Source organism: Lethenteron reissneri, chromosome 48, assembly GCF_015708825.2.
Source record: "Lethenteron reissneri isolate LAM-NWPU_2019-01 chromosome 48, ASM1570882v1, whole genome shotgun sequence".
Classification (NCBI taxonomy): Eukaryota; Metazoa; Chordata; class Hyperoartia; order Petromyzontiformes; family Petromyzontidae; genus Lethenteron; species Lethenteron reissneri.
Window position 1 is genome coordinate 4,047,184 of NC_083826.1, and position 141,829 is coordinate 4,189,012.

The 141,829-nt window shown below is 55.0% G+C and overlaps 8 protein-coding genes and 1 pseudogene across 16 annotated transcripts in view; 6 read left to right on the plus strand and 3 right to left on the minus strand.

Moving 5' to 3' along the window:
* Positions 1–12,913, plus strand: part of LOC133354617 (von Willebrand factor A domain-containing protein 7-like) — a 24,621-nt gene extending 11,708 nt beyond the window's left edge. For all 6 annotated transcript variants that reach the window (XM_061571607.1, XM_061571608.1, XM_061571609.1 and 3 more), the window contains 14 exons: positions 1,135–1,232; positions 1,575–1,739; positions 2,205–2,414; positions 2,970–3,108; positions 3,390–3,547; positions 3,857–4,114; positions 4,586–4,804; positions 5,566–5,720; positions 6,199–6,313; positions 7,057–7,264; positions 8,090–8,180; positions 10,910–11,142; positions 11,716–11,830; positions 12,581–12,913. In XM_061571607.1, the coding sequence (XP_061427591.1) occupies positions 1,135–1,232; positions 1,575–1,739; positions 2,205–2,414; positions 2,970–3,108; positions 3,390–3,547; positions 3,857–4,114; positions 4,586–4,804; positions 5,566–5,720; positions 6,199–6,313; positions 7,057–7,264; positions 8,090–8,180; positions 10,910–11,142; positions 11,716–11,815 (2,149 nt within the window). In that variant the 3' untranslated portion in view covers positions 11,816–11,830; positions 12,581–12,913. The remainder of the gene's footprint in view (positions 1–1,134; positions 1,233–1,574; positions 1,740–2,204; positions 2,415–2,969; positions 3,109–3,389; positions 3,548–3,856; positions 4,115–4,585; positions 4,805–5,565; positions 5,721–6,198; positions 6,314–7,056; positions 7,265–8,089; positions 8,181–10,909; positions 11,143–11,715; positions 11,831–12,580) is intronic.
* A 2,423-nt stretch (positions 12,914–15,336) lies between these two features.
* LOC133354669 (calcium channel flower homolog) lies at positions 15,337–22,678 on the plus strand. The gene is made up of 6 exons (XM_061571701.1): positions 15,337–15,547; positions 15,778–15,933; positions 18,384–18,456; positions 19,108–19,233; positions 20,136–20,243; positions 21,233–22,678. The coding sequence occupies exons 2-6, from the start codon at positions 15,816–15,818 to the stop codon at positions 21,324–21,326; spliced, it is 519 nt and encodes a 172-aa protein (XP_061427685.1). The 5' UTR covers positions 15,337–15,547; positions 15,778–15,815; the 3' UTR covers positions 21,327–22,678.
* Positions 22,679–25,400: 2,722 nt separating this feature from the next.
* On the plus strand, positions 25,401–31,969 carry LOC133354646 (uridine 5'-monophosphate synthase-like). Its single transcript, XM_061571670.1, is given in 10 exon segments — positions 25,401–25,537; positions 26,752–26,901; positions 28,682–28,832; positions 29,195–29,319; positions 29,600–29,707; positions 30,301–30,318; positions 30,320–30,743; positions 30,841–31,016; positions 31,123–31,237; positions 31,547–31,969. Coding segments are annotated over 9 exon segments (1,434 nt in total). The 5' UTR covers positions 25,401–25,537; positions 26,752–26,766; the 3' UTR covers positions 31,729–31,969.
* A 2,211-nt stretch (positions 31,970–34,180) lies between these two features.
* LOC133354613 (golgin subfamily A member 2-like) lies at positions 34,181–51,862 on the minus strand. 2 transcript variants are annotated; one of them, XM_061571600.1, is made up of 27 exons: positions 51,721–51,862; positions 50,682–50,810; positions 49,749–49,844; positions 48,704–48,753; positions 47,746–47,809; positions 47,230–47,286; positions 46,463–46,543; positions 46,129–46,167; positions 45,577–45,636; positions 44,975–45,068; positions 44,746–44,852; positions 44,522–44,580; positions 44,111–44,252; positions 43,319–43,408; positions 42,700–42,807; positions 42,029–42,116; positions 41,390–41,541; positions 40,423–40,641; positions 39,569–39,682; positions 38,718–38,885; positions 37,804–38,097; positions 37,136–37,333; positions 36,767–36,869; positions 35,904–36,010; positions 35,238–35,415; positions 34,981–35,079; positions 34,181–34,660 (listed from the first exon to the last, which is right to left on the minus strand). In XM_061571600.1, the coding sequence occupies exons 1-27, from the start codon at positions 51,769–51,771 to the stop codon at positions 34,476–34,478; spliced, it is 3,132 nt and encodes a 1,043-aa protein (XP_061427584.1). In that variant the 5' UTR covers positions 51,772–51,862; the 3' UTR covers positions 34,181–34,475. The 2 variants fall into 2 exon arrangements, with proteins under 2 accessions (XP_061427584.1, XP_061427586.1); XM_061571602.1 differs by lacking the exon at positions 49,749–49,844.
* Positions 51,863–52,930: 1,068 nt separating this feature from the next.
* LOC133354661 (peptidyl-tRNA hydrolase-like) lies at positions 52,931–56,934 on the plus strand. 2 transcript variants are annotated; one of them, XM_061571694.1, is made up of 6 exons: positions 52,931–53,170; positions 53,860–53,948; positions 54,045–54,115; positions 54,637–54,736; positions 55,199–55,244; positions 56,351–56,934. In XM_061571694.1, exons 1-6 carry the CDS (start codon positions 53,000–53,002, stop codon positions 56,558–56,560), a joined length of 687 nt encoding a protein of 228 aa, XP_061427678.1. In that variant the 5' UTR covers positions 52,931–52,999; the 3' UTR covers positions 56,561–56,934. The 2 variants fall into 2 exon arrangements, with proteins under 2 accessions (XP_061427678.1, XP_061427676.1); XM_061571692.1 differs by having other exon boundaries at positions 52,932–53,170; positions 53,860–54,115.
* Positions 56,935–56,982: 48 nt separating this feature from the next.
* LOC133354656 (transcriptional adapter 1-like) lies at positions 56,983–62,200 on the minus strand. The gene is made up of 8 exons (XM_061571688.1): positions 62,039–62,200; positions 61,273–61,364; positions 60,693–60,758; positions 60,462–60,538; positions 59,464–59,721; positions 58,965–59,125; positions 58,445–58,571; positions 56,983–57,947 (listed from the first exon to the last, which is right to left on the minus strand). Exons 1-8 carry the CDS (start codon positions 62,113–62,115, stop codon positions 57,768–57,770), a joined length of 1,038 nt encoding a protein of 345 aa, XP_061427672.1. The 5' UTR covers positions 62,116–62,200; the 3' UTR covers positions 56,983–57,767.
* Positions 62,201–69,237: 7,037 nt separating this feature from the next.
* On the minus strand, positions 69,238–95,055 carry LOC133354625 (ral guanine nucleotide dissociation stimulator-like 1). 2 transcript variants are annotated; one of them, XM_061571625.1, is made up of 18 exons: positions 94,554–95,055; positions 85,141–85,257; positions 84,387–84,652; positions 83,894–83,971; positions 83,014–83,210; positions 82,471–82,568; positions 80,733–80,948; positions 79,969–80,072; positions 77,736–77,820; positions 77,078–77,167; positions 76,571–76,657; positions 75,600–75,632; positions 74,541–74,662; positions 74,126–74,215; positions 71,871–72,135; positions 71,232–71,645; positions 70,173–70,287; positions 69,238–69,437 (listed from the first exon to the last, which is right to left on the minus strand). In XM_061571625.1, the coding sequence occupies exons 1-18, from the start codon at positions 94,632–94,634 to the stop codon at positions 69,247–69,249; spliced, it is 2,649 nt and encodes an 882-aa protein (XP_061427609.1). In that variant the 5' UTR covers positions 94,635–95,055; the 3' UTR covers positions 69,238–69,246. The 2 variants fall into 2 exon arrangements, with proteins under 2 accessions (XP_061427609.1, XP_061427610.1); XM_061571626.1 differs by having other exon boundaries at positions 71,232–71,612; positions 94,554–95,054.
* A 5,746-nt stretch (positions 95,056–100,801) lies between these two features.
* LOC133354637 (negative elongation factor B-like) lies at positions 100,802–113,370 on the plus strand. Its single transcript, XM_061571659.1, has 14 exons — positions 100,802–100,923; positions 101,826–101,942; positions 103,018–103,181; positions 103,721–103,820; positions 104,351–104,581; positions 105,550–105,735; positions 105,877–105,989; positions 106,204–106,306; positions 107,880–107,975; positions 108,857–108,999; positions 109,574–109,680; positions 110,369–110,510; positions 111,046–111,151; positions 112,023–113,370. Exons 2-14 carry the CDS (start codon positions 101,838–101,840, stop codon positions 112,410–112,412), a joined length of 1,986 nt encoding a protein of 661 aa, XP_061427643.1. The 5' UTR covers positions 100,802–100,923; positions 101,826–101,837; the 3' UTR covers positions 112,413–113,370.
* A 10,348-nt stretch (positions 113,371–123,718) lies between these two features.
* The window catches only part of LOC133354704 (early estrogen-induced gene 1 protein-like), a 51,234-nt pseudogene continuing 33,123 nt past the window's right edge, over positions 123,719–141,829 (plus strand).

Below are 141,829 nucleotides of genomic sequence, written 5' to 3' on the forward strand. Positions count from 1 at the left end.
GTTTGGCTAACCTATTTATACCTAAAATTCGCAATATGCGGTTTGGATTCACTCAGATTCGGCTGTGCGGTTGACCGACGGACAACATTGTGTGTGTGTTACTGTATGTGTTACTCGGCAGACAGCTGTCTTGGGTGTTTTCACTTTGCACGCCCCTTTTTTGGAATGCATCTGTAATAACACGCTGGAGACGGCTTGTGGAATCGGTCCTTTTATTTCACTTCTTTGCAGTTCACAAACACTCCCCGTTGCTGGCAGGCAACAGGAAGTGGGGAGACAGCCACCAGAGACACACCACCACGTGGCACCCGGAGCCCCACTCGCGCGTGGCCTCTCACTTCTTTCCGTGTCTGACCACGTGTCTCTCCTCTCTCCCCTTATTTAACGCCTGGGTCAGGTGGTACACTCCAGCCAATCCTCAATAGCCTGCGCCGAATGTTCCAGATTCCCCATCAACTCCCAGGACCACGCCCCTGACTTGTCTTCCCATTGGCTGAGGCCAAGACCAGCAAAACCAATCACCTAGCTGACATGCCGTGATCACGCCGAGGCCACGCTCCCAGGCTCTCCCCCCATTGGCTGTAAAGCGGGACCGGCAAAGCCGATCACCACGTGAATCCGACATAGGCTCTTATTACACATCTACTGCGTAAAGCGAAGGAAATCTGTACAAAGAAAAACGTGGCGATACACTCAGGGTGGCTACGGCAATGAATACTCAGTCGCATTACAACACTCGTGCCCGAGGACCTGTGCTATGGGCACGGCACAGTTTAGGAACAATCCTTACAACCAAATTTTGCAATAAGATGCAACAGGTTATGGGGATTGTACGTAGGTTTTCACCGAGTGAGTTGAGCTGAAACAATAAATTGACGCGTTAAACGCGTGACAAATTGTTTTGGGCTATGCCGGTGGTGGGTGGCCTTGGCGACACAGATTTGGTCAGATCGTTAAGTGGCCTAACAAAAAAAAATCTATTATGAATCACTGGCTGAGAACACCTACGTACAGTATACATTGTTGGAGAGATTGCTTGGATGGGTCGACCACCATGCACTGCAGGTTGTCATAGGCTGCTGTTGTACCGTACGTCTATGTATCACGCATTTGTAACCTCTTTGTGCTACACAGTGACCCCAACGTGTACGAATGTCTGAACAACATCATCGCGGCTTCACTGCTCACCAGTGGATACAGGCTTGGCAGACGATGCAGCAATAAACCTGCAAGTGAGCTCACACGTGTTATGCACCTGCGTTATGCACACCTTACCGCACACTCACCACTTGCTCGCCGCTCGCTCGCATATATCCGCACACCCCAGACTTGGCTAATGAAACTGCCGAATGTTTTCCTTAGTAGCAGTCATGTTTTATATGAAGCTAACAGATTGCGTTTTTATGGTCGATAAACCCACAGTAATAACCTGTGCTGCCTGCTGGATTTGAACCGGTAACCCCTGCGACAAGGGGCGCTAGCGCTTGGCCATCTGGCTTTACGAGCCTCGCTGTGTCTTTGTGGACATCACCATGTTTCTGTCCTCGCCCCTCCACCCCCCGCACCCCACGCAGTCAAGTGCAGTCATGGCGGGATAAACGATGTGTGGCAGAATGAGACTGCGACGGGCGGCATCAACAAGGAGACTCTGGAGCCGGAGCTCTCTCCGCACCACTACCATCACGACGAAGCGGGGCAGGTGGCCATGATCGCCACGCGAGACGTCCTCGTCAACTCTGGTGGGACGCAGAGCCAGCTCCACCTAATTACCAACCTCACCACACAGCTCACCACGATCACAGCTGATCACACACACCTCGTCACACTACCTGTACGAGAGTGTGGGGTAGTTGGCGTTGGTGGCATTCCAAAACCTCCTCAACTCTGATGAGACACAGAGAGGGCATTGAGATTAAGGATCAGAGTTTGAGTTAGGGTCAGGGTGAGAGAGTAAGGTTGAGAGTCAGAGTTAAGGTATCCGAGGTGAGGTTCAAGTCAGGGTAACCAGGGGGAGGATAGAGTAAGGGTTAGAGTCATGGCCAGGATTAGAGCCAGGGTGAGAGAGTCAGGGTGTGAAGTAAAGTAAGGATGGGAGTCAGAGTTAAGGTATCCGGGGTGAGGTTCAAGTCAGACTTGGGGTTGTCAGGGGTGGACTTGGGTTCAGGTCACGTTTTCCCTCATGTGGCGACCCCCTCTCATCACAGCGGGCAGCGTGCTGGAGGAGCTGGGTGAAGAGATCTTCATGCAGCTGTTCAACCTTGAGCGGCACTCGCTCGTCTACGTGGTGGACGTCACGAGCAGCATGGGCGACGACATTGCATTTGTGCGCGACAAGACCAAGGAGATGGTGCTGAAAGTGGCCAACAAAACGGAGGCCCCCGAGACATATGTGCTCGTCACCTTCAGTGACCCCGGTACGTGGCCCCCGGGGTTTCCTGGGGCCCCCTCTGCAACTTTTCCACTGACACATCCGAGCCGAGCCAACCCAGCTGTCCTAATGGTACGGGTGATATTTCCGCTGGCCGTTTGCGGAGCCGAGCCGGCACCAAACCGTGATACGCTGCTGGGCTCAAAGATGGCGTCTGAATCTGACTCGGGGTCAAGCAGGGGCGGGGGCTAATGACGCATCATCGCATCTGACGTCAGTCAGTACGCCGTGAGAACTTAACACCAGTGTCTGTGTTCTTTATATGTTTGTATTTAAAGTCTGCCACTTTGAAAAACACCCAAAACCACGTTGAACCTTTCCTCATTCAGACGGTGGAGAGAGCCAGAGCAGACTGCACGATGGGCAGGAGCTGATCACATCGCTACTCATTCCATTTAGCGTTTGGCATTTGTTTAGAGTTTGTTTAGTATTGACTGTTTCATGCCCCCCCACCCAGATCACTCTGTGCAAACAAGGTCATGCTTCGGGTTTGCTGGGGCTCCGTGTTGAGACCCTGCGTTTCCCTCGTGTGTGTGAGTAGATGTTTACGAACCATTGATCACCAAGGACTGGACAGAGATGTACCAGGCACTGGACTCGCTGCAAGTTGGTGGTGGCGGAGACTGCCCTGAGATGGCGCTCACAGCCCTGGAGCTTGCGTTGCAGATCTCGCAGCCCGGGTAACCATGACCTATCGCTCTCCTTCGCTTTATCCCAGGCTCGGCGGCCCTGCTTGTCTTTGTCCACTTTGCCCTGCTTGCGGTACCCTCCTGCCTTTAGGCGAATGTTCGCCATATCCTCCTTGGTCTTGTCTCTCTGTCTCATCTTTGGTCCACCTCTCGGTTCCTTGCCTCGCATGTCTTTGACAAATTTGATAGTGCCATTTTGTTGCTGGCTGCATGACTTTATTGTCACCTTTGGAGTCACTGCGACCTTGTGACCTCGACCATCACGCCTACAGGTCGGATATTTACCTGTTCACGGATGCGGGAGCAAAGGACGAGGCGGAGAAGAAGGATGCAGTGCAGGCGCTGTTTGAGAGCACGGATTCCCGGCTGCATGTGTTCAACACGGGGTCCTACTGTGTGGCCCGAACACAGCGAGACCTCTACTCACGCGGTACCACGCACAGCTCCCTCACCCCTGACTTACCCAGCCCTCGCCAAACTCAGTACACTCGCCTTGTCTCTCAACAAGGTGACCTACACTCGGATACACTCACCGATACTTACCCACACTCACCGAACTTCTTACACTCGCCTTGCCTCAACAGGATTGCATACTGATCCTGCCCTCACTCGCCCTCTCTTTCCATTGCCCACTCTCCCCTTATATCACCTATGCATGTTCACCCTTATCTCTGCACCCTCTCCCAACTGCACCATCACCAACCCCTCCACCTCCCTCCTCCCCCCCCCCCCCGAACAGCCAGCGAGCCACATCAGAACATATACGAGACCCTCACAGCGCTGTCGGGTGGCCAGTATATCCTGACGACCAAGGACGAGCTGGCCGACGTGCTGGGCATCTTGGAGCTGAGCCTCAACGCGGCGCCCGTCTCTGTGCATTACGTGGAGGTCACGACCCCGGACTACGTGACCTTCCCCGTGGACTCGTCGCTGTCCGAAATCGCCGTGTCCGTGAGCGGCCCGGCCTCCTTCACTGTGGAGCTGTTCCTTCCCTCAGGTACCGCCTCCATTGCACGGCAGCAATGACTGCGTTGTTAGTCACGCACCTGGCTCTGCTTGTCCCCAAACCAGATTCAGATGTCTTGTGAGGCCAGCGTGGTTCTGGCTCAGCAAACAGCCAGTGGAAAAACCACCTATACCATGAACACCCTTTGCGCTGGCTCGGCCCAGATGTGTCAGTGGAAAAGGGGTATAACACGCACACTTCTTCTGTTATAGTACACACCCACAGACAAAAGTCCCCCATGTAACCTACACAGGCTGTTAGGGCAAGTGCTGTTAGCGAGCATCTTTAAAGACTGGCGCACGAAGGGGCAGTGTGGCCAGTGCCATGCCCACGCCCGTGCTGACGTTTACTCACTGCACACCAGGTACTCGTTTACATTTCAGTTGACCTCGGGGGAAGCCCAGAACCAGTTCAGACGATCGCTAACAACTGATGTCGGCCGTGCTCCCATCCCGTCGTCAGGTGAATTGGCCACCGACGTGGAGGAGCTCGTGTCCTCCAGCCAGAACGTCGTGCGCAAGGTGACCTCGGTGACCCCGGGCACCTGGATGGTCAAAGTCACGGGGTCGCCGGGGCCTCACCTGGTGAAGGTGACCGGGCGGAGCCTGGTCGACTTCACTGCTCAGCTGCTGCAGCGGACAAACGGGTTCATGCTGCCGATTCCGGGGCGCCCCGTCACGGGTACGGCGCGCGGGGTGACGGTGGTCGGTCACGTGGGGTGTGCGTGGGTGTATGTGGTGGTAGTGCATGTGGCATGTGTGATGATCCATGTCAATGTCCAGTTCTGCTGGCCACAACCAGAGAGCTTGAGCAGAGAGAGTTTGTGTAGTGTTGCTGTTCTTCCTCCGTTGAAGGAGCACAGACTACATTGGATTTACTAAATGGTCCATAGTTTGGGTTGCATGGCCACAGTCATACTACTTTGCCTTGTCGTTAATGTGTTCTACATATCTCTATGGGTCTCTGTGTATCTCTATGGGTCTCTGGGGTTCCTATATGGTCGGTCCATAGTTTGGCTTGCATGGCCACCATCGCACCATTGTGGCTTGTGTCTTTAATTTTCCATTTATGAAGATGTGCGGACCGGGCTGGTGATGTTCTGATGCAGTTAATGTTAACACCAGTGTCCTTGCAAGGTTTTAAGAGTGATTGATAACATGGTGAGTGTATGATGTGCGGTGTGACATGGTGTGGTGTGATGTGGCGCAATGCAGTGTAACACGGTGCGACGTGTAACGTGTCAACATAATGTCACGTGGTGTAACGTGAGTGCGATGCAGTGTAGTGTGTTGTGACGTGGTGTGACGCAGTGTTATTGTGATGTGGCGTGAAGTGTTCCATGTGGTGACATGGTGTGACGCGGTGTAACGTAAGTGTGATGCAAAGTGTTGTGATGTGATGCCACGTGTTGTGACGTGGTGTGACGCTGTGTGGCGAGACAGGTGAGCCGTATCAGCTGTGGGTGAAGCCGATGGGCAGCGTGGCTGGTTACTCCATGTCCAGTGTCCGTCTGCTCTCCGACATGGGCAACCTCGAGTACCTGGTCTCACCCACCGAATCCGAGTTCGGGGTCCCCTTGCAATTCAATGACCCCATGGTGAGCATTGGGGTCAGGGAAGGGACACGGGGATCAGGGGTGATCGGAAGGGATCGGGTGGGTGGGGGGTGGATCAGAGTAGAGCTGTGATATGTCTACTTTATGATTCATAAGTAATTGCTTTTCCAGTTAGGAATATGTGCGATAAGATCTTACGCTACCCGACACGCAAACTATTAATCTTTCAGTTCGCTCACCAGTGAGTTGGTGAACAACTCTGCATTCCCATCCAATTCAGGAAGTAATTCCGATTTTCAAGGAGTTTAGTTTGATTTTCTGGATCTGGTCCCGAAGATGATCGAAGCAGTTGGAGGGGAAGAGAAGCGTCGCGTCTCTAATTGAGCTAAATCTGGCTGTGAGAATTGCGGTTCAACTAACTCGTTACACAATGTCATGGCTTAGAGGGGGTGGGGAGGGGGGGTGGTCTTCATCCAACAGCGGCTAGATTGTGGCTGATGCTGCGGATGCTGGTTTGCAGGCGTTCATGGTGGAGGTGTGCGGCTCAGATCCGGAAGGCCTCCAGTTCTGCCGCATACACATGCAGCTCACGACCGTGCAGAGCTTCCGTCTCGCCCAGCTCAACTTCGAGGAAGGTGGGGCACAGGATCAGAATCACCCTCATTATCCACCTCTCATCGTAGTCACTTGTAATCCATCCTCCATCACTCATAGTCCATCAACGTAATCAGTTATATATAGTCACTTACTCACACGTATAGTCCACCCTCGTAGTCACTCACCTATATAGACCAGAGGTCGCAAACGGGTTTTGATTCCTTACCCGTACCCGGCCGCGCCAGGGTTGCAAACGGGTACCCGTACCCGATACCCGGCCGGGTATGGGTAGCCGGGTATCGGGTAGGGTACGGGTATCGGGTACCCGATTGCGACCTGTGATATAGACGTTTACTCGTATAGTAACTCATTCATATAGTAACCATCGCAGTTACTCACGTATAGTCACTCACCTAGTCCACACTCCACCAACAAAGTCATTCACTCAGTCCACCTTCAGAGTCCACCGTCGTACTAATTCTCATAGTCACTCAGAGTGCATCACACAGTCACACCACGTACGTGATGATGGTGAACGCCATAGGGGGACAACCTTCATCCAGCAGTGGATAGATTCTGACCCACGCACATCCGCTGACACTGGATGCCATGTCTCCTGTGTCTCCCGTGTCGCCCACGTCTCCCACGATGCCCGGGTTTCCCTTGACGCCCGTGGTACCCGTGCCACCCACATCTCCCGAATCTCCCACGTCTTCCGTGTCGCCCACGTCTCCCGTGACGCTCGTGTCTCGCCACTCTCCCGTGGCGCCTGCGTCTCTAGCCACGCGGCAGCCTGGTGTGGAGGTGTCCCTCTCTGTGGTCCTGGAGAACCACGGCGTTGCGGCGTCATCCTTCTCAGTGTCAGCGCGTGACGAGCTGGGCTGGGCGAGTGCCGTGAGCCCCAGCAGCGCCGTGCTGGCACCGGGGACGACCGCCAAACTCATCGTGACCGTGGCAGCACCGCGGCACATCACCGAGTTCACCAGCAAGTGAGCGGGCGAGCAGCGCGGGTGCAATGGCATCAGAGACCATCGCCACGTACACAACATCATCACTGACGTCACGAAGCACAATGACATCCCTGAGATCATTAGACACACGATTACATCACCACATCATCATCGACATCACTGCACACACACTCCGTGTTCATGTGCGTGCCTGTGCACGTGTGCCTGCCTGTGTGTGCGGTAGTGTAGCGGTTATTGCGCGGCGCTACGAATCCGGCGTCCCGAGTTTGATTGTCGCTCATGGCCAACACCACTGATAGTGATTATCTGGACCAGTCACGGGATTCTCCTAGGTAGACTCAGCCTCAAATGAGTATCTAGTGCGGTGTGCACTACACATTGCCATTGGAGAGACAAAGGCGGCCGGGCGTGGTGCTGGCCACCCACCCCCTCATGTATCGTTTCGGCCTTCATAGGTGTTCGCTAACAGCACTTACCCCAACAGTCTGTTAAGGCTATATGGGTGATCTTTGTTTTGTGTGTGAACCTACCTGTGTGTGTGCGCCTGCCTGTGTACCTAAAATTGCACCGAGCAAGACACAAGCGCCGAGGAGATGTCTCCACCACTGAGTGGTGAACGGCGGTTGTTATTGTAATTTCCTTTGCGTTTGTGTACCTACCTGAGCATGTGTGTGCCTGCCTGTGTGTATGTTCCTACATGTGCATGTGCTTGCCTGTGTGCACGTACCTACTTGTACGTGTGTTAATAGATATGCCTGTACCTACCTGTGCGTGTGTACCTACCTGTATGTGTGTGCGCACCTGTTTGTGCGTATGTGTGTGCCTACCTGTGCGTGCTTGCAGCATGCTGCGCGTCACTGCCGAGAGCGTGGATTCTCCGGACTCCTCCTACACCCTCAGCATCCCCCTGAGCGTCTTCAACGCGCCAGTGGAGGTGAGAAACGAAGACATCGCTCACCGGAGCACGACAACACTCACTACATTGCTCACGACTTACATCCCTCACTCCAACACTCAGTCATTCCTCTATCCCTTACTCACATCACTCACTGCCAGTACTACAATACTGAATAACCATTTGCGCCTTTGAGGAAAGCATAATACAATTAATAAGCAGAAAATGTGCATGCTTTACAAATCCGTCTGTCCACATAGAAAATATAAAAGTAATTTTACACATCCTATCAGCCGCACTGACTTCTGGTAGCACATAAATTGAGCAGCATTGGTTCAGCACATTCGGTGTCAATGTAGAGAGACGCATGTATGAAGAAGAATTATTGTAGATTTGAAGTTTTCGTGACTGCAAGGATGCATACTATTTGCTTCTTTCGGTAAAATCACGTAGGTGAAAATAAAAAATAGTAATAAAAAATTATATAATAAAATAAAAAATGTATTAAAATAAAATTACATGAAAATAACTAAATTAAATCGTGACGTTTCGGAAGCAACACAAGCCTCCATCATCAGGTAGGACACCCACAGCAAGAAATAATTTGCTGGAGCGGACAAGAGCTGCTCGTAACAAGATATTATATAAGGCAAGAGGGGTGGGGGGGAGGAGCCAGGGGGGCGGGGGTGTGGAGGGGGGAGGGGTTGAGTGCCACCAACCAATCACCAACGGCCGATGAGAACAATGCCGGAGCTGGGAGAGGTGCTGGGGACGGGAGGGGGGTGTGGAGTAGGGAGGGGGGAGTGGGGGGAAACGACATCGCCGGTGTGACACACAATGCCGGAGTGGTGCACTGAGTGGGTCTGGGGGGTGTAGTAGAGTGTTGAAGAGACTGGAGATACGGGTATGAAAGAAACTAAAAGAAGACTAAGATTTTACCTGGTTGATAACATCCTACCAATGATTGCTCAATTTGAATCCATCTTCTCGGTTAAAGTTATGTCTATGTTTGTATATCTGGATGGCTTCATGGACAAATCTCTGGTGGTATCCAGACGGCTTGCAGAGCACTTTGGTGTCGGAGAAAACAATATCATGAGAGCCCACCGCATTGTAGCAGTGATCAGCCACAGTGGAAGAATTCGTCCTGCCGTGTTTCAAATCTGCCTTGTGCTCGCGAATACGGTCTGATATGTGTCGTTTCGTTTCCCCAATGTAACAATCACCACAAATGCAATTCAGTTTGTAGACTCCAGGGTACTGCAAGTCAGGAATGACATCCTTTACGAATGGGATCAGATCACGGATTTTGTGCACTGTACTGAATCGGACCTGGATCTTGTGTTTAAGATTTTGGAAATCTTTTTGGTACCGCCTGCTATGTATGGCAGCGTGATGGTTTTGATCGGAGTCTCAGGAGGTTGTCTCTCTATGGTTGGAGAAACAGCTTTGCGGATAATCTGGTCCGAATATCCATTCATCTTTAGGGTCCGGTGTACATGTTCTAATTCACTGGTCAGATGGTGTTGGTCAGAAATGCAGTGGGCCCTATGGTGTAGTGTTTTGATGCGGGAATTCTTCTGTGCCGGATGGTGGTGGGAATCAGGTTTCAGATAGGAATCTGTGTGGGTGGCCTTCCTGTAGACAGAATGTCCCAAAGAGCCATTGGGCCTCCTCTCAAACAGAACATCCAAGAATAGTAGTTTGCCATCTTTCTCCACTGCCATGGTGAATTTGATGGATGGGTGTATGGAGTTAATGTGGCCGAGAAATTGGTTCAATGCTGGTAGGCCATGTGGCCAAATGACGAAAGTGTCATCCACATATCTCTTCCACAGGGAAGGATGCAGGGTGGATGTTTGGATGGAGTCTGTTTCAAATTTCTCCATGAAAACATTGGCTATCACTGGTGACAAGGGGGAACCCACGGGAGTACCCTCATTTTGTTTGTAGAAAGTACCATTCCAGGTGAAGTACGTGTTGGTAAGGCAGTGCCTAACCAGCGTAGGGACATCAGGGTTCAGTCCATGTTGGACTAAGTCTTCAATTATTGCTATGGTGTCAAGCACCGGAACCTTGGTGAATAGAGAAACCACATCATAGCTGACGAGGACATCATCAGGGGACAGTGAAATGTCCTTGATTAGAGAGACCAAGTGAGTTGAGTTGAGTACCGCTGAAGTGGTCTTGGCAGTAAAGGGAAGCAAAGTATCCGACAGAAAACGGGCTAGTTTGTAGGTAGGCGAGTTGATCGTGGACATGATGGGCCGCAGTGGGGTACCTTCTTTATGGATCTTCAGAAGACCATAGAGTCTGCGTGGTCTAGCAGCCGAAGGTTTTAGGGAGAGCCATTTGACTGGTTCGATTAGAGAAGTCGAACTGGTAATGATCTTGTTGGTTTTTGTAGTTAGGCTATTAGTAGGATCTTTATTGATTTTGGAGTAGCTGCCATCATTGAGCAGGTCCTGGATTTTGTTGTTGTATGTGGTTTTATCCATGATGACAGTGGCATTGCCCTTGTCGGCCGAGAGGATGACTATGTCATCCCTCTTTTTCAAATTTGCGAGTTCAGAGCGCTCGTTTTTGCTGATGTTACTAATGGGTTTCTTAGCATTTTTGAGGATAGTGGCAATTTCTGGTGGTATACGTGTAAAAACATTTGTCATTCGCGTCTAACTTGCACACGGTTAACTGGCAACTCCAATATAAATTATACCACCTCCCATAATTTGTGATTGGAACATCTTTTCCTCCTTGTCGTCACCCAGATCCCGGACACGTCCCCCCTTGCGGTGCGAGAGCTGGCGCGGGATGTATCGGCGTGTACGGCGGAGGTGCAGCACGGGGGTGAGGCACTGTGCTCGGGGAGCAGCTGGAGCGTGGACGTCGAAGCCATCGACGCCGAGACGGAGGAACCCCTCACAGTGAACATCGCTCTTGGGGACAGAAAGGCGCTGCTAACTGTGGGCAGCATCGACGGAGTCTACAAGATTAATTATAGGTGTGGGGATGGACACACACGGGGAGAAGGTGGGGGGCGGCGGGGGTTGATGGAGAGGGGTGAGGTGGGAGATAGCAGGGCAGGGTAAACGGGGAAGGTGGGAGACAGAGGACACTGGAAGATGGGGGGACAATAAGATGTGCGAGGAAATAGGAAGATAAGGGAATACAGAGACAGTTGGAGACTGGGCACGCGAGGGGACGGGAACAGTGGGAGACGTGGGACGCATGGAGATGGGACAGTGTGGATGAGACGAAACAGTCATGTCTCGTAAACCAATTCCTCAGTATTGGTGAAGGAATCAATGAGTGAGCGTGTGAGTGAGTGGATGGTGTTTGAGCAATTAGGTGAGTGTGGGTGAGTAGATGAGTCAGTGAGTTGTTCTGGTGGTTGAACACTGATATTGAGACGAAACAGTCAAGTGTCTGCTAGAGACCGATACCTCGACCGGGGCGGAAGGAATCGACGAGTAAAGTCCACGGTAACCAAGGTGGTAACGACATAATTGTGACCTCTCACTCCCTACCCCTCACCCTGTGCCCGCTCACCTCGTCTCTCCCCTGGGCCCCGCAGGTCCCCGTGCTGCAGCCCATGGGTGAAGCTGGACGTGAGTGATTTCACGGGGAACCTGGGGCGCTACTCTCTCGACTTCGCCGAGCCGATGCCGACATAGGACGGCAGCAGGACGGTAAGGATGCACCCACACCACTATGTGCGGTCCGCTCTCCGATAGCTCGAGTCATCGCTTGCTGCACCGAGTAATCACACGAGCATGTAGGTGCATGAAGAGACATTCGGCCTCTTTACGCTTTAAATATAGGATCTGCCTGGTCAACATCAAATCTGGGTGTCTTTTAGTTGGTTCACATTGGCTTTGTGAGAGATATATAGTACTGCTGACAGCCTGGGTGTGAATCGCGGTTTCAGCCACCAGTGACTAAACTGGGTTCTCAAGTGTAGTGGGTTGGTTTTACATAGACTCATAGATTGCATAGAGATTCAAAGACCCACATAGGCTAATAAGTGTTTAAAGCAGGTTATCAAGTGTAGCAGGTGGATGGGCTCTTCTTCGTCACCAATGACTTAAATAGAGACTCAGCAGACTTACGTAGAGACCAATAGACTCACAGGAGACTCATAGATTCCCACAGAGATGTATAGATGCACACAGAGACTCATAGTCTCACACAGACAAAAGTGGTGATTAACCCAGGTTCTCAAGTAAAGCAGATTGATTGTCTCAGCCCGGTTATAAATTGCTAATACAGTATAGAGACTCGTAAACTTACACAGAGACCCATAGACTCGCACGAGATCCATAGCTTCACACAGACACATAGATTCACACAGACTAAATAGTGATTAACCCGGGTTCTCAAGCGGAGCGAGTTGATGGTCTCAGTCCGGTCACCACTGGCTAACCACGTGTACCCGGCAGGTGATGGTGATCGCCTTGTCGGTGGTGAGCGTGGTGCTGCTCGTCATACTCATCGCGCTGGGAGTGGTCATCGGACGATACTGCTTCCGCTCCAAGAAGGGGGTGCAGCAGGATGCTACGCCCAGCATCATCACCAACCCCTGGGCCAAGCCCATGCAGCGCCCTGATATGAAATAGCAACATCCAGCACAATCTACACACACCGCAATCTACACCCAGCACACTCAGCCTACATCGAGCAAACCCCCCCCCCCCTTTCCTGGCGAGTTATTTTGCTCCTGTCTCCCATGCTCTGAAATCGCCGTGATTTTGAATAAAGGATATTAGAAGTTGTGCTGCGGTGGTGTGGTGCTATGCACCTCATACAAACATACCAATCTCACACACTCCTATCTTGTACTCACACGGATACAGACTCCTATCACCTACGATTAGCATGGTTGGCTAAATATAGTGCGAAAGAAGTTCAACATGATGTACATACATATCACACTTCCATCACACACACAACTCCTGTGTTCGGATGCCACTGGAGCTATGAAAACGAAATTATTTAGAACTGCTTTTTGTGTTGTTTGTTCTTTCCCCGCACATCCGATTAGCACGGTTTGCTACGTACGGTGCGAAAGAAGTTAATCTCTCAGAGTTTTGCATACACTCCCATCACACACACTCCTATAAAAGATATCCCGTTTAGCCTTAACAGACTTTAGGAACAAGTTATGTTCGCGAGCACATATGAAAACCGGCATGGCACACGAGGGGGAGTGTGGCCAGCACCATGCCCAGCTGCCTTTGTATCCCAAGTAGCAATGTTTACACACCACCCCAGTTACTATTTTGTCGTCATGGTGTTGACCATGAGCGGGAATCATACCTGGGTCACCTGGTTCATAGAGCAGCAAGATAACCGCTACACTACCACTCCCTACCAATACCAATACCCGCCATTCGCCACTAAGTGATGGTAACGTCACTACGGCCCCTATCCTAGGCCTGCACTTTGAGGCCACGTGAAGTAGAGTGTTTGGTGGCACAAAATACTTAGCACACTCCAGGTTTAGCAACAGTGCCCCAACTCCTCTGAGTGAGCAGCAATCACCAGATCATTAGCATACGTAACATGGTTGACTAATAGGGAGCCATCCCCGACCGCACCCGGGCATCGATCAGCCTCCCATTGTATCTGTACCAGATGGGAATTCCTTCGGGACAGCCCTGGAAAGCTGGAACTACGTGGTCAAAGATGGTGTTAAATAATGTGGGAGCCAGAGGACATCCATGTCCCACCCCAAAGTGAACAGGGAATGGCTCCGACTCCTGGCCACGTAGCTTTACCTGGGCCTGGACACCATCATGAAGGGCCCTTAATGATTGTCAGCAGAGAGTTCGGGACTCCGAAAGCACGAAGAACCACCCATAGTCCTGGCCTGTTGATGGTATCATAGGCCTTTACCAGGTCAATAAAGCATAGATGTAGGTATTGTTGGAATTCCCTACACCTCTGGCTAAAGCAGATGGACAGAAAATATGGACCGCTCCCAACACCAATAATAACAATACCCCGCCATTCGCCACTAAGTGACGGTGACGTCCCCACAGGGTCTGTGCCAGGCCAGGTGCACTTTGAGGTCACATGAAGTGTCGAAGGCTCGCCGACAGGAGGTATCAGGACAGACCCAGCAGGTGCAATTGGGTTGGCTGACTGAGATGACCGGTGGATGCCCACCACCAGCTGTACCACCTACAACAACCGCCATTTTCCACTAAGTGCCGGTGACGTCACCACAACGCTTGTGCCAGGCCATGTGCACCTTGAGGCCACGTGAAGTGTCGAACGCCCGCTGGCAGGAGGTCACGGGGCAGACCCAGGTGCCACGGGTCGACTGACTGAGATGACCGAGATGAGTGGCTGATGCACCACCTGTGCCCCCGACTGTGCCAACTTGCTGTGCTTTAGCCACCCGGCGCTCCGCTCGTTGTTGTGAGCGTCGCTCCTCTGCCCTCCGTTGTTGTTGTTGGAGGTCAACTGCTTCCGACTGCCCAGTAGTGTCCTTCACGAGCCTCCTCCACCTACACACAGACACGCACGCACGTGTCTCACACACACTCCCATCCCACACGGCCCACACGCACGTCACGTGACGTCAACACGTCCTTGTCACATTCCCCAGTTCACACGCGCTGCCCCCTCCGCGATTGGCCGCTGAGCGCCACGTGACCGCGCTCTCAACACCGCCTCCATGCGGAAGTGAACTGGGAAAATCAAACGTGGTGACGCGCACCCCGAGGCGGGTCCCCTTTCACCGGGGTCTCCCTCACCCCCTCGCCGCCTCGCTCCCTCACCCCCTCGCTCCCTCACTCCCTCACCCCCTCGCCGCCTCACCCCCTCGCTCCCTCACCCCCTCGCCGCCTCACCCCCTCGCCCCTCACCCCCTCGCTCGACCCCTCGCTCCCTCACCCCCTCGCCGCCTCACCCCCTCGCCCCTCACCCCCTCGCCCCTCACCCCCTCGCTCGCTCGACCCCTCGCTCCCTCACCCCCTCGCCGCCTCACCCCCTCGCCCCCTCGCTCCCTCACCCCCTCGCTCGACCCCTCGCTCCCTCACCCCCTCGCCCCTCACCCCCTCGCTCGACCCCTCGCTCCCTTACCCCCTCGCCGCCTCACCCCCTCGCCCCCTCACCCCCTCGCCGCCTCACCCCCTCGCCCCCTCGCTCCCTCACCCCCTGACCCCCTTGCCCGACCCCTCGCTCCCTCACCCCCTCGCCGCCTCACCCCCTCGCCGCCTCACCCCCTCGCCGCCTCACCCCCTCGCCGCCTCACCCCTTCGCTCCCTCACCCCCTGACCCCCTTGCCCGACCCCCTTGCCGTCTCGGAGATCGCTGGGGTCTTCGTGGTCGCCGCCGTTGGCCAGGGAGCGGCAGGCGAGAGACCAACGGACTCTTGGTCGGGGGTCTGCTTGGAACCGGTAACCATCAAATCTGAACTTTGCACCCCTAAACCATAAATATCGATACCCTATATCGCTACCCGATACTACTAAGAACCCCTATAGTGGGGACCCCGTTACAGGGATCCCTAAACTTTGGACCCCAAACTCGGGAACCCCAAAATCAACCCCGGCATCCCCTTGCCTGTAGTCCCCGACCCCTTGAAGTCTCGAACCCCGAGTGAACTCGCACCTCGACCCCACCACAGGATCGAGTCGCGGGGGTCGTGGAGACCCCTGGGAGAGGATGGCGACCCCATCCCCGGCACAGACCCCCGAGTCTTCGAGGCGAGGAGGGGACCCGGACGGGATGACGTGGTGGTACCGGGTCCTGCTGCGGGTGGCCGGGGTGTGTGGGGCCCTGTGTGAGTGAGACACCGGGAGACACTCGGGGTGGTGGGGAAACATTGGAGGGTGGTGTGGGTACACGGGGCATGGTGAGACACAATGAGATACACAGACACAGGGAGACAGGGACACAGACACAGGGAGACAGGGACACAGACACAGGGAGACGGGGACACAGACACAGGGGGATAGACACAGGGGGACAGGAACACAGACACAGGGAGATAGGGACACAGACACAGGGGGACAGGGACACAGACACAGGGAGACAGGGACACAGACACAGGGAGACGGGGACACAGACACAGGGGGATAGACACAGGGGGACAGGAACACAGACACAGGGAGATAGGGACACAGACACAGGGGGACAGGGACACAGACACAGGGGGACAGGGACACAGACACAGGGAGACGGGGACACAGACACAGGGGGATAGACACAGGGGGACAGGAACACAGACACAGGGAGACAGGGACACAGACACAGGGAGACAGGGACACAGACACAGGGGGACAGGGACACAGACACAGGGGGACAGGGACACAGACACAGGGAGACGGGGACACAGACACAGGGGGATAGACACAGGGGGACAGGAACACAGACACAGGGAGATAGGGACACAGACACTGGGAGACAGACACAGGGGGACAGGAACACAGACACAGGGAGACAGGGACACAGACACTGGGAGACAGACACAGGGGGACAGGACACAGACACAGGGAGATAGGGACACAGACACAGGGAGACAGGGACACAGACACAGGGAGACAGACACAGGGGGACAGGAACACAGACACAGGGAGACAGGAACACAGACACAGGGGGACAGACACATGGAGACAGACACAGGGACACAGACACAGGGACACAGACACAGGGACACAGACACAGGGACACAGACACAGGGACACAGACACAGGGACACAGACACAGGGAGACAGGGACACAGACACAGGGAGACAGGGACACAGACACAGGGAGACAGGGACACAGACACAGGGAGACAGACACAGGGGGACAGACACAGGGGACAGGGACACAGACACAGGGACACAGACACAGGGGGACAGACACAGGGAGACAGACACAGGGGGACAGACACAGGGGACAGGGACACAGACACAGGGACACAGACACAGGGGGACAGACACAGGGGACAGGGACACAGACACAGGGAGACAGACACAGGGAGACAGGGACACAGACACAGGGACACAGACACAGGGACACAGACACAGGGACACAGACACAGGGAGACAGACACAGGGACACAGACACAGGGACACAGACACAGGGACACAGACACAGGGAGACAGGGACACAGACACAGGGAGACAGGGACACAGACACAGGGAGACAGACACAGGGGGACAGACACAGGGGACAGGGACACAGATACAGGGGGACAGGGACACAGACACAGGGAGACAGGGACACAGACACAGGGAGACAGACACAGGGGGACAGACACAGGGGGACAGGGACACAGGGACACAGACACAGGGAGACGGAGTGTTCAGGGACTTGGGTGAATGAATCCGAGTCACGGGAATCCAGAGACAAAGGGACAAAGAAACAGACCCAGGGTCAAAAATAGTCAAGTGCTGCGTGGACACACATTCGGAGAAGTCTGCATCATGCACCCCTCCACGCGTTTCCTTTCACGGCGAAACGCGGACCATTGCTAATTATTGATGACTGTGTGCATAATTTATCCTTTCGCCAAGCCGCATTGACCGGCGTGGTGAAGTATGGTCAAACAACCACCATCACTGACGTGCCAGCCGTGGGCGCAGGGGAGACGCCTTCTTCCGGAAGTGGATTGACAGAGGAATTTCAATAATTTAGTCTCGACCCCATTATTCGTGTACTTTGTAATGTCCGTATATTCTGCCTAGGTATTTGTGGGGAGCGGTGGCGTAGTGGTTAGCGCACTGCTCTACGAACCCGGCGACCAGAGTTCGATTCCCGCTCACGGCCAACACAAGTGACGATTATCTGAACCGGTCCTGTACCTTCCCTAGGTCGACTCGGCCTCAAATGAGTACCTGTTGCGGTGCGTAAACATCGCCACTAGGGAGACAAGCGGTTTGGTGTGGTGCTGGCCACTCCACCCCCGTGTACCTTTCCGGCCTTTATAGGTGCTCGCTAACAGCACTTGCCCCAACAGTCTGTTAAGGCTATACGGGGGATCTTTGTCTTGTTGTACTGAACATAACTGTATTCGCGCACAACACTTGCCCCAATAGTATTCTGTCTTCGTGTTGGGCGCAGTGGGGAGCACAGGTAGTGCATCTGCCAGTCATCTCGGTCAACTCATTACACCATCCATACTTAAAGTGACGGCCTCAAAGTGCACCTAGCCTGGCACAGGCAGACAGTACTGGGGTGATGGCACCATCACATTGTGGAGAATGACGGCTGTCATTGTTGCTGCTGCTGTTGTTGTTGTGTCAGCGTGTGCCATCGCCGGTCTCTGGAGCTGCATCACCGTGAGCCCACTCACTCTCCTGGCTGGCATCTTCATGATGTGAGTGGCGGGCGGAGGGGGAAGAGCTTCACCACGTAGCCTTAACGTGAGCAAGTGCTGTTAGTGAGCACCTATGAAGGTCGACACGGCACACGTAGGGGTTGATGGCCAACACCACGCCCGGCTGCCTTTGTCCTCCCAATTGTAATGTTTACAAACCACGGCAAGTATTAATTTAAGACTGAGTCAACCTTAGCGAGGCCCAGAACCGGTTGAGATATTCATCACCGATGTTGGCCGTGAGTGAAAATCAAACTCGGTTCACTGGGTTCGTAGTGCAGTGCACTAACCACAACGTGACCGCTCCCCTAGCCACTGCACTACCACTACCCTAACCACTGCACTACGGCCGCACACATCCACAAACTTGCACACACCAGCATGCACATGCCCACATACACCCTACCAAAAACCTCACTTTATTTTGTACACTAACTCTCAATTTTGATACTACACCCAGGCCCCAACCCCCAACCCCCAATCCCCACGCTGGGTCCAGTCCCTGTCCCAAAACTCTAACCCTGACCCTTTACCCGTAATCCAACCCCGACACTGAACCTGGTTGTACCCCCACAGTAATTGGAACATTGTGTGCGAGTCTCACCGATACGCTTTGTGTTGTTCTCCCGATGCCTCCCGGGTCACCCCCAGGCTGACTGCAGCCGTGCTGCTGCTATGCGAGGCTCCGTTCTGCTGTCAGTTCGTGGAGTTTGCAAACGTGGTGGCGGCGCGTGCCGACCGCCTAAAGCCCTGGCACAAGGGCCTGGTGTACTGCATGTGAGTGCCACAGCACGCACAGTGCACAATCACAGCACACACAGTGCACAATCACAGCACACACAGGACGCGCGGTATACGCGATATACAGTACACGTCACAGCACACACACCCCTGACATAAAGGCCTGGTGTACTGCACTTCAGCCCCGCACAGCATACACAGCACACACAGTGCGCAAGCACAGCACACACAGTAAACACGGGACATGTGGAATACACGATATACAGCACACACAGCACACACACCCCTGAGACAAAGGCCTGGTGTTCTGGACATGGGCCCCACACAGCACACATAGCATACACAGTACACAATCACAGCACACACGGTGCATGTGGAATACACGATATACAGTACACGTCACAGTGCACACAGCATACATACTCCTAACACAAGGGCCTGGTGTACTGCGCGTGAGCCCCACACTCAGTACAGGACACACAGTACACGCAGCAAACAGTACAAGGCACACAGGTATAAACAGTACATGCAGTAGGCTACACAGTGAATCTCTTGTGCGTATACGTGTGTCGTACGTGTATATAAATATTGTGGGGAGCGGTGGCCCAGTGATGAGCGCTTGTCCTACGAACCGGCGACCCAAATTAAGATGCCGCTCACGACCAATAACAGTGATGAATATTTAAACCGGTCCTGGGCCCTCCCCTAGGTCGACTCAGCCTCAAATGAGTCCGTGGTGCGTTGTGTAGTACACATCAGCAATGGGGAGACAAGGGCGGCTGGGCATGGTGCTGTCCACCCACCCCCTTCGTATTCCGTGCTAGCCTTAATAGCTACGACTCCATAACAGCATTTGCACCAACAGTCTATTAAGGCTATACGGGGGATCTTTGTATTATTGTTAATGTGTTGGTGTGTGTGCATGTGTGCGTGTGCAGACTGGCGCTGGTGCCCGTGTTTCTGAGTGCCGGCCTCACCACCATCCTGGGCAATGCCATTGTGTTTGGTACCGGCGTTCTCTACGGCCTCGCGTCACTCGGCAGGAAGTGCGTGCCTGGTTACGGGTCACGGGTCACGGGTCATGGGTCATGGGTCAGAGGTCACGATATACAGCTCACGGGTGACAGGTCACGGCGAATGGGACAGAGGTCACGGTTCACAGCTCATGGGTGACAGGTCTCTCGTGAAAAAGAGTCAAGAGACTCGGTGAGGCTTTCCTGGATAGACAAGAATTGTAAATAACAATTGTCTATGTGTGCACATGTATGTGTTGTGTGTGGGGAGTGGTGGTTTCACTGGGACCCACCACTCCCCACACACAGTGAGTAAATCCATGGCACCTGGGTCTGTCCCGTGACCTGCCAGCGAGCCTTCGACGCTTCACTTGGCCTCAAAGTGCACCTGGCCTGGCACAAGCATCGTGGTGATGTCACCGCCACTTCGTGGTGAATGGCGGAAGTTGTTGGGAAGTGGTGGTGTAATGATTAGTGCAATGCGCTATGAACCCGGCAACACGAGTTGACTCAACCTTCAATGAGTACCTTACCCGTGTATCGATAGTTGCATTTTAATGTGCAATTTTTATTGAGGGACTGTGTGTTGTGGTCTGGGACTTTTGTTGTTGTTTTGCTGCCTTGTCCAAGCTTGCATTTATTGTTGAACAATCGTCAGGAGTTGATATACTTTTGAAATGTATAATTAGATCCCTTCTCTATTTGCCTATTTATTTTTGTCTTTTGCTTTCCTACATTTTTTGCACTCCAATCGTTTTCTTGTATTGCCGTAACTTTCTGACCCACACCAACTGGAGCTTCATGGCTCGTTGGATTTTTCCAGGATAAATAAAGATTCCGATTACGAGTGCTTGGTGCGATGTGTAAAACATCAGCACTTAGCACTGGGGAGACAAAGGCGGTCGGGCATGGTGCTGGCCACCCAGCCCCTTGTGTACCGTTCCAGCCGTCATAGGTGCTCGCTAACAGCACTTGCCCCAACAGGATCTTTGCATGTACGTTGTGTGCGTGTGTGTCGCCAGGGGTGACTCGGTGTCGTACGCGAGACTACAGCACGGCCAGAAGTCGGACGACATCCCCCTCGCGGAGAGAGGTGGCGTGGAGGGGGAGCCCTGAGGGCACTCCTGACAACATACACCGCTCGCACACACAGAATACGTAGCACGCATAGCATGGATAGTACACACACACACACGGCACATACATAAACATTGCATTGACAGTACACACATAGCACGTGCATGGATACATAGTCGACACAAATAAAACACACACACACAGCTTAAGGACAAAGATCACTGATTACGGCTGATGATGGTGTGGTCATCACTATTCCCGACCGCCTTTGTCTCCCTGGAGCTGACGACGTGTGTTGAACACACCGCACCAGGCACTCATCTCTTAGGACTGAGTCGACCTAGGGGGGGGGGAGGAGGCCTGGGACAGATACAACTCGCCACTGAAGCGGGGATGAAACCGAGGAGACCGATTGGGGGTTGGTGGTGCAGTGCGTTAACCACGACGCTGCTCTCTTCCCCATGTAGTGACACGCACATCAGACCCTGACACAGGAACGACACTCACCGTTCGTACCGAACACGGTGTGTGTATAAACACACTACAATGCTAGGGGCTCGTCAACTATTGTTTACACAACCACGCGGTGGGCAAATCCGGAGGCGCTTAGCGTGGGCTTTGACATTGGAGCCGGGCACGTGGGGTTAAGGATAAGTCCACAGTTGCACCACGACGAGCGTTTACACAGAGCACAGAGAACGCACGTGCTGTACGCTACAAAGACAAAGATCCCCCGGATGGCCTTCACAAATTGCTGGGGCAGGTGCTGTTAGCGAGCACCTATGAATGCCGGAGCGGCGCACTTAGGAGGGGATGGTGTGGCCAGCTCCACGCCCCCCAATGCTGATGTTTACACACTGCACCAGGTACTCGGGCTGAATCGACCTAAGGGGAGGCCTGGTGACGGTTCGGATAAAAGTCACCGGTAGTTGGCCGTGAGTGGGAATCGAACTCGGGTCGTCTGGTTCCTAGCGCGGAGCGCCAACCGCTGTACCGCTGTGCAAAACCCCCTCCGCACACGCAAATCTTACAATCGGGTACACGGGAAACATCGCCCTGGACACGCACCCATTACACACCTCTCGTACAACGCACACCTGATACGCTACATCTCGCACGCATACGACACGCACACCGCACACACACACACCTTTAATTATATAAGATGTTAACCACGCGTGCGTCTTGGCTGAGCGCGAGTGCAATTGTTGGCACGGGGAAGGAGACGATGGCTCTTCTTCCTCCAGGTGCCGTGCGGGCTGTGGGGTCGTGCCCGCGGGTTGTGGTTGTTTTATTGTGGCTGTAGTTTCGGCGGTAATTATGGTGGTTGTTGTTGTAGGCAGGGGCGGCTCTGCCCTGATGGGATGGATAATAAACGGCGTGCGAAGACATTCGGGGAGAGCGTGGCGGTGTTGATGTTAACCAGCTTGCGTGTCACCATCATATCGTCACACCGCCATCAGCGCGTTCACCATTATCACCAACGTCTCGCATCAACCGATCCATATTCAGCATCACGACCACCAAAATTGCATTGTCACCAACCTCATCATCATATCATCAACACAATCATCTCCACCACCACCATCATCCACCCGACACCATTCCACCATAACCACTCCTGGATATGTTAATCATCATCATCAACCACCTCCATGATCATCACTTCCACCACCACCCCTGGCACCCATCTCCCACACGTGCTCTGCTCACCCGGCTCGGGTGTTATACCACGTGGCCATGTAGTAAGTCAGTAAGTCAGCTTTATTGATCACATCCATGCACACACGAGGTACATGGAAGTGAGATTTTTGTTCCCGTGTCGCTCTCTCAGCTGGTGCAAATTAACAACAATGTAAACAGCAGGCAACAATATTTTAAAAATACTTTTTTTTTTATTAGTCGCTGTGCGGATGATAAAAGTGACATGTGCATGAGACGACATTAACATCGGGCGTACGTCAAGCAAAACAAGCCGGTTGGAAACTGCAGAGACTGCACTTACTTGGGCAGGGCACGCCACGGCTAGAAGTGAACAACTTTAGAGACTAATGACGGAGTGGTAGCCAAGGGAAGGAACGCGTCTGATGGATCCGTGGGGAGACGGAGCGATGAAATCGACTCGAAGCGCGGGTGCCAAGTGGATCTTGTACAGCACGTGATCCGGCGACTTGGGCCCATCAAAGACTTTTATTAAATTCGATTTGCTTCTGTCATTTCGGCAAGCCGGGTCAAGCCACTTGTTGCAAAATGAGACTAATCCGACTCTCTTGAGTGTTAGAATCAGAATATGCAATATTACGGATGGAGCAATCCAAAAGATCCCTTTTTTATGCCACAGATATCCATACTCTTTGGTTCTTTCGGTAAAGTCACGTAGGTAGAAATAAAATAAAACAAATCACGACGTTTCGATCGCAATCTTCATCAGAAGCAAATTGTCTTATGGTTGTTATTGTTTGACTTGCATCCCACTGGGATTTTTGCACACAGCATTGATGTACGGTGCTTTTTCTGGAAGACTTTGCTGTTTTTTCCTGGATTTTTCTGTTTGTGCGTAGTCACTTTAAGATGTTTTCTTGTTCATGTTTGTTGCGGTTGCACCCGAGTCAAGAGCCGAATGGCTCACAGGGCTATTCTCAATATATATAAAAGGCAACGTTGTGGTTATGTGTCTGTTCAAAATGTTTAGTGTACTTCCCGACATGCAACAAACTTGAAATTTGCCATGTGGGTACTATCCAGACTGTACACCATGCAAACATTATAAAAATACACTTTTTTTTGGGGGGGGGGGGAGCTCAATAATGCATATATTTTTTTGCCCGGCAAGTGAGCTGTGACGTCACATCTGTCACGTGACCCGCGCACGTGGAAGCGTAACGCATAGTGTAGCGGGTAGCGCGCCGCTGCACTACGAACCCGGCGACCCGAGTTCGATTCCCGCTCACGGCCACCACCGGTGACGATTATTTGGACCGGTCCTGGGTCTCCCCTAGGTCGACTCAGCCTCAAACGAGTAATTGGTGTGGTGTGTGAACATCGCCACTGGGGAGACAAAGGCGGCCGGGCGTGGTGAATCCAAGTCCCGGGCGAAGCCGGGTAGTAAAGCTCGTATCTAATAAATGAAACTGAATCAGGTGGAACAACCACAGCAAGAAACACATTGTCCTGCGGAGGGAGCTGGTAGGAACGTTGGGTTGCTCGGTCAATGGCCAGGGTCAACGGCGGCGTGGTGTATTCCGCAAATATGCCCGACTGTGAGGGCGGGCACAAGCCGGCGTGAGTAGGTTAAACGTTGAGTTTTATAAGGGCACCACGGGGTGACCAGCCCCTCCCCACCCAGCCCCACCCCACCCAGCCCCACCCCTCCCACCCCCCACCCAGCCCCACCCTCCCCACTCAGCCCCTCCCTGCATGACGGACGGACGCAATAATCCCCTGTGGGCTGGTGTAACCAGGAGGTTCCTTCCAGTAAAATGCTGAAGTGGGCGAGAGATATCCAGTTCGGGTCCCACGGGGGCTTCAGGACGCCTGCTAAGACGAAACCAACTCGAGACGTTGTTTGATGTCTGCCGGCCGAGTGGCCCTTGAATAAAGAGACCTCCACAGTTCTAGATTTGAAGCTTTCGTGACTGCAAGGATTCATATTCTTAGGTTTTTTTCGGTAAAGTCACGTAGGTAAAACATTTTAATAATTAAAAGTAAAATAAAATAAATCACGACGTTTCGGAGGCAACACAAGCTTCCGTCTTCAGGTGGAACCGTCACAGCACGACAGCTGTATCAAGTGAGAGACATTCCAAGAAAACAGTCCTTGTATATATACTGGAATTTCTCTCACTTGATACAGCTATCGTGCTGTGACGGTTCCACCTGAAGCTTGTGTTGCCTCCGAAACGTCGTGATTTTTATTTTATTTTTTATTAATTAAATTTTTTTACCTACGTGACTTTACCGAAAACACCTAAGACTAAGACCTCCACACAGCTCAATTCGCATCTGATTCTGACTTCAGGCAGCAGTGGATCGAACAAGTCGTGCTACGTCAGAGACGTGGCCCCGCCCACCGCCCACGTGACCACGTCGCGTACAGTGCTCACTGTACTCGCCGCCTGGGGCACGTGTCTCTGAAACTCTGCCCACGTGATTTTTGGGTGCAACGTTTCGGGCGTTGATCCTCTTTCATGGCGCATTTAAGCAGTGGCCTACACTCGGCTGTGGATACATGAAGGAGAGCTTGATGCAATGTATTGGAGATGTTTTTGCTACGTCTGGTTTTCGACATGCCATTCATTCAATATCCTGTATCCTACATTAGACATTTTTAAATGTCTTTAATACTCTTTGGTTCTTTCGGTAAAGTCGTGATTTGATTTATTTTATTTCTACCTACGTGATTTACCGAAAGAACCAAAGAGTATGGATTCCTGCAGTCACGAAAACTTCAATTATTGACATTTTGAACGTTCAAATATGAAGTTTGTTACACATTTTTAAATACCGTGAATTTTAAATTATTAGCGATCTAAATTAATGTTTGATAATTGGAAATTGTTTTTATCACATGCTTCTAAATTTGAAGCTTTCGTGACTGCAAGGATTCATACTCTTTTAAGTTCTTTCGGTAAAGTCACGTAGGTAAAATAATAAAATAAACTAAAAACAAATCACAATTTATTATTTGAATTTTATTATCATTTTACCTACCTAAAAAACCTAAGAGTTTATCACATGCTTTGATAACCTCATCAATTCACGAGTCAATTCACATCTATGAAACGTACAGTACACATTTTTATAGTTGTGATTGTCTAACCGTGCCTCCTGAATCTACGCCGCTCAACACATAAAGGACACCGCGATTGTTACGCTAACAGAGGTCATCTTTTGAACATTTGTTAAAATAAACAAAGCCGTGGTTTTGTTGATTCGTTAAAAGATAAATAAAATTAACCACGTGTGCCCTGTACAGTCACCCCCTCCCCACCACCACCACGTGGCCGCGCACTCCGCCCCTAGGCGTGAGTGGTAGCGGGTGGTGGTAGTGCTGTTACTGGCTGTGCTCCTAGGTAGACTCAGCCTTAAATGCAGTAAACGTTGCCACGAGGGAGACAAAGGCGGGTTCGGGCGTGGTGCTGGCCACCCACTCACCCTCTTATTACCCCCCTCGGGCCTTCTTAGGTGTCTTCACTAGTGTTGTTCGTGGCTGAGACACGGGGGATCTTTGTTTCCTGCTGCTGCTGCTGGTAGTAGTGGTGGCACTGCATTAGCTGTGCTCCTAGGTAGACTCGGCCTCAAATGAGTACCCGACGCGGTGTGCAGTGAACATCGCCACGAGGGAGACGAAAGCGGTCGGGTGTGTTGTTCTGGCCAGCGGTGTTAGAGGCACGGGGGATCTTTGGTGCTGCTGCTGTTGCTGGTAGTAGTAGTGGTGGTCGTGGTGGTGGTCGTGGTTGTTCAGGCTGATCGGTGCGCCATGGAGGACCTCGTAGAGGCGCTGTTCGAGTCGGAGGCGGTGAAGTTTGGAAGCTTCACGCTCAAGAGCGGCCTCGCCTCCCCCGTCTACTTCGATCTCCGCGTCATCGTCTCGCACCCGCGCCTCATGCTGCAGGTCGGGAGCACACTTAGCTCGACTTTGTGGGCACACGTTTACATCACCACCACCATCATCATCATCACCACCACCATCATCACCACCACCATCATCACCACCATCATCATCACCACCACCACCATCATCACCACCACCACCACCACCATCATCACCACCATCACCACCACCATCATAACCACCACCATCATCACCACCATCATCATCACCACCATCATCATCATCACCACCACCACCACCATCATCATCGCCACCACCATCATCACCACCACCATCATCACCATCACCGCCATCATCATAATCATCACCGCCATCATCATCATAATCATCATCATAACCCTTATCCTCGCCCTCATCCTCACCATCATCATAACCCTCAACTATAGATCCGCACACTCACACACATATAACTAGAGACCGGCACACACAGATCTACAGACCCACACACAACTAGAGACCCCCACACACACACAACTAGAGACCCACACACACAGATCTACAGACTCACACAGAATTACAGCCCCACACACTCACACACAGAACTACAGACCCAGACACTCACACACATAACTACAGACCCGCACACTCGCACACAGACCCACACACTCGCACACAGACCCACACACTCACACACAGATCTACACACTCACACAGACCTGTAGTTATGGTGACAGGAGAACAGGCAGGGGAGGGGTTAAGGAAGGGGTAGTTTTGTAGTGATGGGGCACGTGGTAGTGATGATAGGGGTAGTGGTAGTGAACGAGTTTGGGGGAGTGATAGGGCAGGGGTAGTGGTAGAATAGGGATCGTGGTAGTGATAGGGGTAGTGATAAGGGTAGGTAGTGGTAGTGATAGGGGTAGTGATAAGGGTAGGTAGGGATAGTGATAGGGTAGGGGTAGTGATAGGGTAGTGGTAGGAAAGGGATAGGGGTAGTGATAAGGGTAGGTAGTGGTAGTGATAGGAAAGGGGTAGTGGTAGGGTAGGGGTAGGAAAGGGATAGGGGTAGTGATAAGGGTAGGTAGTGGTAGGGGTAGGAAAGGGGTAGTGGTAGGGTAGGGGTAGGGAAGTGTGGTAGGGGTTGCATGAGGCCTGGTCGTAGCTGGGGGCAGGGAGTAGCAGTATCAGGATGATGATGCTGGGCTAGGGAGAAACGGAATCAGGAGCGTGAAGATGTTTCATGTGCAGTGGGAGTTTGTTACAGTGTCTGTCTGTCTCGGTGTGAATTTATATATCTCTGCGAGTCTATTGGTCTCGGTATTAATCAGTAGATCTCTGCGGGAGCACTAAGTGAGTGGGTCTCGGTGTGAATCGATAGATCTGTGCGAGTCTGTGGGTCTCTGTGAGTGGGTCTTCGTGTCAATCTATAGATCTCTTGAGTGTAGGTCTCTAAGCGAGTGGGTCTGTATGAATCTATATAGGTCTGTGCGAGTCTGTGGGTCTCTGTGAGCGGGTCTTCGTGTGAATCTATAGATCTCTTGAGTGTAGGTCTCTATGCGAGTGGGTCTGTATGAATCTATATAGATCTGTGTGAGTCTGTGGGTCTCTGTGAGTGGGTCTTCATGTGAATCTATAGATCTCTGAGTAGAGGTCTCTATGCGAGTGGGTCTGTATGAATCTATATAGGTCTGTGGGTCTCATTGTGAATCGATGAATGTCTTGATATGGCTGATGTTGATGCCGAGGAACAGCTGTGATGTTACGCTGTTATTGATGAGCTCGATGATTCCATCACGTGTATTGCAACTCACCCATCCCCTTGTCTCCCTCCCCTCCACCGCAGGTGGCGGAGCGCCTATGGGATGTGGGCCGCTCCGTGTGCCCCTCAGCGCTGCTGTGCGGCGTACCCTACACGGCGCTGCCCATCGCCACGCTCATGGCCACGGCGCACGAGAGGCCCATGCTCATGAGGCGCAAGGAAGCCAAGCAGTACGGTGTGGCCCAACGCTGCGTGGTGTGACATGACACGAGGGGTGACGCTTCGTGGTGTGACGCGACACGAGGGGTGACGCTGCGTGGTGTGGAACGACACGGGGTGACGCTGCGTGGTGTGGCGCGACACGGGGTGACGTGACGCGGGTGGTAACGCGACACGAGGGGTGACGCTGCGTGGTGTGACGCGACACGAGGGGTGACGCTGCGTGGTGTGACGCGACACGAGGTGTGACGTAACACGAGAGGTGACGCTGCGTGGTGTGACGCGACACGGGGTTGGCATGACGCGGGATGGCCTGATGCGGTGTCGCTCAACACGGGTGGTGGCTCAACACGGGTGGTGGCGTGACGCGGTGTGTAGGCACGGCGCGCATGCTGGAGGGCGCGTTCGCGGCTGGAGATGTGTGCGTGGTGGTGGAGGACGTCGTCACCAGCGGATCCAGCGTGCTCGAGACGGCGGACGTGCTGCGTCAGCACGGCCTGCAGGTGCGAGATGCCCCGTGATGATGACAGTGTGCGTGATGGTGATCATTTGACGGTGGTGCAGTGGCACGATGCTATCATACTCTTGATTGTGGACAGAGCCGGACGGGATGCTGTGTGATGTTGACGCTGTTGTGATGTTGACGCTGTTGTGATGTTGACGCGGTGCGATGTTGACGCGGTGCGATGTTGACGCGGTGCGATGTTGACGCGGTGCGATGTTGACGCGGTGCGATGTTGACGCTGTTGTGATGTTGACGCTGTTGTGATGTTGATGCTGCAGGTGCGTGATGCGCTGGTGCTGCTGGACCGTGAGCAGGGTGGCCGCGAGACCCTGGCCGGCGCTGGCATCACCCTTCACTCGGTGTGCACCGTGTCTCGGCTCATGCAGGTGAAGGCGACTCGAGTACAGAGTTGGGAACAACAACGACGATCATTCATTTCCTTTATTAACCTGGGAACACCTCACAGAGGGGTTCCGCTGCATACATATTGAGGGGGTTTGGCTGTCACGGCGTGGGGCGATGCTCGCCCAGCGTGCTCTTTACGAGGGGAGTTGCGCTCAAAGGTTCGCACGAATGGGTTCACCAGCCCACAAACCATTATATCTGGTTTGGCACTTAACTGGGCCGAATTACAGCTCGTGAGAATTTCAGCTATATCGGTGCAACTGCCACGCAAGGGATGTCAACTCTCCATAGCGGGGCGTGTGAAGATTGCGGCCCAAACTCGTGTATGCGGATAAAACAGCAAAGCGTCACTTGGAAAGGATCTTGGAAGCAGTTCCGTGATATCCCGTTCTGCAGTGTCAGTGTCGCTAAAACAACCGGAACAGCCGTTGTGAAAACCATGCAAGACCACGAATCCCTGCACTGTTGCACACCAGTGTTGGTCATCACCGTGGCGGGGGTGGTTGCAGTGTCCACCCAACGACCCGGTGGACAATCTTGGCGGCCGTTCCGCTCACTCCCACCCCCACCGCAGGTGCTGCTGGACCGCGGCCCGCGTCGACCAGGCCACGGTCGACTCCGTGTCCGCCTTCATTTCCCAAAACCGCGCTACGTCACCACCTCCTGCCTCGTCGCCCTCGCTCGAACCTGGGCCGGGCGCGGTGGCACAGAGCTACGGGCAGCGCGCGCGTCTCCCGTCGACGTCGGCCGTCGCCTCGCGGCTCCTGCTCCTCATGGAGGAGAAGCGCAGCAATCTGTGCGTGTCGGCCGACGTGCGCACGGCCGCCGAGCTGCTGGCGGTGGCGCGCGCCGTGGGCCCCCACGTGTGCCTCCTCAAGACGCACGTGGACGCGCTTGACGACTTCACGGCCGACCTGCCGGAGCGCCTGGCCGAGCTGGCGCGGAGCCATCGCTTCCTGCTGTTCGAGGACCGCAAATTCGCCGACATCGGCCACACCGCCCGGCGGCAGTACCAGGGTACGTGTGGGGGGGGGGGGGTGTACTGCAGTGTGCGATGTGCGGCGTTTATTGTGTGGCGAGTTTAGCGAGTGTGGTGTGTGGGCGTGCACTGCAGGAGGGGTCTTTGGCATCGCGAGCTGGGCGGATCTGGTGACGGCTCATGCCGTGTCAGGCCCCGGGGGGCTGGAGGCCCTGGCTGGGGTGGGAGTGCCCCTAGGGAGGGGCTGCCTCCTCATCGCCAAGATGAGCTCACAGGGGGCGCTCACCACACAGGGGTACACGCAGGCAACGGTACGGCTTGGCTCGCTCTACGCACACCACTTACCGCACCGCACTCACCACACTGCTCCATTCACCCTTGCTCAGTGTTGATGGTGGGGCGTGCGATGCCACACAGGTGGCAATGGCCGAGGCGCGTCGCGACTTTGTGCTGGGATTCATCAGCACGGAGCGCGTCACCCAGGACCCCTCCCTGCTGCACGTCACCCCCGGGGTCAAGCTACAGCCGGGAGGTGCTCACCACTCACTCACCACACTCACCTCTCACCACTCACCTCTCACCACTCACATCTCTCACAGCATCACCACTCACTCGCCAATCGCTCACCACGGCATCACCACTCGCACCGCTTGCTCGCGTAGCTCAGAGAATCACCATTCACTTATCATAATTATCACCACTCTATACACTCTCTCACCTCTCATAGTAGCACCCACACTCTCCACTTTACACACCCGCCCACTGCACCCACCACTCGCACCCGCACTTGTGCCTGTGTGCACTTCTGTACCCTTCTGAATGCATGTCTCGTGCGTGCCAGGCGACGACCTGGGTCAGCAGTACTTGACCCCGGAGGAGGTGGTGGGCCGCCGTGGCTGCGACGTGATGGTGGTGGGCCGCGGCGTGCTGGAGGCCACCGACGTGACCGCCGCCGCCCGGCTCTACCAGCAGGCCGGCTGGGACGCCTACTGCGGACGCCTCCAGCCCGCCACCGCCTCGTAGCGCGGGGCTACGTGGCACGGGTGGGGCGACGTGGTTGAGTGGCACAGGGCAGGGGCAGCGTGCGCAGGGAAGTGGTAGCATACAAAGGGGCGGCATACACAGGGCAAGGGCAGCATGTAGCAGGGGGCTGAAGAAATCTGCACTCTCGGTTCCTTTCGGACTGCACTGGCGACGACGTCTGTAAGGGCGCGTGGCGACGTCCGCGGTTTGTCTCGGCGCGAATAAAGCTACGTTGAATAACCCCCCGTGTCTTTCGCGTGCAGTGGGGCAGCACGGTGAGGGATAGTGAACTGCGGGTGGGGAGGGGAATGTGCAATCGGTTGATTTATTGGAGGACACGCGCGAGGAATCTATGAAACAGGAATCTAGCCGCCGACACCGGGCTTAATAGTAGTAGATACAGGTTCTTATCAAAAAGCGCCAAGATTCCCAAAGCAATCTCAAATAAATATCCCCCACCAGATACAATTATGTGCAAAACTCAATCCCCCCCAGCACCCCTTTGTGGGGTGGGGGGGGGGGCGGCTAGGGGTCGGGGGGCATGTGACAGCCTTAACCGATTATACACCAGCCCTGGGGGTGGGGGGGGTACAACTCCTACTCCCCCCTCCCCCCACAATTAATACAAGCCCCCACCACTGTCCATGTGGTCACCACCCACTTAATCAGATTGGAACACCCACACCCATTTTGTAAGCTATACACATGGTACACAGTCCGCCGTTGGTACGCATGGCACACTTGCGGTATGCGTGCGTGTATGGTACGCAACGAGGAGACACTTGTAGTATATTCTCGCGGTGCCCGTGCGTACGCGACGAACGCCGAGACGCACGCTGAGCAAGCGAGGCCTCGCCGAGGCCTTTGCTGTCGTGGAAAATCGACGTGGAAATGGGAGACTCGATACAGCTCTGTTTACAGCAGGATTACATGAGGCACACAGACACACCAACAAAGTAATGATCCCCCGTATAGCCTCAACAGACTGTTGGGGCAGGTGTTGGTGGCAAGCACCACGCCCGGCCCCCTTCGTCTCCCCAGTGCCGATGTTTACTATACAATTGGGTTTGTAGCGCAGCGCGCTAACCACTGCACCACCGCTTCCCACAACAGCCACGCAGGCAGACACAAACACACATGGGACCATACACAGATGGCGGTACGCAGAGATACTTGGAAAAGCCGGTTTCCAAAAAGAGACGGACGGAAACCTGCACAGACATGAAGACACACACGTACACAGACAGACATGAAGACACACGTACACAGACAGACATGAAGACACACATGTACACAGACAGACAACACAGACACGTAGCTACGAAGACACCCAGCAGAAGGACACCGACATAGTAAGACACACAGACAGATGAAGGCAACACGCGCAGATAGGACGCAGAGACATACAGACGGTCACAAAGAGGAATGGACACACACCGACGCACGCGCACACAGGCACCCCAGCACGGCCCGTGACATTGTGGACCTCTGCTGTGCACGCCGCTCGCCTTTAACATCTCTTCCCCATGACCCCGTGACCCCGCGCCCCAAACATATAAAGTGAGAGCATCTTGCCAAGTGCAGCCATGGGGGAGACTGGACTCACAGTCCCCGAGTACATCCAGTGCTCCCCATGTTTTTGTATTCCTAGCCACCCCCTCCCCAATACTCCCAGTGCTCCAGCCCCCCCCAGTCTCCCCGCCCCCCGCAGTCTCCCAGCCCCCCAACTTCTCAACCCTCTCCGCTACTCAGTCTCCCCAACCACCTACTCTCGGAGTTTAAAGAGAACTCGTTTGTAGTTCACAGAACTAACCAATCTCCACTTGCAAGAACCCACTGCTAAACCAATCTCCATTCACCACTCCACTCACCGGGAGTGGGCCCTGGTGCAAACGCCTCCACACCCGCGCAGCCTCTACCCGTACAAAAGCCAAAGACCTCCCCCCCCCTGTATAGCCTTAACAGACTGTCGGGGCAAGTGCTGTTAGAAGGGAGTAGCACTTATGAAGGCCAGCATGGCACACGTGTGGGTGGGTGGCCAGCACCACGCCCGGCAGCCTTTGTCTCCCCAGTGCCGATGTTAACTAGACACCGCACCAGGTACTGAGTAGACCTAGGGGAAGCCCAGGACCGGTTAAAATAATCGTCGCCCATGATGGCTGCGAGCGAGCGACAATCAAACTCGGGTTGCCGGGTTCATAGCGCAGCGCGCTAACCGTTGCACTACACCGCCTCACCTGATACACACCCTCTACGCAGACCCTCCCACACACATCCTGCCATACGCACACGTTTTCACCATGCGCCTGTAGATGTGCACATTCCGAGGATGCATCCACACGGCCCCCTAAAACAACCACCACCCTGCTGTCTGCGCACCCCCATCAATCGCTCTTGTCTGTAGCCCCTCCAACCTCCCACACCCACCCACCCGCCGCCCCCCCCCCCCCAACCGTTCCGCCCTCCGGACGTCACGCGATCATCGCGCACGCGTGACCTTGACCTCTTGACGCGATCTCGCCCACGAGCCGTGACCTCAAGAGCCGGGTTCACATCTAAACGATCCGCGTAGGTGTGAACGTCCGTGAAGCCGCATGCCGGGCGACCTGGCGACCCCCTCCGGCTCGCCGTGCCCTCCATGCCGCTGCCGGGGCTGCTTTCCCGCCCGTCCAGCTGCCCGCCCGTGCCGTGGACTAGGCAGCCGCGGGCACGTTGGTGGGCAAGGTCGCGACCTCGCACGCGCGACCTCATATGAGCATGACCTTGACCTCGTTGTCGGTGTCCACGCGGTAGAAGAAGGGGATGCACGTGGACTCGTCGAGGTAGGAGGAGGAGGAGGGCCCGCGCGACTCCTGCAGCTCCTGCAGCAGTTGCATGATCTGCCCGGCCGTGCCGGGGGGCTCGGCGGTCGTGGGGGGCCGAGGGTCGTCGTCTGCGGGAGGATGAGAAGCGGGGGGCGGGGTACAGGGAGGGAGGTTCGAGTCAACGCACCTCACTGGAGCTAGTTTCAGTCGCATGTGCAGTGAGTATGTGTGGTGTATAATATGGTGTGTTGTGTGTCGTGTGTAGGGTAATGTGTTGTGCATGGTGTGTATCATGTGACGTATTTTATGCAAAGTGGCATATAGCGCGTATCATGTTATAGGTTTCGTACCCCAGTGTACTACACAGTATGCATGGTGTGTTGTGTATGGTACAACAGTGCAGTGCAACATTATGTTGTGTGTGTCCAGTGTGTGCCGTGTGCATCACCTGTGTGTGCTCTCTCCGTGCCAGTCTCTGCCGCTCTCTCCCTCGCACTCGCCCCCTCGCTTTCACCTCCTTCACCTCCTTCACCTCCTTCATCTCCGTCTGCGGGTAGAGAGGGGGGGGGGTGTCACCATGAGTGACGGAAGTGACCGGAGGCTGCGGCGGCTTCTCCGTATCTGGGCGGCCGTGCCTGCGGTGACCGGCTGTAAGGATGCGTGGCTGTAGCTGCGCGGGTCAACCGTGGCGTGTGGCCGTGTCACCCTGGGTGCCGTTGGGCAGGTGAGGGCCCATTCCCTCCTCCTGCTTCTCCTCGTTGGGTCCTCCCGCTGCTGCTGCCGTCACCGCCGCTACCCCCCGTGGCGCTGGCCCCTCCAGCCCCCACGCGTTCCTCTCGGCCAGGAGTCTCATCACCAGCTCCTGCAGCTCCCCCAGCTTCACCTGCCGGGGTCACAGGGCAAGGGTCAGGGCGTGTGGGCAAGGGTTGGGTGACAGGGGTGGTGATGATGATGAAGAAGATGATTTTGAATATGATAACGAGGATGTGGTACGGAGCAAACACGCGAATATATTACGGTTGGATGTTAGGTTTTGAGATCCAATCAGGACCTCTGGCAAATGTGGAGTGAATTTCATAGATTTATATACATTAGGTTCACATGATAAACACGCATGGACGAATCTCATTAATATTTTAATGGCATGACTCGCAGTTTGCAAGCATGAGCTTTGTGAGGTGCAGAGTGAATCTCCCCTTAATCAGATTGTTTCAGGAGGGGGGATAAGCAACGACTGAGAGCCGTTGACCCGCACGTCCCATCGCCTCTACGAAATTGTCACTGCAATGGCGCGGCCCCTGGGTCAGAGGGGCGATGGGACGGTGGGTTGGGCGGAGCGTGGGGGTCGTAGGGGTCGTAGGTCGGCGTCACCTTCATGTTGTCACGGTCGAGCGCCAGGCGGTTGATGAACTCGTCCTTGTCGCGGTGGCGCTGGCGCATGACGTCGCGCTGGCTCTGGTACAGCGCGATGTACTCGCCTGCACACGTGCATGCACACACACGGGGTGTGACGCACGCACGGGGTGTGACGCACGCACGGGGTGTGACGCACGTACGGGGTGTGACGCACGGTGTGTGACGCACGGTGTGTGACGCACACACGGTGTGTGACGCACGCACGGGGTGTGACGCACGCACGGTGTGTGACGCACGCACGGTGTGTGACGCACGGTGTGTGACGCACGCACGGGGTGTGACGCACGCACGGGGTGTGACGCACGCACGGGGTATGACGCACGGTGTGTGACGCACGCACGGGGTGTGACGCACGCACGGTGTGTGACGCACGCACGGTGTGTGACGCACGCACGGGGTGTGACGCACGCACGGGGTGTGACGCACGCACGGTGTGTGACGCACGCACGGGGTGTGACGCACGCACGGGGTGTGACGCACGCACGGGGTGTGACGCACGCACGGTGTGTGACGCACGCACGGGGTATGACGCACGGTGTGTGACGCACGCACGGTGTGTGACGCACGCACGGGGTGTGACGCACGCACACGTGGGTACCGCATGGGTACAGGTACGCGCGCACACGCACGTACAGACGCGCAAACACACACACGCACACACAGAGATCCCACATACAGCCTGTCCAGGCTGTTGCGGCAAGTGCTGTTAGCGAGCACCACACCCCGCTGCCTTTGTCTCCACAGCGCCGAGCGCTGATGTTCATACATCGCACCGGGTACTCATTTAAGGCTGAGTCGACCTACACACGCGTGCGCACCGATGGTGTCGGTCTCTCCCGACAGCTGCTCGCAGCGGTGCTCCAGCTGCTCCAGCTGATCGCGGAGGTCGGCCTTCTCCCGCATCACGGCCTGGAAGCGAACCTGCGCCGCCACAGCACAGAGGGGGTGCGGGTCACGCTCACCGCGTCACGCTCGCCGCGTCTAGCTCACCGCGTCTCGCTCACCGCGTCACGCTCACCGCGTCACGCTCACCGCAGATCGGGAGCCGATGGAGCGATCGCGGCGTTGGGGTGACGAGGTCTCGTTTACTGGTGCTGGTGGGAGTCACCAGCACGGCCCACGGGAAACAACCCTGTCACCACGCACCACTCACCACCGCTCCCTCCATCACCGCAGCCGCCACTCACCTGTAGCTGCTCCATGGCTGCACGCAGAGACTCGTGCTCCTGGGGGGACACGGCCCCCTCCCCGTGGTGGGGGGCGGCCGAGGGGGGGGCGGCGAGGTTGCCGAGACGACGCAGGGCGGCGTAGACGTCCCCGAGTCGCGAGATGAGTTGCGCTCGCTCGCTCTCGCGCTGCTCAACCAGAGCCCGCAGGTGCGAGACCTGGGCGGGCACGCGCAGCGCCGCACACGGCATGCATAGGTTACACGTGGTGAACAAATAGACAAAGATCCCCCAGATAGCCTTAACAGACTGTTGGGGTAAGTCCTGTTAGCGTGCACCTATGAAGGCCGGTACGGCACACGAGGGGGTGGGTGGCCAACACCTCGCCCGGCCGCCTTTGTCTTCCTAGTGGCGATGTTTAGACATTGCACCAGGTACTCATTCGAGTCTGAATCGACCTAGGGGAGGCCCAGGACCGGTTCAGATAATCGTCACTGGTGTTGGCTGTGAGCGGGAATAGAACCCGGGTGGCCAAGTTCGTAGCGCGGCGCGCTAACCGCTACACCCACACCCTGATCACACTGCTCCCTACCCACACACACACATCCTGATCACACTGCTACCCACACACACACACACACACCCTGATCACACTGCTCCCTACCCCCACACACCCCACAGCCCCTCACCGTCTCCTCTGGCTCCTCGGCCCCAGCCTCGTCTGCGGGCGAGTCTGTGGGAGACGGAGCGGGCGCGTCCGTCGGCGCCTCCAGCAGCGACGCCATGTCCTCCAGCACCCCCTGCAGGCCCCCCCCCACGGCCCAGCCCTCCTCGGGGCCCCCCACTCCCACCCTCCTCTCCCCGCCCTGCAGCACCCCCTCCGCGGCGGTGACCTGCGACCCGTCGACGGTGACCTGCGACCCCTGGGCCAGAGCGCGCAGCTTGTCGTGCGCGATGTGCAGAGCGGAACGAGCCTCGGCCTCCTGCTCGACACGGGGTCACGGGGTCACGGGCACACATAAATGATAACCAGAATTAATGGTAATATTTGTTATAGGTTGTAGTGGGAGGGTACCACGCGTATTAGGAGCTCGCACACAGCAATTGGTGGAGCTGCGTCTTGTGTGTACGCGTGTGCATGTGTGTGTGTGGTTGCTGAGCATGGAGAGCGGTGGTGCAGTTGTTAGCGCGCTGCGCTACGAACCTGGCGAGCCAAGTTCGACTCAGCCTTACATGATAAAGGCAGTCGGGCGGCGTGGTGCTGGTCACCCACCTCGTGTGCCGTGTGCCGGCTTCATAGGTACTTGCTAACAGCACCTTCCTCAACAGACTACTAAATCTTTTTAACGTGTCGAGTTCGTGTGAGCAGCGTCGGCTTTCATAGGTGCTGCTTGCAAAGAGCACTTGACTCAACAGTCTGTTAGAGGCTATGCGGGGGGGGGGGGGGCGGGAAATCTTTGTATTTTGTATGGGAGCAGTCGTCACGGCCACCAACACCAGTGACGAATATATGAACAACTGGTCCTGGGCCTCCCCCAGATCGACTCAGCCTTAAACGAGTATCTGAAGTTACTGTCTGCACGTGCGTGTGCGGGCCCCGCACCTGGTGCTGCACGCGGTCGAGCAGCGTGCTCTGGGCCAGGCACTGCCGGTGCAGCTCGTCGCGCTCCGCCTGCAGCTGCACCACGGCCGCCCCGTACTGCTGCAGCTGCTGCAGCACCGCGCTCCGTTCCGCCACCAGAGCCTCCGCCTCCGCGCACTTGGCTTGCAGCTGCGACGAAGGCAACGGTCACGCGATCACGCCGACGCCGACGCCGACATCGATGGCGAGCCGCCGTTCGGCCACGGCGCGTGTACCCGGCTAGGTGCGCTTTGATAGCCGTGTGAAGTGTGGAAGGCACTCCGCTGATGTAACCGTCACTTAGTGGTGAGTGGCGGGGTGTATTGGTGTGTGTGTGTGTTTACCGTTTGTCACCGTTTACAGGCCACGAACGTCACACTATTTTTGGACGGCGTGTGGAGATGTGCAAGTTGCGACGTGTGGCTCCCCGTTGTGTTTTCGGGTTGGAGTTGGCCACATGCCCCAATTATAGGATCAGAGAGCTTGGGCAATCGTTGTTGGCGGTGCTGGTTCTGGGTGCCCTTCCTTCTCCGGCTTACCTGCGGTTTTCCGAGCGAAAATCTGGGCACGGCGTCACAAATCCTACAGCGGGCGCTTCGATCTGCGATTCTTTGCACCAATGACGACGCTTCGTACAAATAGAAACTATTGTTTACACCTTTGGAACGTCCTTTGCCAGTATCAAATTATGATAATTGTTTTTTTACCCTTTTATCTGGCAACAAAGGTGTCAGTTTTGTTGCCAGATAAAAATGGTAAAAAACCAATTATCAGAAACGATTTGTTGCGTGGCATGAGCGGTGGCACGGTGGCAGCGGTGGCGGGAGCTCCACCTGCTCCTTGACTTCGTGCGAGTTCTCCTGCAGGGAGCCCATGTGGCGAGCGAGCTCCTTCTTCACGTGCTGCTCCGACTGCAGCGCGCTGCCCAGCTCCATGTTCTCGTTGCTCTGTGGGACATGCAGCGGCGGGGGCGGCACGGTGGGACACGGGGGACAGCACAGCCATCAGGGGACAGCAGCATGGGGACACGGGAGGACACAGACGGATATGGGGACACGCAGGGACAAGGGGACACAGTTGGGCCATGGGCGACATCGGAGACACGGAATCAGAGGTCGCAAACGGATTTTGATTCCTTACCCATACCTGGCCGCACCAGGGTCGCAAACGGGTACCCGTACCCTACCCGATACCCGGCTACCCGTACCCGGCCGGGTATCGGGTACCCGATTGCGACCTCTGGGATGAAGCCATGTTGCAGACGCGGGTGGGTTGATTCTAGGAACTTGAATTGTGAGAAGAGACAAGACGTTGGGAAATGAGTGACAAACAGTGACTCATCAGTGACTCACGGCCTACCCGTACCCGGCCACACCAGGGTCGCAAACGGGTACCCGTACCCGTACCCGGCCGGGTACGGGTATCGGGAACCCGATTGCGACCTCTGCACGGAATACACGGGAAAGATTGAGACACAGACACGTGGGGAAATGGGACGTAAGGGTACATGTGGGATACGAGGGGAAGGTAGGTGATAAAGGGATGACACAAGGCACGGGTAGACACGGAGACATTGGGCACGCAGGGGGAGACAAAGGGGGAAGTGAAAACACGGGTAGTGGGACGACGAGCACGGGGGGACACGGGTACGCGCGAACAGCGAGACGCGGAGAGACACGGCGCTCACCAGCTTGACGAAGCCGTTCTGCATCTCAGCGAGCTGCTCCTTGAGCTGGCGGTTCTGCGCGAGCGCGCGGGAGATGGTGGCCTTGTCGGCCTGCGCCGTCTCCAGCAGCCGCTGCCGGTCACTCGCCTCGCAGCCCAGGTCCCCCAGCCGCGACTCGAGCGCCAGCAGCCGTGACTCCGCCTCGCGGTTGAGCTCGCTCAGATGCTCGTTGTCGCGCACCTGGGCGGACGGCGGGGTAAAGGGAGCGAGGGGAGCGGAGGCGCAGCGGTTAGCGCGACGCGGTACGAACCCGCCGGCCCAAGTTTCACTCTTCCCGCTTACGGCCAGAAGCGGTGAAGGGGAGGATATCGGAACCGGTCCCAGGACTCCCCGAGGTCGATTTAGCCTTAAACGACTTCCTGGAGCGGTGTGTAAACAGCAGCACTGGGGATACGAAGGCGACCGGGCGTGGTGCTGTCAACCCACTCCCTCGTGTGTCGTGCCGGCCTACATCGGTGCTACTCCGTAACAGCACTTGCCCTAACAGTTTAATGCTATGTGGGGGATCTTTGTTTCTGTACCAGCGTGTGTGTGTGTGCTCAGGAGAAATGACCACCTCCTGTTTCAACTCACTCAGCTTTTCACACGTGCGCAGCTGAGTAGACAGTGGGTAAGGAGTTAAGTGTGTGCGCACGTGCCTGTGCGTATGCGTGCTTTGTTGTGCACGTGTCTGTGTGTGCGCGTATACGTGCATGCCTGTGTGCGCGTGTTTACGTCTGTGCCTGCGTGTGCACGTGCACATGCGTGCCTGTGTGTATGTGTTTATGCACGTGCCTGTGCGTGCCTGTGCGTGCGTGCCTGTGCGTGCCTGTGCGTGCGTGCCTGTGCGTGCGTGCTTGTGGATGCGTGCATGCGCGTGCCTGTGTATGCATGCCTGTGCGTGCCTGTGCGTGCCTGTGCGTGCGGATGCGTGCGTGCGTGCGCGTGCCTGTGCGTGGTACTGGGCTACAAGCTCGTCCTTCTCCCTGCGCGCCCTCTCCAGCTCCACCGCCAGGCCGTGCTCGCGCTCCGAGGGCCCCTCCTGCTCCGACGTGGCGACGGCGGCGCTCGACTTTTGCGCCGCCTGCTCGCACAGAACCACTGGTGGGGGGGGTGGGGCGGGAACCGGCGGTCACTCAGCGGCTGCTGTGTGACACGTGTGTGTGTGTCTGTGTGTCTGTGTGTGCTGTGTTAACTTGAGGAGCGGTAGTGTCGCGGTTAGTGAGCTGTGCTACGAACCTGGCCACCCGGGCTCGGTATCTGAACCGGTCCTGGGCCTCCCCGAGGTCGACTCAGCCTAAAATGGGAACCTGGTGCGGTGTGTAAACATCGCCACTGGGGAGACAAAGGCGGTCGGGCGTGGTGCTGGCCACCCATCCCCTCGTGTGCCGTGCCGGCCTTCATAGGTGCTCGCTAACAGCACTTGCCGCAACAGGGGACCTTTGTCTTCGCTGCGTTAACGTGCTGTGTATGTGCGTGCGCTGTTACCTGCTGTATGTAGGTAACACAGCGCGTGTCATACCGTACGTGCCGTGCGCACTGCGTTATAATGTGTGTACTGGGTGTGTGCCGCAAGCGCTCAGCTCACCCTTCTGCTGCTCCAGCTCGTGCAGCGACCGCTCCATCTCTGTGATGCGCACCACCTGCTCATCCTTCTCACGAGACAGCAGCTCCACCTAGCAGCAGCACACACACAGCAAACCATGGCACACACAGCACACCGTGTCAGACACAGCACACCATGACACACACAGCACACACACACAGCACACCGTGTCAGACACAGCACACCATGGCACACACAGCACACACACAGCACACACACACAGCAAACCATGGCACACACAGCACACACACAGCACACACACAGCAAATCATGGCACACACAGCACACACAGCACCCACACAGCAAACCATGGCACACACAGCACACACACAGCACACACACAGCACACCATGGCACACACAGCACACACACAGCACACACACAGAACACCATGGCACACACAGCACACCATGTTAGAGAGCACAGCACACACACAGCATACCATGCGCGACACAGCACATACAGCACACCACCCTCGATACAGCACACGCAGCACACGCAGCACACAGTGATAGAAAACACACACACAGAACACACCATATCAGACACAGCTCACACACAGCACACCATGGCACACCATATCAGACACAGCACGCACGGAACACACACACACACACAGCACACTGCGTCCGACACAGCACACGCGCGTGCACCTGCTGTGCCGAGTGGCGAGCCGTCTCCTGCCAGAGGCGCCCCTGCTCCTCCATCTGCTGCAGGTGCTGCTGCCGCTCCAGCATCAGCTGCTGCACCGACTCCGACATCTGCACCGGGAAAACGCACAGCGCCCGCAACACAGTCACACAAACACAACCCCCCACGTAGCCCTGAACAGACTTTGCGCAAGTGCCGTTAGCGAGCGCCGATGAAGGCCGGCGCGGCGTACAACGGGGTGGGAGGCCAGCACCACGCAAGGCTGCCTTTGTCTCCCCACTGTTGATGGTTACACACCGCACCAGGTACTCATTTGAGGCCGAGTCGTCCTTGGGTAGGTCCAGGACCCGTTCAAATAATCGTCACCGGTGTTGGCGAGCGGGAATCGAACTCGGGTCGCCGGGTTTGTAACGCAGTGCGTTAACCGCTACAATACTGCTACCCACCCGTAATGATACACACACACACACGGAAACACACAGACGCACACGGACACACACACACAGACGCACACGCACGCACACGCACGCACATCCACAAACAAACACATAGGCACTCAAACACGCACGGGACACACACGGACGCACGCGGACACAGCCACCGCAGCAGCAGCGTCCGTACCGCGTGCAGCTGCTGCTGGAGCTGTTCTCTTTCCTCCGAGAGCTGCTGCAGCTGCTGGTTGAGATGTGGCATCCCCGCCTGACTCGACAGCTGCAAGCGCACACGTATGGGGGAATGCGCACGCAGGCACGCAGGCACGCTCGTATTTGTAAACGAAGACGAAAAATCGGGCGGCACGCGTGGATTCCGTATCGCTCTTCCACCACGGGTTTTGCCCTCCCAGGCGTTCCACGGTGACGTCACGGCAAGGCCTGCGGTCCGTAATCTGGACAAAGTGACGTCGGCTCGCCGGAAGACGGCAGAGCAGAAGAGGTGAGGACTCGGCCTGTTTCCCTCGGCATGGAATCGAGTGTTTCCCCCTCGCCCGCGTGGGGTTTCTCCGGGTGCCATGGTTTCCTCCCGCACGTCAACACTCATCATCAATTGGCCGATAACGCCTCGATATACAGAGGACCTGCAGAAATCGGGCAATTGTTGGTAGTGCCGTTGCTGCTGCCTTCCCGCTCCCCGTCTGTAGTTCCTCCTCCCGGCAGCTCTGAGTCGTCCCCTCTCTCTCTCTCTGAGTCGTCCCCTCTCTCCCTCTACGACAGCGATGAGCAGATAATGCGCGGCGGCGACGGCTCACCGTTTCAAGGTAAGATTGATTATTTTTACTATAATGCGCGCCTGCCGCATGTGTGTGGCGAGTGTGCGGCGAGTGTCGGGTTAGTGTGCGGTGAGCACGCCGCGTGCACGCGCATAGAGACCGCACATGCATGCGGTGTGGTGGTGGTGGCGGCGCCGTTCGCTCACCTGCTGCACCATGATGTCGGCCATGTGCAGCTTGCCCTTGAGCTCCTCCGTGAACTCGCGCAGCCCCAGCACCTCGGCGGCGCGCGACGCCAGCTGCTCCGCCTGCTCCGACGTCTGCTGAGTCAGCTCGTCCCGCACGCGCCTACTCGCAGACGCACGCACGCGCAGATCCCCCGTGGAGCCTCCAACAGAGTGCAGGGGCAGAGTGCCATTAGCGGGTGGCACCTACGAAGGCCGGCACGGCGCACGGGGGGCATGGTGTGACCGGCACAGTGAACAGAGGAGAATGAGATTCTCAGCTGTTGACTTTAACACCCGAACAAATCGAGAGGGGGGTGAGATCCCAGCCAACCGGGGGTTCACTTTCCCACAGGCATCGTGATGGCACCCCCAGCGCACGCGCACACTCACGTCAGCTGCTCTCGCTCCTCCGCCACGGCCGCTCTCTCCGTCTGCAGCTCCTTGGCGAGCTGCGGGCACAGACACGGCATCAACATGACTCGGGGACACGGGGAGACGGGAACATGGCTTGTCACGTGGCGTGCTCTGCGCATCACGGGGACACGGCGTGTCGCGTGGCGTGCTCTGCGCGACACGGGGACACGGTGTGTCACGTGGCGTGCTCTGCGCGTCACCTTCTCGGCCTGCTTGTGCTGGGAGGAGACGGTGGAGAGGGCGCGCTCCAGCTCCGACACGCGCTGGCGCCCGGCATTGAGGCGCGCGCTCAGATCCTCCACCTCGCCTGCACACGGAGACACGGAGACATGGGGCATGGGTACGCAGAGACACGAGGTACACGAGGACATAGACGGGATATAGGATAGAGAGACACGAGATTGCGGTTGCTGTGGTTGTGGTGCTGACCGGCTCTCTGCTGCAGGGATTTATCCGCGAGGCTCAGTGTGTTCTGCAGCTCCGACTTCTCCGACACCAGGATCCCGATCGTCTGAACGTGCACCTGGGGTGGCCCAGACCACGGCCCGCCACGTCACACGCGCGGCACCCGCGCAGCACACGCGCAAATTAAAAACGTGTAAATTACTTCATTAGCCAGGAGAGCCACACCGAGTCGTGTGACCCTTGTTCAGGAGGGTGCTGCTGCTGCTGCTACGTTGGGCGTCTGTCTGCGAGAAGTTTCCGGCCAATTAACGATGAGCTGTGTTAATTATACCACGTGGCAGGAAACCGCGGCACCCGGAGAACAGCCACGCCTTGCGCGAGGTGGCAGCGCTTTAGCCCCGTACGGGTGGAATAAACGGATGGCGATTAGTCCACTTGCTTTGCTGCCCTCTCCTGGCGAGCCCAGGGTATGGCACCTCCTCACCCCATCTGTGCGTGATCCACTAACCCTCTCTGCTGCCTCCACAGCGCTGGATCACAGGTCACAGGTCACCCGGCTAACAGCACGGAGAGCACGCGGCACCCTGACCCAAACCCACCCACGACCCTGACCCCTGACCTCTGACCTGCAGTTGTTCCAAAGCTGACCCTTCACTGTGAAGCCGCTTCTCCTGATCAGCGCGGACCTGAGAGATACGACGACACGCGACATGTAATTTGTGAGACGTGTTTCACACGTTAAGGACGACATTCGACACGCATTGCGAGGTAAACGCAATGCACTCCACGTGACGCGTCAAGGTCAACATGTTAGGTGACACCAGACGTTACGCACGGCTTGCAACGTGCGACATCTGACGTTACACCCCGTATACACACGTCCAAAACATTGCACACGTGTAACACACACCACACATGTGTAACACACACACACCACACACACACATGCGCAACACACACACACCACACACACATGCACAACACACACACACCACACACACACGCGCAACACACACCCCACACGCACCACACACACCGGACACACGCACCACACAGACACATGCACACACGCACCACACATACACGCACCACACACACACCACACACGCACCACACACACGCACCACACACACACGCGCCACACACACTACAGGAACAGAGTGAGGATGTGCCACCACCTTCAGGAGCTCTGTCTCCAGGGCATCGTTCTGCTGCTTCTGTGGGGCACACAGAGAGGGCAGAGGGGGTCAGTCCCGGAGGGGTGAGTGGTGAGGGTGGTGAGGGTGGTGGGAGTGGTGAGTGTGGTGTGTCAATGTGCCGAGTGTGGCATGTGAGTGTGGCGAGTGAATATGGTGAGTCTGACAAGTGTGATATACGAGTGGGTGTGGTGAGCGAGTGTGGTCAGCGAGTGTGTTGAGTGTGCCAAGTGAGTATGAGTGTGGTGTGGTTCGTCAATGTGGCGAGTGGCTGTGGCGAGTGGCTGTGGCGAGTGTGGCGAGTGCGGTGCAGTACGGCGTCGTGCAGGTCTGCGAGGAGTCTCTTGTGATCGAGCGACGCAGCGTCCAGAGCCTGAGTCAGCTCCTGGTTCCTCGTCTGTGCGTCCACACACACACAAAGACAAAGATCAGCCGTGTAGCCTTAACAGACTGTTGGGGCAAGTGCTGTCCGCGAGTTGCACCTCTATGAAGGCCGGCATGGCACACGAGGGGGTGGGTGGCCAGCACCACGCCCACAACACATGTACACACATGCGTATCAAGACAAAGATCCTCCGTATAGCCTTAACAGACTGTTGGGGCAAGTGCTGTCCGCGAGTTGCACCTCTATGAAGGCCGGCACGGCACACGAGGGGGGTGGGTGGCCAGCACCACGCACGACCGTCTTTGTCTGTCCAGTGGCGTTGTTTGCACATCGCACCAGGTACTCATTTGAGGCTGAGCCGACACGCACCTTTACACACAAGCACGCCATGGATCCCTTGTGCGGTCACACATCCTGTTGTGGCAAGTTAGCGCACTGCTCTGTCAACCCGGTGACCCAGTTTCTATTCCAGTTCACGGCTAACATCAGTGGCCTCTCCGAGGTCGGCTCAAGTCATTAATGAGCAGCTGACGCTGTGTGTGAACGTCAGCACCGGGGAAACAAAGACAGCCGAGGCCTGGTGCTGGCTACCCACCCCCTCGTGTGCCGTGTCGGCCTTCATAGCTGCTTGCTAACACTTGCCCCTTCGGTCTGTTAAGGCTACACGGGTATCTTTTGTTTTTGTTTGTGCATCTCACCTCCAGTTCTCTGGTGTCTGCCGAGTGGCTGCCGCTCTCCCCGTTGCGGTAGTTTGACTGGCACACAGTTCACACAGACTTCGTTAGAACACAAACACATGCAATACACAACTACTACAAAGACTAAGTTCCCCCCTGTAGCCTTAACAAACTCTTGGGGCAAGTGCCATTAGTGAGTACACACACGTGCTCACACACACAAAGATCCTCCGTATAGCCTTAGCAGACAAGTGCTGTTAGCGAGTACCTACGATGGCTGGAATGGTACATGAGGGGGTGAGTGGCCAGCACCACGCCCGACCGCCTTTGTCTCCCTAGTAGCGATATTTACACACCGCACCAGGTATTCATTTGAGGCTGAGTCGACCTAGGGGAAGCCTAGGACCGGTTCAAATAATCGTCACTGGTGTTGGCCGTGAGCAGGAATCGCCGGGTTCATAGCGCAGCGCGCTAACCACTACACTTCCACTCCACACGCACACGCTTGCACACACACGCACGCACTCACTCACTCACCTGGGACATGAGGCCGTTGATCTGCACAGAGATCTGGCGCAAACGTTCCGTGGACGAGACGTCCCTGTGACGACACGGGCAGCAGAGTGAGAACCGCAGCCACCGCGTCACCACACCCCCACCACACCAACACCACACCATCAGTATCACATCACCACTACCACACCGCCACCACCGCCACCACACCCCATTACCAAGCAGTATCACGCAGTACTACAACATCAACACCCTTCCACATCGTCATGACACCACCACCACCACCACACAATCACCACCACCACCATGTAGCATCATGCGGTACTACATCACCACCATCACCATGACTCCACACCATCACCAGTTCAAGGCTTTAGCTGGATTCTTTGTCTTGCGTGCATCTGTGTGTATTGCTGCATGTGCCTCCATCTGTATGTCTGCTGGAGTATTGAGTTGTACTAAACATTTTTCTTTGTCACTTAGTGTGTCTGCTTAAGTGTGTGCGTGGCCTCATGTGCCGTACCAGTCTTCACAGGTGCTCGCTAACAGCACTTGCTCCAAAAGTCTGTTCAGGGTAAACAGGGGATCTCTGTCTTGTCTTTGGGTAGTGGTAGCGCAGTGGTAAGCGCACTGCGCGACAAATCTGGTGACAAAAATTCGATTCCCGCTCACGGGCAACACCGGTGACATCTGTGATTATCTGAATCGGTCCTGTGCCTTCCCTATGTCGACTCAGCCTTAAATGAGCACCTGATGCAGAGTGTAAACATCACCAGTGGGAAGACAGAGGCGGCCAGGCGTGGTGCTGTCCAACCACCCCCTCCGTGTGCCATGCCGGCCTTCATAGAGGTGCAACTCGCTAACGGCACCTGTCCCAAAAGCCTGTTGAAGGCTATGGGGGGGTCATTGTCTGTGTGTCTGCACGTCTGTCCGTGTCGACATGAGAGAGTGTGAATGAGTGCGCTTGTGCCTCTGCTATTACCGCATTCCCTCCTGCTGCTCCTCCTCCCCCCCATCCATCACCTCCGCCACCTGCAGCACAAACCCCGTTACTCAGAATCCCTGCCACCAGCCAAGGCGCTGGGCCACATCCAGGACAGACGGAACACAAGGGTACTCTGTGTGTGTGGATTGCTGTGTGCGTGTGTGGTTCGCTGTGTGCTGATCATGGTGTATTTGTGTGTGGTTCGCTGTGTATGCGGATCACTGTGTGGTTAGCTGTGTGTGTTGTTTGCTGTGTTTGTTTTCACTTTGTGTGTGTGGATCTGTGTGCGTGTGTGGTTCGCTGTGTGTGTGGATTGCTGTGTGCGTGTGTGGTTTGCTGTGTGTGTGTAGTTCGCTGTGTGTGTGTGTTTCGCTGTGTATGGGGATCGCTGTATGTGTCTGATTCACTGTGTGTGTGTGGTGAGCTGTGTGCAGATTTCTGTGTATGTGTGTGGTTCGCTGTCTGTGCAAATCGCTGTGTGTGTGGGGAGCGGTGGTAGTGCAGTGGCTAGTGCACCACGCTATGAATCAGGTGACCCGAGATCCGTTCACGGCCGACATGAGTGACAGTTATCTGAACCAGTCTTGGGCCTCCCCCTAGGTCGACTCACACTTAAGTTATTGCTGGGTGTGGTGGACAAACATGAGTACCGGGAAGACAAAGGTGGCCAAGCTTGGTGCTAGATACCCACCCCCTCGTGTGCCATGCTCGCCTAAATAGGTGCTCGCTGACAGAACTGGCCCTAGCAGTCTGTTAAGGCTAAACAGGCGATCCTTTGTCTTTTATCTCTGTGGGTCGCTCTGTGTGAGTCGGTCGCGTTACACAGACAAGTCATGTGCTGCAGCCACACATCACATGATGCAAGCACTGGTCACGTGTTAGGAGCACAAGCCATCTGAGCACGCTTAGGTCATGCTGCACAGGCGCGGGGCCGCGTGATGCATGCACGGGTCACGCGTGCGACAGACCACGTGATCGAAACACAAGGGTTTATATGACGCATGCACGGGTCACATGACGCATGCAAGGGCGGTTCATGCACCTCCGTGAGCGTGGGGGGGGGCGACCCCCCCACCGCCCCCGCCGCCGTCTCCTCGTCGGCCTCTCCGGCGCTCGCAGAGAGTCGCTCGTCCTCCGACTGCGCCCAGCACCCGGCACGGGGAAGGGGGGGGGTGAACACATGGGGGTCACGGGGTCACGTGCGACGGCGAGGGTGAGGGGCGACGTGTCTGGCGACGGCGAGCTGGGGTGAGCGATGTTAGCAGCTGGCAGAGCGGGGGTCAGGCGATGATGGCGGGCAGCAATGTTAGGCGGGGGTATTAAGAGGATAATGCCACGGTATTAACGATTTGGTAATGACCGGGTAATGAGAGGGTAACATTCAGGAATTACGCCAGGGTAACGCTCGCGTAATGTCAGGGTAACGTGTGGGTAACGTCAGGATGACTGGGTAATGTCTGGGTTAACGGCTGACAGGGGACGGCAACGTCAGGGTAACGTGACAGTAATATTATGGTAACACAAGGGTATCTTCAGGATAATTCCAGGGTAACGGATAATAATTTAATAAGTGCATGGAACCACAGACAAGAAAGCAGCCAGCTGGTGAGGTGGCTCCAACAATTGCCCAAGCTCTGGGGTCCTCTATATACGAAGGCGTTATCGGCCAATTAACGAGTGTTTACATGTGGGAGGAAACCCGAGCACCCGGAGAAAACCAATGGGTGCGAGGGGGAAACACCCTATCCCCACACGGATGGCGATTAGTCCACACTTGCTGTAGGAAGGGATATTCACAACTTCTCTGTGATCCACCAACCAACGCTGCTGCGGCTGCCTCCACAGCGCTGGGGCGACAGGCGTGCACCACCACGAGTGGGTTGACAGGAGCAACGCTAAGGTAACGCTCGGGTAACGCGAGGTGAGCGCTCGGGTAACTTGAGGGTGAACGCGAGGGCGACGCCTGGCGGGTGACCTGCTCTCGGCTGTCCCGCTCATCCCGGGGGTCATTGCCGCCCTCCTCGCCGTCTCGTCCTCGCCGCTTCTTCTTGGCGCTGCCGCCATCTCCGCCGCCGGGGACTGCCTTCTGTTGGTACTCCTTCAGCTGGGAGGGGGGCACATGGGGATACAGAGACGGGTGAGGACAAGTGGAGGACGTGGGGACAGAGGGACATGTTGAGACTGGACACATACGGAGACAAGTTGATGACGGGCGGAGGTGGGGGATAGCGAGACGTGCTGACAGGTTCAGATGAAGAGATCTCAACACAGGTGGGGAGATAAAGGTGAGGCCATGAATGTAAGTGGAGAGAGGAGCGGTGGGACAGCTCAAGACAGGTGAAGACAGAGAGACATGTAAATGGAGACATGTGAAGACGGCGAGACGCGAAGATGGGATCTCGGGGTAGGGGGCGTTGAGGGGTAGAGTGGGACCGGCGTACGGTGCACACAAAGTCGAAAACTAAAAGACGAGGCGGGGAAATAGACTTGGAGGTGGTGGTGGTGGTAGGGGGGGGGGAGAATCAGTGGCCCTGTGATGAGACGGGCGAACAAGGGAAGACGCGCCCAGAGGCGTGAAGACAGAGCGAGACGTGTGAAGACGGGTGGAGGAAGGGAGGCCGTGGGGGTGGGGGGCATGGGGACCTTTGCAGATAAGTGAAGGCAGACAAGGGAAGATACATGGGGGACAAGCGAAGAGAGGGAGGCTTTTAAGACAGGCGGGGGTCTCAGTCGAGAGTGACATGTGAAGACAGACAAGTGGAGACGCGCCAGGAGACGCGGAGACAAGCGATGAGACGCTTCAGACGACCAAATCGACCGCTGAGCCGCGTACGTCCGGGTTGAACCCCGCAAGCCGGCGCCTTACGACGGCGGCGGCGGGGGGGTACCCATTCCCCTCCTCCCCAGCAGCGCCGCCTCGTGCCCCCCACCCCCCCACCACTCGCCTCGCACGCCCCGTGAACCCCCCAGCCCACGACTGCCCCGTGCGCCGCTGGCCTCGTCGTCGTCGTCACCTTCTTCTTGGCCGCGGCGAGACGCGCCTGTCTGCTGCCCCCCTCCGCCATGACGCGCGACCACGTCCTCGGGTTCCGGCGTGCACCGCGGCGCCGCGTCAGCGAGGCCGTAATCGTCAATCTAGCAATGCGAGAGCGCTCGAGTGTGATCGTCAATCAAGCAATGCGAGAGCGCTCGAGTGTGATCGTCAATCAAGCAATGCGAGAGCGCTCGAGTGTGATCGTCAATCTAGCAATGTGAGAGCGCTCGAGTGTGATCGTCAATCTAGCAATGTGAGAGCGCTCGAGAGTGATCGTCAATCTAGCAATGTGAGAGCGCTCCCATCGTGATCGTCAATCAAGCAACGCGAGAGCGCTCGAGTGTGATCGTCAATCTAGCAATGCGAGAGCTCTCGAGTGTGATCGTCAATCTAGCAATGTGAGAGCGCTCGAGTGTGATCGTCAATCTAGCAATGTGAGAGCGCTCGAGAGTGATCGTCAATCTAGCAATGTGAGAGCGCTCCCATCGTGATCGTCAATCAAGCAACGCGAGAGCGCTCGAGTGTGATCGTCAATCTAGCAACGCGAGAGCTCTCGAGTGTGATCGTCAATCTAGCAATGCGAGAGCGCTCGAGTGTGATCGTCAATCTAGCAATGCGAGAGCGCTGAAGTGTGATCGTCAATCAAGCAATGCGAGAGCGCTCGAGTGTGATCGTCAATCAAGCAACGTGAGAGCGCTCGAGTGTGATCGTCAATCAAGCAATGTGAGAGCGCTCGAGTGTGATCGTCAATCTAGCAATGCGAGAGCGCTCGAGTGTGATCGTCAATCTAGCAATGCGAGAGCGCTCGAGTGTGATCGTCAATCAAGCAATGCGAGAGCGCTCGAGTGTGATCGTCAATCTAGCAATGTGAGAGCGCTCGAGTGTGATCGTCAATCAAGCAATGTGAGAGCGCTCGAGTGTGATCGTCAATCTAGCAATGCGAGAGCTCTCGAGTGTGATCGTCAATCTAGCAATGCGAGAGCGCTGAAGTGTGATCGTCAATCTAGCAATGCGAGAGCGCTCGAGTGTGATCGTCAATCTAGCAATGCGAGAGCTCTCGAGTGTGATCGTCAATCTAGCAATGCGAGAGCGCTCGAGTGTGATCGTCAATCTAGCAATGCGAGAGCGCTCGAGTGTGATCGTCAATCTAGCAATGCGAGAGCGCCACTCAGAGGTGGGAACCCAAGAAGCCGACACCCCCCACCACCCCACCACGTGTGAGGGGTCACGCTCGGTTCGCCGTGCCCTGCGCCCACGGGATGAGGAGGCTCGTGCTGAGGCTGAGTGGGAGGGGGCCACCCCCCCTCTCCTTCGTCTCACCCGCCCGACTCGGCCCCCCACTCGCCTCCTACTCGCTCGGCCTCCTCCCCGCTTCGCTCGCGAGGCGCGAGTTCAGTTCGAGTGCGCAGCGTGGCGCGGCGTGCTGGCTGGTGCGTGCCGACTGGGCCTGGGGGACAACTGCGCTACCCCCCCCCCCATTAAGTCCATATCCCACCCCTGTGCCCCCCCCCAATGTCCCCCTTCCTCTTGACCCCCTCGTCTTGACCCCCCTGCCCCCCTCTCCCCTCGTGCCCAGCTCCATGGGTACTGCATGTCTCTCTGTCCGCCTTCTGTAGAGACTGGCTGTGGGCAACCCCGGCCCCCCCCCTTCATCTCGTGCCCCCCCCCCCTTATCCCCCCTTTACCCCCCCTTTAACTCCCCCCCCCTTACCTTCCCCTTTACCCCCCCTTACCCCCCCCCCCCTTTATCCCCCCCTCATATCCCCCCTCCTTATCCCCCCCCGTTTATCCCCCCCGTTTATCCCCCCCGTTTATCCCCCCCGTTTATCCCCCCCGTTTATCCCCCCCTTTACCCCCCCCCTTTACCCCCCCCCTTTACCCTCCCCCTTAATCCCCCCCCTTAATCCCCCCCCCCTTAATCCCCCCCCCCCCTTAATCCCCCCCCCCTAACCCCCCCCCCCTTTATCCCCCCCCTTTATCCCCCCCCCCCCCTTTATCCCCCCCCCCCTTTATCCCCCCCCGTTATCCCCCCCCCCTTTATCCCCCCATACACCCCCCCCTACACCCCCCCTTTATCCCCCCCCCCTCTCTCCGCCCCCCCCACCGCCCCCTCGTGCAGGTGCTGGGCCTGGGCAACCCCGGCATGGCGGGTACCCGGCACAGCGTGGGGGCCGTGGCCGTGCGGCGCCTGGCGGAGCGGCTGGGCGCGGGGTCCGCGTGGCGAGGGGACCGCGCGGTGGCGGGGACCCTGGCCGAGGTGGGGCCCCCCGGGGGGCCCCCCGGGGGGCCCCCCGCGTGGCCCGGGGGGCCCCGCCTCGTGCTGCTCGCCTCCAGCCACCCCATGAACGTCAACGGGCTCAGCGCCGCCCTCGCCGGTGCGGAGTGGGGGGGGGTGTGGAGTGGGGGGTGGGGTTTAGTGTGAGGTGAGGTGTGGAGTGGGGGGTGGGGTGAGGTGTGGAGTGGGGTGGTGGGGGGGTGGGGGGTGTGGAGTGGGGTAGTGTGGGTGAGGTGTGGAGTGGGGGGGGTAGTGTGGGGTGGGGTGTGGAGTGGGGTAGTGTGGGGTAGTGTGGAGTGGGGGGGGATGTGTGGGGGTGGGGGTGTGGAGGGGGTGTGGGGTAGTGTGGAGTGGGGTAGTATGGAGTGGGGGGGGATGTGTGGGGTGGGGTAGTGTGGGGTGAGGTGTGAAGTGGGGGTGTACCCAATTGAGTACCTGGTGCGGTGTGTAGTAAACGTCGCCACTGGGGAGACAAAGGCGGCCGGGCGTGGTGCTGGCCACCCACCCTGCCACATGCCGTGCCAGCCCTTCAAAGGTGCTGCTTCACGATAACAACTTGCCCCAAATGTCTATTGAGGCTATACCGGAGTGGGGGGGGGGGGTCTTTGTCTTTGTGCACAGCCAAGAAGTTCTCGGTGCCCGCCCAGGAGGTCGTCCTCCTGCACGACGATGTGGACAAGCCCCTGGGTCACGTGGCTCTCAAGCACGGGGGCAGTGCCCGGTGAGTCCACCCCAGCTGTGTGGCCACGTGCCGCGCTGTCCACCCCGCCGCGCTGTCCACCTCATCGGCGCGCTGTCCACCTCATCGGTGCGCTGTCCACCCCATCGGTGCGCTGTCCACCCCATCGGCGTGCTCCCCTTGTTGTTGGTGCAGGAGCAGGAGGCTCGTGCAGGCTCACCACGTGTGTGCGTCTGCACCTTGTCTCGAACGGAGAGCGGTGGCGCTGCGGTTAGCGCGCTACGCCGCGAGCCAGGCAACCTGAGTTCAACACCGGTGACGAGTATCTGAACCAGACCTGGGCCTCCCTTAAGCTCGACTGAGTACCTGATGTAAATAAACATCAGCACTGGGGAGACAAAGGCGGCCGGGCATGGCGTGCCATGTTGGCCTTCATATCTGCTCACAGAAATGCCCCAAAAGTGTTTTAAAGGCTCCATGGGGAATCTTTGTATTTGTGTCTAGGGGACACAATGGAGTCAAGTCCTGCATTCACTGCCTGCGGTCTGATGTGAGTACCTCCCCTCCAGACACCTCGACTGTGACACTGCGCTGGGTGATGCGGGTGTGGTGCATGGGCAAGTGTGATTTTGGTGTGTTGATGTGGATGGTGTGTGTGTGAGAGATGTCAGTGTGTTGATGTGGATGGTGTGTTGATGTGGATGGTGTGTGTGTGAGATATCAGTGTCGTGAGAATTATTGTATTATTTTATTACTTCCCTTCTACGTGACTTTACCGAAAGAACCAAGAAGAAGATATCAGTGTGTTGATGTGGATGGTGTGTGTGTGAGATGTCAGTGTGTTGATGTGGATGGTGTGTGTGTGTGTGATGTCAGTGTGTTGATGTGGATGGTGTGTGTGTGTGATGTAAGTGTGTTGATGTGGATGGTGTGTGTGTGTGTGTGAGATGTTAGTGTGTTGATGTGGATGGTGTGTGTGTGTGTGATGTCAGTGTGTTGATGTGGATGGTGTGTGTGTGTGTGTGAGATGTCAGTGTGTTGATGTGGATGGTGTGTGTGTGATGTCAGTATGTTGATGTGGATGGTGTGTGTGTGTGTGATGTAAGTGTGTTGATGTGGATGGTGTGTGTGTGTGATGTGTGTTGATGTGGATGGTGTGTGTGTGAGATGTTAGTGTGTTGATGGTGTGTGTGTGTGAGATGCCAGTGTGTTGATGTGGATGGTGTGTGTGTGTGAGATGTCAGTGTGTTGATGTGGATGGTGTGTGTGAGATGTCAGTGTGTTGATGTGGATGGTGTGTGTGAGATGTCAGTGTGTTGATGTGGATGGTGTGTTGATGTGGATGGTGTCTGTGTGTGTGAGATGTCAGTGTGTTGATGTGGATGGTGTCTGTGTGTGTGAGATGTCAGTGTGTTGATGTGGATGGTGTGTGAGATATCAGTGTGATGTGGATGGTGTGTGTGTGAGATGTCAGTGTGTTGATGGTGTGTGTGTGTGAGATGCCAGTGTGTTGATGTGGATGGTGTGTGTGGGGCAAGCTTGAGTGATGCAGGTATTGGGATACGGGTGTTGACAGTCTCATTCTCAACCTGCCCATACCCCACGTTCACTCCGTGTTGTTGTTGTTGCTGCATCTCTCCTGTGCCGCACACCCAGGCCATGGTCCGCTTGCGGATTGGCGTTGGCCGTGGCGACGTGGCGCGGGGCTCTGCGGCGCTGGTGGCCCATGTGCTGGCGCCGTTCTCAGCCGAGGAAGAGCCGCAGATCCAGCGAGCGCTGGAGCGTGGCATCGACCTCTTGCTGGCGCACATGGGTTACACGGGGGGTCACACGGGGGGTCACATGGGCGAGGAGGTGCCCAGATGACCCCCACTGTTCCTTCCTCACTCACCCTTCACTACCATGGGTGGAGCGACGGCGCAACAGTTAGCACACTCCACTACCTACCTGGCGATCCGAGTTCGATTCCTGGCCACGGTGAACATTCAATCCGGTCCAGGCCCTCCCCAGGGTTGCCTCAGCCTTAAATGAGTAACTGCTGCTGTGTAAACATTGGTTGTGTTGCTGGCCACACCACCCTCTTGTGTTGTGCCGGCCTTCATAGCTGCTCACTAACTGCACTTACCCTAACTGCCCCGTGTCGGCTACATGAGGGATCTTTGCGTGGCTTGTTTACCATGCGGACATCGCTCGTGTTTGTCTGGAATCTATGAAGTAATAAAAGAGTTATGGAAGAGGTGGTATGGGATGCAGTCCTGACGTAAACACGCGGGACAGGGACACCAGCGCACACTGGGAGGAACGTCACATAGCAACGCTTTATTGGAAGATGCGGTATAAAACAGGAATGATGTTCACGGTCGCACGCGATATGAAATGTACAGCAGCGTTCGCAAAACACGAAACATGTCATGCGCAAAACATGAAACATGTCATGCGCAAAAACGTCAACACACCAAATGCAACCAACACGTCACATGCAACGTCAACGCAACGTTGCACTCATCAACAATTGCACCACCATAGCACCCACCACCATTGCTGGCCACATCACTCGTGCTCCAACCAACCGGGCGCTAATCTCCACCGAGGCGTCCTGCTCCATGGGTCTCTGGTGTTAACCCCTTTCACGTGGATTTCTTCACAATGGGCCCTGCCACTGAACCATTCCAGTGTTAAATTTCGATTTAAAGCTTTCGTGACTGCAGTGATTCATCTTCTTGGTTCTTTCGGTAAAGTCACGTAGAAGGGAAATAATAAAATAATTCTCACGACGTTTCGGCTACAACGCAAGCAGTCGTCCTCACCTGAGGACGGCTGCTTGCGTTGTAACTTTACCGAAAGAACCAAGAAGAAGACATTCCAGTGTTAACCCATTCATCATTGGCCCATCCACCGTGAAAAAAAAAATTCTGCCATGGACCCCTCTGCCATGGGCCCCCGCTCCTCATGCCCTGGCCTTCATGCCCTGGCCTTCATGCCCTGGCCTTCATGCCCTGGCCTTCAGGCCCTGGCCCTCAGGCACTGGCCCTCAGGCACTGGCCCTCAGGCACTGGCCCTCATGCACTGGCCCTCATGCACTGGCCCACGCGGACAGCCCCAGCGCCGCCCCCCCGGCACCGTCTCCGCTGAGAAGCTGCCGGTGGCGCACGTCCCACGCCACCTCCTCGCGGTCCGGGTGCCACCGTCGCGCCAGGATCCGCTCCATGTTCAGAGACCACATGGTGTGCAACGGCATCACCTGCTTGTGCACCTGCAGCAGCAGCAGTAACAGCAGCAGAACCATCAGCACGAGCTTCTGTGTCGATATCAGCGTTGGCTATAAACGGTGTGAAAGAAGTTCAATACATATTAGTAGCAGCAGCTCGAGTGGTATCATCATTAGTATTATTCTACCATCAGCATCATTATCTTGAGGGTACGATCTGCTTGTGCACCTTTCGCAAGAGCAGCAGCATCGGCAACAATCGCCATTAGTAGTAGGTTAAGTCAATATATTACCACTTTAAAATTATAAATGACTACTTTTTGTATGGCCGATTACTCGGGTTCTTTTAAATACGGTGGCTACCACCACCCCCCACTCCTACCGCACCCCCAAGGCAGAACACGGCTGATGGTGACGGAGATGTCACCAAACCCTGCCTGTTACCTTCAGTCCGGCGGCACATACGAAACGATCGAGTCATCAACAACTAAAGTAATGGGACATTCCAGGACTAGTGCGGAGTTCGGGGTTGCGTCAGTCACCGTGAGCGCTTGCTGCAGATCCACGAGGCTGATGGGAGGGAGCGAGGGCACGACCTCCGACCCCGAGCAGGCGAGCAGCAGGGCAGCACGCTCCTCCGCCTCCTCGCCCGGGCGGCACAAACTCTCACTGCACCGCACCAGCACCGCCGGAGAGCCACACGTCACTGACGCCGTGCCACAGACCACAAGACTGCACCAACGCCGCACCAACCAGCCATACTGAACCGCACAGCAATCATACCACACCACATCACATTAACCACACAAACAGCACACCGCAGGGGTGAACCATGACAAGACCACACCACATCAACGCCGTAAAAAAAAACTGCACGAACACCAAACCACGAGGCTATCCGAGAACCAGACCAACCAACATCGCACCGACCAGCAAAGCCTCGTGATGGGACCGTACGGTATGGTGAGCGTCGCGTGGTAAGAGTGGTGGCGAGTTTCGTGGTGGGTTTCGTGGTTAGCGGGGGTGAGTGATGTTTAAAATATTGGCTGATGATGTTCGTACCTGTCAGTGTTGTTGCTGCTGCTGCGGTGCGCTACACAGCTGTTGCGTAGGTACGGGTGCAGGGGAGTAGTGGTGCCGTACGCGTACCGAAACCGCCCGTCCTTCACCCGGTGAGGACGCCTACTCACCAGCATCGCCGTCACCACCGCCTTCAGGTGGTTCTACAACCGCCAGCACACAACAGCAGCTAAGACAATGCTCTCCCCACTCGCCACAACCGCTTGTAATACAACAGTAACTCATAGTGTTGTTGGTGATGGTGTTTAAGGTGGCGGTGAGGGATAGGAGTGGATGGTGGCAGTGGTGAGAATAAGGATGGTGATGTTGGCGATGGTGGCAATTATGTGAGTGGCGGTGATGATGGTTATGTTGGTAGTGATGGTGACGGTGGTAACGGTGATTACAATGATGTCAGATGGGCAGGTGTGGTGGTCGTGGTGGCGCCGTTGGTGGCGGTGGTGGCGGTGACGATGACGGTGGTGGTGCCACTGCCGCTCGCCTGCAGCGCATGTTGCAGACACAGCACCGTCTCCTCGGAGACCGAGTCCAACCCGGCCTCCCAGGCCACCAGCATGGCACGCCCCATCATCTCGCCCAGCGCCGGCAGCAGCAGCGACTGCACGCAGAGCGCAGGGGCGGTGGGGCCGGCACGCTCCCCGTCCACGCCGTCGCCCGTGCCCACAACACCGTCGGGGCCACACACGCGGCTTCCCACCCAGGTGGCGCCGGCCAGCGGATCCTGCTCCTGGAAGCGGTGCTGTGACCACACACACACACACACACAGATCCCCCATAAAGCTATTGAACAGACTTCTTGGGGCAAGTGCTGTTAGCGAGTAGCACCGATGAAGGCTCGGATGGCACACGAGGGGGAAGGTGGTCAGCACCACGTCCTGCTGATCTTTGAACACCGAACACCGCACCAGGCCCTCATTAAAGTCTGAGTCTGGATGTATGTTGAACTTCTTTCGCACTGTACGTAGCCAACCGTGCTAATCGAAGGTGTGGGGAAAGAAGAAAAGTCAACTTTGGGGAGGCCCGGGACCGGTTCAGATATTCGTCACCAATGTTGGCTGTGAGCGAGAATCGCACACGGGTCGCCGGGTTTGGAGCGCAGTGCGTTAACCACCATGCTACCGCTCTCATACAAAGATCCCCCATATAGCCTGAACAGACTGTTGGGGCAAGTGCTGTTAGCGAGCACCACCTATGAAGGCCGATACGGCACACGAGGGGGTGGGTGGCCAGCATCACGCCCGGTCGCCTTTGTCTCCCCAGTAGACATGTTTTTACACACCGCACCAGGTACTTCTTTCAGTCGGAGTCGATCTAGGGGAGGCCCAGGACCGGTTCAAATAATCATCACCGGTGTTGGCCGTGAGCGGGAATTTAACTCAGGACGCCAGGTTTGTAGCGCAGCGCGCCAACCGCTACACCACCACTCCCATACACAATCATACAGACGCGCACTCACTACACGGCTGTTACTGCCCTCACCTCAAACTTTCCCCGCAGCGAGGGCAGCTTCTTCTTGCGGCTTGGCTTCCCAGGCCGGCCCGGACCCTCCTTGAGGCCTGGGGGTAGCAGCAGCAGCAGCAGCATGGGTCTCAACACAAAACTTCACACACACGCACACACGGGGGCAGCAGGAGACTCAACACAGAGATCGAGGGGCAAACGGGAATCAATACACGGGGAGCAGCAAAAACTTTGAATGGCAGCACTCACCGGAAGCCGTCACCATGATCTGACACTTGGTGATAATGGCGAGAAGGAAGTCATTGTGGAGGTGAACTGTAAACACACATCAACACCGGTCATGACTCGCACGAACATCACAAATATTATTCTTAGGTTTTTTCGGTAAAGTCACGTAGGTAAAAAATTGAAATAAAAATTAATAAAAGTAAAATAAAATAAAAAATCACGACGTTTAGGAGGCAACACAAGCTTCCGTCTTCAGGTGGAACCGTCACAACCACGACAGCTGTATCAAGTAAATGAGAGATTGGTAGCTCCTGCAAACTCTCATTTGCTTGATACAGCTGTCGTGGCTGTGACGGTTCCACCTGAAGACGGAAGCTTGTGTTGCCTCCGAAACGTCGTGATTTTTTATTTTATTTTTATTAATTCTTATTTCAATTTTTTACCTACGTGACTTTACCGAAAAAACCTAAGAATATGAATCCTTGCAGTCACGAAAGCTTCAAATCAAGAATCACGAATATTACTTAACATCAGAGGCTGCACTCAGCATCAACCCAGAATCACTCCGCATCAGCCCCATCGCTCCCACCCCCACGCTCACCCATGTCTTGGGTGAGGAGTCTCCGCGCCTCCGAGTCAAACTCCTCTTTGCTGATCTTGTGCTTGAACCACAGCTTCATGTTTGCCCAGTACCTGCAACATGCACACGCAGATCCCAGTCAGCACTCACAGTTACACGCGTATACTTCTCACGGCCGCGACAGATCGCACGACACGGGAGACAAATATACGGGGAGAGGTGAGCCCTGGTCCCCCTCAATGAGACCCCGACTCCATCTCCCCACGGCTGAGAGCTGTCGAGAAACAGCTGCCCCCTCCCCCCCGTTCGTCTCGGGGTATTCCCACTGCTGCCCTCTGCAGTGCTTCTCGCTGCCCTCGCTATCTCAGTCCCCCCTCTACTACAACCACTGCTCTATGCTCTCTCTCTGCCCTGTCCACCTACACAAGCTCCTGACCACGCAGCTGCCTCGCGCTCGCAGGTTCCCACTGCTGCCCTCACTGACATTTCCTCTGCAGTACCCTGCTGCCCTCAGTGTCTCATGTTCCTCTCACTCATCCTCCAGCCCACGAGTCTCTCACTGAGTGAGACTCTACCCCCCCCACCCCCCCCACTACCCCCCCACTACCCCCCCCAACACCTCCCCCCCACACCTCCCCCCCACACCTCCCCCCACCACACCTCCCCCCCCCACCACACCTCCCCCCCACCACGCCTCCCCCTCCACCACGCCTCCCCCCCCACACCTCCCCCCACACCTCCCCCCACACACCTCCCCCCACACCTCCCCCCCCCACGAGTCTCTCACTGCTTGAGACTCTCTCCGAGCGCTTCCGCGAGGTTCTTCTTGGCCGCCTCGAGCTCTCCACCACCAGACGCCGCCATCGCGCTGCAGTGCCAGGCAGCGCAGTGCAGGAGACGCGACGTCACATCCGGGATGCGGCGACCAATCAGAAGCGACTCTCGCCCCCGCGCTTAACGGTTATGTCGTAAAGTAACAACACCGTACGTCGTAAAGTAACAACACCGTGCGTCGTAAAGTAACAACACCGTATGTCGTAAAGTAACAACACCGTACGTCGTAAAGTAACAACACCGTACGTCGTAAAGTAACAACACCGTGCGTCGTAAAGTAACAACACCGTATGTCGTAAAGTAACAACACCGTGCGTCGTAAAGTAACAACACCGTGCGTCGTAAAGTAACAACACCATGTGTCGTAAAGTAACAACACCGTATGTCGTAAAGTAACCACGGACTGTCGTAAAGCGAGGCAGAGGGAGAAATTTCGCTAAATGTAACGTTAAGAAATTAGTTCTCGCCTATTGTCGCTGCTGCGTTGGTAGTGGGGCACAACCAGCAACACAACACGTTCCCCGTGCCAATAATAACGCTGTTGTGGCCTTAGAAGCAAACGTATATAGTAAACAACGTTTCAAGCGATGACCCTTGTGCATACGCACATAACTGGAGGCCAGAGACAGGGTTAACCCAGGCAGTGTAGTTGACCAACGCGATGTAACATGTTACAGGAAGAAGTAACATGTTACATGAAGGCTTTTTTAAGTAGCCATTTACGGTAGTCGATTGTAAACTGTCGTAAATCTCAAGTGTCGTAAATCACAGACCGCTGCCGTAAAGCGTTGTTACCGTACATCGTTGATGCCGTAAATCGTGTCACCTGTCGCAAATCACAACAACTCGTCCAGAGAAGGGTGTCGTAAAGAGAAGCCTCCGCCGCCGATGTTGTTGTCACGTGATCGGGACGAGACCAAGTGCGCGCCGCGGGAGGAGGGGGGGGGAAGCACGCGACGCTCGAGGGGGTGGGGGGTCACCCACGAGTGGACGAGTCCAAGGGACGGCGTCCCCCCCCCCACCAACACACACGTGGCCCCAACCACCCCACGCGTGCCTCCCATCACCCAGACGGCGCGCGCAGCCCCGCAAAATGTTCACTGTCGTGGAGGTTAAATTTCGATTTAAAGCTTTCGTGACTGCAGGGATTCATCTTCTTGGTTCTTTCGGTAAAGTCACGTAGAAGGGAAATAATAAAATAATAAACATAATAAACGTGATAATTATTTTAGTATGTTTTATTTTTATTATTTCATTATTTCCCTTCTACGTGACTTTACCGAAAGAACCAAGAAGATGTCGTAGAGGTTCTTTTGGGGTTAGATCGCGTAAATATATAAACCCGCCACCTACCCGACACAGACAATTGATAAGGTTTGTCACGTTAAACAGAACGTGCCAGTTGGTCACTAGTACAGCACTTAGCAGTGTGTTGGAGAGCCAAGCCACAACATTTACAATCTTGAGTACGACGTTTCGCCAGTAATTACAACTAGCTTCATCAGGCGACAGCCTGGTTGGCTGCCGCCTGATGAAGCTAGTTGTGTGCTGTACTAGTAACGAATTGGCACGTTCTGTTTACATGACAAACCTTACAAATTGGCTGTGTCGGGTGGTGGCGGGTTTAACGACACATTAATTTACGCGATCTAACCCAAAAACCTATATTATGGATGATATTGGTCGCGAAAGCCTACGTGTTAAACATGTTTACTGCCTCGCTTGGTGTGCAGGAGGTCGTGGGTTCCACGCCCACCCTGGTCTCGGATTTTCAGATGTGTCACGTGGTTTTCGTCTTAAAAGCGACCTGTGTACCAAATGTCAGCTTTCTAACTTGCCGGGCAGCACCCTAGAGGTTTTAGAGGCACACCAATTACAGTCTGTATTTATATACAGAAGTTGTGATGGGTTTGTTTGTGCATTTGCACCACTGCCAACGCAGTTTCGTTAACTTCTTGACATGTTGGCGCAAGGGTGCACCCTCTGTATAATGTTTTGGTCATTTGTAATTGTGCTATAATCAGAACATAATCGGCGCGAGCCTTCTTGTGCTACGAGGAATTTATATACATTTATTCGTGTTCGTGCAATGTGTTCTACTCCGAGTTGGTTTTTTGTTCCGCTTTCTATTTGCTTCACTGTTTTACTTTACACGTTTTTTTTTAATTGGTGACGCTTTTGCAAATGCAACTCATGCTGCTCTCTTGGGTTACCACCTGGTTATAATAACCTTAAATCTGACCGCATCTCATGACGAAGTACATCAAAACCAGGACCACGTTCATACACAACTCTCACCTTCACCACGGACAGCAAACCACACAGACAGCACCCCCGGACATCTCTATACTATGAATCCGCTCACTCCTCCACCTGTCTGTCCACTGGTGCTCACCCTCTCCACTCATCTCTCCACTTGTCAAACTCTCCACTCCTCCACTCATCTGACCACCAGTAAGACCCTCCGCTCAATCCACTTCGTTTGTCCACTGGTGGTCTCCCTCTCCACTCATCTCTCCACTTGTCAAATCCTCCACTCATCTGACCGCCGGTGAGACCCTCCGCTCACTCCGCTCGATCTCTCCACGTCACCCATCTCTCCAAGCTCACCGCTGGCAGCGGACCGCATACTCCGACAGACGTCCGCCACTCGCTTCCAGATGACATGAAAACTTTTATTTGTGCGCCGCGAATTCGCGGCGCGAATACTGACTGACTGCGTCTGTACAAACATAGAAACCGGCGGGCACTGGAAGAAAGGGGGACCACAGGAAGAGCGGGGGGGGGGGGGGGGCACGGAGACACCGCGGTTGACACGACACGACACCACGTCCACGATCACCACCACGTATTGCACCACGGGAGCGGCAGAGGCTCCTCCACAGTCATAACCGCGATAATAATATTAATATTCACAACAACAATAACGACAACGATAAGTACATCAGCAGCATCATCAACAACAACGACGACGACGACGTTTGTAACAAACGCGACCCCTGGGCTCGGTAATCGCCCCGGGTTCAATCACCGCGACTCTTCCGTCCTTGGGTAGAGGTCACAGGGCCGGGGCAGTAGGTCACGGTAGGGTCAGGGCCGGCATCGTGGGGTAAGGACAACGTTATGGGGTCTAGGAAAGGTCACGGTGCGAGGACAGGGAGGGGTCACGGGGTCTTGAGTAGAAGTCATCGGGTCTGAGAAGAGTTACGGCAGAGTAAGCGCCCCTCGTCACGTGACATTACGTGAAAAGCACAGGGGGGTCAGGCCACCATCAAGGGCACCAGGCCAGGGTCACTTCGGAAACGCGAGTAACACTGCTCTCTGCGGAGTGGTGGGGGAGGTCAGAGGTCACAAGAGACATGACCCCCCCCCCCTCTTCCCCCCAAAGCACAGCAACGTCTCGCCGGGTCAGACTCTGGGTCCTCATTCCCAGCGAGGCCACGTCACAGCCTGGCACACGCGGTCCAGCTTTATGTAGCCTGGCACGCGTAACCCGGTCCAAACAGCCCAGTCTACACAGCCCAATACGGATTATCGATAGTCCGGTCCACACATAGCCCAGTAAACGTAGTCCAGTCGATGCAATCCGGTCCAAATAGCCCAGTATACGTATATCCCACGCTGAACTGCATCACTGTCTTAGCCTGGTGCAAAGCAGCCTGGCGCAACGCTGCCAAGAATCCCAGCTATCACAAAGCGGCGTCACCGCCACGCTCCTGCGGGACCCTAGCTCCTGCAGGCTGAGCTCACCCGGTGAGTGCAGCTGCATCTGCAGCAGTGAGCGGCGGCGAGTTCTGGGGTGCTGATGGAGGGTAGGAAGAGCTCATTTTGCAGAGAACAGTCCCCCCCACCTATGAAAATTGATTGGAACTGGTGGCTCCTTATCATTGGCCAAGGGCGAAATTATTTGTGTCCCGTTCGCTGGCCTCGGTTCTCCGTGGGAGCGGTTCGAATGGGGCAATTCGAGGGTGGAATGCGCGTCTTGGTGGGGCGGATCAACCGGGTTCCCCGTGTGTCGATTCTGTGTGAATCGAGTCGATGCGACGTGCCAAAACAAACCACGAGCAGATTGCTCGAATTACCCACGACTGAGTTGGCGTTTCTAAAAATGGAGAGCCCAAAGAGGTTTTTTTTCGAAAGCTTTTCATTTTACGTGGGGCATTGGCCCCCAATGCCACATAGAGACCGGCCGCCACTGCACTGCTGCAGGTGCAAGTTCACCAGCTGAATCACCAGCTGCAACTTCACCAGCTGTATCACCAGCTGCAAGTTGACCAGCTGTATCACCAGCTGCAAGTTGACCAGCTGTATCACCAGCTGCAAGTTGACCAATGCTGAATCACCAGCTGCAACTTCACCAGCCGTATCACCAGCTGCAAGTTCACCAGCTGTATCACCAGCTGCAACTCCAGCTGTTTGGCTCGCCGAATCACCACCACCGGCAGCAGCAGCAGCGGCAGCAGGAGTGGCAGGGAGCGAGTGCCGCGTCGCCACCCCCATGCGCTGGGAGCGTGGCGCCGCTCTGTAAACTCCGCGCCTTGCCGATCGCGACTGCGCCGGCCCAAAAGGCGACTCTCTCACGGCCAAAAGGCTTTCTCCATTGGCACGCGCAAGCCGATGGTGGTGGCACACACAAAGAAGAAGAACCCCCGTATAGCCTTTAACAGACTGTTGGGGCAAGTGCTGTTAGCGAGCACTTATGAAGGCCGGAACGGTACACGAGGGGGTGGGTGGCCAGCACCACGCCCGACCGCCTTTGTCTCCCTAGCGGCAATGTTTACACACCGCACCAGGTACTCATTTGAGGCTGAGTCGACCTAGGGGAGGCCCGGGACCGGTTCAGATAATCGTCACTGGTGTTGGCCGTGAATGGGAATCGAACTCGTGTCGCCGGGTTCATAGCGCAGCGCGCTAACTGCTGCACTATCGCTCCCCACACACACACACGCACTCACACACATGCAGGCGCACACACGCGCACACACACGCGCACACACACGCGTGTGCCACCTACAGCAACACGGCGCCAGCGGTGCGACCGGTGCGATGCACAACATTTCGCTACACGTGATGGGGGCTTGTTCAGGAGCTTAAGCGAAACGCCGGATATCTTCCGGAAGAAATCTCTAGCCCAGCATGTTTCGTGTTTATTTACCCAGCAAGGCATCGCTGAGTCTCAACACTCTCTTTCAAGATGGTCCTGCCAAGTTTTTAGAGTCGGGGGCGATGCTGCTGCTCTGTGATCCAAATTGGGGCTCTGCATTGGAGAGGAGATGCTATCTCCCGCGCCTGCTACGCAGGAGGCCGTGGGTTCGATCTCAGACCCTCGCGATATTTGGAGTCCACGTGTTCTCTCTCTCCCCGTGCTGGTCACGTGGATTGTTCTCCGGGTTCCTCCGGTTTTGCACCCCTCCACCTTTAGAATCAACACGCGCTTAGATGATTTGGCTGATGCTATAAATTCCCACGTGTGGCCAGGTCGCCTCTGAAAGAGCTCATAGGTCAATGGGCTTTACCTGGTAAATAACATTGTTTAGTTTATGAATAGCGGTGTCATTTTTCAAATATGGACCACGTGAACCGTGACGCCGGCCCACATCGCCTACAACGACTTTATGGATAACGGCACGGGATCTTTGATGAACAAGCTCGCGGTACGTGTAGCGAAACGTCGAACATCGCGCTGAACGACGCGCGGTACGACCCGGACACGCTACGGTATCAGCAGCCGGAACGACAGCCACAACCGCACAGCCACCGCCCAACCACCAAGGTAGTTCGCAGCGTCTGGGCAGTGCCAGAGAGCTCCGGTGGCTTGCCCTGGCGAGATGACATTTTCGTGCCTTTGGCTCTGTCGCGTTGACTGTTAAGGAAAGGGCTTGGGCCTGGGCGGGCCAGAGGGCACGACGGGCAGCGGGGCGAGACTACGAGAGGACCTCCCGCGGAGATGGAGCGACGAGCGCAGCCCGTGTGCAGGAGCTGTAAGGATTGCCGCTGTGTCGCGGGTCCTTGAGAGATGGCGACGGCTTATGTCAAGCGTTCATCCAGCAGCAGATAGATCGCGTCCGATGGCCACTAGTGACGATGAGTTTGGCTCAATGAGCCTTGGGGTCCTTTGTGTTGCAGTCCGAGCGGAGGTGGACCCAGCCCTAGCACTCACGAGCGCGGTGCGTGAGCCTGGAGTCTTAACGGTGGCCATGAGGGGAGGCAGTCGCTGATGGTTAGAGAGAAATATGATGACCAGGAATGGTGGTAATAGGTGGGACAGCATGTCTGGGAGGGGGCGGTAGTGTCTTGAGAGGGGGCGGTAGTGTCTTGAGAGGGGGTGGTAGTGTCTTGAGAGGGGGCGGTAGTGTCTTGAGAGAGGGTGGTAGTGTCTTGAAAGGGGGTGGTAGTGTCTTGAGAGGGGGTGGTAGTGTCTTGAGAGGGGGCGGTAGTGTCTTGAGAGGGGGTGGTAGTGTCTTGAGAGGGGGCGGTAGTGTCTTGAGAGGGGGTGGTAGTGTCTTGAGAGGGGGTGGTAGTGTCTTGAGAGGGGGTGGTAGTGTCTTGAGAGGGGGTGGTAGTGTCTTGAGAGGGGGTGGTAGTGTCTTGAGAGGGGGTGGTAGTGTCTTGAGAGGGGTGGTAGTGTCTTGAGAGGGGGTGGTAGTGTCTTGAGAGGGGGCGGTAGTGTCTTGAGAGGGGGTAGTGTCTTGAGAGGGGGCGGTAGTGTCTTGAGAGGGGGTGGTAGTGTCTTGAGAGGGGGTGGTAGTGTCTTGAGAGGGGTGGTAGTGTCTTGAGAGGGGGTGGTAGTGTCTTGAGAGGGGGTGGTAGTGTCTTGAGAGGGGTGGTAGTGTCTTGAGAGGGGGTGGTAGTGTCTTGAGAGGGGGGGGTAGTGTCTTGAGAGGGGGCGGTAGTGTCTGGGAGGGGGTGGTAGTGTCTGGGAGGGGGAGGTAGTGTCTTGAGAGGGGGTGGTAGTGTCTTGAAGGGGGTGGTAGTGTCTTGAGAGGGGGCGGTAGTGTCTGGGAGTGGGCGGCAGTGTCTTGAGAGGGGGTGGTAGTGTCTTGAGAGGGGGTGGTAGTGTCTTGAGAGGGGGTGGTAGTGTCAATGGGGGGGTTCTGTGGGTGTGGGGTCACTGGTGGTGGTTGGTTGCCCGGCTGGCTGGCTGGCAGGCGGGAGGTGCTCTCACAGGGAGATCTTGGCGAGCTTGTCCGCGAGCAGGGCGCGCGTGCGCATGCGCGGCAGCGTGGCGTGGAGGTAGCCCACCTTGCGCTCGCTGCGCGCCGACGCGGCGCCCTTCCTGCGCAGGATGAAGTTGTAGTTGGCGGTCGTGTTCATCGCGTAGAACACGTTGGCGTTGTCCGGGATCACGAACTCTGCGCACCGCACGTACGCACGTGTGCATAGAACAAAGATATATATCCCCCCGTGTAGCCTTAACAGGCTGTTGGGGCAAGTGCTGTTAGCGAGCATCTATTAAGGCCGGTATGGCACACGAGGGGGTGGGTGGCTGGGACCACGCTCGGCCACCTTTGTCTCCCTAGTGGCGATGTTTACTACACACTGCACCAGGTACTCATTTGAGACGGAGTCGTCATAGGGGAGGTCTAGACTGTTACAGATAATCTTCACCGGTGTTGGCTGCGAGTGAGCGGAAATCGAATTCGGGTCGCCGGGTTTGTAGCACAGCACCACTTACACGCGCGTGTGTATGTGTGTGAGTGTGTGCGAGTGTGTGCGTGTGTGAGTGTGTGCATGCATCAGCCAGTCATCTCAGTCAGTCGGCCCGTGGCACCTGGGTCTGCCCTGTGATCTCCTGCCAGCGGGCGTTCGACACTTCACATGGCCTCAACGTGCACATAGCCTGGCACAAGCGTCGTGGTGACGCCACCGCCACTTAGTGGCGAATGGCGGTTGTTGTTGTGCATGTGTGCGTGTGCGAGTGTGTGTGTGCACGTGTATGAGTGTGTGCGTGTGTGCGTGAGTGTGTGCGAGTGTGTGTGTGTGCACGTGTATGAGTGTGTGCGTGTGTGCGAGTGTGTGAGTGTGTGTGTGTGCGAGTGTGCGTGAATGTGTGAGTGTGTGAGTGCGTGTGTACGTGAACCGCCTACCCTTGTCCTCTCCCACGACCTGCACCAGCTGGAAGGCTTCCGTGCGCTCCTCCTCCAGGTTGTGTTTGATCATCGCCTTCCGCACCACGGCCGGCGTCTTATCGGCACTCGTCAACTGCACGTCACGTACGGACAAAAAAGACAAAGATCCCCCGTATAGCCTTAACAGACTGTAGGGGCAAGTGCTGTTAGCGAGCACCTATGAAGGCCGGAACGGTACACGAGGGGGTGGGTGGCCAGCACCACGCCCGATCGCCTTTGTCTCCCTAGTGGCGATGTTTACACACTGCACCAGGTACTCATTTAAGGCTGATTCGACCTAGGGGAGGCCCAGGACCGGTTCAGATAATCGTCACTGGTGTTAGCCGTGAGAGGGAATCGAACCCGGGTCGCCAGATTCATAGCGCAGCGCGCTAACCGCTACACTACCGCATGCACACACACACTCACGGCTCAGCTCTCTGTCGGCGGCACCACCACCGCACGATGAGCGTTATCACAAACATACCCACACCCTCCTTCCCTGTGGATGATGAGTGATATATGAGCCAGCCTGGGGCATCCTCTAAGCTGACTCGGTGCGCCGGTTTGAAACATTCAGGCTGGCATGCCTACGATCCGTCCTGGGTGTAACCAGAATGGATTTTGTGAGGAGCTCACAGACCCTTGATTGATCTGGACACAGTCCCACCGGTGCGCTTCGGCAGGCGAGGCTGCTTTGGCCGGATAGAGGGGGCTAAACGGACGTGGCACGGGCTAGAGAACTGATGCGTTACAGGAGGATGTGGAGCTAGTGGACTTGTCGAAGACTGATACTGGCGGTGTCAAGATCGGCCTCTGTGGAGGAGGATGCTTGTGAAGGATGGTGCATATTCCAGTCATCCCAGTCAGTCAACCCATGGCACCTGGTCTGTCCCGTAACCTCTTACCAGCAGCGAGCCTTCCACACTTCACGTGACGGCCTCAAGATGCACCTAGCCTGGCACAAGCGGCTGTCTGCTGCTGCCGCTGTGAGTGCGCCGGGGCGTGTGTGCGTGTGTGTGTGGGGCGGCGTGTCACCAGGATACTCTTGTAGAGGTTGCCATTGCCCCGGTCGAGGCTCACGCGGATCACGCACGCGCCGTCCTGCTGCTGGTTGTACAGCGGCAGCGAGAGGCTGCTGTAGCCCACCGCGCCCGACGACGACCGCCTGTGGCTCCTGGCGGTCAGCGCCGCCGCCGCCGACAGCGACGCCGCCTTCGGCGCCGTCTCCCCGCGGCCGCGGCGATGCGGCGGCGGCGGGGGCGGCGGCGGCCGCGACGGCGGCGGCGGCAGCGCCGCTGTCGGAGGGGGCAGTGCCGGGCGGCCGGGCGTCCCCGGCCGGCGGGAGGCGGGCGCGGGCGAGGGTTCGGTGGAGACGGTTGAGGAGCCCGAGGAGACCCCGGACGTCGTGTCTAGAGACTGGAGCGAGGCACAGGACGTGCAGCTCGTGAGCTGCACGCACGCAACGCAGGGCGCGGCACCGTGTCACATGGCGGGGTCGCCCCGCGGGGGTCGCACGTGCGGGGTCACGACGCGGGGTCGCACGGCAGGGTCGCGCAGTCACGCGGCGAGTGAAGGGGCGGCTGCGTGCGTGAGCGCGTGTGAGTACGGCGTCGGCGGGCGAGGCTGCGTTGGCTGGGTCACGTAGCCCGCGCCGGGCGCGGCAGCGGCCCTCACCTGCCCGGCGGCGTGCTTGGCGTGCGCGTCGGGCGAGCCCGCCGCCAGGCCCAGGTAGATCTCCTCCATGTCGGAGCCCGACGAGCCAGATGAGAGCACGCTCACCGAGTCGGCGCTCTCGCCGCCCACGCTGCCCGAGTGAGCCAGCCGCCGGTGCTCGGCCGCCCCGCCGACGCAGGGCCCGCCACCGACGGGGCCCGCGGCGACGGCGGCGCCGGTGCGGGACGCCACCACCCCTCCAGCCAGCCCCTCCGCTCCAAACACGCTGCGGGGAGAGGCCCCGCCGGGGGAAGACATTGACAAAGGCCTCCCCTTCTTCTTGGTTCTTTCGGTGAAGTCACGTAGAATGGCAATAATAAAATAATAAACATAAAACATAATAAAATAATTCTCAAGACGTTTCGGACACAACGCAAGCAGCCGTCCTCAGGTGGAGAACAGGTCTGTCGAGAAGACAGAGTTGTCTTCTCGACAGAGAGGTTGTCATTCAGACTCTGTCTTCTCGACAGACCTGTTCTTCACCTGAGGACGGCTGCTTGCGTTGGCCGAAACGTCGTGAGAATTGTATTTTATTATGTTTTATTTTTATTATTTTATTATTTCCATTCTACGTGACTTTACCGAAAGAACCAAGAAGATGAACCCCTGCAGTCACGAAAGCTTTAAATCGAAATTCAAAGGCCCCCCTGTGTAGCCTGGACAGAGCGTTAGCGAGCATCGCCTATGAGCACCGGCGTGGCACACGAGGGAGGTGGGTGGCCAGCACCACGCCCGGGCCGCCTCTGCCTCCCGAGTGGTGTTTGCACACCGCACCAGGTACTCATTTGAGGCCGAGTTGACTTGGGGGATGCCCAGGACGGTTCGGATAATCCTCACCGGTGGTGGTGGCTGTGAGGAGCGGGAATTGTGCTCGGGAGTTTCTAGCGGGGTCGTAGTGCGGCGCGCTGACCACTGCTCTTCCGCTCCCCACGCGGAGCGTCGCACACAACGACGCGTTGTAGTTGTGTCACGGTGCGCTGTGACTAAGTGAGAGAGTGGCTCGGCTGCACTGCTGCTGTGTTGTTGTTGGCAGTGGTGGTTGTGCTGCTGCTGTATTGTTGCTGTTGGCGGTGGTGATGCTGCGGTGTTGTTGCTGTTGGTGGTGGTGCTACTGCTGTGTTGTTGCTGTTGGCGGTGTGCTACTGCTGTGTTGTTGCTGTTGGTGGTGGTGCTGCTGTTGGCGGTGGTGCTACTGCTGTGTTGTTGCTGTTGGCGGTGGTGATGCTGCTGTGTTGTTGCTGTTGGTGGTGCTGCTGCTGCTGTGTTGTTGCTGTTGGCGGTGTGCTGCTGCTGTGTTGTTGCTGTTGGTGGTGCTGCTGCTGCTGTGTTGTTGCTGTTGGTGGTGCTGCTGCTGCTGTGTTGTTGCTGTTGGCGGTGGTGCTACTGCTGTGTTGTTGCTGTTGGCGGTGTGCTGCTGCTGTGTTGTTGCTGTTGGTGGTGCTGCTGCTGCTGTGTTGTTGCTGTTGGTGGTGCTGCTGCTACTGCTGTGTTGTTGCTGTTGGCGGTGGTGATGCTGCTGTGTTGTTGCTGTTGGTGGTGCTGCTGCTGCTGTGTTGTTGCTGTTGGCGGTGCTGCTGCTGCTGTGTTGTTGCTGTTGGTGGTGCTGCTGCTACTGCTGTGTTGTTGCTGTTGGCGGTGGTGCTACTGCTGTGTTGTTGCTGTTGGTGGTGCTGCTGCTGCTGTGTTGTTGCTGTTGGCGGTGCTGCTGCTGCTGTGTTGTTGCTGTTGGTGGTGCTGCTGCTACTGCTGTGTTGTTGCTGTTGGCGGTGGTGATGCTGCTGTGTTGTTGCTGTTGGTGGTGCTGCTGCTACTGCTGTGTTGTTGCTGTTGGTGGTGCTGCTGCTGCTGTGTTGTTGCTGTTGGCGGTGGTGATGCTGCTGTGTTGTTGCTGTTGGTGGTGCTGCTGCTACTGCTGTGTTGTTGCTGTTGGCGGTGTGCTGCTGCTGTGTTGTTGCTGTTGGCGGTGTGCTGCTGCTGTGTTGTTGCTGTTGGCGGTGTTGTTGCTGTTGGCGGTGTTGTTGCTGTTGGCGGTGTGCTGCTGCTGTGTTGTTGTTGTTGGCGGTGTTGTTGCTGTTGGCGGTGTTGTTGCTGTTGGCGGTGGTGCTGCTGCTGTGTTGTTGCTGTTGGCGGTGTTGTTGCTGTTGGTGGTGCTGCTGCTACTGCTGTGTTGTTGTTGGTGGTGGTGGTGCTGCTGCTGCTGCTGCTGTGCCGCTTGCCCGCTGATTCTCTTGCCCACGCGCCGGCGCGTGGTCTTGGGGGACGAGGTGGATTCTCCCGGCGGCTCCAGTTCGCACGACAGCGCGTAACTGGGAACACGCGCACGGGACACGGGACACACGTGGGAGACAGTACACACGTGGGGCACGGTACACAACCTGGGACACGGTACATGACGTGGGACACGGTACACGCGACATGAGACACGGTACACCACGTGGGACAGGGTACACACGTGGGACACGGTACACCACGTGGGACACGGTACACCACGTGGGACACGGTACACCACGTGGGACACGATACACAACCTGGGACACAGTACACGCGTTGAACACGGTGTACGCGACATGGGCCACGGTACACCACGTGGGACAGGGTCCGCTCACCCCTCTCCGCTCGTCCGTTGCTCACCTCTGCTCCTCGGACAGCGAGTGCAGACGGTGGAACCAGGCGAGGAAGCGCTGCTCTGCCTTGATGCTGTAGTTGTTGCAGGCCGACTGCAGCAGCTTGATCTGAGCCATGATCTCAAACTCCTGCCACAGCGCAAGCGCGGCGCACGCAGCACGCGCAGCACACACACGGCACACTCGCTTACACACATAGCATTCACTGACAGCACACTCACATACACACATAGCATTGACTCACAGCACACACACACATAGCATTCACTCACAGCACACACAGCACACACACAGCACACTCACATACACACATAGCATTCACTCACAGCACGCGCAGCACACACACAGCACACTCACATACACACATAGCATTCACTCACAACACACTCACACACATAGCGTTCACTCACAACACACACAGCACACACACAGCACACTCACATGCACACATAGCATTTACTCACAGCACACTCACACACATAGCATTCATTGACAGCACACTGACATGCACACATAGCATTTACTCACAGCATACACACACATAGCATTCACTGACAGCACACTCACACACATAGCACACTCACATACACAGCATCCACACACACACAGCACACTCACACACACAGCATTCACACACAGCACACTCACACTCACAGCATGCACACACAGCACACTCACACACATAGCACTCACTCACAGCACACTCACACACATAGCACACTCACACACACAGCACACTCACACACACAGCATGCACACACAGCACACTCACACACATAGCACTCACTCACAGCACACCCACACACATAGCACACTCACACACACAGCACACTCACACACACAGCATGCACACACAGTACACTCACACACATAGCACACACACACAGCACACTCACACACATAGCATGCACACACAGCTCACACACACAGCACACTTACACACATAGCACTCACTCACAGCACACACACAGCACAATGACAGCACACACAGCACACACACACAGCACACTGACAACATACACACGTGATGACGATCTCAGTTGTTCCTCTTTAGAGGGGAACTCACCCTGCGTCTCTTCTCAAAGTTGATGAGACCTCCCTGCATGCACACACACACAGCACACACACAGCACACACACAGCACACACACACAGGCAGAGATTCCCCGTGTCACCCTTACGGGCGGTTGGGGCGAGTGCAGTTAGCAAGCACCTATTAAGGCCGGTTTTATTCGGCTGTGGCTAGGCTACGTGTTAAATTCCATAATATAGTATTTTTTGGGGGGGTTAGATCGCGTAAATATAAATGTGTCGTTAAACCCACTACCACCCGACACAGCCAATGAGTAAGGTTTGTCACGTAAACGGTACATGCCAATTCGTCACTAGTACAGCAACACCGGTGTGTTGGAGAGCGAATCCACAACATTTACAATCTGAGTACGTGTTAAAGCTTTGTATGTGGGCTTTGGGCTATGCACTAGAGGTATGGACAAGGTTTGTTGGGCGAGGTGCATGGGGTGAGTGCTAGAACTATGGGCTAGGTGCATGGGGTGAGTGCTAGAACTATGGGCTAGGTGCATGGGGTAAGTGCTAGAACTATGGGCTAGGTGCATGGGGTAAGTGCTAGAACTATGGGCTAGGTGCATGGGGTGAGTGCTAGAACTATGGGCTAGGTGCATGGGGTGAGTGCTAGAACTATGGGCTAGGTGCATGGGGTGAGTGCTAGAACTATGGGCTAGGTGCATGGGGTGAGTGCTAGAACTATGGGCTAGGTGCATGGGGTGAGTGCTAGAACTATGGGCTAGGTGCATGGGGTAAGTGCTAGAACTATGGGCTAGGTGCATGGGGTGAGTGCTAGAACTATGGGTTAGGTGCATGGGGTAAGTGCTAGAACTATGGGCTAGGTGCATGGGGTGAGTGCTAGAACTATGGGCTAAGTGCATGGGGTGAGTGCTAGCACTATGGGCTAGGCATATGGCTGATGGTGTTTCGGCGAAGTACACGGGCTAGGTGCATGGGCTGGGAGCGTGGGCACCTCGAGGCGATCGGGCAGGGCGGTGTCCAGCATGGTGAGGTCGGTGAGGAACGTGCCCAGGTACGGCACCGTGCCCTGCATGACGCCCTGCACAGAGCGGACACGGGAGCGGCACGCGGTGAGCGCGGGGGGGGGTGGTGCGGTGCCCCCCCTCCCATCCCCCCCCAACCCTCCCCTATCCGCCCAACCTACCCTATCCCCCCCCCCATCCACCTAAACCCCCCCCCCATTCCCCCAACCCCCCCCCCCATCCACCCAAAACCCCCCAACCCCCCCATCCCCCCCAACCCCCCCCCCATTCCCCGCGATCCCCCCAACCCCCCTCCCCTCCAACCCTCCTCCATCCCCCCCAACCCCCCCCCCCCCCATTCCCCCAACCCTTCTCCATACCCCCCGATCCCCCCAACCCCCCCTTCCTCCACAATCCCCCCTAACCCCCCCCATTCCTCCCAACCCCCCCTTCCCCCCACCCCCCCCCTCCCCCCCACCCTCCCCAGCGCGACTGACCGTGTCCTTCTGGATCTGCAGGCGCTTCAGCGCGCGCTTCTGGCTCTCCTTCAGGCTGCTCTCCAGCGTCGCGAACTTCGACGTCGCCTCCTGCCACGCGGAGTCACGCGCGCGTCGTCGTGCGTGCGTGTGTGCACCTGTGTGTGTGTACGCGTGTGTGTGTGCGTGTGTGTGCACGTGTGTGCGTGTGTGTACCTGTGTGTGTGTACCTGCGTGTGTGTACGTGTGTGTACCTGCGTGTGTGTACCTGCGTGTGTGTACCTGCGTGTGTGTACCTGCGTGTGTGTGTGTACCTGCGTGTGCGTGTGTGTACCTGCGTGTGTGTACCTGCGTGTGCGTGTGTGTACCTGCGTGTGTACCTGCGTGTGCGTGTGTGTACCTGCGTGTGTGCACCTGCGTGTGCGTGTGTGTACCTGCGTGTGCGTGTGTGTACCTGCGTGTGTGCACCTGCATATGTGTACGTGTACCTGTGCCCGGTGCGGTGTGTGGTAAACATCGCCACTGGGGAGACAAAGGCGGTCGGGCGTGGTGCTGACCACCCACCCACCCCCTTTGTACGCCCTGCCGGGCTTCATAGGTGCTCGCTAACAGCACTTGCCCCAACAGTCTGTTACAGGCTATATGGGGGATCTTTGTCTGTGTGTGTGCCCTCGCTCACCTTCATGAGCAGCTCGCGGCTCGTGAGATGATTGTTCTCACCGGAGAAGATGTCGGACAGCTCCTGGTAAAGGGAGGTGGTGTCCCTGTTGCGCACCAAGATCAAAGGCGCACACAGCGCACACACAGCACACACACACACACGCACACACACAGCACACACACATACATACAGCACATACACACACACATACAGCACATACACACACCCACACATACACACAGCACATACACACACATACAGCACACACACGGCTCGCACAAGCAGCGCAGCTATCGTGCATACATGTGTGTACGTGTGCGTGTGTGTGTAGGTGCGTGTGTGTGTACGTGCGTGTGTGTGTACGTGCGCGTGTGTGTAGGTCCGTGTTCATTTTTTGTTCATGTTTTTGTTTTTTGTTTGTTGCGGTTGCACCCGATTCAAGAGCCGCAGGGCTATACCTAATAAATAAACTTGAACTTGTGTGTGTACGTGCGTGTGTGTAGGTGCGTGTGTGTGTAGGTGCGTGCGTAGGTGCGTGTGTGTGTACGTGTGCGTATACTAGTGTGTAGGTGCGTGTGTGTGTAGGTGCGTGTGTGTGTACGTGCGTGTGAGTGTATGTGCATCCGTGTGTACGTACGTGTGTATGCGTGTACCTGTGTGTGTGTACTTCTGTGCACACACAGAGTGGTGGGGTAGCGGTTAGCGCTACGCTGCGCTTAGAACCCAGTGACCCGAGTTCGATTCCCGCTCACGGCCAACACCGGTGACGATTATCTGGACCGGTCCTGAGTCTCCCCTAGGTCGACTCGGCCTCAAATGAGTACCCGGTGGGGTGTGTAGTAAAGATCGCCACGAGGGGCCGTCCATAAATGACGTCACGCGATTTTGGACGATTTTTGACCCCCCCCCCCTTCGTCAAACGGCGTTACAAAAAGTCAGACCCCTCTCTCAAATATGACGTCACAAAGCTCTGCCCCCCCCAAAATAAAACATGCTTCAAATCGCCTTAAACTATTGTCATTGTCGTGCGTATTTAATATGGCGCTGCACTCTGATGTTGTAGGAGAAAACATTTATTTAAAAAAGTATATTTAATTAAGTAGAACGTGTTTTCTATATTTATTTAAAGTTGCGCATTTTGATGTGACGTCACATTTCTCAAATCCCCCCTCCCTCGTTACACATCGTCACAAATGTCTGACACCCCCCCCCCCCCCATAGGTGCGTGACGTCATTTATGGACAGCCCCCAAAGGCGTCCGTCCGGGCGTGGTTGCTGGCCACCCACCCCCTCGTGTGCCGTGCCCGCCTTCATAGGTGCTCGCTAACAGCACTTGCCCCAACAGTCTGTTACAGTTCATAATCAACGTTTTTGGGTTTAGATCGCGTTATTTATAAATGTGTCGTAACCCTCCACCACCCGACACGGCCAATCAGTAAAAAAGTGTCACGTTGACAAAAGACAAATAGTTCACTGCTTTAGCTCACCGAGCGAAACGTCGTACTCAAATTGTAAATTTTGTGGTTTCACGCTTCAACACACCGGTGGGCTAAAGCAGTGTGAACTATTTGTCTTTTGTCAACGTGACACTTTTTTACTGATTGGCCGTGTCGGGTGGTGGAGGGTTACGACACATTTATAAATAACTCGATCTAAACCCAAAAACGTTGATTATGAATAATATTGGTCGCGAAAGCCTGCTACGTGTTAGTCCAGCGGTCGGGAACCTATGGCTCGCGAGCCATATATGGCTCTTCTGGTGACGGCATATGGCTCCCAGACAATTTTGAGTTGAAAAATAAAATAAGTTTGGAACTGATTTTAAATACTTGTGATATTGCTTAATAATACTGTGTCATTTTAAAGTAAACAGAAATTAGTTTTCAAGATAAATTTCACGGGTCACGGGGCCTCAACGCCTGCACGAAGCTCAACCTCACCACGTACGAACCAGACTACAAGGCCATCAGCAAAACCACGCAGCACCAGAAGTCGCATTAAAAGTAAGACATATTTAATTTATTATACGTTAAAAATACTATATGGCTCTCAATGAAATATATTTAGAAATATTTGGCTTTTATGGCTCTCCCAGTCAAAAAGGTTCCCGACCCCTGTGTTAGTCTGTTACAGGCTACACGGGGGGTCTTTGTCTTTGTGCTTCTGCGCGTGCGTGCGTGCACGTGCGTGCGCGTGCGTGCGTGCGTGCGCGTGCGTGCGCGTGCGTGCGTGCGTGCGTGCGCGTGCGTGCCTGGGGACGGTGGCCCACGTGCGCTTGAGGCGGTAGATGCCGTTGCTCTGCAGCGCGGAGAGAACCGCTCGGAGCGACGAGAAGTTCTTGTGGATTCGGCACTCCTGCAGACGCACGGAGACACACACACGCACACACGTGGTTACACACGTGTGTGTGTGTGTCTCATGGTTACACGTGTGTGTCTCATGGTTACACGTGTGTGTCTCCACGTGGGTACCCCGCGACCCCCTCTGCTACAGCTCCCCCCCCCCCCAGCTACAGCTCCCCCCCCCCACAGCTACAGCTCCCCCCCCCAGCTACAGCTTCCCCCCCCCCACAGCTACAGCCCCCCCCCCCCCAGCTACAGCTCCCACCCCCCCAGCTACAGCTCCCCCCCCCCCAGCTACAGCTCCCACCCCCCCAGCTACACCTCCCACCCCCCCAGCTACAGCTCCCCCCCCCCACAGCTACAGCTCCCCCCCCCAGCTACAGCTTCCCCCCCCCCACAGCTACAGCCCCCCCCCCAGCTACAGCTCCCACCCCCCCAGCTACAGCTCCCCCCCCCCCCCCAGCTACAGCTCCCACCCCCCCAGCTACACCTCCCACCCCCCCAGCTACAGCTTCCCCCCCCCAGCTACAGCCCCCCCCCCACAGCTACAGCTCCCCCCCCCCCACAGCTACAGCCCCCCCCCCACAGCTACAGCTCCCACCCCCCCAGCTACAGCTCCCACCCCCCCAGCTACAGCTCCCCCCCCCAGCTACAGCCCCCCCCACCCCCGCACCTGGGCGACGTCGATCCACTTCTGCACGAGGCGCGCGCGCTGCGCGGGTTTGGCGAGCGCGGGGTCGAGCACGGTGACGGTGACGGCGTTGGCGACGGCGTTGAACTGCGCGATGGTGGCGCGCACGGTGCCCGCGAGACGCGCGTTCTCCTTGCGGTCGCGCCGCGACCACACGCAGCCCAGGCAGTGGTGGGGCACCACGCGCTTGAACAGCTCCTGCGCGCACAGCACGGAGACGCGGGGGGTTACGACGCAGACGACGACGATGACACCGCTCCTCCTCCGCTGCCGAGCGGATAGCCTTGACGGGATATTTGGAGGGCAACGTGCGCGTTCGTGCAGCGGCAGCGGCGGAGGGGGGTGGGGTGGCCACGCCCGGCCGTCTTTGTCTCTTCCCACCCCCCCCTCTCCCCGCTGCCGTCGGAACACATGAACGGACACACACGCAGACGGACACAGAGTAGAGGCGGACGCGCAGATACACGGGCACACGAACACAAACAAACACACGGACACACACAAACTCTTTGGTTCTTTCGGTAAAGTCACGTGGGTATAAAATAAATCACGACGTTTCGGGCGCAACACAAGCGTCCGTCATCAGGTGGGACAACCACAGCAAGAAACAATTTCCCACTTCAGTTGTTTCTTGCTGTGGTCGTCCCACCTGGTGACGGATGCTTGTGTTGCGCCCGAAACGTCGTGATTTATTTTATTTTCTACCTATGTGACTTGACCGAAATAACCAAAGAGTATGGATCCCTGCAGTCACAACAACTTCAAATCAAGATCAAACACGCACAGACACATGGACACACAGACCACACGGATACAAACACAGACAAACACACACAGACACACGGACCAATACCAATACCCCGCCATTCGCCACTCAGTGACTGTGACGTCACCACGGCGCCTGTGCCAGGCTAGGTGCGCTTTGAGGCCACGTGAAGTGTCGAAAGCTCGCTGACAAGGGGAGGTCTCGGTGTCTGGCTGAGATGACTGGTAGATGCACACGGACACACACACAGACATACGGACACACACACAGACACACACAGACACACACACAGACACACACACAGACACATGGACACACACGCACAGACACACACACAAACACACGGACACACACACAGACACACACACAGACACACGGACACACACAGACACACGGACACACACACACAGACACACACACAGACACACACACAGACACACGGACACACACACAGACACACACACAGACACACACACAGACACATGGACACACACAGACACACACACAGACACACGGACACACACACACAGACACACGGATGGCCACCCGCACACAGACGCACATAGTAGGGGTGGTCACACAAACATATGGACACACACACAGACACACGGACACACACACAGACACACGGACACACACACACAGACACACAGACGGCCACACGCACACATACACACATAGTAGGGGTGGACACACAAACATACGGACACACATAGTAGGGGTGGACACACAAACGCACGGACACACACACACATACACACAAACACACGGACACACTGCCACACACACAGACACACTGCCACACACACAGACACACTGCCACACACACAGACACACTGCCACACACACAGACACACTGCCACACACACAGACACACACGGACCGACACACAGTGCCGGGGTGCAAGGGGGGGGGGGGTTGCGTGGAGGTGCGTGGAGGAGGTGGGCCCCGCACCGCGTCCATGAGCGTGAGCTGCGCTGCGATGAGGTCCGAGGGGAAGGAGAGGAAGTCACCGCGGCCCTCGCGCTCCGGGTGCCACGTGTGCGCCAGCCCTGCGCGCACACAGACGTTGGGGCGTGTAACACTACACAGGCAAAGGTGCCCCCCCCGTGTAGCCTCTTGCTGTCGGCGCCGGCCGCCTTTGTCTCTCCGACGTCTCCCCCCCGGGCCGGCTTTACGCACCGCGCCAGGTACTCATTTACGGGTGAGTACGCACGGTGAGTACGCGCGCTGTGAGTACACGCTGTGAGTACGCGCTGTGAGTACACATGGTGAGTACGCGTGCTGTGAGTACACACGGTGAGTACACACGGTGAGTACGCGCTGTGAGTACGCGCTGTGAGTACACGCTGTGAGTACGCACAGTGAGTACACACAGTGAGTACGCACGATGAGTACGCGTGCTGTGAGTACGCGCTGTGAGTACACACGGTGAGTACACACAGTGAGTACGCAAGGTGAGTACGCAAGGTGAGTACGCGCTGTGAGTACACGCACTGTGCCCGTCGGCGGCCTCCCCGCGGTGCTGCTTGAAGTGCCGCATGAGGTTTCGCGCCCTCCGCTCCAGGTCGGAGCCGGGGAAAGTCCTCGCCAGGTACTCCAGCAGCCGGCGCAGTCCGCCGAACTCGGGGCCCTGCTCGCGGAAGTCCTCCGAGTACTGGTCCAGCCACGCGCCCAGGATGGACGCGATGGAGCTGGCACGGCACGGCACGGTCACCGCGGGCGGTGGACGGGCGACTCGGTGGTCAGACAAGCTCATCGGCATCATCGGCGTCATCGGCATCACCATTATCAGCATCACCACCATCAGCATCACCAGCATCAGCGTCACCACCATCAGCATCACCATCATCAGCATCACCACCATCAGCATCACCACCATCAGCATCACCACCATCATCACCATCATTAGCATCACCACCATCAGCATCACCATGATCAGCATCGCCATCATCAGCATCACCACCATCAGCATCACCATCATCAGCATCATCACCACCATCATCAGCGTCACCACCATCAGCATCACCATCAGCACAACCATCATCAGCATCACCATCATCAACATCACCACCATCATCAGCATCACCACCATCACTACCATCATCACCATCATCACCACCATCACCACCATCAGCGCCATCACAATCACAGTGGGCCACGGTCAAGGCCTCCGCGGTCCGCCGCCGTCTCTCACGGCCCCGCCACGACGGCAGCGGAGAGCTCCGACGCGCCGCTCCGGACTTGGCCTCCACCCCCGGCCACCGTGCCCCGCCCACGGCCGCTGCCCGCGTTTGACCGTCACGACGACGACGCCTCCGACTCGCGCCCTCTCGTCCGCCCGAGTCCCACCCGAGTCCCCCTGCCGAGCGCTCACCTGCGCAGCACCGCCTTGTCTTCCGCCGTGAAGCCGCGCAGCGAGATCTCTGCCGCCTCGCCCTCCAGGTTGCCGTACCTGCACCGCACCGCACATCAGCACGCACGCAGCACCACGTGGTCAGCGCCCCACAGCACTGCACCACGCGGTCAGCGCCGCACAGGAACTGCACAGCACCACGTGGTCAGCATCACACAGCGCCGCACAGCACCGCACGGTCAGCATCACACAGCGCCGTACAGCGGTGAGCGGTGTGTACTCAAATGAGTACCTGGTGCAGTGTGTGAACATCAGCATTTGGGAGACAAAGGCGACCGGGCGTGGTGTTGCTGGCCACCCACCCCCTCGTGCACCGGCCTTCGTAGGTGCCACTCGCCAACACGGCTTGCGCCGACCAGTCTGTTAAATGCTACACGGTTGGGGGTTTGGGGGGCGGGGGGGGGGTTCTTAGTCTCCGTGTGCCAGCCGGTGCCGCACCGCCGGCGCCCCTCACCTGTCGAGCAGCAGGTCGAGCACCTGCGTGGGCGTGGCGAAGGAGCGGTAGGTGGCGAGGAAGACGGTGGCGTATGTGGAGTCGTTCTCGCGGAACGCCACCAGGAGGTTGCGCACGAGCCGCTCGAGCGTGCCGGCCTTCAGCGTGCGCGTGCGCACCGTCTCCACGATGGACGGCGGGGGCGGCGGGGGCGGCAGCGGCGGGGGCGGTGCCGCGCCGGTGCCGCCGGTGCCGCCGGAGCCCGGGGCGCACGCGCCATTCTCCACCTGCCGTGCCAACGCGGGCGGCGGAGTCGTTGTCTAGCGAGCGTCGTGTGCGTGGTGCGGTGTGTGCGGTGTGTGCGGTGTGTGTGTGGCGTATGGTGTGGTCTGGTGAGTGATAATCGGATGTGTTGAGTGCGGTGAGTGTGATGTGTGTGGTGTGTGTGGTGAGTGCGGTGAGTACGGTGAGTGTGATGTGTGTGGTGTGCGTGTGGCGTATGGTGCGTTCTGGTGAGTGATAATCGGATGTGGTGAGTGCGGTGAGTGTGATGTGTGTGGTGTGTGTGGTGAGTGCGGTGAGTGTGATGTGTGTGGTGTGTGTGGTGAGTACGGTGAGTGCGGTGTGTGTGGTGTGCGTGTGGTGTATGGTGCGGTCTGGTGAGTGATAATCGGATGTGGTGAGTGCGGTGAGTGTGGTGTGTGTGGTGAGTACGGTATGGTGTGCATGGAGCGGTGTGTGTGCTGTAGTGGGTGAGTGTGGTGAGTGCCCTCACCCCGAGCCAGCGAGCTCCCTTGTGCGTGGCGAGTGGCTGCACCTGCACCTTGCGCAGAGTAACGCTGTACAGGGCTCCATCCTCCACCTCCTCACCCCAGTCCTGCACCACGCTGGGCTGCGACACGCAAAGACAAAGATCCCCCGTGTAGCATTAACAGACTGTTGGGGAAAGTGCTGTTAGCGAGTAGCAGCTATGAAGGCCGGTACGGCGCACCAGGGGGTGGGTGGCCAGCACCACACCCGCCCGCCTTTGTCTTCCCAGTGGCGATGATTTTACGCATCGCGCCAGGTACTCATTCAAGGCTGAGTCGACCTAGGTGAGGCCTAGGACCAGTTCAGAAAATCGTCACTGGTGTTGATGGTGGCCGTGAGCGAGAATCGAACGCGGGTCGCCGGGTTCGTAGCTTAGCGCGCTAACCGTTGCGCCACCGCTCCCCCCAAACAAAATTCAGCATGAGTCACTAACAGCCAGAGGTGGACAGTGAACCCCCCACAGGTAAAGCGGGGGGGGGGGGGGGGGGGGGCGGGGTGGTCCTGAAATTCCAAGCTCTTGAAATAGGAGCCCCCTACATAAGAAATTATTGAGATTCAACCTATTTCCTCTGTGGGTAACTATCAATACAACTTCGATTTAAAGCTTTCGTGACTGCAGGGATTCATCTTGGTTCTTTCGGTAAAGTCACGTAGAAGGGAAGTAATAAAATAATTAAAAAAATAAAAATAAAACATAATAAAATAATTCTCACGACGTTTCGGCCACAACGCAGACAGACATGTTCTTCACCTGAGGACGGCTGCTTGCGTTGTGGCCGAAACGTCGTGAGAATTATTTTATTATGTTTTATTTTTATTATTGTATTACTTCCCTATCAATACAATACCAATCACTGGTTGGGGCCTGGGGGGACATAACTAGAAAACACGTGGGTCAGTTATTTAAGATGTGTCTCGCTGTACATGGCGTATAACATATACCTGTGTGTGTAGTTCAAGGCCGTAGCCATAGAGTCAACATTGGGGGGGACCAAATCTTCTAGGGGGTCTGGGGTCCCCCCCCCAGAAAAAAAAATCTAAATTTGAAAAAGAAGTTTCTGCCATTTCCTGCCGAAAATATAAAAAAATTCACTAACACATAGGATGGACTTTTTTTATTTTATATTAACAATAATGTCTAATAGTGTATGGTATTACATTGCTCTGTTTTATATTTTTTTTTACCTTTTCTTGCTTCATTGTATGTAATGGCAACAGATTAGGGATTAATAAAGTACAACCATAACCACAATCATATAAACAGAAATCTATTTTATAGCAATATAATGGGGGGGGGGACATTTTGAGCATATTTGAATATTTGGGGGGGATGTGTTCCCCCCAAATATATATTATAAGTACGGCCTCGGTGTAATGTGTATAACGCGTGTCACTGTGTGTATGGTACCGGATAGGCAGTGTAGTGGTTAGCGCGCTGCGCTACGAACCCGGTGACCCGAGTTCGAATCCTGCTCACGACCAACATCGGTGGCGATTACCTGAACCGGCCCAGGGCCTCCCCTAGGTCGACTCGGCCTCGAATGAGTAACTGGTGCGGTGTGTAAATATTGCCACGAGGGAGACAAAGGCGGCCGGGCGTGGTGATTGCCACCCACCTCCTCGTGCGCCGTGCCGGCTTTTATTGGTGCCATTCGCCATACCGGACGCTTTTCGCTCACAACACTTGCCCCAAAAATGTGTTTCGGCTATACGGGGGACCTTCATCTTTGGTGCAACACGTATGGTATAACACTTATCTTGGTGTGTGTGTGTGTATAGTATAACGGTGTCTGTACGGTGTACTGTGTGTATGGCGTACTGTGCCATCTCTGCGTGTAACACTATATGGAAGCTATTTCAAGCGGTGAATATGTCCTCTGGCCCCGTGTAAACATTCACGCGCGCACAGCAGTGGCCAACAGCCCCCCGCTAGTGGCACACAAGCCTACCGACCAGCTCCCCACTCACGGGGCACGCCGCACAGCCCCTGCGCCAGCACATGCCACCAACACACACGGGGCCTTTACAGGCGTTTGGGGCAAGTGAAAGCCAGACCCACGTCCGGCCGCCTTTGTCTCCCTCGTGGCGATGTTTACACACCGCACCAGATAAACTCATGTTAGGCTGAGTCGACCTAGGGGAGGCTCAGGACCAGTTCAGATAATCGTCACTGGCCGTGAGCAGGCCCGTAGCACAGCAGCAGGCGCATGCTATACACGTGAGTTTGATTTCCTTCATTCTCATTCCACGTGATGAAGAATCGATTCAGAAATCTCGTAGAGCAGTGTGACCCCTTCGCGTTCGAGAGCGGCCCGCGGAAGCAGGTGTCACAGAGCTACTGCTGAGATCCCTCCTTCAAGTGATTTCTGGTCCACACACGCGAGAGCAATGTTCGTCGCAGGACGGCCAAACGGATATTTTTGCATTTTCAGAACTGCAATAGAGGCCGAATGTGGAGGTTTGTTACTTCAGCTCAGGGAGAGTTCGTGCCGTTGTTCTGTTCCTCCTCCTCCGATGAAGGAGTGCAGGTCACGGTGGATTCTCTATATGGTCCATAGTGTGGGCTGACTGAGGGTGACGTTGGACAAACATAGTTTGCGTGCCGCCCCGACGCGGCAGGCCTGGTGCGGACACACACGAAACAAAGTAGCGGCTCACGTCCGGCCTACGGGCCGCGGGTCCCCCACCCCCCATCCCCTGCCGTAGGTATTTGATTTCGTTATTTCAATAGCAGAGTGCGAAACGCGATCTCTACCGGAGCTCTACCAGACAAGTGGACCAACACGCGCCGTGTCGCGCCGTCGTGTCACCCATCGACGACCTTACACCTGCCGGAAGGTGACAGGGGCGGCGCTGCCACCCGTCCCCGCAGGTTTTGTTCCATGCAACATCGTCCTCTCTTGTTGGACGAGGCCGGCTGCTCTCCTGTGAGATCTGTCAGTCCACTCGAGAAGCGCCACGTGGAAGCAGGGACCACGTGGCGCGCGTGTCTGGGATGAACACGGCCGGGCGGAGCGGGGTTTCGCATCGAGCGGCGGGACAAAGATCGGCACTCCGCTCACCCTGTCCAGGCCGTCCTGGTTTTCCCCAGGACCGTCGTCGCTGAGAGATCCCCTAATCTCCGGGTTAGAAGACGCAGCGTATTTGTGCCCCCCCCCCCCCCCCCACACATCCCCGCACACCTCCTCAACTCCTGTATATAAAAGCAGTGGTTGGGGGGTGCGTCTCATACCCCTGTGTTTGCGCGTGTGTGCATCTATTTGCCGGCCCTCATAGCTACTCACGAACAGCACTTACCCCAAAAGCCTGTCAAGGCGAAAAGGGGGGATCTTTGTCAGTGCAACTGAAATTCATATTCTGATACCGGGCACAAGGTTTTTTGTGTGTTTTTTCTTACTTTCTGGTGCGTCTTATAATTCGGAGAATACTGCAGTTGCCGTGGCAGGGAAATCTGTCCGTCGTGCCGGGACATTACACGTCCCGGTGTGTGTCCGTCGCATGACAATGGCAATGACAACTGCTGAAGATAAAGGAATTCCCATGTAGCTCTCCACTCCTGTGCTGATCAGAGATAGCTTCCTTCTTGCCATGATACGTCCCACTCAAGAGGTGGCAACCCTATAACAGGGTAGCCCAAAAGTCAGTACGCAGGGAGGTTATATGTATTTTATTAGATCACACAGGGTTATTTCTGGTTTATTTAACAAATGTTCAGACTGACTTCCATTATGAAAATTAATGCAGGCACGATTTATACTTTCAAATAAATGTAGGACTTCATTTTTAAAGGTTACAGGTGTAATTTTTGAACAATTATCAATTATGTTTCGTCTCAATGCAGTACATTTCTTTAAATGTTTTAACTGACATCTACATATTGTGGGTGACAGAACTTTTGAGATGGCCCTCCTACAGAGACAAAGCTTCCCCGTGTAACCCAGACAGGTTGTTGGGTCAAGTGCTGTTCAGCGAGGGGGGTTGGTGTGACAAGGACTCCACCCGTCCACCTTTATCTCCCCAACCGCTGATGTTCACACACTGCTCCAGGTTCTCATTCAAGGCTGAGTCGACCTAGGGGAGTCCCAGGACAAGGTCAGATATTCGACGCTGGTGCTGGGGAAAGCAGGAATTGAATCCTGGCCACACTTGGTTTGCAACGTTAGTGCGCTCACCACTGCACTCACTCTCACGCTTACATACGGACCCATGGTACGTACATAGGCAGACATAAACTCACTACTCTCACTATCACGATGACACCCATATGGACATTCGAACAGTTGGGGCTGAGGGCTATTAAGGTCGCCTTTATTAAGGTTGCCTTTATAACCCAGGTACATGATTGATTTAAACAAAAATTGATCTCCACTTAGAATGGTGCTGCTTTCATCTATCTCAAACACACGGCCCCATCACCAGGGTACACAACCCATACAACACAACACACACTCACCAGACTATACAACCCATACAACACAACACACACTCACCAGGCTACACAACCCATACAACACAACACACACTCACCAGGCTACACAACCCATACAACACAACACACACTCACCAGGCTACACAACCCATACAACACAACACACACTCACCAGGGTACACAACCCATACAACACAACACACACTCACCAGGCTACACAACCCATACAACACAACACACACTCACCAGGCTACACAACCCATACAACACAACACACACTCACCAGACTATACAACCCATACAACACACACTCACCAGGCTACACAACCCATACAACACAACACACACTCACCAGGCTACACAACCCATACAACACAACACACACTCACCAGGCTACACAACCCATACAACACAACACACACTCACCAGGCTACACAACCCATACAACACAACACACACTCACCAGGCTACACAACCCATACAACACAACACACACTCACCAGGCTACACAACCCATACAACACAACACACACTCACCAGACTACACAACCCATACAACACAACACACACTCACCAGGCTACACAACCCATACAACACAACACACACTCACCAGGCTACACAACCCATACAACACAACACACACTCACCAGACTACACAACCCATACAACACAACACACACTCACCAGGCTACACAACACATACAACACAACACACACTCACCAGGGTACACAACCCATACAACACAACACACACCAGGGCACACAGCCCATCCAACACACACTCACCAGGGTACACAACCCATACAACACAACACACACCAGGGCACACAACCCATACAACACAACACACACCAGGGCACACAACCCATACAACACACACTCACCAGGGTACACAACCCATACAACACAACACACACCGGACTACACAACCCATACAACACACACCAGGGTACACAACCCATACAACACAACACACACTGACCTCGCTACACAACCCATACAACACAACACACACCAGGGCACACAACCCTTACAACACAACACACACCAGGGTACACAACCCTTACAACACAACACACACCAGGGTACACAACCCATACAACACAACACACACACACCAGACTACACAACCCATACAACACACACTCACCAGGGTACACAACCCATACAACACAACACACACCAGGGCACACAACCCTTACAACACAACACACACTGACCTCGCTACACAACCCAACACACTCCCTGGGCTCTGTGTGTTTACCAGCTCATCATGCAAATCAGTGGAAGAGAACACGCCAAGACAAGTCACACCCACACAGACGCTGCCATCACGCACACACCACCATCATCATCACACTAATCGAATTCAATCATCACACACCATTACTAAGTACCACCATCTTCCCACTATACCATGTTCGTCACACTAATATTCACACACACTCACGCACCACCATCACACACACACACACGCGCACCACCATCACACACACACGCACCACCATCACACACACACTCACGAACCACCATCACACACACACTCACGCACCACCATCACACACACGCACCACCATCACACACACACTCACGCACCACCATCACACACACACACACTCATGCACCACCATCACACACACACACGTACGCACCACCATCACACACACACACTCACTCACCACCATCACACACACACACTCATGCACCACCATCACACACACACACTCACGCACCACCATCACACACACACGCACCACCAACACACACACACTTACGCACCACCATCACACACACACACTCACGCACCACCATCACACACACACACGCACGCACCACCATCACACACACGCACTCGCGCACCACCATCACACACATACACACACACGCACGCACCACCATCACACACACGCACTCGCGCACCACCATCACACACATACACACACACGCACGCACCACCATCACACACACACACTCACCACCACCATCACACACACGCACCAGCATCATACACACACACGCACGCACCACCATCACACACACTCACGCACCACCATCACACACGCACGCACCACCATCACACACACACTCACGCACCACCATCACACACACACACGCACGCACCACCATCACACACACACTCACGCACCACCATCACACACACTCACGCACCACCAACACACACACACTCACGCACCACCATCACACACACACACTCACACACCACCATCATACACACACACTCACGCCCCACCATCACACACACACACACGCACCACCATCACACACACACTCACGCACCACCATCACACACACACACGCACGCACCACCATCACACACACACACTCACGCACCACCATCACACACACACACTCATGCACCACCATCACACACACACGCACCACCATCACACACACACACGCGCACGCACCACCATCACACACACACACACTCACGCACCACCATCACACACACACACGCGCACGCACCACGCACACACACACGAGAATTTACACACTAGCATCACGCAGACTTCCGTCATCATCACGAGGCTATTAACGCACACCACAAAGACAAAGCTCGCGAGCTCTTACAGCCTGTTGGGGCAGGTGCTGTTAGCGAGCACCTATGAAGGACGACAGGGCACACGAGGGAGTGGGTAACCAGCCCCACGCCCGGCCCCCTTTGTCTCTCCAATGCTGATGTTTACACACCGCAGCAGGTACTCATTTAAGGCTGAGTCGACCTCGGGGAGGCTCAGGACCGGTTCGAACTCGGGTGGCCGGGCTTGGAGGGGAATACGCGAACCACTGCGTGATTGCTGCCCCGTAGAAAAACACCGCCCCTGCACCCACACCTTCACCAACACACACACACACACCCTCACGCAGCTCCCCTTACACACACACACCTACCACCCATCACACACACACCTACCACTCATCACACACACACCTCCCACACACACATCTCCCATCTATCACACACACATCTCCCACCGGTCTCACACACACACACACCTACACCTCCCACCGGTCTCACACACACACACCTCCCACCGGTCTCACACACACACACACACACCTCCCATCCATCACACACACACCTCCCACCGGTCTCACACACACACACACACCTCCCATCCATCACACACACCTCCCATCCATCACACACACACACGCCATCCATCACACACACACACCATCCATCACACACACACACCTCCCACCTGTCACACACACACCTCCCATCCACCACACACACACCTCCCACCTATCACACACACACCTCCCATCCATCACACACACACACCTATCACACACACACCTACCACCCATCACACACACGCCTCCCACCTATCACACACACACCTCCCATCCATCACACACACACCTCCCATCGTATAGCCTTAACGGACTGTAGGGGCAAGTGCTGCTAGCGAGCACCTATAAAGGCCGGCACTGCAAACGAGGCGATGGGTGGCCAACACCACGCCCGGCCACATTTGTCTCATTTTAGGCCGAGTCGACCTAGAGGAGGCCCAGGACCGGTTTAGATAATCGTCACTGATGTTGGCGGTGAGCGGGAATTGAACCCGGGTCGCCAAGTTCGTAGCGCAGCGCACTAACCGCTATACTACCGCTCCCCACACACACACAACACACCTCCCACCCATCACACACACCACCCATCACACACACACACCTCCCATCACACACACACACACCTCCCACCCATCACACACACCACCCATCACACACACACACCTCCCATCACACACACACACACCACCCATCACACACACACCTCCCATCACACATACACAAACCCCACCCATCACACACACACACCTCCCACCCATCACACACACACCTCCCATCACACACACACACACCCCACCCATCACACACACACACCTCCCACCCATCACACACACACACCTCCCACCCATCACACACACACCTCCCATCACACACACACACAGCTCGCACCCATCACACACACACCTCCCACCCATCACACACACCACCCATCACACACACCACCCATCACACACACACACACACCTCCCATCACACACACACACACACCACCCACCCATCACACACACACCACCCATCACACACCTCCCATCACACACACCACCCATCACACACACACACACCTCCCATCCATCACAAACCCACATACCACCCATCACACACCTCCCATCTATCACACACCTCCCTCCCATCACACACACACAATTCACCCATCACACACACACCACCCATCACACGCCACCCAACACACACACACACCACCCATCACACACACCACCCATCACACACCTCCCATCACACACACCACCCATCACACTCACACACACCACCCATCACACACACCACCCATCACACACCCCACCCATCACACACACCACCCATCACACACACACCACCCATCATACACCTCCCATCACACACACACACCACCCACCCATCACACACACACCTCCCATCACACACACACACCTCCCATCACACACACCTCCCATCACACACCTCCCATCACACACACACACCTCCCACCCATCACACACACCACCCATCACACACACCACCCATCACACACACACCTCCCATCACACACATACCTCCCATCTATCACACACACACCTCCCACCCATCACACACACACACACCCCTCCCACCCATCACACACACACAAACCACCCATCACACACACCACCCATCACACACACCACCCATCACACACACCACCCATCACACACACACAACCCCATCTCCCAGATACAATCCGTACTGACGGCCACACAAAACACGAGCCTTGTCGAGATGACCGGGCGGGGGGGGGGGTGAGGGCACGAGCATCCCAAACGCCGCGGCTCTGCCCGCTAACCCCGGGGTATCCCCCGTATCCACCCGCATCCCCCCCCGGCACGGCATGTACCTGGTAGTCGGAGATCATGTCGGCCTCGTCTCCCCCTCGCTGCTCGCTGCTTGTCAGAGAGGAGGGGGGTGAGCGCGACATCCATGGAGCAGCAGAACGAGACGACGGCTGCTGCTACTGGGAGCGAGCAGCAGCAGCATCATCATCTCGCGTCTCCTTGTCCCCCTGTCTCCCCCACCTGTCTCCCTGTGTCTCACCGGCTGTCCTGTCCCAGCCTGTAACCCGCTGTCTCTCCTCCCGCTGTCTCTCGCTCTCTCCTCCTCCTCCTCGCCCCGTCTCTCGCTCTCTCCCCCGGTCTCCCCTCCCGTCTCTGTCTCCTCCCTTACCCACCCCCCGCTGATTCCTTCTCACTGCCTCCCTCCCTCCTTCGCTTTTTCTTTCTGCTCTCCCCCTCGCTGTCACCTCTTCTTCTCTCTCCCTGCTCCGAGCTTCAGTCCCGCAGATCCATGTCGCGGCGACCCGCGCTGAAATCTCACAACATTCACATCACCCCCTCACTCTCCTCCTCCTTCTCTATATATTCCCTCTCTCTCTCTCCATGTCCACTCTCTCTCCCCCCCCATCTCCCCTTTCTCTACACCCGCTCTCTCTCTCTCTCCCCTATCTCCTTTCACTCCCCTCTCTCCATCCCCCCCCCGTCTCCCTGTTTCTCCTCCCCAATCTTTCCTCTCTTAATTCCTCCTCTTTCTCCACCTCTCCATCTGCCAACTCTCTCAACTTCCTCGATCTCCTCTCTCTCTTCGTCGAATTGTTGTCATCTCTCTCACCTTGTCATCTCTCTCACCTCTCTCACTATCTCCGCTATCTCCATCTTCCCATCTCTCGGCTCTATCCATTTCCCACCTCCCCTCTCACCCATCTCTCTCCGTTTCGCCCCATCTCCACCCTCTCCTTTTTACAATCAGAACTATGGTTCTGCTTTTCGAACTTCAATGTGACACCCATTGTGTCAATGTGACACCCATTGTCTTAATGTGACACTCCATTGTCTCAATGTGACACCCATTGTCTCAATGTGACACCCATTGTCTCAATGTGACACTCACTGTGTCAATGTGACACCCATTGTCTCAATGTGACACCCATTGTCTCAATGTGACACCCATTGTCTCAATGTGACACCCATTGTCTCAATGTGACACCCATTGTCTCAATGTGACACCCATTGTGTCAATGTGACACCCATTGTCTCAATGTGACACCCATTGTGTCAATGTGACACCCATTGTCTCAATGTGACACCCATTGTCTCAATGTGACACCCATTGTCTCAATGTGACACCCATTGTGTCAATGTGACACCCATTGTCTCAATGTGACACCCATTGTCTCAATGTGACACCCATTGTCTCAATGTGACACCCATTGTCTCAATGTGACACCCATTGTCTCAATGTGACACCCATAGTGTCAATGTGACACCCCATTCTCTCAATATGACACCCATTGTGCCAATGTGACACCCATTGTCTCAATGTGACACCCATTGTGTCACTGTGACACCCATTGTCTCAATGTGACACCCATTGTCTCAATGTGACACCCATTGTCTCAATGTGAGACCCATTGTCTCAATGTGACACCCATTGTCTCAATGTGATACCCATTGTCTCAATGTGACACCCATTGTCTCAATGTTTACAGTGGCAGGGGTTAATGTTTTTACGTCTCTAGAAGAGTTCGTCTTTGTGTTGGAGTTCGGGTCAAGGTTAGCCCACAGCAGAGGTCGCAAACGGGTTTTGATTCCTTACCCGTACCCGGCCGCACCAGGGTCGCAAATGGGTACCCGTACCCTACCCGAAATGAGTGACAAACGGTTACTCACCAGTGACTCACGGGCCTACTCGTACCCGTACCCGGCCGCATCAGGGTCGCAAACGGGTACCCGTACCCGTACCTGGCCGGGTACGGGTAGCCGGGTATCGGGTAGGGTACGGGTATTGGGTACCCGGTTGCGACCTCTGGCCCACAGGCTGCAATGTGAGAGCCGCCACCACGGCCGTGATTGCCCCCGTCCTCCATCGCCCCCACTGATGTAGGAATGAGGGCATCACGTCTCCTGTTGGCTTGACGGGAAGGTCGCCTCGCCTCCTGATTCATGTAGACCAGGGGTGGGGAACGTCCGGCACGCGGGGCCGTACAAGGCCCGCGAAATCATTTGGTGTGGCCCTGCCAAGGCAACCGCAGGCGGCGACTCTAAATTCAATAAATCTAGGAGCAAACCTGGAAAAGCAGTTGCGAGTAGCAACATCATCAATACCAGCTAACATCACGCGCCTCGCCAAAGAGAAGCAGTTCCAGCCATCGCATTAGGGGTGAGTTAATTAAATGTTTGACCAAAAATAACGGGCTAATTTTTAAGTTGATAATTTTGTATGGCCCGCGAATGATGTTATATAAATATACAAATGGCAGAAAAAGGTTCCGCAGCCCTGATGTATTCGAACAGCAGCCAAGGCGGTCAGCTTGAGCCAAATTCTCCCCCGAGCTCTGCGGGCCTCTATATCAGTGGTTCTCAACCTTTTGTTTTGGGCTACTGTAGCCAACCTTGTTGAATGTTGTTACAACCGAGTACACATTCCTGCGGAGGGAGCTGGTAGGAACGTTGGGTTGCTCGGTCAATGGCCAGCGTCAACGGCGGCGTGGTGTATTCCGCAAATATGCCCGACTGTGAGGGCGGGCACAAGCCGGCGTGAGTAGGTTAAACGTTGAGTTTTATAAGGGCACCACGGGGTGACCAGCCCCTCCCGACCCAGCTCCACCCCTCCCACCCCCCACCCAGCCCCACCCTCTCCACCCAGCCCCTCAAGCCCCTCCCCACCCAGCCCCTCCATGCACGACGGACGGACACAATAATCCCCTGTAGGCTGGTGTAACCAGGAGGTTCCTACCAGTAAAACCACTTGCCTGACCCAACATGGTTTTGAGAGAAAAAAAGTATTCATAATGAACATCAATATGTATTTTTTTTTACCAATGATCCAGTTTGTGAGGTAACTAACTGCTAGTAACTGCAAGCGAATAAATAAAAAATTCAACGGACGTTCTGCATGGGACACGTAATTTGTTTGCACTCGCTGGTTTTACTCTCGTACACCACATTGTGTACGATCAATGATATCAGTGGTTCTCTCGGTAAAGTCACGTAGAACGGAAATAATAAAATAATAAAAATATATAAATTCTCACGACGTTTCGAATGCAACACAAGCAATCATCATCATCAGGTGTGAAATCCACAGCAAGAAAATTTGAAAAAAGTGGCGGTTTTTCAAATTTTCTTGCTGTGAATTTCACACCTGATGACGATAACTTGTGTTGCAGTCGAAACGTCGTGAGAATTTGTATTGTTTTATATTTTTATTATTTTATTATTTCCCTTCTACGTGACTTTACCGAAAGAACCAAGAATATGAATCCCTGCAGTCACGAAAGCTTTAAATCAAAATTTTACGATCAATGAGTTTAGAAAGGTATTTGATATCCTTATAGGTGACCATATGGATTTAAATTTGAGATCACTACCTATGAGATCTTCACTCAAAACTGCTCTAGAGGAGTTGTACACCCCTAGCTGCCACTGAAAATTCAGTGGCCTAAAAGACAATGTTTCGCTCCGGATGATCGCTGCAAAGTATGACCTGTGTTTTGATTTAGTGTGCTGATCTTAAAGGTGCATTGAAAAATGTTGATACTCCGACTGATGCTCCTGCTGTTGTGGAGTGACTCATGCAGCCAGCTATTGCTGCAGGGTCTGGTGGTACATGTTGTTTATGTCGTTTATTGTGAAAATTCGGTCACAGTTCCTATGATCACTGTTTCATTGCTTTTATGGCTTTATTTTGGTGATTTTAGATACGTTTTTTGGTTTGGCCATGTTTGTTTATTGTAGTACGGAGTTAGACTGATGGCCTTAATCTAAGTTGTGTTGTGATTGTTGTTGCTTGACTTGCATCCCACTGGGATTTTTGCACACAGCGTTGATATACGGTGCTTTTTCTGCAATATTTTGCTGTCTTTTATTGGATTTTCTGTTTGCACATAGTCACATATTCCCTTTAAGATGTTTTCTTGTTCATGTTTTTGTTTTTTGTTTGTTGCGGTTGCACCCGATTCAAGAGCCGAATGGCTCACAGGGCTATACCAAATAAATGAACTTGAATTCAACCCTAGTTACTTTGTTGGTAGATTCGTACACGATTATTCGCCAATGACTCTCACGGATGATATCATTTCACACGTTTATAGATCACATCACGTACCCCTCCTGGAACACTGCCACGTACTTCCAGGAATCCGCGTAGCCCCATTTGAGAACCTCTGCTCTTTACAATATTCAGACGTTACCGGCGCAATTTAAACGAGTGCTTATATGGGGCAGGAAACCGGACCCTACCCGGATAATACGGAAAAAAAAACCACGCGTCCATAAATGACGTCACGCACCTACGGGGAGAGGGGGGGGGGGGTCAGACATTTGTGACGATGTGTGACGAGGGGGGGGGGGGGGTGAGAAATGTGACGTCACATCAAAATGCGCAACTTTAAATAAACCAGAATTGTTATAACAACAATAATTGTTATAACAACACTCCTACAACATCAGAGTGCAGCGCCACATTAAATACGCACTACAATGACAATAGTTGAAAGCGATTTAAAGCATGTTTTATTTTCGAAATAGAAATATGGTTTGGGGGGGGGGGGGCAGAGCTTTGTGACGTCATATTTGAGGGGGGGGGTCTGACTTTTTGTGACGCCGTGTGACGAGGGGGGGGTAAAAAATCGTCCAAAATCGCGTGACGTCATTTATGGACAGCCCCCTATCCCATACAGGTGAATTTAAATTGTCTCCCGTTGGTAGAACTCCAGCCACAAGCCTGGCAGAATAATTGCCAAATGCCCAAGATAACAACATTTTAAAAAACCCTCGGCACATTCCTCAAGAACACTGTGGCCTTAAAGGGGAAAAAGTATATGACAAGCGACGTTTCGGGCAACGGGCCGTCTGCATGTGCTATATGTCTATTTGCGCTTGTGCTTGATTTGGACAAAAAAAATATTCACGGCGACATTGGTTAGAAACGTTATACAGATAATCATACTCTTGTTTTTTCGGTAAAGTCACGTAGGTAAAAATAAAAGTAATAAAAGGAATAATAGAGATAAAATAAAATAAGAAATCATTAGATTTTGTGATTTATTATTTTATTTTATCTCTATTATTCCTTTTTATTAATTTTAATTTAATTTTTTTACCTACGTGACTTTACCGAAAAAACATAAGAGTATGAATCCTTGCAGTCACGAAAGCTTCAAATCTTTAATTAATACAGATAATCGTTTTATTGAAATAAAGTGACACATTAAGTGAAGAAGATAACACTTTGACCAAATCTTCTTGGTTCTTTCGGTAAAGTCACGTAGAAGGGAAGTAATAAAATAATAAAAATAAAACATAATACAATTATTTTATTATGTTTTATTATTTTGATAATAATATAAAACATAATAAAATTATTTTTTATTATGTTTTATTATTTTAATAATAAAATAAAACATAATACAATTATTTTATTGTTTTATTATTTTATTTTTATAATAAAATTCTTATTTTTATAATAAAAATAAAACATAATAAATTATTTTATTATGTTTTATTATTTTAATTATTTTATTACTTCCATTCTACGTGCCTTTACCGAAAGAACCAAGAAGATGAATCCCTGCAGTCACGAAAGCTTTAAATCGAAACGTTGACCAAACTCCACGAGCCGCTGACGGGCACACACACGTACGGCCTTCTCCACACGCCACACCGTGAGTGGCGTGGGGGGGTTTGCTAGTGACCCTACTTCACCTCGCGGGTCAATGCGGGTTTGTTTGACAGCGGGGAGCGTGGGGAGAGTAACGACACCGAACAATGCAAGGAATTTCATTCAGTTTCCGTACCTTCTTCCGGAAGATGTCTTCTGGTCGTTCGTTAACTCTACTCGATACATCTTCCGGAATATGTCTTCCGGAAGATGTCTTCTGGTCGTTCGTTAACTTTACTCGAATACATCTTCCGGAATATATCTTCCGGAAGATGCCTTCTGGTTGTTCGTTAACTCGACTCGAATACATCTTCCGGAATATATCTTCCGGAAGATGCATTCAGTTTTTTTCGTTAACTCTACTCGAACGTATCTTCTGGAAGATTTATTCCGGAAGATGTTCACCAACGCAACTCAAATACATCTTCCGGAAGATATCTTCCGGTTGTTCATTTGGGCATGGCAGGCGTCTTCTGGAAGACTCTTCCGAGCGTTTTCTTCAATCTGCCGGTAGCGCTGCACGGCGCAAGGAGTTAGAAGCGCGGCCTTTTGAGGTTAGGGACAGTGTCTCTGTGTGTCTCTGTGTCTCTCTCCGTGTCTCTGTGTGTCCCCGTGTCTCTCTGTGTGTCTCTCTGTGTCTCTCTGTGTCTCTCTGTGTCTCCGTGTCTCTCTCCGTGTCTCTCCGTGTCTCTCTCTGTGTGTCTCTCCGTGTCTCTCTCTGTGTCTCTGTATCTATGTGTGTCTCCGTGTCTCTCTCTGTGTGTCTCTCTCTGTGTGTCTCCGTGTCTCTCTGTGTGTCTCCGTGTCTCTCTGTGTGTCTCTCCGTGTCTCTCTGTGTGTCTCTCCGTGTCTCTCTCTGTGTCTCCGTGTCTCTGTGTGTCTCCGTGTCTCTCTGTGTGTCTCCGTGTCTCTCTGTGTGTCTCCGTGTCTCTCTGTGTGTCTCTCCGTGTCTCTCTCTGTGTCTCCGTATCTCTGTGTGTCTCCGTGGTTCTCTCTGTGTGTCTCCGTGTCTCTCTGTGTGTGTCTCCGTGTCTCTCTCTGTGTCTCTCTCTGTGTCTCCGTGTCTCTCTCTGTGTGTCTCTGTGTGTCTCCGTGTCTCTCTCTGTGTCTCCGTGTCTCTCTCTGTGTGTCTCCGTGTGTCTCTCACCTGTGTCTCCTCGTCTTCAAATCTCTCACCCTTCGTGTTACCCTATCTCTTCGTCTCTCGATATATCTCCCCGTGTGTCTCCACGTCTCCCACGTGTGTCTCCATACCTCTCCCCGTGTGTCTCCACGTCTCCCCGTGTGTCTCCCCCGTGTGTCTCCACGTCTCCCCCGTGTGTCTCCACGTCTCCCCGTGTGTCTCCCCGTGTGTCTCCACGTCTCCCCCGTGTGTCTCCCCGTCTCCCTGTGTGTCTCTCCCCGTGTGTCTCCACCTTTCCCACGTGCGTGTGTGTGTGTGTGTCGACCCGAGAAGGAGGCGGGAGCCATGGCCACCTCGGGTCTGGAGAAGCTTGGAGTGGCTGGCGGAGAGGACCTCAGGGAGACTCTCACCAACTGCACGGACCCCCTCAAGGCCATCGAGCAGTTCCAGGTTCCAGCCCCACGCCGCCGCTCAACTCCTGCCCCAGCAGCAGCATCACGGCATCATCAACACGCAGCTCAAATAGAACACGAATAAAAGTTAAATTTCGATTTAAAGCTTTCGTGACTTGCAACGATTCATCTTCTTGGTTCTTTCGGTAAAGTCACGTAGAAGGGAAATAATAAAATAATAAAAATAAAACATTAAAATAATTCTCACGACGTTTCGGCCACAACGCAAGCAGCCGTCCTCAGGTGAAGAACAGGTCTGTTCTTCACCTCAGACCTGTTCTTGAACAGGTCTGTTCTTCACCTCTGAATGACGCTGTCTTTCCGACAGACCTGTTCTTCACCTGAGGACGGCTGCTTGCGTTGTGGCCGAAACGTCGTGAGAATTATTTTATCATGTTTTATTTGTATTATTTTGTTATTTCCATTCTACGTGACTTACCGAAAGAACCAAGAAGACGAATAGAAGTTGTTTTCGGCCATGGCTGTCACGGTTAACACAATGCCCCCCGCCCCCACCTCATACGATAACTTACCTCCCAGACTCGGAAACTCACCCACAGGGCTCACTAATTACACTGGTCAACACACTTTTTCTGGCGTGAGGTATTCCAACGGTTTTAAGGTAATTTTGGGGTGCTGATTCCAAATCTGGCATCAGTTTTTGTCTATCACATCAGGTTTTGAGATATGAAATATTGCATTTTCAATAAAAACTGCAGAAGAAAAATATTAAATAAATGTGAATATCTACATAAAATTATATTATAAACACACTATCCTAAAAATACAGCACCATATTTTAACACTAAAGCAGTCACTGACTCGCAACAACTTGCAATCATAAGTGACAGAGTTAATTTCTGGTAAAATCAATGAAAATGGGGTATTCCGATAGCATAAAAATGAGATGTGATAGAGCAAATCTGAGCTCAGATTTGGAATCAGCACCCTGAAATTTAGTCTAAAACAGCTGCAAAAGTCCAGGCCAGAATTTTTTTTTATTGACCAGTGTTAACTTCTGGACTCATGCTTTGCCTGCTGCCCCCCCCCCCCCCCCCCCCGCATGCGATCAGCTGGAGAACGGCGTGCTGCTGCCCTCGCTGCAGTCGGCGCTGCCCTTCCTGGACCTGCACGCGATCCCGCGCCTCGACTTCCACCAGTCGGTGTTCGACGAGCTGCGAGACAAACTCCTCGAAAGGGTGGCGGTCATCGCCACCGAGGGCCCGCCACTCAGCCGGTGTGTACACGTGTGTGTGTGTACACGTGTGTGTGTACAGATGTGTGTGTACACGTGTGTGTGTGTGTACACGTGTGTGTGTACACGTGTGTGCGTGTACACGTGTGTGTGTACACGTGTGTCTGTGTGTGCACACGTGTGTCTGTGTCTGTACACGTGGAATTCTTGCTTGTGTCTCTCAGTGCGTCTTGGTTTTCACGTTATTGCCCCTTACCTCTTTTTTCACTGCACAACCGTGCCAAGCCTGTGCCGAGCCAGCCCAGCACTGCTCGGGCAGCGCCAGGTTTATTTTCCACCACAGAAGCCGAGCCGCGAAGCTGATGTCGCACGCAATGAACGCATTGTTAGCCTCACCCCTGCCCCCGCTTGACCTCGAGCATCCTTCGGATATCTTGTGAGGCTTACGTATCATCTGTTTGGTTCTGGCTCGGCAAACGGCCGGTGGAAAAACCACCCGTACCGGCTTGGCTCGCGTGCGCGCAGTCGGAAGAGGGGCACGTCTGTCTGACTTTGCGTCGCTCTACGTGTGCCCCGGGCAGGAACACGAAGCTGGAGGAGCTTCTGGAGAAGAGCTTTGCCCTCGTGCGCATGCCGTCTGTGCAGCCCGTCGTCATGTGCCTGCTCAAACACATTCCCAAGGTGAGCGACCTCCCCGTGCTCCCGTGGCGGCGCTGCCATTGCACGCATATGTGGTGTCCCCGTCGCGCGTGTACAGCCACAGCCGTCGCTTGATGTCGTCACCAGGGAGCACCCCCCCCCCCACCCCGGCAGCTGTCCCTGTGAGGCACAAGGCTTATCGCGGCACAGGCCAGCGAGTGACCGTGGAGAGTGGTAGTATAGTGGTTCATGCAGTGCACTATAAGCCCAGCAACCTGAGTTTGATACCCGGCCGAGGCTACCATCCTGAGCCTCCTCTAAGTCGACTCAAGCTTAAAGGAGCACCTGGTGCGGAACGTAAATCAGCACTGGGGGGGATTCTCCTAAAGGCGGCCGGGCGTGGTGCTGGCCGCACCACCTCTTCATTTGTGCTCCGTGCCGGCCTTCATAGACGCTCGCTCGCAGCCGTTGGCCCGACAGCCTACGCGGCCTGCATGGAACAATCTCGCGACAACCGTGCGCAGCGCTGCTGTGAACGCCGCCACCTCGCCGCCTCCGCTCGTGCCGCGCAGGTCCCCGAGCGCTACCTGAAGCAGGTGACGAGCGACCCGGCGCTGTACGCGGCGTGCGCCACCGAGGTGAAGCGGCAGATCTGGCAGGAGAACCAGGCGCTGTTCGGGGACGAGGCATCCCCGCTGTTCAAGCAGTACCTGGCGGAGAGAGAGGCGGCCCTGCTGGGGCCCGAGCTGTCGGCCGTGCACACCTTCTACAGCTCCTCCCCGAAGGCGCGCCGCCACGGGCAGGTGAGTGAAGCCAACGAAGCGGCTGGGTGGGTGAGTGAGCGGCAGAGGTCGCAATCGGGTACCCGATACCTGTACCCGGCCGGGTAGGGGTACCCGTTTGCGACCCTGGTGCGGCCGGGTACGGGTACGGGTAGGCCGTGAGTCGCTGGTGAGTAACTGTTGTCACTCATTTCCCAACGTCTTGTCTCTTCTCACAATTCAAGTTCCTAGAATCAACCCACCCGTGCCTGCAACATGGCTTCATCCCAGAGGTCGCAATTGGGTACCCGATACCCGTACCCGGCCGGGTACGGGGGTAGGGTACGGCCAGGTACGGGTACGGGTACCCGTTTGCGACCCTGGTGCGGCCGAGTACGGGTACGGGTAAGGAATCAAAACCCGTTTGCGTCCTCTGCCGATCGGTCGGGTGGGTGGGTGGGCGAGCGAGCAGGCGGGCGAGTTGGCGGGCTGTGGCGGGCACTTTGGGGGGTTGCCCAGCTGTACACCGTAACAAGTGTGAACGTGCAGACCTGCAGCTGTTTACCCTTCCGTAGCGTGTCTGGCATCTTCTTCCACTCTGGCCAGACGCCTTGGAAGAGGTGGTCGTACCCACACTTTACCCCTCCACACGCGATCTGCCCCATCTACGAGCTGCGATGCACCTCTTTATACTGCTGGGTGGACAGAGGTGGTCGGCAGGGTGGGGTGGAGGGATTTAAGAAACTTGCAGCATCGTTTACGCTGCCTGCATGGGGGACATGGAATTGAACCGGCGACCTCTGATTTGCAAATCCAGTGTGCGCACCACAACACCACTGTGGCAGCGTCCTCTTGGCTCGACTCAAGTAACACTTGGGACTTGCCGCCCCGTGCCTCTGACTTGCTGCGCAAATGGATTTTGCGCTCGTTATAAATCGGGCTCAATCATCGTCGTCGTCGTCGTCATTATCGACACGGCTTTCAGCGTGACACCTCGCTGTGCCTGGCAGGTGGTACAGAAGCTGACGGGCATGATCGGGCGCAACGTGAAGCTGTACGACATGGTGCTGCAGTTCCTGCGCACGCTGTTTCTGCGCACGCGCAACCCGCACTACTGCACGCTCCGCGCGGAGCTGCTCATGGCCCTGCACGACCTGGAGGCCACCGACATCTGCTCTGTCGACCCCTGCCACAAGGTGACCCGCGGGGAGCGTCGCGCTGGTCTCACTGGTAATCTCGCGACGGTTCTCGCGCAAGAGGGGAACCTCGTAGCGCCAGCGACGAGCGAGCGAGCGTCTTAACGGTCCCTCTCTCTGCGCACACGCGCATGCGCGCAGTTCACGTGGTGCCTGGACGCGTGCATCCGCGAGCGTTTCGTGGACGTGAAGCGGGCGCGGGAGCTGCAGGGATTCCTGGACGGCATCAAGCGGGGCCAGGAGCAGGTGTTGGGGTGAGCCACTTGGAGTGATGGAGATGGGAATATTGCAATCGCATGTTGTACATTACTGGAGGAAATCTAATTAGATTATTGTCACCCGAGCGTGGTGCTAGCCACGCCGCTCCTTCGTGTGCCGTGCCGGCCTTCGTAGGTGCTACTCGCTAACAGCACTTGCCCCAGCAGCCTGTGTAGGCTACAAGGGGATCTTTGTGTTTGTCCTGTCCAGGGACCTCTCCATGATCCTGTGCGATCCGTTCGCCATCAACACTCTGGCCATGAGCACCATGAAGACCCTGCAGGAGCTCGTGAGCCATGAGAGCCTGCCCAGGGTGAGCCTCGCGGCGCCACCACCGCAGTCAAAACTACAGCCACAGTCACAACAACAACCACAACCACAGTCACAACAACAACCACAGTTACAGCTGCAACGACAGACACAGTCACAACTACAATCACAGCCACAACTATAACCACAGTCACAACTACAACCACAGTCACAACCACAGTTACATCTACAACCACAGTCACTACCACAACTGCAGCTAAAAGCACAACCGCAAAAACCACGGGAAAAACAACCACAGTTACAACAGCAGTCACAGCAACAACCAGTCACAACCACTGTCACTTCTACAACCACAACCGCAGTCACAACCACAGTTACAGCTACAACTACAGCCACAGCTAAACCACAACTACAGCAACAAACACAACCATAATCACAACTACAACCACTGTCACGGCTACAACCACAGTCACAACCACAGTTACAGCTAGAACTACAGTCATAACAACCACTGTCGCAACTACAACCACGGTCACTACCACAACCGCAGCTACAACCGCAGTCACAGCAACAACCAGTCACAACCACGGTCACAACTACAGCCACAGCTACAACCACAGCCACAACCACAGTCACAACTAAAACCACGGTCATGGCTACAACCACAACTGCAGCCTGGTACCAGGCAGGTCCAACCCTGACCTCTCTGCCAGTGAGGCTCTGCTGGTTTCTCTCAAGGCCTCGTCTGGTTGAACAAACTCAACCCGGACACACACACACGTGCGCTGCGGTTGTCCACGCGTGTTTTTGCAGGACCCTGCGCCCTGAGCGTGGGAACGCGACGTGTGTCTGTGTCGCGAATGCGCGTCACATGCAGTGTTCACGATGGTTTTGTGTGTGTGCGCCACTGTGTGTGTCCTGTTTGTGTGCGTGTGTGTACCATGCATGCCGTTTGTACTCGCTTGCCGTTCATGCTGTTTGTATGTATACTATTTGTGGATGTGTGTTTTCACCATGCACACTGTATATTGTTCATGCTGTTTTATATGCATGTTGTTTGCGTGTGTTCACCATGCACTCCGTATATTGTGTTCATGCTGTTTGTATGCATACTATTTGTGCGTTTTCACCATGCAAACTGTATATTGTTCATACTGTTTTACATGCGTGCTGTTTGTGTGTGTTCACCATGCACACCGTATATTGTTCATGCTGTTTTGTATGTGTGCTGTTCTTGTGTACGTACCGTCTGTGTGTGTTCCATCCACGCTGTTTGTATGTTGTTCATGCTGTTATTGTCTGCGTTATGTTGGTGTTCGCTCCATGCACACTGTTTGTGTGTATGTTGTTCATGCGGTTCTTGTGTGCGTAGTGTGTGCCCCATGCATGCTGTGTATATTGTGCATGCTGTTTGTGTATGCGCTGCTTACGTGTGTCATGCAAGCAGGTTGTATGCCGTTTCGTATGCATGCTGTACTTGTGTACGTACTATTTGTGTGTGTGTTTTGTGCGTACTGTTTGTGTGCCTGCTGTTTGTGTGTCCCATGCATGCTGTTTGTGTGCATGCTGTTTGTGCTGCGTGTGCCCACGCGCTGCGTTCCGTGTGCCGCCGACAGGACAGTCCGGACTTGCAGCTGCTCTTGCGGATGCTGGCGCTGGGCCTGGGTGCGTGGGACATGATCGACAGCCAGGCCTTCAGGGAGCCCAAGTTGGTGAGTCTGGCTCCGTGGGAGACGTCTCTCTTCCCAGCAAACTCGTTAACGCCCCGTGACTCCTTCATCTAATCGATGATCACACAGGCGTTCTGAGCGATAACAAGAATGATAACGACTTCGGCATGAAAACTCGCCGCTGTCGCCGCCGCACCGTGTCCGCTCGCTCTCGGCGAGAGACGGAGAGAGGCAAGTCGGAGGCACGAGGAGGAACCACAGACGAGAGGGAAAGGCAGCGGCAGCAAGGCTGTGAGCCGGCACTACCAACAATTGCCCGAGCTTTACAATTCTCTATATATATTAAGGTGTTATCAGCAAATTAATGAATACATTTGGAAGGAAATCGGAGCATCCGTAGTAAACCGTCGCGAGTGAGGCTGGGAAAGGCGTTGGTTTTTGCGTGATCTCACGGCACATGGCGTTGTGGGGGCTCACTGCGTTTCAGCACCCTTGCTCATGGCTCGCCATGATTCAACACTGAAGACATTGACGTCGTTGTTGATATCAGTAATGTTATTGACCGCTCACAGGCTAGACGTGTGATTTCTGGGTGGGGTATGGACGGATCGCTAATGGGTAACGGGCTGGATGGCCGAGCAATATGGCTTGTTTGAGGGGTCACGATTTAGCGCGTGCATTTTTCGCAGCCACTCGTAACCCAGGCGCGGCCTTGCCGGTCGCCGGGCTGCGCGTTGGCCCGAGCTTTTCTTCTCGTAGCGTTTGCCACACGCTGCTGTCGGCGCCTCCCTGTGGAGTTGGGTGTGCCGGTATGGTTCTTCCCATGCGAGCGATTCGCGAGCGGTGGCTCGGACCGCGTCGCCGTAACGAGCCCGCCCGCCCGCCCCACCGTTTCGGCCAACGTCGTGTGTCGCGGTGAGCAGGATGCGGAGGTGGCGACGCGCTTCCTGCCGGCGCTCATGACCCTGCTGGTGGACGACCTGACCTTTGGGGTGGACGCTCGCTTGCCGGCGGAAGGAGGGACCCCCCCGACGTACCCCTCCGGCCTGCCCCCCGCCTTCACCAAGTGAGGACGCCGGGAGCCGAGCAGAAGGCCGCCCAAGCGACGCGACCGACAGTCGGTTGCCTCGCTAGACTCATCGGGGAACACGAAAATAGTTGGCGGAGGGGGTGGGGGAAAACAAAATGTCTCGCCTCTGATACCACTCGTGCCGCTGGACGGGAGGTGGGGGTTGGCAACGTCATTAGTTACGTCATACAATCACTGGCCGCGTCGTGCTGGGCGTGGCTTGTAGGGGGGGTTCACCGCCTTCGGACAGACTCGTATTTAAAATCTCACGGTTACACTTTAGCCAAATCCAGTGCAGAGCCAAATTTAATGCGATTGTGTTTTCTCGTGCAATCGTTGGTGATTGGCGGGAGACCATCAACTCGCTTGGCTTGAGAATTCTAATTAATCACGAGCAGTGGCTGAAACCCTGGTTTCACAGGCGGCCCATACCCTGGATTCACAGGCAGCGGCTGCAACCCGGATTCGAACCCGGGTTCTCAGCTGTGCCGGCTCAGAGCTTCTCACCCTCCGACTCACCCGGCCACCTCGATTTGCATTCGCCCTAACCGTGCTGCGTTGCTGCGTGCAGGTGGGTGCAGGAGCACCCGGTCGCTTGCGAGATGGGGCTCTACTACGTGCTGCACGTGACGCGGCAGAGGAACAAGAACGCGATTGCGCGCGTGCTCCCCGCCCTCGGTGAGTGTGGCGCGATTACCACCGGGATGTACCACTCGCCCGGGCGGGCAGGCGTACGTCAGACGACGGGGAGAGACCAAGCGGCAGGTGGGGGGGGGGGGAACGTGGCCGGGCAACAGCGTGTTTGGCCCCTGGTTGCGGAGGTTTTGCGGTTTGAGTCCAGCGGCCGCCCCGGTTAATACCGCGGGGGTCAGGAGCGGTGCAGCCCGGCAGTCGCTTGCTCACGCCAATGCTGGAGGAAGGGCGTCGGGGCTTACAGTTTATAATTGGAGCTGTTGAGGGCTCCTTGAGAGGGCTCCTTCACCAAAAATGGGCGCTGGCTGCTTCACGGAGGATGTGACAGATCTCGTTATTCGAAAATGCGCAATGGCGTCACGGTCCAAATTTGCCAAATTTTGAGAATGACTCGCAAGTTGATGGATTTAGTAAAAGCGCATTGCCACGTCGTCCTGCTACTGACAGACTCTACCCGTCTGTGAAACACAGTGCCTTAGGTTGAGCCTTGCACGATAGGAATGTCACATTAAATGTGTTGATTGATCTTGGTGCATGGACTGGTGTGGTTTACTGGTGAGACACAAGTGCGGTACACTGGTGCGGTACACTGGTGCGGTACACATTGTTGAGACACTGGTGCTGTACACTGTTGAGACATCGGTGCGGTTCTGTACGTATATGCAATCCATAGCGGAATTCCACCGGGACGCCGGCTACAGCGATTGGTTCCTGCACCTCTTCCTGTCCCAGCTGACCCTGCTCGCCGATGAGCTGGGGTCCGAGGGCCTGTGCGGCGCGCTGTTCGACAGCTTCCTGCTCCCCGCGCTTTCCCGGTACGTTCTATATCTACGATCATCTACGATCGCCGCGCGCGCGTGAGAGCCCACACGAACGCACGTGCCGTGTACACAGGTGCCGACGCGATGGGTTGTTGCTGAGGCTCGCGCTTTGAAGCTAAGCGGCCGCCCTGGCTATTACCGCGGTGTGGTATTGGCTATTAAAAAATACTTCACTCCGAGTGGACGTTAAAGGTCCCGTGACGTCATTCGCAAGAGTAGGCCGTTGCGTGCCGGAGCCTGGGGTCTATATTTGAAACATTACACCCGCAAATTACTCGATCGGGATTGTACACACAGCAGCAATCATTGCCCCCTACTAGCATCAGACTGATGCCTTGCCCCCCCCCCCCCCGCCAGGTGACTTGCAAATGACTCGATTGCGGTCTCTCGATTTCTCACTTGATTATACAAAGTCAACTTGAAACACACACACACACACACTGGCCTGATGCATGTTGTAATATCCACTAGCGCACACGCACAGCAGCGCTCGCTCACACCTCTGCCTCCCCGTGCGTGCGTGCGGCAGAGAGAACGTGCACAGACACACCCTGCGGCTGGTGCTGCACGTGCACGCGAAGCTGGTGCCTGCGCGGCTCGCCACGCTACGCACCGCCCTGGAGCCCAACAAGCAGGTGAGTGCGTGTGCGTGTGTGACTCGGTGGGAGCGGTAGTGTAGCGGTTAGCACGCTGCGCTATGAACTTGGCGATCCGGGTTTGATTCCCGCTCACGGCTAACACCAGTGACGATTATCTGAACCGGTCCTGGGCCTCCCCTAGGTCGACTCAGCCTTAAATGAGTACCTGGTGCAGTGTGTAAACATCGGCACTGGGGAGACAAAGGCGGTCGGGCGTGGTGCTGGCCACCCACCCCCTCGTGTACCGTTCCGGCCTTCATAGGTGCTCGCTAACAGCACTTGCCCCTACAGTCTGTTAAGGCTATACGGGGGATCTTTGTGACTCGGTCATCTCAGTCAGTCGACCCGTGGCACCTGCTGGGTCTGCCCCGTGACCTCCTGCCAGCGGGCGTTCGACACTTCACGTGATAGCCTCAAGGTGCACATGGCCTGGCACAAGCGTCGTGGTGACGTCACCGCCACTTAGTGGCGAATGGCGGTTGTTGTTGACTGAGCGAGTTGCGTATGTGTGAAGCAAGTTCGATTCCTGTTCACGGACACCAATACCAGTGACGAATATCGAAACTGGTCCTGGGCCTCCCCTAGGTCGACTCAGTTTTAAATAAGTACCTGGTGCTGTGTGAAAAAACATCGGCACTGGGGAGACAGAAGGTGCCCGGGCGTGGTGCTGGTCACCCACCTCCTCGTGTGCCGTACCGGCCTTCATAGGCGCTCGCCAACAGTACTTGCCCCATCTCTCACAATCCTTGGGGACGCCGAGAGATGGTGGCAGCTTTGGGGAGGCCTTCATCCAGCCGTGGCTCGAGCACAGCTACTGATGATTGTGTTGCTGATGGTGCCGATGCTGCTGCTGCTGCTGTTCCGGCAGAGTGGCGATGTTGTGAAGGAGCTTCACACGGCGCTCTTGGCCAAGGGGGACTCGCGTCTGCCCGGCACCGCCGCCAGCGCCGCCACGGCGCCGGCCTCTGCCACCGGCGTGGCACTCACCCCAGGCCTCACGCCCGTGCTGGCGCTCACGCAGCCAGTCGCAATCAGCACCGCCACGACCCCTGCCACGACCCCCACCACGACCCCCGCCACTGCCGCCGCCACTTCCGTTGGCACCGTCGCCGGCACCGTCGCCGGCACCGTCACCGGCACCGTTGCCGGCACCGCTGCCGGCGCCACCGCTGCCGCTGCAGCAGCAGGTGCAGCAGGAGCCGGAGGAGGAGAGTCTCCCCGGGTTAGCATCGCGGCCACGGTGACGCCACCGCCGTGAGCGAGTTGGGTGGCGATTGTCGGCAGAGAGAATCACACGCGCGTGTGTGTGTGTGCATCGCCCAGGGGTGGTGATGGGTGTAATGCACGCAGGTAGCTACGAATGTAATACCTTACATGCATTACGCACTCGTTACGCACGCATTACGCACGCGTACACGTTGCACACACGCGTTACGCACGTTACACACATACATGCGTGATACACTAGATTAGCGTTACCTACGTACGCGTTACGTTAAACACACGCGTGTTATACATGTTACGTTACACCCGTTTTACACCCGTTTTACGCACGCGTTACACACACATGCACTATACACAAGTGTTATACACACGCGTTATACACACACGCACGCGCACGACGTACACGCACCGCTTGAGTACACCGCCATTTGGGCAATGCCCCCTCGTGCTATTGCACCCTCATGCCCCGAGCGTTCACCACGGTTTTACTGCCTTTGATTGTGCCGTGCACCGCTGCGTCCGTTCACCCTGGAGTTCAGAACGCCAGGCCCGGTGAAGCTACCCTCAGGGGTCGTGCAGCCCCTGCGGTAGATCCGTTGTCCGTTATTTCCAGCGTGCAAGGTCATTTATATTTTTCTAATGTAAAAATATAGAAAGCGATCCCACAACGCGCAATCCAGCGCTGCAGCGGGCACCGTAGGCAACACGTGGGAGCGAGCATGGGGCTTGCGTGAAGACGCGCGAGGCAGCGTAGCCGCGTCGCCGTCCTCACCACGCAGTTTCTGGAGCTTCGGGAAAGTGCGAGTTGAGATCTTTTCCGAGTTTTTCTGTTTTTTTAAAGGTCGTGGTTAAACTCGTCTGTGATAAGCGGGCAGCCGCGATATACCCTGCCCCTCCCCCCCCGTAGGCCCGGGGACGCCCCTGCCCCGGGTGGATAGAGGCTGCGAGCCGAAAGCAGCGGTGAGATTTGGGTCACAATAAAACTCTCGTCATTTCTATCCCTGGCGTCTCTCTGCCTCGCGTCCGGAGTGAACGTGCGAGCCGGGGGCCTGCGAGTGCGGTTCCTGACCCAGTCGGTGGCATGTCGTGGTTGGCATGACCAGTAGACTTGCGTAGAGACCCACATACTCGCGCAGAGCGCTATACAAAGATCCCCCATATATCCTTAACAGACTATTGGGGCAGGTACTATTAGTGTGCACCTACGAAGACCAAGACGGCACACGGAGGGGGTGGATGACCAGCACCATGCCTGGCCGCCGTTGTCTCCCAAGTGGCGATGTTTACACACCGCACCAGGTACTCATTTGAGGCCGAGTGGACCTAGGGGAGGCCCAGGACTGGTTCAGGTAATATAATCGGCACTGGCCTTGGTTTGTCGGGCGAAGAGCGGGAGTTGAGCTCGGGTCGCCGAGTTTGTAGAGCAGCGTGCTAACCACTGCATCACGACTTCCCTAGCCCTGGTGCAACGACTGAAGTGGGCTCCCTTGCCACGCAGAGGTCGCAAACGGGTTTGGAATCCTAACCCGTACCCGTACCCGGCCGGGTACGGGTATCCGATTGCAACCTCTGGGATGAAGCCATGTTGTAGGCGCGGGTGGGTTGATTCTAGGAACTTGAATTGTGAGAAGAGACAAGACGTTGGGAAATGAGTGACAAACGGTGACTCACCGGTGACTCACGGCCTACCCGTACCTGGCCGCACCAGGGTCACAACCAGGTACCCGTACCCGGCTGGGTACGGGTAGCCGGGTATCGGGTAGGGTACGGGTATCGGGTACCCGGTTGCGACCTCTGCCGCCACGCCACCCATCCAATGTCCCCACTCTTCACAGCCCGGCGCCTCGAGACCTGGTGCAAATGCCACGCCTGCACACTCGAAAGCTAACGTCACTGACGCCAGCAGCACAGTGGTACGTGACGACGCGGAGAGACACGTGGGAGCGCGGAGACCAGCAGGAGGGTCACATTCTGTATACTGTGTGAGATACGAGTGTGAAGTGTGAGATGCAAATCGTGTGGAAGGTGTGTGAGCTGTCGTCATGAAAAGTGCACACTAAACTATTAAACTTTTTATTTTACCAGATAAGGCCCACCGAGCTAAGTAGCTATTTTTTTAGAAGCAACTTGGCCACAAATGAAAGCTCAACGAAGTGGCTCATGTGGAAATGTATAGCAGCCAAATACTCTAAACCAGGGGTGGGGAACGTCCGGCCCGCGGGCCGTATAAGGCCCGCAAAATCATTTGGTGTGGCCCTGCCAAGGCAACCGCAGGCGGGACTCGAAATTCAATAAATCTAGAAGCAAACCTGGAAAAGCAGTTGCGAGTAGCAGCAACATCATCAATACCAGCGAACATCACACGCCTCGCCAAAGAGAAGCAGTTCCAGCCATCGCATTAGGGGTGAGTTAATTAAATGTTTGACCAAATATAACAGGCTAATTCTAAGTTGATTATTTTGTATGGCCCGCGAATGATGTTGTACATATCCAAATGGCCCTTGACAGAAAATAAGGTTCCCCACCCCGGCGTCTAACGCATGTTTATAAATGTGTAAATTAAACCCAGAGGCCCCGGAGAAAAATTCACACGACCACGGGGAGAACAAGCAAACGCCAAATATACCGCAGACGTCGGGGTTGGGATCGAGCCCAAGACCTCCTGTACACCAGGCGAGGTTGTTAACATCTCCTAGTCACCGTGATGATGACAGAGAGACACGCAAACTTTAAATATACAGCAGGCGTCAGGGTTGGGATCGAACCCACGACATCCTGTACACCAGGCGAGGTAGTTAACATCTCCTAGTCACCGTGATGATGACACAGAGACACGCAAACTCCAAATATAGAGCAGGCGTCAGGGTTGGGATCGAGCCCACGACCTCCTGTACACCAGGCGAGGTAGTTAACATCTCCTAGTCACCGTGATGATGAGAGAGAGATACGCAAACGCCAAATATACAGCAGGCGTCAGGGTCGGGATCGAACCCACGACCTCCTGTATACCAGGCGAGGTAGTTAACATCTCCTAGCCACCGTGATGATGATGATGAGAGAGAGACACGCAAACGCCAAATATACAGCAGGCGTCGGGGTCGGGATCGAGCCCACGACCTCCTGTATACCAGGCGAGGTAGTTAACATCTCCTAGTCACCGTGATGATGATGATGAGAGAGAGACACGCAAACGCCAAATATACAGCAGGCGTCAGGGTTGGGATCGAACCCACGACCTCCTGTATACCAGGCGAAGTAGTTAACATCTCCTAGTCACCGTGATGATGATGAGAGAGAGACACGCAAACGCCAAATATACAGCAGGCGTCAGGGTCGGGATCGAACCCACGACCTCCTGTATACCAGGCGAGGTAGTTAACATCTCCTAGCCACCGTGATGATGATGATGAGAGAGAGAGACACGCAAATGCCAAATATACAGCAGGCGTCAGGGTCGGGATCGAGCCCACGACCTCCTGTATACCAGGCGAGGTTGTTAACATCTCCTAGTCACCGTGATGATGATGAGAGAGAGACGCGCAAACTCCAAATATACAGCAGGCGTCGGGGTCGGGATCGAACCCACGACCTCCTGTATACCAGGCGAGGTAGTCAACATCTCCTAGCCACAGTGATGATGATGAGAGAGAGACACGCAAACTCCAAATATACAGCAGACGTCAGGGTCGGGATCGAACCCACGACCTCCTGTATACCAGGCGAGGTAGTTAACATCTCCTAGATATGTTCAAGAGTTAGATGCCGACGTGGAGGCCTGCTGCCACGGCGAGAGGGCTTCAGGAGACTTCGTGTGGTTTTGCTGCTCCTCCTTTGAAGGAGCAAGCACAGACGACGGTGGTTAACTGCGACTGTACTGTGGTCCGTATACTCCAAATATATATTCAATATACTTCTAGATTTGAAGCTTTCGTGACTGCAAGGATTCATATTCTTTGTTTTTTTCGGTAAAGTCACGTAGGTAAAAAAATTTAATTAATAAAATAAAAATAAAATAAAAATCACGACGTTTCGGAGGCAACACAAGCTTCCGTCTTCAGGTGGAACCGTCACAGCACGACAGCTGTATTAATTTTATTTTTTTACCTACGTGACTTTACCGAAAACAAACTAAGAATATTCAATATACTCTTTGGTTCTTTCGGTAAAGTCACGTAGTTAGAAATAAAATAAAAAAAAATCACGACGTTTCGATTTCAACACTTTGCCTGATGACGATCGCTTGTGTTGCGATCGAAACGTCGTGATTTGTTTTATTTTATTTCTAGCCACGTGACTTTAACCGAAAGAACCAGAGAGTATGGATGCCTGCAGTCACGAAAGCTTCAAATATATATTCAATAGATCCACCAGAGGGCGCTATTGTGCCAACCACGCGGACTGGGTGGCATGAAGGCACAGTCCGATAATGACAATTGGTCGATTAATATCGTCACACGCAGGAGCAACAAAGCAAGTATTAACCAAGGTGTACCAATTCCCTTCCTTAACCGAGTCGCCGCCGTTTGTTCCAATAGAAGTTATTTTGCGAAAAAAATGGGAGAGGCCGGTTAATTTCCGAGAAAGTCTTAAGCCTGCCCTCAGTCGTCTCCGGCGTATCTGCCCGGCACGCGTGGCCACTCCACTCCACTGCTGGATGAGGGCCTCCCCTCACCGGTGTGGCTTGTAGTGGTGGGGGGGTTGGGGGGTTATTTGATCGTAAATCAAACTCGCTGACTGATCGCGTCCGTGCGGGTGTTGGTGACTGACGGGCGGGCAGGGAGCAGGGATTTTTGCACACAGCGTTGAAACGCGGTGTTTTTCTGGAAGACTTTTGCTGTTTTTTCCAGGATTTTTTTCTGTTGCGCGTAGTCACTTTAAGACGTTTCTTGTTCATGTCTTTGTTTTGTTGCGGTTGCACCCGAGTCAAGAGCCGTATGGCTCACAGGGTTAGACCTAATAAATGAACCTGAAATGAAACTGAAGTACGTAGGGAGAGCGCACTAGCCCTTGTGAATCAGAGGTTTCATTCCCGAGTAAAGCCCATGCGAGTTCGACATTAAAAGCTCAGCAGGCAGCGCCGCAGCAGGCTCTAGCAACAAAGGGCCCAGTAGCCCCACGGGCTAATTGAGGCCATCGGATCTTGTTGGTACTCCTTTAGGCCCTTCCCGTTCCACGTTGAAGTGACAGCTTTAGCGATTGTTCGCCCGGCCATGGGAAACATTTTTAAAATCCTTTATATTAAGTTCACTTGCTTGCTTGCTTGCGCGCTTACGACCGTGCAAATCTTTCGGTCGTTTTTAACCCACTTCCCGTGATCCAATCGAGCTGACATTTTGCACACAGACTCGTTGTGCTTGACAATTTATTTTCGTGAAAAATTTTTTCCAAAATTTTACACTTTTTAGGAATTTTTTTATATTTAATTACCAATTGCTTAATGGTGGCAGGCAATCATCTGACCCATAGGTGGCAGCCATCTCAAGCCAGAGGACGAGAGGACTCTAGCCGCCACGCATATAAAGGATTATAGTGAAAAACTTTGTTTTTACGGGTTAATTTTTATTATTTTTGAATGATGGTGTCATAATTCGCGCACTTTGCCACAGCTCGGAGGGAACAATAGTTCGACATCCACGAGTGGTCGTGCGTGATGTGTTTCCGAAGAATTCACCTCGAGTCGAATACATTTTAGTTTTCACATGGATCGGCCCATTCCCGGCTGACTCGGTCAGAGGCAGTCTCCAGTCGTGAGCATTCATTCACTCGCTCCGATTACGGATGGAGACGAACCTGCGTTCGATTCCGGCTAAACACCAGTGAGGTCTCCGAACTGAACAGGTCCTGACCACATCCTCCTCTGCATTACACTACATCCCACGCTGACCAGCGTGGCGAAGTATGGTCAAATTACTGCCTTTACGGCCAGGGGAGGCGTTCATCCAGCAGTGGACTGTTCTAGTACAGCGGTTGGAGCAGGTGCTTTGTCTGAAACGTGCTGTGTTCAGACGTTTCACAACACGTGACAAATCAATAACCGCTCCAAGTGACAGGGTGAACTTTGATCCCTCCAGTAGCAATAACCTGGCGACGCGCGCAAGGTCGTAGACTCGCACAGAGACCCAAATAGACACCACAGACTCGCGCAGAGAGCCACAGAGAGCCACAGACTCAGACAGAGAGCCACAGAGAGCCACAGACTCGCACAGAGAGCCACAGAGAGCCACAGACTCGCACAGAGAGCCACAGCCTCGCACAGAGAGCCATAGAGAACCATAGACTCGCACAGAAAGCCACAGACTCGCACAGAGAGCCACGGACTCGCACATAGAGCCATAGAGAGCCATAGACTCGCACAGAGAGCCACGGACTCACATAGAGAGCCACAGACTCGCACAGAGAGCCACAGACTCGCACAGAGAGCCACAGACTCGCACAGAGAGACACAGACTCGCACAGAGAGCCATAGAGAGCCATAGACTCGCACAGAGAGCCACAGACTCGCACATAGAGCCATAGAGAGCCATAGACCTGCACAGAGAGCCACATACTCGCACAGAGAGCCACAGACTCGCACATAGAGCCATAGAGAGCCACAGACTCGCACAGAGAGCCATAGAGAGCCACAGACTCGCACATAGAGCCATAGAGAGCCACAGACTCGCACATAGAGCCATAGAGAGCCACAGACTCGCACAGAGAGCCACAGACTCGCACAGAGAGCCATAGAGAGCCACAGACTCGCACAGAGAGCCACAGACTCGCACATAGAGCCATAGAGAGCCACAGATTCGCACAAAGAGCCAAGGACTCGCACAAAGAGCCACGGACTCGCACAGAGAGCCACAGACTGGCATAGAGACCCATAGACTCACACCGAGAGCCACAGACTCGCACAGAGAGTCACAAACTCGCACAGACCCACAGACTTGCACTGAGACCCAAATAGATACCCATGGACTCGCACAGCGACTCATAGCCACACACAGAGAGCCACAGACTCGCATAGAGACACATAGACTCACACAGAGCCATAGACCCGCACATAGACCCATAGACTCGCACAGAAACCCATAGGCGCGCACAGAAACCCATAGGCGCGCGCAGAAACCCATAGACTTGCACACAGAAACCCATAGACTCGCATAGAGACCCATAGACTCGCACAGAGACCCATAGACTCTCGTTCAGACCCACAGACTCGCATAGAGACCCATAGACTCGCACAGAGACCCATAGACTCGCGTACAAACCCATAGACTCGCACAGAGACCCATAGACTCGTTCAGACCCACAGACTCGCATAGAGACCCATAGACTAGCGCACTGCGATTAGGAATCCGGTCACCCGAGTTCGAGTCCCGACCAAGGCTAGCGTTAGTCCGAGAGTGACATCGGGACCGTAGTCCTGGTCCTCCCCCCAGCGTGTTTAAAAAGAACCAATCACCGGGGAGACAAAGGCGGTCCGGCGTGGTGCTGAACGCACCAGCCCACATAAGTGGCACCGCGTGTTCTTAGGTTTTTTCGGTAAAGTAAAATAAAATAAAAATACAGCAATCGTGCTGTGAAGGTTCCACGTGAAGACGGAAGCTTGTGTTGTCTCCGAAATGTCGTGATTTTTATTTTATTTGTATTTTATTTTACTTTTTATTCATTTTAATTTTAATGTTTTACCTACGTGGCTTTACCGAAAAAACATAAGAATATGAATCCTTGCAGTCCCGAAAGCTTCAAATCTATGGCATTGCGTGTATTTTGTGTATTACCCAGGTGAGAACTCAAGTGGTCTCGGTTACAGGAAAGATCAACATCAGCATAGAAACGGGGTATAGAACGATGCCGCCAATGTAACCCTGTTGCATGACTGGCGTTACAGCTAGTCGAGCGAGGCGGTCGGTGCACAAGCAGAGGTCGCAAACGGGTTTTGATTCCTTACCCGTACCCGGCCGCACCAGGGTCGCAAATGGGTACCCGTACCCGTACCCGGCCAAGTACAGGTACCCGTTCCCTACCCGTACCCTACCCGAAATGAGTGACAAACGGTTACTCACCAGTGACTCACGGCCTACTCGTACCCGTACCCGGCCGCACCAAGGTCGCAATTTGCTACCTGTACCCGTACCCGGCCGGGTACGGGTAGCCGGGTATCGTACGGGTACCGGGTACCCGGTTGCGACTTTTGTGCACAAGGCAGTACAGCATTGGACGGTTGAACTTTTTGTTCTTGCTGTGCTTGTACCACACCTGATGACGATTGCTTGTGTTGCGATCGAAACGTCGTGATATATTATTTTTCTACCTACGTGACTTTACCGAAAGAACCAAAGAGTATGGATTCCTGCAGTCACGAAAGCTTCAATTCAAGATTGAATGATCTCATTGAGGTGGAATTACCCGTTTGGAAAAACACACCAATGCGTGTGTCACATCGACTTAATTACTCCCCAGGCGAATGTGTGCCCGTGTAGGCGGTCGGGGCGTGGTGCTGGCCAACAATCCACCCCCTCGTGCCGGCATGATGACTCGCTTGACAGCACTTGTCCCAAAAGTGTGTCAAGGCTACACGGGGCATCTGTGTAGTTGTGTGGAGCGGTGGCGCAGTGGTTGGCACACTGCGCTGCAAACTCGGCGACCAGGGTTAGATTCGTGGCTATGGCCAACAAGACCACCAACAAGGAGCCAGTTTTGGGTATCCCCTATGTCGACTCAGCATAAAAAAATACACGATCTATAAACAGCGGTGGCGAATATTTCCACCCTTCCGGGGCCTCCTTTTAAGTTGACTCAGCCCAAAATGAGTACTTGACGCGATGTGTAAAACGTCGGGGAGACGAAGGCGGCCGGGAGTGGTGCTGGCCACCCTCTCCCTCGTGTGCCGTGCCGGCTTTCAAAGCTGCTGCTACTCGCTGACAGCACTTGCCACAATCGTCTGTTGACGGCGATACGGGGATCTTTGTCTTTGTGTGTGTGCGTGAATGGATGACACGCTGGGGTAGAGAGTGAGACGACACGCTGGGGTAGAGTGAGACGACACGCTGGGTAGAGTGAGATGACACGCTGCTGAGGTTCCATGGGGGGGATTGTGAGTTGGCCGACGTTACCGGCACGGTGCCAAGCCATCTCTTGATTACAGTCGCGTGCCGGCCTGGTGATCATCATCACCACCACTCACGGCGGTCGTTATCCCCCACACTCATGGTCGTCATTATGCCGAGCTGCAAGCCCAGACAGATAACGGGTCGAGCCCTCGCGAGAAAGTGACCTCACCTATAAAACACGCCGTGACCGCGTGCGTTGCGGACACATCAGCCACCGCGGGGTTCGCCATCCACGACAGCAAGCAGCACGCACGCGGTGCGCACAGCTCCGTCTCCTCGGCGGACGTACTCCTCCTCTTCCCTCCTCTCTCGGGCGCGTTCCAATTCGTGCATTTGGCTGCCGTTCCGTCCTTGGCCTCGACCGCCCCATCAATAATCGCCCCTCTAAGTCGAGACCCCCACAACTGGCTTCACTGCACGATTCGAATGGTGGTGAATGTAGTCCGTCCGTGCTTCTCTGTCACAATAATGTCGTCGTCCGAAACGTGCATCCCTTTGACGACCATACTTCACCGCGCCGGTCACTGCGGCTTGGAAGAGGAGATGGAGCGATGATAATGATGGAATTAGCTGGTAACATCGCAGGCTCGTGAGAAGTGGCGTGATTGCCTTGGGAAGCCTTCATGCAGCAGTGGATTGACCATGGACTCCATTCACGCTCACTGCGATGTAGACTACACTCGCTACAGTACGTATTGCTTCATCGAGTACACTTACTACAGCATAGCACTGACTAGAATACAGAGTACACTCCCCGCAGGAGACTACTTCTAACAGTTTAGTTTACACTCACTGCAGTTATGCTCACGAGAATAAAAAGCACACTACTAAGAAGTGCGGTCCCATTATCAACCACTCTGCCTCTCCGCTGGCCAATGTACTGTGAAGAAGGGCCATTGCCCGAAACGTCGCCAATTATATATAAACAAATCAGTGTAAGGCCATACAAACAAAAACAAAACAAAGATCCCCCGTAGTGCTTTAACAGACTGTTGGGGCAAGTGCTGTTAGCGAGCACCTATGAAGGCCGGCAGGGCACACGAGGAGGTGGGTGGCCAACACCACGCCCGGCCGCCTTTGTCTCCCCAGTGGCGATGTTTACACATGGCCCCAGGTACTCATTTGAGGCCGAGTCGACCTAGCGGAAGCCCAAGGACCGCTTCAAATAATCGTCACTGGGTGTTTGGCCGTGAACGGGAGTCGAACCCGGGTCGCCAGGTTCGTAGCGCAACGCGCACACACACAGACACACACATACAGACACACACAAAGACACACACACACACACAGAGACACACACAGAGACACACACACAGAGACACACACAGAGACACACACACAGACACTCACACACAGAGACACACACAGAGACACACACGCACAGAGACACACACGCACAGAGACACACACACAGAGACGCACACAGAGACACACACACGCAGACACTCACACACAGAGACACACACAGACAGCGACACACACAGAGACACACAGACACACACACAGACACACACACAGAGACACACACACACACAGACACACACACAGACACACACAGACACTCACACACACAGACACAGAGACACACACAGAGACACACACACACAGAGACACACACAGACACACACACACACAGACACACACACAGAGACAGGCGGAGTGTTCGTTAGAGACACCGGCGGAGCGTGCCAAGCGGTTGTTGCGTGCTTGTGCACCAGGTACGGGGGGGAGGCGGCAGGGAGGCTGCTGCGTTTGCTCTGCCCAATAAGAGAAGTGCGTGGCCTGGAGGAGGAGGAGGATGGAGGAGGAGGAGTTATTGTGACTCCCAGTCTGTCGCAGTGAGAAGTTGCGTCCGTGTGTGTGGAGGTGTGATTGTGTGTGCGGTGGGGAGACCGAACGTGTAGGAAGTTAGCGCGGCGAACACAGACGACCCGAGTTCGACTCCCGCTCGCTCACGGCCACAGTGACGATTTATCTGAAGCGGTGCCGGGACTCTCCTAGGTCGACTCAGCCCTCAAATGAGTACCCGGCGCGGTGTGTAAACATCGCCACTGCGGAGACGAAGACTGCCCCGGACGTGGTGCTGGCCACCGCAACCCTTCGTGTTCCGTGCTGGTTTGTTTTGTTGTACAGGTGCTCGCTAACAGCACTTGCCACGGAAGTCTGTCAAGGCTATCCGGGGGACCTTTATCGTTTGTGTGTGCGCTGAATAAACCGGGGGTGGTGGGGGGCACGTGAAGTGGAGGTGGTGGGGGGGGGCGGCTGTCGATCTGGATCTTTCGAAACTTTGATTTGTCAACTTCCGAACTCCTGGCACGCGTGGTCCCGCGACCGGCGATCCGTCTGCCTCGTCATCATCATCATCCTGGCCACGGTCACCGACCTCGGCGAGGATTTTGCTACGAGAGCACGAAAGCTGCTAACTCGGCAGTAACGACTAAGAGCGACTTTGTCGTAGCAGGACGAATGTGCGTGTGTGTGCTTAGGGAGGTAGTGCAGTGGTTTGAGTTGACGGTGTGAGTGTATTTGTTTTAACTGGGGGGGGGGGGGGTATTTATACTGACGGGAAAACCCGTTTCTTTTTATTTATATAGATTGTGTGCTGTGCATAGAACCTGGGCCAGAGATTTAAATCAGGGCTCTCAGTTGACACGCATGCACACACAGCGCATCATCATGATCATCATCATCGCATAGGTACACACAGCACACCTAACAGGAAAAGCGAACCCGGGTAGCCTACGTAGTGCTGTCGGGGCAAAGTGCTGTTCACGAGCACCTATCACAACACACACAGGGGGACGTCACACACACAGGGCACGTCACACGCGCTTCCGAGAGAGGCTCCATCCAAGAGTGGGAGAGCCATCTCTGAAGAGGACAGCACCAGTCACCATCCTCAATCATGAAGAAGAGGAAGTTCAGGTTCCAGGTGACATTCGACTTGGACGAGTTGACGTGCGTGCCCTTCGTGAACGGAGTCCTCTTCTGCAAGCTCCGTCTCTCCGACGGGGGCAGCTTCACGGCGCAGTCGAGCAGGTGAGCCGGTGTCTGTGTGTGGTGGTGATGGTGGTGGTCGGGGGAGTGGTGGTGGTGGTGGTCGGGGGAGTGGTGGTGGTGATTTGGGGAGTGGTGGTGGTCGGGGAGTGGTGGTGGTGGTGGTCGGGGGAGTGGTGGTGGTCGGGGGAGTGGTGGTGGTCGGGGGAGTGGTGGTGGTCGGGGGAGTGGTGGTGGTGGTGGTCGGGGAGTGGTGGTGGTCGGGGGAGTGGTGGTGGTGGTTGGGGGAGTGGTGGTGGTTGGGGGAGTGGTGGTGGTGGTCGGGGGAGTGGTGGTGGTCGGGGGAGTGGTGGTGGTGGTGGTCGGGGGAGTGGTGGTGGTCGGGGGAGTGGTGGTGGTCGGGGGAGTGGTGGTGGTCGGGGGAGTGGTGGTGGTGGTTGGGGGAGTGGTGGTGGTTGGGGGAGTGGTGGTGGTGGTCGGGGGAGTGGTGGTGGTCGGGGGAGTGGTGGTGGTGGTGGTCGGGGGAATGGTGGTGGTCGGGGAGTGGTGGTGGTGGTAGGGGGAGTGGTGGTGGTGGTGGTTGGGGAGTGGTGGTGGTGGTGGTTGGGGGAGTGGTGGTGGTGGTGGTTGGGGAGTGGTGGTGGTGGTGGTTGGGGAGTGGTGGTGGTGGTGGTTGGGGGAGTGGTGGTGGTGGTTGGGGGAGTGGTGGTGGTTGGGGAGTGGTGGTGGTGGTGGTTGGGGGAGTGGTGGTGGTTGGGGAGTGGTGGTGGTGGTGGTTGGGGGAGTGGTGGTGGTGGTGGTTGGGGAGTGGTGGTGGTGGTGGTTGGGGGAGTGGTGGTGGTGGTGGTTGGGGGAGTGGTGGTGGTGGTCGGGGGAGTGGTGGTGGTGGTGGTTGTGGTAGGGGGAGCGGTGGCGTCGCTGCGCTAACAACCTGGCGACCCGGGTTCGATCCCCGCTCACGGCCAACGCCGGTGACGATTATCTGAACGGGTCGTGGGCCTCCCCTAGGTCGACTCAGCCTCAAATGAGTACCTGGTGCGATGTGTAGACATCGCCACTAGGGAGACAGAGGCGGCCGGGCGTGGTTGCTGGCCGCCCACCCCCTCGTGTTCCGTCCCGGCCTTCATAGGTGCTCGCTAACAGCACTTGCCCTAACAGTCTGTTAAGGCTACACGGGGGATGTTTGTCTTGTGGAGGGGTGGCGCAGCGGTTAGCGCACTTCACTATGAACCCGGCGACCCGAGTTCGACTCCCGCGCGCGTGGTTTATAACTTGTCCCGGGCCTCTCTCAAAGTCGACTCGATCTCACCTGAGTGCCCGTGGCCTCACCTGAGAGCCTGTGGCCTCACCTGAGTGCCCGTGGCCTCACCTGAGTGCCCGTGGCCTCACCTGAGTGCCTGGGGCCTCACCTGAGAGCCCGTGGCCTCACCTGAGTGCCCGTGGCCTCACCTGAGAGCCTGCGGCGGTGTGTGAACATCACCACCGGGGAGTCAAAGGCGGCCAGGCGTGGTGTTGGCCACCCGTGTCCAGTTCCGGCCTTCATAGTCAGCGGCACCCTGGAATGCATTGCCGCCACCCATCCGAGCACTGTCCAGGCTCAACTCAGCTTAGCTCGTGAGATGTGTCGAGACAGGGCGCAGTGCTGTGCGAATATCGAGGGACTGCAAATGAGGCATTATATCTAGCGCTGTATATAATAGGCGACGTTTCGGGCAGTCATCCTTCTGCATAGTACACACTTCATAGATGAGCTTTATGAAGGAAGGGCCATTGCCCGAAACGTCGCCTATTGTATGTTTTTATTTTATTTTTCATCGAGCTTGCAACTGTGTTTCGCAACTACGATTTAATAACCGTGCATTTGCAATCGTCTAATTTGCAACTGCGATTTTTTTTTTAACTGTCGCTGTTATTTTTTTTTGTTCTCCAAAATAATGTAGATGAGTATGTTGTGCCGTGGAGTTCACTTTCGAACGAGTTCACGAGCGAGCGAGTTCGCACGTGGACGAGGTCACGAATTGAGTGTTTCATGGGTCCACCCGTGTAACTTCCTCTCAACATTTTCACCGTCGATGGCCCCCAGATTTCGGGTTCATCCAGCCTCTCTTATCGCGTGTCCCTATCTAACCCCCATATATGTGTCGCTTCCCTTATCGCTGTCTCTCCACCGTGCGCACGGGATCAGTTGACTCATGCGAACGTGGGATTCGCAAGTCTGATGTTATCGGCACATCCATTTCGATGTCACCACCGTGACAATCATGAAACATCACACAAACTCATCACCACCACCACCACCAGTGTTGCCAACATCTCAACTTTCTCTCTTTGATGATGCGCGCGAGTCTCCTGACCACGTCCCGTGACTTTCGGGAAACACGCCACGACCTGCACCTACTCGTGTTTCCCACGGTACAACTCTCCGCAATCGATCCCTGCCGGTCGTGGCCCGCTAAAACAGGTGACGTTTCGGGCAAGGGGCCTTCGTCAAAGCAACCAATTATGGAGGTCAGAGCGACGGTGTTCCAAGAGTTGGATACTTCACTTTACACCACGGGGTCTGATATGCAAGCTGCGGGTTTCCCTCGCTCTATTCGTTTCGCGGCTATGCGGATAACCCATTTCTACCCAACATCACTTGCGGTTTGAATTCACTCAGATGCGGCTATGCGGTCGGACGTGGGACATTGCGTGCGTACTGTGTGTGTACTGTGTGTGTACTCTGTAAGTATTGTGTGTGTACTGTGTGTGTACTCTGTAAGTACTGTGTGTACTGTGTGTGTGTACTGTGTGTGTACTGTGTGTGTACTGCGTGTACTGTGTGTAGTGTGTGTGTACTGTGTGTACTGTGTATGTACTGCGTGTAGTGTGTGTAGTGTGTGTGTATTGTGTATGTACTGCGTGTACTGTGTGCTGTGTGTACTGTGCATACTGTGTGTGTACTGTGTATGATCTGTCTATGTACTGTATCCGTATCCTCGTGCGGTTTTGCTTTGTATTCCTTTATTTTTGGAACGCATCTACTACCGCACACAGCGAGTGGGATACCTGTAATCAGGACCCACCGGCCATTGCTGGAAACGTCTTTGAAATGTCAAGTACCTGGTGAGGTTTGTATACATTGTCACTGTGGCAATGCTTAACAAAGGCGGCCCAACCCATCGTGTACCCTTCCAGCCTTGGTGCCAGCTAAGAGCACTTGCCCCAACAGTCGTTTAAAGCTATCCGGGTATTGACACGTGTCTATGCAGTATATTATATTACTAAAAAATAAGAATATCTATTTGCAAAAGGTATCGATTTGATGTTTGGGCATCTTAGCGCACCTGTTGTATTGCCAGAAAGGGTAAAGCCTATTCTGATTCTTCATACTTTGGTACTGGCAAAAAGGTCCCATCTAATGTTATTATTACATATTTGAGATATTGCCAAAATAGCATCGCAACGATGGGGATGCCATCATCCAACAGTGGATTGGCCATGGCTGCGGCGGCTGCTGCTGCTGAGCTTTAAACACTTCCTAGGTGGGGGGCACGGTGAGCAGAAAGGAAGGGGGGGGGGGCAGCCTTGAGTGGCCTCATTGTGAGTGAGCGAGAAGCGATGCGGTGCCAAGAAACCCGACCCCAAGTTGCGGGTCGCCGTTCCGCAGGTGCAGAGGGAAGAGGAGGAGGCTGCTCGCAGCGCTCCCACCAATAGCAGCGGCCAGACACGAAGATGTTGGCATCGGTGGACTTGTTCTTCTTGGTTCTTTCGGTAAAGTCACGTAGAAGGGAAATAATAATAAAATAAAAATAAAACAAAATAAAATAATTCTCACGACGTTTCGGCCACAACGCAAGCAGCCGTCCTCAGGTGAAGAACAGGTCTGTCGGGGAGACAGCGTCTTCACCTGAGGACGGCTGCTTGCGTTGTGGCCGAAACGTCGTGAGCATTATTTTATTATGTTTTATTTTTATTATTTTATTATTTCCCTTCTACGTGACTTTACCGAAAGAACCAAGAAGATGAATCCCTGCAGTCACGAAACCTTTAAATCTTTGGACTTGTGCGACAAGTGCTGTTTACCCAGCACCTATGAAGGCCGACAGGGCGCGCGATGAAGATGGGTGGCCAGCACTACGCACCCACGATTAGCCCGATTGGCGACGTACAATGCGAAATAAGTTATACATTTTCATTCTAGATTTGAAGCTTTCGTGACTGCAAGGATTCATATTCTTAGGTTTTTTGGGTAAAGTCACGTAGGTAAAAAAAATTTAAAATTTAAATTAATAAAAGTAAAATAAAAATTAAATAAAATTCACGACGTTTCGGAGGCAACACATACACAGTAATACATACACACATGCCCGGCCGCCTTTGTCTCCCCAGTGCTGATGTTTACACATTGCACCAGGTACTCATTTGAGGCTGAGTAGACACACCGCACCACAAAGGCAAGGGTCCCCCGTGTAGCCTTAACAGATTTTTGGGGCAAGTGCTGTTAGCGCAGCAACAGCACACACGGGGGGGGGGGGGGGGGTGACCAGCACTTTGCCATCGCACGAGGTCTAGGACTCATTTCAGGCTGAGTCGACCTAGGGAAGGAGAAAGGTGGGGGGGGGGGTCACTGCCCTGGTAACGGGGGTGGGGCGAGGAGGTTGGTGGGGGGGTCACTGCCCTGGAAGAAGGTGGGGGGGGGGGGGGGCTCTGCCGAGTGAGAGGTCACGTGGCCAACGCATTCCTCACGGCCGGGCACGGGGGTGATGACCGAGGGGGAGCTAGAGATCCGCTCGCTGCAGGTGAACTATTAATGGGCAGCGGCAGAAGCCCCCGCTTCTCGCTCTCACTTATTGTTGGGATGTCCGCTGCCGCGGTTGGAAATAAATAAATAATGGCCCTGAAGTGCTGAGCGGCCAGCAACAATCAGCGCCGTTGAAGGTGTTACGGATCGGGGTGGAACGCGTCTTTCATATCGAGCGAGGGCTATTGCTGTAAGAGCTTCTTACGGTGATGATAATGGGATCAGGGATGTGCAGAGAGGCTGCAACAGTGCAAGGGAAAGAGCAGAAAGAGAAGTGTTGTGACCTGCAGTGTGGTGAGTGGCTGGGTGAATGTGTGGGTCAATGGGTGATTAAGTGTGTGAGTAGGTGAGTGAGTGGGTGGGTGTCTGTGTGTGTGTGTGAGTGAATGGGTGGGTGAATGGTTGAGTGGGTGAGTAAATATGAGAGTGTGTGGGTAGGTGAGTCAGTGAGTGGGTGGCTGAATGGTTCAGTGGGTGTGAGTGGATGGGTTAATGGGTGGGTGAGTGGGTGTTTGTGAGTGGATGAACGAGTGGGTAGGTTAGTGGTTGCGTGTGTGAGTGAGTGGGTGTATGAGTGGGTGGGTGGGTGTGTGAGTGGGTGGGTGAGTGTGTGAGTGGGTGAGTGTGTGAGTGGGTGAGTGTGTGAGTGGGTGAGTGTGTGAGTGGGTGGGTGGGTGGGTTGGTATGTGAGTAGGAGGAGCGGTAGTGTTGCGGTTAGCGCGCTTCGATACAAACTTTGCGAGCCGAGTCGATTTATGCTCACGACCAACACCAGTGACGATTATCTGAACTGGTCCTGGGCCTCCCCTAGGTCGACGCAGCCTCAAATGAGTACCTGGGTGCGGTGTATACACATCGTCACTAGAGACGACCGGGCGTGGTGCCGACTACCCACCAGCTATTGTTACGTGCCGGCCTTCAAAGGTGCTCGCTAACAGCACTTGCCCCAACAGCCTGTTAAGGCTATACTGGAATCTTTGTTGGGTGGGTGGGTGAGTGTGTGAGTGTGTGAGTGGGTGAGTGTGTTGTTCTGGGAACACGGTGTGGAGGAGACGAGATAGTGGGTGAGTGGGTGGGTGAGTGTGTGAGTGGGTGAGTGTGTGAGTGGGTGAGTGAGTGAGTGGATGAGTGAGTGAGTGGGTGAGTGTTTGAGTGGGTAAGTGAGTGGGTGGGTGGGTGAGTGGGTGAGTGGGTGGGTGGGTGTGTGAGTGGCTGGGTGAGTGGGTGGGTGAGTGGGTGGGTGTGTGAGTGGGTGGGTGAGTGGGTGTGTGAGAGGGTGAGTGTGTGAGTGTGTGAGTGGGTGTGTGAGTGTGTGGGTGAGTGTGTGAGTGGGTGGGTGAGTGTGTGAGTGAGTGTGTGAGTGAGTGAGCGAGCGGGTGAGTGTGAGTGAGTGTGTGAGTGGGTGAGTGTGTTGTTGTGGGAACACGGTGTGGACGAGGCGAGCGAGTCAACCGGGTCGACCGCCGCGTGTCACCGGCTGCTGCTTGTCGTGGCTCTGGGCGGGCTGCAACAGAAAGAAGACCTGGCACAGCACCGTGAAGGCCACACACCTTGGACATAGGCATTGAGGCCCTCGGGCACTTGGCGTGACCGTACAACCGATGGCAGTGGGCAGGGCCGCTTCCCAACCCAGAGCCAAAACCATCAATCGCCTTGCCGGCCATGCGTGGACATTGTTGTTGTAGCAGCCAAGGTAAAGAGGGCCGGCGTTGCCGAGTCTCGGAAGTGGAAGCCAACAATCGTGCTTACTTCAAACGCGCCGCGCGACTTCCTGCTGCTCAGGTGATCACTGAGGCATTGCTGATCATCTCGCGTTTACATCCCTGGACCAGTGCAGAGGGGGAGGATGAATTCCACATTTCGATGACGGGGGAGAGTCTATCCGTAGGGCATCCGCTGTTTATTTTTTCACAAAGTGGTACTCATTTTAGTGACCCCCCCACGCCCCGGAGGGAGGGATGATGAGCTGGGTCAACCCTCACGTCTGGGCCACGTGTTTATTTCCCCACAAAGTGGTACTCATTTTAGTGAGCCCCCCCCCCCCCGCCCCGGAGGGAGGGATGATGAGCTGGGTCAACCCTCACGTCTGGGCCACGTGTTTATTTCCCCACAAAGTGGTACTCATTTTAGTGACCCCCCCCCGCCCCGGAGGGAGGGATGATGAGCTGGGTCAACCCTCACGTCTGGGCCACGTGGCCGTTACTTGCTGAGCCACGCGCTGTCGTCTCGTGTCAGAGGTCAGTGCACGCGCACAGCCCGTTTGTAAATCTACTGCTGGATGAGGGCCTCCTCCCAGGGTCGTGGATGGGGGTGTTATTTGACCATACTTCCCCACACCGGCGGTCAGTGCGGGTGGGGGAGGGGGGTTGTTAAGCCCCAAACCCGGTTCAGATATCACTCACCACTGATGTTAGCCGTGGCCAGGAATTTTAATTTAAATGTTGAATAATATTAAGAATGCATGATGTATGGGCGTATTTAGTTCCACCCTTGCATAACAGGTGTGAACAGATGAGCCGAGGCGCGCTGCCAGTCCGTGTTGTACATGAACAAGAGACAAAGTGATAGGTCCATACATCCATGACGATGCCATCATCATCATCAATCACCACGTGTGACCACCACCATCGCTACCCTCACCACCAGTGCCGCCACCGTATCGATGTTCTTACCAGTGATGGTTATGGATGATAATGGCGGTGGTGATGATGGTGATGATGATTCAGGGCTAAGGAATGAAACGTTTCTAAGTATACATACTTAATGCCTTTGTGTGTGTCTCACAAGGACAAAGATCCTCAGTGTGGCATTAGTAGACTTTTGGGGTGAGTGCTGTTTACCGAGCACCTATGAAGGCCGACACGGCGCACGAGGGAGTGGGTGGCCAGCACCGCATACCTCCGATTAGTACGGTTGGCAACGTATACTGCGAAAGAAGTTCAACATACATACATTCTCGGCCGCCTTTGTCTCCCAAGTGCCGATGTTTACACATTGGAGCAGGTACTTACTTGAGGCTGAGTGGACACACTGCACCACAAAGATAAGTGTATGAGGCCAGTTAGCGTGCACCTATGAAAGCCGGAACGGCACACGAGTGGGTGGTCAGCACCACACCCGGCCACCTTTGTCTCCCTAGTGGCGATGTTTACACACCGCAACCAGGTACTTATTTGAGGCTGAGTCGACTTAGGGGAGGCCCAGGACTGATTCAGATAATCGTCACTGGTATTGGCCGTGAGCGGGAATCGAACTCGTGTCCCCCGTCCTAGCGCAGCGCGCTAACTACTACCCTACCACTCCCCCACACTGCACCAAAGACAAAGATCCCCCCGTGTAGCCTTAACAGACTGTTGGAGCAAGTGCGTTTAGCGAGCACCTATGAAGGCTGGTACGGCACACGAGGGTGTGGGTGGCCAACACCACGCCCGGCCGCCGTTGTCTCCCCAGTGACGATGTTTACACATCGCACCAGGTACTCATTTGAGGCTGAGTCGACCTAGTGGAGGCCCAGGACCAGTTCAGATAATCGTCACCGGTGTTGGCCGTGAACCAGAATCGATACTCTTTGGTCTTTTTCGGTAGAGTCACGTAGGAACCCGGGTCGCCAGGTCTGTAGCGCAGCGTGCTAACCGCTACACAACCGCACCACACAAACACACACGCACATACACGCGCGTACCGGCACGCTGACGAAACACGGTGAACACGGAGCATGCGTTGCCGCAGGGGAATTCTTCCCCGCGTCGCTCCGCGCTCAGAGACGAGCGCCCCTGGGGCCCGGCTGGCATTGGAATCTGTGCCGTCCTGTTCGTGAGGAGCAGCCTCTCCGAGACCCACATTCCTGTGGAGCATCCTCCCAGATCCGCGCGATCACGATCCTGGTACAGGTAGATAGTAGCAGCAATAATAATTATTTTAAATTTGCAAGGCGCATTTCATCCGCGGATCCCAGCGCGCCGTGTATGGGCGGCAGGAAATAAAAACTGAACCAGGGCAAAACGGCCAGAATGCCGGGGGGTAAAGGTCAATTTGAAAAGGTGAGTTTTCAAGACAGAAATTAAATCGTACCCCTCGTGACCGATTGTCCCATCAGCGAGGGCAGAGCGTTCTTGCACCGTCCGGGAGCTGGGCTGGCAGCAGCGTGACCTGCCCAGTGACACAGCCTCGACCTCGGCGGTCCTTCGAGTAGAAGGGGGTCCGAGGATCAAGCGGAACCTCAGTTGGATGAGCAATACAAACACGGATCAGTTCCTGCAGCCATCGTAGGCCGAACCCATGCAGAGCCTTGCAGCTCCAGCAGCAGCAGTAGCTCCAGCAGCAGCAGTAGCAGTAGCTCCAGCAGCAGCAGTAGCAGTAGCTCCAGCAGCAGCAGCAGCAGCTCCAACAGCAGCAGCAGCAGCTCCAGCAGCAGCAGCAGTAGCAGCAGCAGCATCAGCAGCAGCTCCAGCAACTCCAGCAGCAGCAGCAGCTCCAGCAGCAGCAGCAGCTCCAGCAGCAGCAGCAGCTCCAGCAGCAGTAGCAGTAGCTCCAGCAGCAGTAGCAGGATCTCAGAGTCCACTAGAACCCCGCCTGGGAGCCAGCGGTGTGAGATCCCAAACAGGAATGCGTTGCAGGAATCGAGAGGGAAGAACTCAAAAGCGTGCGGCAGGTCTCTCTCCATCTCTCTGTAAGTCAGTAGGTGACAGGAAACAGCGCGGCCTGGCAATGTTTCTATGGTGGAAGAGCGAAGTTGTAACCACCCTGGGAGTTGAGATGACTGCAGAGGGAGCGCCAATGAGTATGGTCTCAGCGTTGTTGGCGTTCGGTCAAAATAAAATGTCACTGCAACCCAGGATTTCACGAATGTTGATGATGTAAAGGTGAGGCCACGGCAGCAGCTTCCCTGCAGGATCTTAGACGAGTAAGAGAGGTTGTAGATTGCACGTAAGTAGTTGGGAAGCTGAGGAATCGAGACCCGACTTTTTCAAACGTGATGTCGAAGTTGTCAGGGACAGTGGAGAAGTGCACATTTTTTATTCCTTGCTCAGAAGACCACTGAGGGTAGAGAGCGCGGTCCGGGGATAATTCTTCCTCATCGCAGCACAGGAGGAGGACTTTGCCGGTGCGATGTCGGTGGAGTGGGCACGCAGTTGCAATTACCGAAAAAACCTAAGAGTATGAATCCTTGCAGTCACGAAAGCTTCAAATCTGGAGTTGCAATTCTCCGTGAGGCTTGCGCAGCCCTGGCACTGCTCACTCACCGCACTGCTGGTGGAAGGGGCCTCTTCACCCAGAGGGAGCTCTAGCACAGGGGTCCCATACCCGCGGGCCGTGGACCGGTACCGGTCCGTGGCCTGTTAGGAACCGGGCCGCACAGCAGGAGGTGAGAGCGGTGAGTCCGCGCGTGGCCCGCCCCCATTGTTTTATTATTCACCACTTCCGTCCGCGCCTCTTTCCCGCATCGCGCACTTGTCTCAGTCACAGTGTTGGTAAGCCCACAAGCTGCTAACCCCTAGTAGCCAGAATGAGTAAAAAACAAACGTCGCTGGAGAGCTTCTTTGAAAAGGGGGAAAGACCCAATGATGACCCCCCCCCACCCCCTGGTCCGTGAAAAAATTGTCTTCCACGAAACCGGTCCCTGGTGCCAAAAAGTTTGGGCAGCGCAGCTCTAGAGGGCCCCCGTCTTAGAGGGTGTTTGGCCTCCCCTCCCACCGCTGGCCGGGACGTCATGAAAGAGGTTGGAGTGGAGATTTTACATTTGGGGGAGATTAAGGCGCAGCCCTGCAATGGCTTGTTCACGTCATTGCTGGTGGAAGGGGGGGCTCTAGAGAGCTCAACTAGAGGGTACGTTGGCCTACTCTTCCACACTGGCCAGTACGTCCTGGAAGAAGTCGGAGTGTCCACACTTCCACCCACTACACGCGACCAGCCCGATCAAAGACTGTGGCGCTCGAGTTCAGTCTGACGGGTGGAGAGAGGCAGTGGGAGTGATTTAAGAGTCAGACAGAAGCCAAGTTTATATATATATACCTCGTACATATATGCATACTGTACGTCAATCTCACATTTGGTTGGCAAGCACTGGAGTGGGATGTTGCACACTTACACAGGTGTGTTGTCAGTGCCCAGCAAAGCAAAGGTTGCATTGTTTAATACAAACACACAAAAAACTCCGCCTTGCCCTGGAGTGTGATATCTGAAATATAATACTGGTAGGAACCTCCTGGTTACACCAGCCCACAGGAGATTATTGTGTCCGTCCGTTGTGCAGGGAGGGGTTGGGTGGGGAGGGAGGGGCTGGGTGGGAAGGGGCTGGGTGGGGAGGGTGGGGCTGGGTGGGGAGGGGTGGGAGGGGTGGGGCTGGGTGGGGAGGGGCTGGTCACCCCGTGGTGCCCTTATAAAACTCAACGTTTAACCTACTCACACCGGCTTGTGCCCGCCCTCACAGTCGGCCATATTTGCGGAATACACCACGTCGCCATTGACCCTGGCCATTGACCAAGCAACCCAACGTTCCTACCAGCTCCCTCCGCAGGAATGTGTTCCGGTGTGAGCACAACTCCAGTCCCGTGTGTCCACATGTAACTAAAACGCGTTTTCGTCCATCAGCCGAGACGTCCGGCCAGCGTGAAAGAGTAGACCAAGTACTCCACAGCTCCTTCTAGCGGGGAGGCCCTTCCTCTGCCAGCGGTGGCTTGGGACAGCTGCACAATGTCGCGTTGCGTGTGAGCCTCGATTCCCGCTCACGGCCCCCAACACCAGTGACGATCATCTGAATCGGTTCCTGGGCCTCCCCTAGGTGGCTGTAGCCCAGAGACGACGCTGTAGGCTGACGACCTTCCCCCGGCGAGGGTTTGCCGTGCATCCCCCGGATGCCGGCTCGCCTCGTCGTCGTCGAATCGTCGTCGAGGCGTTGTTCGCTCCGCGCCGCAGAACTCGCGCCGTGGGCCGTGCCCCGTCCAGCGAGGGACGTGTCACGCCGAGTCGAGCGCCAGGGTTCAGCCGCCCCGCCTCGAGTCTCTTGCCTGCAGCCGCTTTCGTTCCATGCGCGAAAAAGTCCGGGGCCCCGGTTGCTTTCGTTGAAGGGAAAAGCGAGATTGATTAATTTTATTAATATAAATATATTTCAACTACAGAGGGGCGTTCGGAGTGATTCAGCTGAGCTTGCAAGCCTCGGGTGCTTTGAGATACTGGGGCATCTAAGTCACGTGCCGCTGTGGGGGAGGTGAGGGGGTTCCCTGCAGGTCAGGAGATCCCAGCGACGGCTCGTTCGCCGCTCGGTGATGAGGTTCGCAGTTCAAATCCGGCGGCCACCCCGGTTAATACTGCGGTGTGTATTGACTGCAATGATACTATGTGCCGCCTGCGTCACTCACAGCGGACGTTAAAGGAACCCGTGGCGTCATTCGGCAGGAGTTGGGCCATCGTGTGCCACTGGCGTTTGCGTCGAAATGAGTATAAGTTCGAAAATGTACAACGCCAATTACTCAATTGGCATCACACAGCAGCAGCAGCAGCAATCATGGCCCCACTGCTGGCAGGAGACTCATGCCCCCGGTCACAAATGAGACTCATCTTGGCCTCTTGAGTTCTCACCTGGTTCAATACAATCAACTTGACACTTCTCGGTGAGCACGGGAGGGCTGCCGGGGCCGGTGCGTGGACGGTTAACGACGCCACACAGCGAGCCGATAACTGCGATGCATATTGAGTCATTTATCGCAATATTCAACTAAACATAATACGAATGATGTGGGGTGGGAGTTGGGAGGGTGAGATATATTTATTCTAGATTTGAAGCTTTCGTGACTGCAAGGATTCATATTCTTAGGTTTTTCGGTAAAGTCACGTAGGTAAAAAAATTTATATTAATAAAAGTAAAATAAAAATAAAATAAAAATCACGACGTTTCGGAGGGCAACACAAGCTTCCGTCTTCAGGTGGAACCGTCACAGCACGACTGCTGCATGTGCACAGATAAAAAAAACGCTAAACCCTACAGATGTGGCTGTGAGAGATGACATCGAGTTCAAGATGTCAGCGAGTGACGTAGGCAGCGCGCCTGGCCTTGACGTCACTGAGGCTAAATAGGGCCCTGGAAGTGGCCGACGTTTACCCTCCGATTCCTGTGCCCCCCCCTCGCCCGCACCGCACGGCCTTGAGAAGGCGTTTCAAGTTTCATTTATTAGGTATAGCCCTGTGAGCCATTCGGCTCTTGAATCGGGTGCAACCGCAACAAACAAAAAAGAAAAACATGAACAAGAAAACATCTTAAAGTGACTATGTGCAAACAGAAAATCTGAGAAAAGACAGCTGCAGAAAAAGCACCGTACACCAACACTGTGTGCAAAATCCCAGTGGGATGCAAGTCAAACAACAACAACCACAAGACAACTTAGATTAAGGCCATGCCACGTGTCTGCGTGGACGAATCTCTCACGGAATGTACAGGGTGGCCGCCCAAAAACCAGGACACACAGGGGGTTATTTCATTAATGTTAACATTGAGATGAAGAAAAAAAAACCCATCTTTATTTTTTATTCGTTAATATTTCATCTATTGTCGTTATTCATTTATCTCCTTCTTCCTGTGGGGGGTCACCTCAAATTTGTCGTTTACGAAACTCGACCAAGAACCCGGAGTGGATTGAGACGGCGAAATGTAATCGACAGACGTTCAAAGATGACGCCTGTAACCTTTCATTTGGAAATGAGAACGAACGAGAACGCAGTGGATGAATGTGATTGGAAGTCCGTTTGAACGTTTGTTAAAATAAATGAAATCACCCGATGTGATTTGTTGCCGTATCCTCAGACGTGACGTGAGCCCTTGGGCCCACCAATACAATCAGAGCCGTGTGGACTCGACTTCGAACTTCTTTCGCACCGTACGTAGCCAAACCCACGCGAATCATCTCGAGTGGGGTGGGGAACCTTTTTTCTGCCAAGGGCCATTTGGATATTTATAACATTATTCGCGGGCCATACAAAATTATCAACTTAAACATTTGACTTATATTTGGTCAAACATTTAATTAACTCGCCCCTAATGCGATGGCTGGAACTGCTTCTCTTTGGCGAGGCGTGTGATGATGTTAGCTGGTGTTGATGATGTTGCTACTCGCAACTGCTTTTCCAGGTTTGCTCCTAGATTTATTGAATTTCGAGTCCCACCTGCGGTTGCCTTGGCAGGGCCAGACCCAAATGATTTCGCGGGCCGGACGTTTTCCACCCCTGCTCTAGAATGGCAAAGCGCCCTTTGGTCGAACGCGCTTTAAGCAGAGCCCCTGGTGGTGGCAGCGTTGGGCAGCCACGAACCACGCTCTGGCAGAGATGGCCTCGGCAGAGGTTCAATGAACCCACGGACTCGATTCCCGGTCGCGGTGTCGAAATTTGAGTCGCGAAAAGAGTTACCAGTTTGTCGGCGTGTGAACATCGAGCGCTGTGGAGGCAACGGCGGACGGGGCGTGGTGCTGGCCACATCACCCCCTCGACACGATTATCGCAACTCCCCACCCCCCCACCTCTTCTTCATCCCCTTCATCCCCCTGTAGCCCTAACTCCTTGTGCGTGTCGGGCTCCGTGGGTGGGGCGAGTGCGGGCCGGTTGGGGTCGGGTTGACAGTGCGCAGGGTTGCTGTGGGAGGGAGGCAGCCTCCTTTGTTCCTTGGAACTTTAGAGAGACTTCTTTCGCTCGGAAAACCAACAAATACCTCGTGTTCCTAAGCGCCGCACACACACAACACAGACACACGAATCTCTAACACACACACACAACACGGACACACAACACAGACACACGAATCTCTAACACACACACACAACACGGACACACAACACAGACACACGAATCCCTAACACACAACACGGGCACACGAATACCTAACACACACACAACACGCACACACGAATCCCTAACACACACACGAATCCCTAACACACACACACAACACGGACACACAACACAGACACACGAATCCTTAACACACACACACACCACGGACACACAACACAGACACACGAATCCCTAACACACACACACAACACGCACACACGAATCCATAACACACACACAACACACACACAACACGAACACACAACACACAACACAGACACACGAATCCCTAACACACACACACACATATACCCCCAACAAAGACAACGATCCCCCGTGTAGCCTTAACAGACTGTTGGGGCAAGTGCTGTGTGCGAGTAGCACCTATGAAAGCCAACAACCACGCCCGGCCGCCTTTGTCTCCCCCAGTGGCGATGTTTTCACACACCGCACCAGGTACCCATTTCAGGCTGAGTCGACCTAGGTGAGGCCCAGGACCGGTTCAGATAATCATCACTGGTGTTGGCCGTGAGCGGGAATTAAACTCGGTTCGCCGGGTTCGTAGCACAGCGCGCTAATCGCTACACCACCGCTCCCCCCATACCTCCAACGCACACATATACCCCTAACACCCCACACAGAAAAAGTTCCCCCGTATAGCCTCAACAGACTGTTGGGGCAAGTACTGTTAGCGAGCGCCTACGAATTTATAGGAGCAGCCAAATCATCTAAGCGCGAGTTGATTCGATTCTCAACGTGTAGGAGGAGGAGGAGGGCAACATCCGTAGGAAATCACAACAATGCAGACATGATTCCTCGCAAAAGGTTTCAGTTTGGTGTTTCAACATCCTAACACACCTCTTTTATTGCCAGAAAATCTAAACACCAATTACTTATGTAAGGGTGTAGCCCTGCAATTGATTGGGAGAGGCCTTCATCCAGCAGTGGATTGATAATGTCTGTCAACGACGATGATCTGAAAGCACCCCAACACCCACGGTGGTTGCGTTCGACAGCTCCCCTCTAATCTCTGTACCACGCAGCGCGCATTCCGAGCCGAGCTCAACGCACATTTCGCAGCGCTGCTGCTGAAGCGGCGTGACGCCATGTCCCTCTGTAATCCGCCGCACACAATGCCGCGCGAGGAATTTGGTTCTCCCCGCTAATCCGCGGGGGCCAATGTTGTCCAAGCGACCCGGGCCGGCTGGTGGAACGAGCGGCTCCGTCACGCAAAAGGTCAGCGGGTTCAAGTCCTGGTTGACGCGACCCATCATCTCCCTCCCAGCCGTGGTGGGGATAAACCGGGAACAAGTTTGCGAGAAAGATCAACGGTGCCTCTTTTACGGGGAGGCTCGTCCCTGTCATAGGAATGTGGAATTTGCACCACTGGAGTTCAAGTTCAAGTTCATTTATTAGGTATAGCCCTGTGAGCCATTCGGCTCTTGAATCGGGTGCAACCGCAACAAACAAAAAACAAAAAGATGAACAAGAATGCATCTTAAAGTGACTATGCGCAAACAGAAAATCCAAGAAAAGACAGCAAAATATTGCAGAAAAATCACCGTACACCAACCAGCCATTGGACCTGCAAAGGCTGTCAACGGGAGATGTCCACCGATGCCTCGATGGTCATTCGAGCAGCGAATCACCAATGTTCACAGTAATTAACACGAATTGTTTACGATGATTCACTCTTCGTTTGTAAGCCCACTGCTGCATGAGCGCCTTCTCACGCCGGATGCTGATAGCGTAGTAGGTGGTGGTGGTGGTGTGACCACGGTCTCCGGTCACTGCCGTTGAGGTTTTAATCTCCCATTTGTGCATCATCATCATTGTCATCATCGTCGAGTATCACCGCATCTGCTGTTGCTGCTGCCATGGTTTGTGCAGTGGACACAAACTCACACAGAGGCACAGCCTCAACACACAACCATAGACACCCCCCCCCCCCTGCTATGGCAATGGGACAGGGTCTGTGTGTTGCCACCACAGGCTCTTACACTTGTGCAGAGTCGTTGGGGATGGGGGGAGGGGTGTCTATGGTGCACTTTATTTTTGATAGCAGCCAAATAATCTAAAACGCGTGATGTTGATTATAATCCACGGGGAGAGCGTGCAATACGGCAGGCTTCAGCCACACGAACGCGGATGACCAAACTTTGAACCGCAAGAGAGATGCTGAACGAAACGCTTCGGCGAAGACGCGGAGACGTTTTGGCTGAGATGCGGAGATGTCTCCGCTGGAGCGGAATGGAGTTCGGGTTTCTATCCACATTGTAAACACGAGCGGACGAGGAGGGCCCTGCGTGCGACAAGTTAAACCAACAGACAATGACGAACAAACATAAGAATAGGCTCTACCCTATCTGACAATAAAACTGGAGGTGTTACGATGTTCAAACACCACATGGATAGCTCACCTAATTCAAGGCGTCAATTCTGCATTAACCAACCACACGTATTCATCTCCTTGGTTCTTTCGGTAAAGTCACGTAGAAGGGAAATAATAAAATAAATGAGATAAAACATAATAAAATACAATTCACACGACGTTTCGGCCACAACGCAAGCAGGCGTCCTCAGGTCTGTCGGAAATCGAAATTTAACCACACGAACTTGTGGCACAACAGGCACACAGACTCGCTCTGTACGCGCATTGTCTTTGACTCTGATTGACCCACACCAGAGGCAGCCATCTGCATGGCCTCGTCTCACCAGCGCTGGACCAGAGGACGATCAAAAAGGCGAGTGGCACAATGC

Bases quoted from the DNA above. Each gene is read 5' to 3' on its own strand.
- LOC133354669 (XM_061571701.1), top strand. From the start codon at position 15,816: ATGGCGACCCCATCCCCGGCACAGACCCCCGAGTCTTCGAGGCGAGGA. The intron at 18,457-19,107 runs GTGAGTGGCGGG...GGTCACCCCCAG, and splicing joins CTGGCTGGCATCTTCATGAT to GCTGACTGCAGCCGTGCTGC. The intron at 20,244-21,232 runs GTGCGTGCCTGG...GTGTGTCGCCAG, and splicing joins CTCGCGTCACTCGGCAGGAA to GGGTGACTCGGTGTCGTACG.
- LOC133354613 (XM_061571600.1), bottom strand. From the start codon at position 51,771: ATGGCGGAGGGGGGCAGCAGACAGGCGCGTCTCGCCGCGGCCAAGAAG. The intron at 44,253-44,521 runs GTGAGTGTGCGC...GTCTGCGAGTAG, and splicing joins GAGGAGCGAGAGCAGCTGAC to GCGCGTGCGGGACGAGCTGA. The intron at 37,334-37,803 runs GTGAGGGGCTGT...GTGCCCGCCCAG, and splicing joins CCGAGGAGCCAGAGGAGACG to GTCTCGCACCTGCGGGCTCT.
- LOC133354661 (XM_061571692.1), top strand. From the start codon at position 53,000: ATGAGGAGGCTCGTGCTGAGGCTGAGTGGGAGGGGGCCACCCCCCCTC. The intron at 54,116-54,636 runs GTGCGGAGTGGG...CTTTGTGCACAG, and splicing joins GCTCAGCGCCGCCCTCGCCG to CCAAGAAGTTCTCGGTGCCC. The intron at 54,737-55,198 runs GTGAGTCCACCC...ATTTGTGTCTAG, and splicing joins AAGCACGGGGGCAGTGCCCG to GGGACACAATGGAGTCAAGT.
- LOC133354656 (XM_061571688.1), bottom strand. From the start codon at position 62,115: ATGGCGGCGTCTGGTGGTGGAGAGCTCGAGGCGGCCAAGAAGAACCTC. The intron at 61,365-62,038 runs GTGAGAGACTCG...TGCATGTTGCAG, and splicing joins CTCGGAGAGAGTCTCAAGCA to GTACTGGGCAAACATGAAGC. The intron at 60,539-60,692 runs GTGAGTGCTGCC...TGCTACCCCCAG, and splicing joins GATCATGGTGACGGCTTCCG to GCCTCAAGGAGGGTCCGGGC.
- LOC133354625 (XM_061571625.1), bottom strand. From the start codon at position 94,634: ATGTCGCGCTCACCCCCCTCCTCTCTGACAAGCAGCGAGCAGCGAGGG. The intron at 76,658-77,077 runs GTCAGTCGCGCT...CGCTCTGTGCAG, and splicing joins TGCAGATCCAGAAGGACACG to GGCGTCATGCAGGGCACGGT. The intron at 72,136-74,125 runs GCAAGCGGCACA...CTCTCCCCGCAG, and splicing joins GTGGGCAAGAGAATCAGCGG to CGTGTTTGGAGCGGAGGGGC.
- LOC133354637 (XM_061571659.1), top strand. From the start codon at position 101,838: ATGGCCACCTCGGGTCTGGAGAAGCTTGGAGTGGCTGGCGGAGAGGAC. The intron at 104,582-105,549 runs GTGAGTGAAGCC...TGTGCCTGGCAG, and splicing joins AGGCGCGCCGCCACGGGCAG to GTGGTACAGAAGCTGACGGG. The intron at 107,976-108,856 runs GTGAGTCTGGCT...CGCGGTGAGCAG, and splicing joins CCTTCAGGGAGCCCAAGTTG to GATGCGGAGGTGGCGACGCG.